This window comes from Trematomus bernacchii, unplaced genomic scaffold (assembly GCF_902827165.1).
Source record: "Trematomus bernacchii unplaced genomic scaffold, fTreBer1.1, whole genome shotgun sequence".
In the NCBI taxonomy this organism is placed as follows: Eukaryota; Metazoa; Chordata; class Actinopteri; order Perciformes; family Nototheniidae; genus Trematomus; species Trematomus bernacchii.
Genome location: NW_022987666.1, coordinates 751,710 through 895,888, shown reverse-complemented (window position 1 = coordinate 895,888; position 144,179 = coordinate 751,710). Strand labels below are relative to the sequence as shown.

Below are 144,179 nucleotides of genomic sequence, written 5' to 3'. Positions count from 1 at the left end.
TGAGGCCCAATCATGTTTCCTCTGTCCATTCTGCGCTACTGTAGACGTGGCAGTGCAACCTAGAGGACAAAAAGATCAGAATCAGAAACAGGTTTTTCACACGTATGAGGAATTTGACTAGGTGTCGTACATACACATATAAATAAAAAAAATTAAATAAAAAAAAGTACACAGATAGCGAACTATATTAAGAACACTGTAATAAAAATATAGTAAGATAGCAATAAAATAAAGCAGTAATTTACATCGAAATAGAATGCAATAAATTATAGAATATAAAATATGTGCAGTAAGCAATATTTAAACATTGCATTATTTACCATCCTGTGATCTCCATCATGTAATGCATAGAGTCTGCGTTGTGGCTGAGGTAAAGTGTCAGTGGGGGGGGGCGGGCCTTGTTGAGGTGGCGAGAGGTTTTGGTCCTGATGGAGAGAGGTTCTGGTCCTGATGGAGAGAGGTTCTGGTCCTGATGGAGAGGTTCTGGTCCTGATGGAGAGAGGTTCTGGCCCTGATGGAGAGGTTTTGGTCCTGATGGAGAGAGGTTCTGGTCCTGATGGAGAGAGGTTTTGGTCCTGATGGAGAGAGGTTTTGGTCCTGATGGAGAGAGGTTCTGGTCCTGATGGAGCGCAGCCTCCCGCCAGAGGGGAGGGGGGTGAACAGTTTGTGTCCAGGGTGGGAGGGTTCGGCCACTATCTTCCCGCCTGCAGGTTAGGGAGGGATGGCAGATTGCAGCCGATCACCTTCTCTGCAGAGCGGATGACACGCTGCAGCCTGCCCTTATCCTTGGCTGTGGCTGCAGCGTACCAGATGGTGATGGAGGAGGTGAGGATGGACTCCATGATGGAGGTGTAGAAGTTCACCATCATCGTCTTTGGCAGGTTGAATTTCTTCAGCTGCCTCAGGAAGAACATTCTCTGCTGGGCTTTTTTGATGAGGGAGCTGATGTTCTGCTCCCATTTGAGGTCCTGGGCGATGATGGTGCCCAGGAAGCGGAAAGACTCCACAGCAGTGACTGGGGAGTCACACAGAGTGATGGGGGCGGGTGGGGCTAAAGTCCACAACCATCTCCACTGTCTTGAGAGCGTTGAGCTCCAGGTGGTTTTCCCCACACCAGGTCACCAGATGGTCCATCTCCCACCTATAGGCAGACTCTTCCCCACCAGAGATGAGTCCGATGAGGGTGGTGTCGTCTGAACTTCAGGAGCTTGACAGACTGGTGACTGGAGGTGCAGCTGTTGGTTGGGGAAAGAACGCAGCCTTGAGGGGAACCGGTGCTGATGGTCCGGGGGTCAGAGACGTGTTTCCCCAGCCTCACGTGCTGCTTCCTGAAGCTGGAGAGCTTGTCCTGCAGCAGAGCCGGGATGATGGTGTTGAAGGCGGAGCTGAAGTCCACAAACAGGATCATGGCGTAGTAGTTTCCTGCTGTGTCCAGGTGCTGGAGGAGGAAGTGAAGTGATAACTATTAGTAAACCATATTAATGGATGTTATTATTATTATTATCACACACACACACACACACACACACACACACACACACACACACACACACACACACACACACACACACACACACACACACACACACACACACACACACACACACACACACACACACACACACACACACACACACACACACACACCCACACACACACACACACACACACACACACACACACACACACACACACACACACACACACACACACACACACACACACACACACACACACACACACACACACACACACACACACACACACACACACACACACACACACACACACACACACACACACACACACACACACACACACACACACACACACAGGGTGTGTTTCTGAGGTGGGCTGGTCGAACAGCATTACATTTTTTACACAATGAGTGCTCTCTGCTTCTCACTCTCTTCAGGGTGTGTGTGTGTGTTTTGCATCCTCTGTGGTAAAGGCTCTGGTGGGGAATTTCTCGACCTGTGTGTGTGTGTGTGTGTGTGTGTGTGTGTGTGTGTGTGTGTGTGTTTTCCAGCTCTCTAAACACAAGAGGCTACCACAGCCAGATAACTGTGGGTTGAGGGAGGAAGAAGAAGGGATTTATTTAATGAAACGAGACGATGATAGGGATGTTGTTCTGGGCTCTTCATCAATGTGGTGTGTCTGCATATTGTGTGTGTCTGCATATTGTGTGTGTGTGTGTGTGTGTGTGTGTGTGTGTGTGTGTGTGTGTGTGTGTGTGTGTGTGGCTGTGATGTTAACCCTCTGAAGCAGTCACCTGTTATCGTTCTCTCAGCGCGAAGTAAAGGCTGTGTCCGGCTGCTGGAGGAATTAATGTGTGTTAATGTGTGTTGATGTGTGTTAATTAGGGGTGTAACGGTATACGTATTCGTACCGAAATTATTCGGTATGGGCCCTTCGGTTCGGTACACGTGTGTACCGAAGTGTACCGAACGAATATAACATTAAACGTAAAAAATTGAGAACGTGAACAACTTTTTGGAAGTAATCTCAGGTGCTGCGTCGCAGCGTTCAGTGTCATTTGCTCACATTGGGTTCAACGCGTCATAGAGCGACCAAGTCATTTCATTGGACGAGAGGCATACTATGAGAGCTGGTCACAGGGACGCATTCAAATTTAGTCAGTAATTTGAGGAACTGGCGAAATGGCGAACGCAGATAGAGTTGAGCTCGAAAATCCTCGAGCATCATTGAAGTCTCCGGTTTGGGAACATTTTGGTTTCGTAGTTACGTACAAGGATGACGGAGAGAGACAGGTGGACCGAACCAAAGCTGTTTGTCGGCATTGTTCAACTGAAATTGGTTACGCGGCTGGCAATACATCCAACTTGCACACTCATTTGAAAAGGCATCACCTGAACGTGAATATCACCGGTACCAAAAGAAAAAAGACTGAAGTGCAAACCCAACTCCCACTAGCATTTAAGCCTCCAACACTCGCAACAAGTTCAGACCGAGCCAAAGCTATTACAAACGCCAAATATCCTTATGTTGCCATGTTAGCAAAGCGCTACCTGGCTGTATCTGCTACCTCTGTCCCTAGCGAGAGGGTGTTCTCCACAGCAGGAGACATTGTTAGTGCCAGCAGATCTGCCCTTTCGGCAAGCAATGTGGACAAGTTCATCTTTCTTTAAAAAAAACATGAAAATACAATGACAAGCAAGTCCTAATGTCAAGCTGGCTGCTTATAGGTACTAGTACAGTTCAAGTACAGATTATTTCAGTTCATCGAAATGCTGCACCTTAATGTTTATTTTATTATATTTTGTATTTATTTGAGTGAATACATTATTCACAGTTTAATAATAATTAAAAACCCGCAAAAAAATATGTTATGTTTTGTGATAATCTTTTCTGCTGTACCGAAAACGTACCGAACCGTGACCTAAAGACCGAGGTACGTACCGAACCGAAATGTTTGTGAACCGTTACACCCCTAGTGTTAATGTGTGGTTTCACAGCTTGACTTACAGCCGGGAGAATAAGGGAGGGTCCGACTGTCACTGAGGGAAGCACGTTGTGGAGGGAATTCTTAAGAGAAACCGATCAATGATTCATGGACAAAGTTTGTCTTTTGTTATATTTAATAAAGTAATAAAGAAAGTCAATATAAAGAGAAATGGATCTGAAATGCAGGAACAGAGCAGCTTCATCCTCAGAGGATAAAGAAGTTCTGCTTACAGTCTCTCTGTGTATTCATGAGAGGAAACAGCTGCTCCTACATCCCATCATTAAACCATTAAACCTCGTCCTTAACCATTTGGCAATCAGAGTATAAGACTATAAGTTTTAAATGAGTATATGATCATTTGACACGACACACTTAACCTCCAGTTTCCCCAAAACTCCGAAATAACTGCAGGGAGGAGAGGGGGTGCAAAGCATCTGTGCACATCCATTTCCCCAGGAATAATACACCAGGTTAGGCTGTAACAAATGCACTTTAAAAACAAATGTTGGGTGGAAACCTCTGTGCAAGAGAAGGTGTGGAAATCATTACTTCTAGCAGTGACAAAAATAAGTCAAATGTGCGAGATTTTAGATTTTAACTCCGACAACGCAGGTTCAGTTTAATATTGAAGTGACTGTTATTTATACTGATTGTTGTGCTTTTATTGATGTCTTTAAAGTGTGCATATGTATAGATGTGTCTGTTGATTGTGTATATACATATTTTGTATACATATTTTTATATATATTTGTATTTTGTATTCCTCTGGATTGTGGGAAACGGTATTTCGATCTCTCTGTCTGTAACCACAAACTGAAAGATTGTGAACTACAAAAGGAAGGTCACTTGTATCATAATGGTCCAGTTGTCAAATGTGTCTTTGACCATCGTTAACAGCGACACTGGGACATGGTTTCATTCACTTCATGCTTTAAGAGAAATGAGTATGGATGATATTGTGGGTAAAACTGAAGGTTGGCAGCTGTCACAAGAAATACCAACAAATCCTGTCATCGGATTGGATAGTTGTAATTGTTGTAATTGAGGATTGGCTCACATTGTTTTGACTTACCATCTATGGACACTCTCATACAAAAGATAACAGAAGTGCATCCATGTGATTTGATCACTTTCACTATGGAGGTCCTCATGTGGGGAATTGGCAGATATCGGCCAACCGTATTTCATATCACTGTGACATTATCTTCTGATGTTCAGGTATCTGTCTTTTCTCTAGAGCAGAGCCGAGTCTGTGACTTATCACTCACTCGTATCTAGATTTTTAGAGACAAACATGCCTGGATGCAGCCAAATGTAAAGGGGTTGGATGTGAAGGGCCACAACTTGGTGGATTCAGAATGGGTTAAGAATGAGAAGTAGTTCAAGTTCTAGGGTGTTGAGAGGGTAAAGGCTCGTACATACTGTATTTCCACTTTGCATGGGCAACAGTGGTCTAACAGATGTTCACCAGGTTTCATCGAGACTATGTTTGAGGGTCCGCATCCCTCAAAGGTTTTACATATGCACATTTACCGAGTCAGACGCGCTCCGTTGTTTCCCGGGAGTTTGTATCCCTTTAAAGATTGACTATATTCATGTTGGTCATGTTGAGAAACAGGTATATAAGTTCAGTCCATTTACCATCTGTGTTAACCTTGACAGCCTGAGTTATATTCCAATGTTCCTGAGTGCTTGGGTCACAGATCCACAACACCTTGACCTCTAGAAGGATCTGGAGGGTCTGACCCAGAGTCATCCACAGACTGACAGTGAACACACCTCATCTGATGGGATGCCTCCTGGACTCTGGTATGTCAGGTATGTCCAACTGGAAGGAGACCCCAGGGTCAGCCCATAATATGCTGCAGAGATTAATGACCCCATCGGGGGGGGGGAGCCTGCAGGGAGAGGGAGGGGGCATCTGGAATATACCTCGCTCCATTTGTCACCACTATGACTTAAACCTCGCTCAACTGATGGATTACTGTCTAAACTTTAAAGGTCACCTATGATGCAGAATCCACTTCTTCATGTCTCTTCTACATCAACATGTGTCCCCTCTTCTTCATGTCTCTTCTACATCAACATGTGTCCCCTCTTCTTCATGTCTCTTCTACATCAACATGTGTCCCCTCTTCTTCATGTCTCTTCTACATCAACATGTGTCCCCTCTTCTTCATGTCTCTTCTACATCAACATGTGTCCCCTCTTCTTCATGTCTCTTCTTCATCAACATGTGTCCCCTCTTCTTCATGTCTCTTCTTCATCAACATGTGTCCCCTCTTCCTCATGTCTCTTCTACATCAACATGTGTCCCCTCTTCTTCATGTCTCTTCTTCATCAACATGTGTCCCCTCTTCTTCATGTCTCTTCTACATCAACATGTGTCCCCTCTTCTTCATGTCTCTTCTACATCAACATGTGTCCCCTCTTCTTCATGTCTCTTCTTCATCAACATGTGTCCCCTCTTCTTCATGTCTCTTCTACATCAACATGAGTCCCCTCTTCTTCATGTCTCTTCTTCATCAACATGTGTCCCCTCTTCTTCATGTCTCTTCTTCATCAACATGTGTCCCCTCTTCTTCATGTCTCTTCTACATCAACATGTGTCCCCTCTTCTTCATGTCTCTTCTTCATCAACATGTGTCCCCTCTTCTTCATGTCTCTTCTACATCAACATGTGTCCCCTCTTCTTCATGTCTCTTCTACATCAACATGTGTCCCCTCTTCTTCATGTCTCTTCTTCATCAACATGTGTCCCCTCTTCTTCATGTCTCTTCTACATCAACATGAGTCCCCTCTTCTTCATGTCTCTTCTTCATCAACATGTGTCCCCTCTTCTTCATGTCTCTTCTTCATCAACATGTGTCCCCTCTTCTTCATGTCTCTTCTACATCAACATGTGTCCCCTCTTCTTCATGTCTCTTCTTCATCAACATGTGTCCCCTCTTCTTCATGTCTCTTCTACATCAACATGTGTCCCCTCTTCTTCATGTCTCTTCTTCATCAACATGTGTCCCCTCTTCTACATGTCTCTTCTTCATCAACATGTGTCCCCTCTTCCTCATGTCTCTTCTTCATCAACATGTGTCCCCTCTTCTTCATGTCTCTTCTACATCAACATGTGTCCCCTCTTCTTCATGTCTCTTCTTCATCAACATGTGTCCCCTCTTCTTCATGTCTCTTCTACATCAACATGTGTCCCCTCTTCTTCATGTCTCTTCTTCATCAACATGTGTCCCCTCTTCTTCATGTCTCTTCTACATCAACATGTGTCCCCTCTTCTTCATGTCTCTTCTACATCAACATGTGTCCCCTCTTCCTCATGTCTCTTCTTCATCAACATGTGTCCCCTCTTCTTCATGTCTCTTCTACATCAACATGTGTCCCCTCTTCCTCATGTCTCTTCTTCATCAACATGTGTCCCCTCTTCCTCATGTCTCTTCTACATCAACATGTGTCCCCTCTTCCTCATGTCTCTTCTTCATCAACATGTGTCCCCTCTTCTTCATGTCTCTTCTACATCAACATGTGTCCCCTCTTCCTCATGTCTCTTCTTCATCAACATGTGTCCCCTCTTCCTCATGTCTCTTCTACATCAACATGTGTCCCCTCTTCTTCATGTCTCTTCTACATCAACATGTGTCCCCTCTTCTTCATGTCTCTTCTACATCAACATGTGTCCCCTCTTCCTCATGTCTCTTCTACATCAACATGTGTCCCCTCTTCCTCATGTCTCTTCTTCATCAACATGTGTCCCCTCTGTGGAAAGAGACTCTGAAAGTTTCAGGAACAAAGATTCTCTCTCTTTTTGATCCATTTATATAAAAACCTGTCTGCAAATGAGCTGATCAGATTTTGGCCACTTTATGATGTCATAACGATGTTTTGTCTTGTGTAACCATTAGCCAATCAGCAACCAAGGTAACCCCCCCCCCCCCACCTTATCCCCTGAATCTCCTCTAGAGCACCATTGAGTTCTTTGTAACCAAATGTCTCTCAGAGGGGCGTGGGGAGGGGCTCCTTATTTTCATCTAAAGCAACAGACAGAGAATCAGCACTTTGGAAACAGGGCTGAAACAGAGGGGATTATGGGTAATGCTGCAATGATCTGTTTGGTGTTTCAGCCAATCAGAGACAGGCTCTGTATATATCTGAGACCTGTAATATACTGATGAGAAACAGTATAATAGGGGACCTTTAAATACAAAAGTACAAATATATTACACAGTATTCATGTGGTAAGAAGCCAACTCTTCATATCAATTCTGTCAATTAAAGTAAAAATGTTAAACAAATCAATGTTTCAATCAATCAATCAATGTTTATTTATATAGCCCAATATCACAAATGTTACTTTTGTCTCAGTGGACTTCACAGTTTGTAAATCTTAGTTGATTAAAAAAAGCCCAATAAGTTAATTACATAACAAGCTTGAAATCTCAATAAATGAAACCCTAGGAGAGCTGTGATGAAGGCTGTTGTGTTTCTTAAGGCATTTTCAAGTATCCAGCTTAATTTACTTACATTTGATTGATTTTGCTAACTCATAACTTAACCTATGAGGCAATATACCTCTCCCAGCCCTTCGTATATATTTCTGTATGTGGCCCTCAGTGAAAAAAGTGTGGACACCCCTGGTCTAAACTTGAATCTAAACGCAGGGGTTTGTTGTGTTTGCCGCTGCTTTTAATTGAACTATTCATATCTCACACTGCACTGTAACTTTTATTCATGTCATTTTAATCTATTGCATTGTTGTGTCACTTACATTTTGCACTTGGTAAAGGTGGGGTTTATTTGAATGTCTTTATACTCTACTGGGTAGCTTAACCTATAATAACCTATAATAATGTGTGTCGATTTATATTTTGTATTAATAACTTACATCTGCAAAGTAACTAGTAGCTTAATACGTCAAATAAATGAGTAAAAAGAACAACGTTTGCTTACAAAATGTACAACAACCTCTTCTTAAGTTCAGTACTTGAGCAAATGTACTTAGTGTCATGACACCTCTGATATTAACACAATTGTTTTTTAGATTTTACCCCAGAAAAGAAGTCACACCTGAGACTCAAGCAGACACACAAGTCAAATACATCGTTAGATTAAAACAAAACTATGACATAAAACAGGAAACAGGAAACACCCAAGAAGCTGCGGGGATTTCTGTAAAATTACACCTCTAATGGCAATGAATCGCAATTAAACCCAATCAAGGTATACGTTAGGGAATACTTCCAGTTCTTGCTCTGGGAATAATCATAACTGATTGTCCTGGTTCCACAAACGATATCAGAAATGTCCCGACAGAGCAAGACTTGAATCTGGGGGCTCTGGGTATTTTATAAACGTTGTGGGAAGTTTGGGTTTCTTTGGTTAGCGGTGACATTATGTGTGTGTGTGTGTGTGTGTGTGTGTGTGTGTGTGTGTGTGTGTGTGTGTGTGTGTGTGTGTGTGTGTGTGTGTGTGTGTGTGTGTGTGTGTGTGTGTGTGTGTGTGTGTGTGTGTGTGTGTGTGGTGTGTGTGTGAGCTGGTCGGGGTGTAACGCCAGGCTTCACATTGTTGTATCATCAATCTTGGTCTCAAACGTTGTTCCCAAATGACAGATATACATTACAGATATAACATCCAGTGATGGAGGTATGAAGGGGAATCACATGAGATGTATTCATTCATTTTCTTGACTTTAAAGAGGTTTCAAAGCATCAACTCTTAGATTATTAATGACCAAAGTCTGATGAAACCCAGCGGCAGCATCGTTATGGTTTTCCCAAGGATTGGAGGGTGAATGCATGCGTTTGATTTCTGTCAAATTGTGGCTCCAGAGGAAAAAGAAAATGCAGTTTTATCCAGAACTCATTTAACAAATCTGCAGCTCTCAGTTCCTCTAATATCTGTCTTTTTTTTTTATAACCGCAATCAACTTTGACTTTGACTTTGACTTTGACTTTGACTTTGACTTTGACAGGCTGAAACTCAGCACTCGCAGCTGATTATTCCCATGAAAAGAGTTCCAGACGTTCCTGTTATTGGTACTCTTTAATGTGAATGTGCAGAAAACATGTTAACATCAATTAAGAACAAATTCTTATTTTCAATGATGACCTGACAGGAGGCAAAAGGCTTCCTGAGGGGATGGGGGTTGTTACGAATAAAAGCTATGAGAAATGAAATGAGGAGAACATAACTTGTGTTTTTAACTAAAGGAATTAGATAGATAGATAGATAGATAGATAGATAGATAGATAGATAGATAGATAGATAGATAGATAGATAGATAGATAGATAGATAGATAGATAGATAGATAGATAGATAGATAGATAGATAGACGGACGGACGGACGGACGGATAGATAGATAGATAGATAGATAGATAGATAGATAGATAGATAGATAGGCTATCTGCAGCAGCAGTCTGCGCTCTGCGCTGCTGGCTTCCTCCAAGTTTACAGTAAAACAAACTGGTGGTGTGACCAATGGTCATTTACAATTATTAATACTATAACTATTATTAGCATTAGTCTATATTTTGGTTGAAACCAAACCAGGAAAAAAAAAAGAACAACATAAATATTAATAAAAAAATATATAAATAAAATCGAATTTTAAAAATAATCTTCGATTATGGAGACTGTAACGAATATTCGAATAATCGATGGCATCCCTAATAGATAGATAGATAGATGGACAGATAGATAGATAGATAGATAGATAATTGGATAAATAAAATGTTCTAAAAAGTACAAGTACAAGTATAAGTACATTATGCATTCTGTTAATCACAAATGTGAGCTGATGTTTTGGGTCTTTAATATAATGTTATGACCTCCAGCAAGAATCACATTCACACGTTCTTTGCTTGGTTTGTACTTCTGTTTTCTATCAGCAGGGTTACAGAAAAGCTGCTGGCCTGAAGTTGATCCAAATCACAGATACATGAGTTTTACTTTCATTAGCACTGCATGATAGGTCATTTGTGTTTTATTGATGGTGTGTTGGAATAATTAGAACAATGAGTAACCAGTTGGGACATTCAGGGAAATAGCTGTTTCCACATAATGACTTAAAGCTCTAAATCTTTGCTCTCCAAAAGCAATGCTAGAAACTGTATTGTTTTTTTCCCTCTTTTATATGAAAACGTCGGCAGTTTGAGTTTGAGAGAGTGACAACGTTTCCAAAATATTTCTTTGTTGATCATGTGTACATTTATCCATTTAAAACGGGATGTTAAAGGGTTTAGGGTTGAGATCAATAACCCAATGAATGCCCTGCAAACACATGCTACAGTTAAACTATTGTACGACCTAATAAAAACCTAATTTATTGAAAGTTATCCAAAGAATTCTCGGGGAGTTTCCCTCCACATTTATGACCACTTTGTGATGTTTTCCTCCCAGCTTCCCTACGGTCATGTGAACGAGCCGAGTGGAGATATAAACAGGTGACTTTACACCGTCTGCTGCGCCATTAAAGTGATGAAGAGTCATGGAGAGCATTCAAAGTGATGAAGAGTTTCTCTGAGAGTCTTCATCAGCCTCACAGCTAACGTTAGAGTTTCTCACACTGAGCCGACGACATGTTTATGAACACAGAGGGTTAGGGATCAAATAAAAGCTTCACATAGATTTGTATTCTACACACACACACACACACACACACACACACACACACACACACACACACACACACACACACACACACACACACACACACACACACACACACACACACACACACACACACACACACACACACACACACACACACACACACACACACACACACACACACACACACACACACACACACACACACACACACACACACACACACACACACACACACACACACACCACACACACACACACACACACACACACACACACACACACACACACACACACACACACACACACACACACACACACACACACACACACACACACACACACACACTAGTTGATCTGAAGTAAAGTAATCAGAAACTATTTTATTATTTATTCAATCTGACTTACTGAACGTTATCCTCTGTTTTAAATGGGACCATCATTTATTAAAAATGAACATCATGCTGTGTTAAGAAGACTTAAAGTGCTATGCTATTTCTAGGCAATAGCATAGGTCTCAGATATATACAAATATATAAAAAACATGTCTATGAAGTGTTTTGCTCAGAATACCAAACAGATCACCCGTTCTAGCCATGCCTCATATCCCTCTATTTCACTTCCTGTTTCAAAAGTGCTGATTTGGGGAATAAAGCTTTAAAAAAAATAAAAATTGATACAAATAAAAAAGGAGGGGTCTGAGCTCATGCGGGACCCGGCAGCTACCGTCTAAACTAAATACTGCCGTGATGAAACGCCATATCATGGATTATCAAGGATTCTCTCTGAAACAGTATGGAGCTCAAAGGCTTTCTCTCTTGCCGGTTATACCACAAGGTGAGTTCCTTTTTATTTCCTACTTCTTCACACACATGCTCTCCAGTGCAGGTTAGCTCTGAGTGTTAGCGATGCTAATGTAAGCACCGACCATATTACGTCCAAAACAGTCGGGCATTGTTTCTGATAGCAACTTTCTGATAGGCCTGTGGGTGTAAAGCCAGCTTACATTTCATATCGGACGCAAATCTGGATCAGCTCCGTTGTAGCCCCGTTTTTAGAGATTTGGGTACGGAGGAAAAGAGAGAGGGCTTTATTTTCTGACGCTGCGTGAGTTCCCTGACACACCGGGGACACATATTTATGTATAAAAGACATCAAAAAGTGCATTTTGAACGATAGGAGACTTTTGAAAGTAAAGATTGGGACCTCAAACTCATCAGGAAAATGTTTACTAATGTAATAAATCAAGTGAGAAGTTGGCAAATGTTCTCATAGACTTCTATACATTCTGACTTCTCTCAGTCGCCCATAATTTATTAAATGAACACCATGCTGTATTGAAGAAGACTTAAAACTAAAGACTAGGACCATGTGACCCATCGTTGCAGCGTGTACATTCTCTTTTAGATCGTTTATATCATCCAAGTTCAATATTTGGGATTCTGACTCACGGTCGGACGAAACAAGTAATTTTTTTTATGGGATTCTGGAACATTATGTTGGGAATTCTTTGCCTATTTAGCGATGAACCCATAGCGAATAGGCTCCTAAGTCTATCTGTGTGTCTGTAAGAGAGTGCACACACACCTATACTTGTTTCAGGAGTGCACGTATTATTCCCTAAATGATCTGTATGACAGATTAGAGATTGATTTCCCGGTTCAACAAGGAAGCAGACGTTGATGTGAGGACGTTCTGCCTCGGGGGAACAGCCTCTCTCAGACGGAGAGGTCAGGAGGAAAGAGCGTGGACAATCAGAAGCACACTTCAGAGAGGCGTGTGGGGAATGGAGACAGATCAAAGAGAGAGAGTCTGACTGCAGGCACCGTGTTTTATTCTGTATAATACGACACAGGCCTTTACGGAGACTTCAGAGGATCCTATACGGCACATTTTGAACGATTCAAAGTGGAATCATTTTCTCGTAGACTTCTATACAATCTCTTTAACAACCAGAAGGCGCCTATAAGGAACCATCATTTACTAAATGGACATCATGGTGATTGGAAGAAGACTTGAGACTAAAGATTAAGATCATAAACGTATAAGAAAGTGTTTACAGGAGAGAAGTAGGCTCATTTTCTCATAGACTTCTATTCAATCAGACTATGAGGAACCATCCTTTACTAAATGAAAACTTGAAACTAGAGATTAAGACCATAAGCTCATCAGGGAAATGTTTACTGAGGCAATAAATTAAAGGGGACCTATCATGCAAAATGCACTTGTGTACGTCTTGTATACATGAATATGTGTCCCCGGTGTTCCAGGGAACTCACCAAGTGTCAGAAAACACAACCCTCTCTATTTTCCTCCATACCCAAATCTCTAAAAAAGGGGCTGCAACGGATCTGATAAAATCTGATCCAGATTTGAACAGTGTCCTGACGTCAGGACGGTGGCGCTACGGCTATTGGGCCAACTCCACCAATCAGGAGGAGACAGCCACGGCCATTGCCGTTCGAAAGCACTGGAGACGCTGTAGTACTATGTCAGGCCTGTAGGTGGTGCTGTTCTCACTGAATCTGCCCTTGCAAAAACAGAGCTAAAAAATGTCAAATTGAGCAAAATGAGGCATGGCTAAAATGCATGATCTGTTTGGTATTTTGAAAAAGAAAAAGTATAAATATGCCTTATATAGGTATGGCCCTACACTATATTATTATAATATAGCATGATAGGTCCACTTTAAGTGAGAACTAAGGACATTTCCTCATAGACTTCTATACAATCTCCCTTCTTTTAAAAACCGGAGAAGGCGCCTATAAGGAACCATCATTTACTAAATGAACATCCTGCTGATTTGAAGAAGACTTGGAACTAGAGATTGAGAACATAAGCTCATCAGGGAAATGTATACTGAGCCAATACATCAAGTGAGAACTAAGGACATTTTCTCATAGACTTCTAGTAATTAATTTGTCGTCAAAACTTATTCAAGGATCACAAAATATCCTCCAAAAACTCCTGGAAACGTATTTATAGTCCCAAATATCATCTCAACTCATGTTAACTCAATAAGTATCTCAAAATACACACAAACTCTAGGAAACTCAATAATCCCTAAACTCCAATCTCATTTATAGTCCCTGCAATCTGACCTCTTTAAGCCCCATAAGGACCCATCATCTACAAACCAAACATCATGCAGCAAACAGAGAACCATCTTCTTCCCACTTGTTGAAACATCAAGCAAGTGAAGCTAATCCTTTAAAAAAAGTCAAGCTTCCAAAACCCAAATCATGAGAGGAAGTTGGTGTTAAGTAGTTTGCTTTGAAGGTCCCTTCTCTCTGGCCGGCAGCCATCAGATAAGACTTTGAATCTGTGTTGACTTTACTCTTTATATTATTACTACGGCTCATTCAGCTTCTGAAAACACGAGCAGAAAGCGACCTCTCTCTGTCACTGTCTCTTCACGAGAGCTCACTTCCTCCAGAGGTGGGAAGTAGTGGAGTACAAATACTTTGTTACTGTACTTAAGTACATGATTCTGGTATCAGTAGTTTACCACACACACACACACACACACACACACACACACACACACACACACACACACACACACACACACACACACACACACACACACACACACACACACACACACACACACACACACACACACACACACACCACACACACACACACACACACACACACACACACACACACACACACACACACACACACACACACACACACACACACACACACACACACACACACACACACACACACACACACACACACACACACACACACACACACTAGTTGATCTGAAGTAAAGTAATCAGAAACTATTTTATTATTTATTCAATCTGACTTACTGAACGTTATCCTCTGTTTTAAATGGGACCATCATTTATTAAAAATGAACATCATGCTGTGTTGAAGAAGACTTAAAGTGCTATGCTATTTCTAGGCAATAGCATAGGTCTCAGATATATACAAATATATAAAAAACATGTCTATGAAGTGTTTTGCTCAGAATACCAAACAGATCACCCATTCTAGCCATGCCTCATATCCCTCTATTTCACTTCCTGTTTCAAAAGTGCTGATTTGGGGAATAAAGCTTTAAAAAAAAATAAAAATTGATACAAATAAAAAAGGAGGGGTCTGAGCTCATGCGGGACCCGGCAGCTACCGTCTAAACTAAATACTGCCGTGATGAAACGCCATATCATGGATTATCAAGGATTCTCTCTGAAACAGTATGGAGCTCAAAGGCTTTCTCTCTTGCCGGTTATACCACAAGGTGAGTTCCTTTTTATTTCCTACTTCTTCACACACATGCTCTCCAGTGCAGGTTAGCTCTGAGTGTTAGCGATGCTAATGTAAGCACCGACCATATTACGTCCAAAACAGTCGGGCATTGTTTCTGATAGCAACTTTCTGATAGGCCTGTGGGTGTAAAGCCAGCTTACATTTCATATCGGACGCAAATCTGGATCAGCTCCGTTGTAGCCCCGTTTTTAGAGATTTGGGTACGGAGGAAAAGAGAGAGGGCTTTATTTTCTGACGCTGCGTGAGTTCCCTGACACACCGGGGACACATATTTATGTATAAAAGACATCAAAAAAGTGCATTTTGAACGATAGGAGACTTTTGAAAGTAAAGATTGGGACCTCAAACTCATCAGGAAAATGTTTACTAATGTAATAAATCAAGTGAGAAGTTGGCAAATGTTCTCATAGACTTCTATACATTCTGACTTCTCTCAGTCGCCCATAATTTATTAAATGAACACCATGCTGTATTGAAGAAGACTTAAAACTAAAGACTAGGACCATGTGACCCATCGTTGCAGCGTGTACATTCTCTTTTAGATCGTTTATATCATCCAAGTTCAATATTTGGGATTCTGACTCACGGTCGGACGAAACAAGTAATTTTTTTTATGGGATTCTGGAACATTATGTTGGGAATTCTTTGCCTATTTAGCGATGAACCCATAGCGAATAGGCTCCTAAGTCTATCTGTGTGTCTGTAAGAGAGTGCACACACACCTATACTTGTTTCAGGAGTGCACGTATTATTCCCTAAATGATCTGTATGACAGATTAGAGATTGATTTCCCGGTTCAACAAGGAAGCAGACGTTGATGTGAGGACGTTCTGCCTCGGGGGAACAGCCTCTCTCAGACGGAGAGGTCAGGAGGAAAGAGCGTGGACAATCAGAAGCACACTTCAGAGAGGCGTGTGGGGAATGGAGACAGATCAAAGAGAGAGAGTCTGACTGCAGGCACCGTGTTTTATTCTGTATAATACGACACAGGCCTTTACGGAGACTTCAGAGGATCCTATACGGCACATTTTGAACGATTCAAAGTGGAATCATTTTCTCGTAGACTTCTATACAATCTCTTTTAACAACCAGAAGGCGCCTATAAGGAACCATCATTTACTAAATGGACATCATGGTGATTGGAAGAAGACTTGAGACTAAAGATTAAGATCATAAACGTATAAGAAAGTGTTTACAGGAGAGAAGTAGGCTCATTTTCTCATAGACTTCTATTCAATCAGACTATGAGGAACCATCCTTTACTAAATGAAAACTTGAAACTAGAGATTAAGACCATAAGCTCATCAGGGAAATGTTTACTGAGGCAATAAATTAAAGGGGACCTATCATGCAAAATGCACTTGTGTACGTCTTGTATACATGAATATGTGTCCCCGGTGTTCCAGGGAACTCACCAAGTGTCAGAAAACACAACCCTCTCTATTTTCCTCCATACCCAAATCTCTAAAAAAGGGGCTGCAACGGATCTGATCAAATCTGATCCAGATTTGAACACTGTCCTGACGTCAGGACGGTGGCGCTACGGCTATTGGGCCAACTCCACCAATCAGGAGGAGACAGCCACGGCCATTGCCGTTCGAAAGCACTGGAGACGCTGTAGTACTATGTCAGGCCTGTAGGTGGTGCTGTTCTCACTGAATCTGCCCTTGCAAAAACAGAGCTAAAAAATGTCAAATTGAGCAAAATGAGGCATGGCTAAAATGCATGATCTGTTTGGTATTTTGAAAAAGAAAAAGTATAAATATGCCTTATATAGGTATGGCCCTACACTATATTATTATAATATAGCATGATAGGTCCACTTTAAGTGAGAACTAAGGACATTTCCTCATAGACTTCTATACAATCTCCCTTCTTTTAAAAACCGGAGAAGGCGCCTATAAGGAACCATCATTTACTAAATGAACATCCTGCTGATTTGAAGAAGACTTGGAACTAGAGATTGAGAACATAAGCTCATCAGGGAAATGTATACTGAGCCAATACATCAAGTGAGAACTAAGGACATTTTCTCATAGACTTCTAGTAATTAATTTGTCGTCAAAACTTATTCAAGGATCACAAAATATCCTCCAAAAACTCCTGGAAACGTATTTATAGTCCCAAATATCATCTCAACTCATGTTAACTCAATAAGTATCTCAAAATACACACAAACTCTAGGAAACTCAATAATCCCTAAACTCCAATCTCATTTATAGTCCCTGCAATCTGACCTCTTTAAGCCCATAAGGACCCATCATCTACAAACCAAACATCATGCAGCAAACAGAGAACCATCTTCTTCCCACTTGTTGAAACATCAAGCAAGTGAAGCTAATCCTTTAAAAAAAGTCAAGCTTCCAAAACCCAAATCATGAGAGGAAGTTGGTGTTAAGTAGTTTGCTTTGAAGGTCCCTTCTCTCTGGCCGGCAGCCATCAGATAAGACTTTGAATCTGTGTTGACTTTACTCTTTATATTATTACTACGGCTCATTCAGCTTCTGAAACACGAGCAGAAAGCGACCTCTCTCTGTCACTGTCTCTTCACGAGAGCCTCACTTCACTTCCTCCAGAGGTGGGAAGTAGTGGAGTAACAAATACTTTGTTAACTGTATCTTAAGTAAAAATGATTCTGGTAATCAGTAGTTTACCAACACACACACACACATCCACACACACACACACTACAACATCACACACACACACAGCACGACACCACACACACACACACACACCCACAACACACACACACACACACACACACACACACCACCACACAACACACCAACACACAACACCACAGACACACACCACACACAACACACACAGAGCAACACACACAAGCACCGACGAACACACACACCACACACACACACACACACACACACACACACATGTAGAGCCCACAGCACACACACACTAGCACACACACACACACACACATCACCACACAACACAACACGCACACACACAACACACACACAACATCACACCACACCACACACAAGGCACACACAACACACACACACACAGGGGGCACACAACACACACACACACCCTCAGATTTTAACTCCATAACATTAAATTCATGACAATTATGTATTTACTCATAGACATATATTACTTACTTCTTCAGAACATCATCTGATAGAGAGAGAGAGAGAGATAGAGAGAGAGAGAGAGAGAGAGAGAGAGAGAGAGAGAGAGAGAGAGAGAGAGAGAGAGAGAGATAGATAGATAGATAGATAGATAGATAGAGAGATAGATAGATAGATAGATAGATAGAGAGAGATAGATAGAAAGCCAAAATACAACAGAATCCAAACTACAGGTCTTTTATAAGAAAGGAGAAACTCAAACTATGTAGCAGTGAGGGTTAACCCCTAACCCTCACTGCTACTTAACAATTATTTTACAATTATTTATCTATTTACCTAATATATCATATTTCAATGACTTGCATATAGACTCTTATTGCACTATTTCACTTTTTTAAACTATTTTTCTTCTTGTATTTACTATTTACTTGCACTATATTTGTCTGTTTATCTGTGTTTTGTTGCACTGTTGGAGAAGCCTGCAGACACAAGATTTTCATCGACATAAATACACTGTAGCTATGTTCGTTTGACAAATAAAGAACCTTGAACCTTGAGTGAGTTCTCTGCAGTCAGAGGTGAATAAATCATAATATGTTGAAAAGTCTGAAAAACCGTGAAGCTTTCTGATGAGGTCTTGTTCCATCATGCTGCCTATACCCTGGGATCTCTTTGAGTAGTAAACATACGACTCAATGACACAATGTGGACTAAAGTCATTCTTAATAAAGTAGAAGAAGTATTCCTCATGTTGCTGCATCACCTCAAATGCCCCTGGAAACATTACACTGATCAAAAACCACACAAACCTCTTAAAACAGGCTTGAAATGAAGTCAATGACCACAAAACACCTGGAAACTCATTCCTTACCTAAAATACTCACATAAACTACTGGAAATCTTTCGTTATCCCAAAATATCTCACAGAAACTCATGGGAACTCTTTTATACTCACAATATATCCTCTAGAAACCCATTTAAACTCATTACAAATCCCAAATATCACAACTCATGGAAAGTCATTTAAAAAAGAAACTACAAAAGGTCCTGGAAACTCATTAAAAATCACAAATTATTCTACAGAATCATTGAAAGTCATTAATTATCTCTAGATATCCTCCAAAAATCTCTGGATACTCACTTATAACACCAAAATCTCCTAGAAACTGAAAAATCCCAATACATCATATCCTTTATAGTTTCAAATATCATCAAAAAACTCATTAAGCATCACAACATATACAAACACTAATTTATAGTTGGAAAATATCATCAGAAATGTCAAATAAACTCATAAAAATTCACCAAATATCCTCCAAACTCATAAAGAATCCCCCAAAGTACTACAAGAAGTCCTGGGAAATTAGTTTGAATCCCAACATTTCATCCAAAAGCTCCTGGAAACTCATTAAAAATCACAAAATATTCCAAAACTCAGACAACAAGAAGACTCCTTAATTCTAACACGTTAAAAATGTGAAGTTAAAAAAGGCTGGAAGATGGATCCAGAAGATCCTGGAAATGTGAAGAAGTGATGCTGAAAGTGAGTTATTAAGGATGTGACTGAAATACCAAATTTTGGGGGAAATAATCAGCATTTAAAGTAAATTTAAGTGACATTAAATGTGACTTTCTGACTGTCTCTCTTCTCGCTGAACACCAGAACATCAGACTTTAATTAAACATGTAATTAAAGAACATCAAAAGTCCACAATGCACCGCAGTCTCCGACACCATAGAGACACAAATCACTTTAATGGACTTCAGTTAAAAACGGAATAAAGTGTTTCACTCACCGAGCAGAAGAGGGTCTGATATTCCGTGAAGATGCACCGTAATTTAGGAGTTTATTACCGGTCAGAGTTTACCGGTCAGAGTTTACCGGACAGAGTTTACCGGACAGAGTTTACCGGACAGTTTTTAACCGGACAGTGTTTACCGAACTGAGTCTACCTGCAGTTTAAAGTGAACTCATTTACTGTAGGAGGAGAGGAAACTCATGATGCCTTCAGGGACCGCTCGGAAAAATCTAAACTCAGAAATATAACTGTCAAATCACAACGTGCGGACACTTGTTTTTTCATTGTATTTTATTTTAAAGGTCAGTGGCGGCTGGTGGAGAATATTTGAGTTGGGGCTGTGGAAATGTTGAGAAATGACCCCTTAAATGATGACTTCTGGTGATGTTAGAGGGGGGGGGGGGGGGGCCTCAAATTGAGGCTTAAAAATATGAGAAGACTGATCAATACCTCCATAATCTTCAGTGTGGTTAGCTATGAATCTTCCAAAACTTCCAAACACCTTGTCCTGGACATAGTTTCTACAGCATAAACTGTGCAACAGTACAGTAGGCCCACACAAACTGCAGAACACCGGGGCTTTGGGAACACTCAAATGATTTAATTCCCATTTAAAATCAGGAGACTAAATACGAACATTATATGCAGACACAGATGTGGTTCAGAAACACAGACATATTAGAAAACAGAGCATTAAGGCAACAAATCTAGTTTGATGGATGCTGTCAAAACTCAACTATATACAATAATATACATCAAAATACAACTATGTACAAAGCCAAATGGGATCACAGGAACTAAGATGAAGTGTGTGTGTGTGTGTGTGTGTGTGTGTGTGTGTGTGTGTGTGTGTGTGTGTGTGTGTGTGTGTGTGTGTGTGTGTGTGTGTGTGTGTGTGTGTGTGTGTGTGTGTGTGTATGTGTGTGTGTGTGTGTGTGAGAGAGATGGAGATCTGTAGGTTTAAGGAAGGCAGAGGATGCCCTCAACAGGCCAGTTAGAGAACTACAACATCTGGAGGAAAAGAAGGAAATAAATTGAATGTGTCCCTTTTAGAATACACATAAAACACACAAACACACAATGTGTGTGTGTGTGTGTGTGTGTGTGTGTGTGTGTGTGTGTGTGTGTGTGTGTGTGTGTGTGTGTGTGTGTGTGCGTGTGTGTGCGTGTGTGTGTGTGTGTGTGTGTATGTATGTGTGTGTGTGTGACTCTGGTGTTGAAGTCAGGAATGCTCCTAATGAGTTTTTTCTCGATTGACAGCATAGCCAGAGCATTCAGGCGATCCTGTGTCATGCTGTTCAAAGTCTTGATCCTTTTCAGAGTGGAAAAGCACCTCTCTGCTTCAGCCGTAGCCATGGGTGTGGTTACAAGAACCTTCAGAAGACTGACAGTCTCTGTGAATGTCTCCTGCAGATTGTTGTCAATAAAGAACTGGAGCAGAGTAACTGCACCACTGCAAGCCCTGAACTGGTCATTGTCTTAGACGAGGGACAGTTCCGTCTTGAGCTTTGCCTTGTCCAGTAGAGGGTAGGCCTCCACAGTTGTTTCCAGCGCTGCTTCAGGGAATGTTCGGCTGTGTTGCTGGAACAGGTCTCCTTGCAGGAGGGTGGAGCTGATGAGGTGTTTGGTGAAGGAAAATCTCTCCTTTGCGTGACTCAGTATGGTATCACATACCTATGAAATAATGCACAATGAAAAAATCAAGACATATTAAATAACAGAATCACCTTTTCACATCTATCAGTCATAATGTCATTAGTGTCCCCTTATAAGATGTGTAACAAACAAAGAGCTTTCTTGTGAATGGAACCAGAATAACAGGACAGCTATCTGAGCGTCAACAGAACAATATTACTGTTTAAAATTAAGTCACTACAATATATACATTTAATGTTTACACTTCATTCATTCATTGTTGGGCCCTTTCTGTCCACTGTGGTTGCTTCTGGAAGCCTAAACCTTTTCTGATCTGTCTTGATCCCCTTTGAAATGTAGAGACTGTGAGACACTTTTTGCAGTTTAGGCCTTGTTAAGTGTATACAATTCACAATGTAATAAGCAATAGGCCTTTCCATGTGGATATTTTAACTAGCCTACATATTTATTGAATTTACAGAAAATGGGCTTTATTGTGAAATGTATCATTATTGTGATATGAAATGACCTATATTATGAAAGGAGCTTTTGGTCATAGAACACGTTCCTATTACTGCTTACCTCTCTAGCCAACAGCTGTTGCTCTTCATGTTCAAGTGCTCATCAAAGATAGCAGAAGCTTGTCGTTGAAATTGAAAAACAAAAAAACAACCCATTTCTTTTTTTGTTGTTTCAATTAGAACTAAAAAACAAACGGTTAAAACGTACCTTCGTCTAAGTAAAGTGTGTCTAAATAGTTTTTAAGTAAGAAGAAATTAACCTATTAGTTAGTTACATTCTGCTGGTCATATTTACAGTTAAGACTTGAGCAATACACAGAAAAAACTCTTCAACAACATATATTTCAAACTCAACATAGTAACTCACACTACCAGATCTTGTCATAATTTCTTACGAACAGAAGTGTTATCACACTTGATGTCTTTACATCAGTAACATTAATAAAATATTTAAAGCAATAAACACATGATTGACATCTAAATACGGGTATATCCCACAAATGATATAGAAATATTTCAAAAAAATTAAACACCATTTTGTGTACACAAAATGGTACAATTATTTGTGTATTTACTTTTATTTATTGTTGCTAAACCGTGAATTTATTGTTTTGAAAAGCTCAACTGTATCTGTATTTATTTTGGTGACATTCATATCATTTTATGGTTTATCTGTACTGTTTGAGAAACAGTAAGAGTAAGTAGCGCCAAGGTGGAACCTTTGGCAGGTGAGCAGTGACACCTGGGTTATCTTAGGGGGGACACTTCCGCCCCCTCCTCAGAAGCAATCCAGACGATCAACCGGATCCTGTGTCTATTTTACCCTGCTGCACTTTTCTGTTTTCTACAGGTCAGTACATGATGAAAATGATCGATGTTAACTTGTGTAAATGAGATATAATGTTAGAGATGTTTAAGAGAGTGTGTCTGTGAAGGACCAGGGTACGCAAAAATCAGGAATGCAGGTTGAGGTGCAAAAATAAGGATTTTATTTACCCAATATATGTACAGTTTTAAGATGGGTAATAAAATCAATTACGTTTAAACAAAATGGTGTAGATATAAACAGACACAATCTAGCATTTAACGCATAAACAAAACGTCACAAAAATGGGTGGCATCCTGTGTGCTCTTCTGCCCAAGAGCAACTCACATACCCCCCCTCATCTCCACACTGCAGGAATGTATAGCCCTACTGGCCAGTCCATTGTTGCGTGCAGGGGGAACAGGCTCTAAAAAGGGGTGGCTTAAATGGAGTGGCCTCTTTAAACACCCCTCAGGGTTTGAGAGGATCAATGGCGTAGTCCAATTAGCTGACACATCTATAAAGGCAGGTGTTTTCCATCAGCTCAGCCTTTTGCCAGGAGCAAGGTGAGCTGTAAGACACTGACAATAGGATTACACACAACACAATTAACAATAGATATTTTAAACAAGACTGCGTGCACTCAATCTAGCAAAAACAAAGCTGTTTCAAATCAATGTGTCAAATCAAATCAAATCAAATCAAGGTTTATTTATAAAGCACATTTAAAAGCGATTTTTGGTCGGGCCAAAGTGCTGTACATGTAATAACTACAATCACATAAAAACACATTTCTATAATCACAATAAAAGACAATAAATTACAACAGATATTTAAAAAAACAAAAAACACAGGGAAAAGTCAGGAGTCGTGCTCCGCTCTGACTAGAAGGCCAGGGAGAAGAAGTGTGTTTTTAGTGTCGATTTAAAAACCCTAGGGTCTGGGCCGACCTCACATGGAGGGGCAGAGTGTTCCAGAGCCTCGGGCCAGCTGCTGCGAAGGCTCGGTGCCAGGGGCGGACTGGGACTACAAATCAGCCCGGGACTTTACCGCAAGTAAATTGTCAACGGGGGGGGGTGCCAGTGAGTTATCCGAGCGGCCCACGTTGTCCGAGCGGCCCACTTCAGTACCGGCCCATCGGGACGTTCGGGACGAAACCCGATCCCGCCCCTGCTCGGTGCCCTCGGGTTTTGAGCCTGGTCTTGGGCACTATCAGCAGCAGCTGGTCAGCAGACCTTAAAGCTCTGGCTGGGGTGTAGCGCTGGAGGAGTTCAGCTATATAGGCCGGAGCCAGCCCATTTAGTGCTTTAAAAACAAATAAAAGGAGTTTAAAATCAATTCGGAACCGAATTGGTCTGTGTATGTCTGATGTAAACAAAAGCATAACCTTTAGGATGTGTGTTCGTTTGTGAGGCTTGTAGCCCTCACAGTGTCAGAAAGTTTTGAGCATGTTTGACATAGTAACGGTACTTTAAAATATTAAACTGTGGCAACTATAGATGCCGTTTTCGCGGGCTTCAGCCGCACCGCGCTGTGTGTAAATGTGACCTGAGCAAAGGCTCGCAGGCAGGTTAGCTGCTGCGCACGGGTGATATGTTTTGTTTACCTGAGTGGAGTCTTGCAGGCACATCGCCTTGTCTTTTTAGTGAACATTGACCGTGTATTTATGTGAGCTCCAGGGTTCTTATGGTCATTAAAAACCAGGAAAAGTCATGGAAATTCAAAATGCTAATTCCAGGCCCTGGAAAAGTTATGGAAAACAATATTTTTCCCAAAGTTTTGTAAAAGTCATGGAAATGTAACTAAAGTTGCATCAAATATAATATATATTTAATCTAATCGCCTAAATAGTAATACTATAATGATAATACATGCTGTATAGTAATGAAACGTAAAATGGCATTTAAAGGTGGGGTATGTCATTTCGGAGAAACCACCTCAAGTGCACTAGAATTTGAAAATACACAACCGGAAAAAATCTGCCACTTCCTTGCAGAGCCCCTTCTCCAACACACACGAACACGCACATGACCAATGGAGATAAGTTTGTGCACAGATGGAAGGCTGACAGGCAGGTAGGCCATCCAGTTCTTTTTACAGTACTACGGCTTCCACAGATGACATTTTTTTATGTATTTATTGTCAAAGCATTTCATATATTCATTTCTATCGGGATGTTAAGAGCATTCCATGGAATATAACAAAAAGTGTTTCTGAAATAAATGACATACCCCACCTTTAACTGTTGAGGTATTTTGCTGATGAGAGATTTCAGTTGCTTTAGCCTGTAGAAGCTAGTAAGCCTACTATTTGATTTGTTTTAGATAGGCACGACATGTTTCATGTGTAGACCTTATTTTCCTGTTCCATGTTAAAATAAACAATTTTCAGTGGTACCGCTGAGAAAGAGTAATGTTTTTGGTCATGGAAAATTAGGTAAAGGTCCTGGAGAAGTCATGGAAAAGTCATTGAAAATCATTGGTGAAAAGGTGTATGAACCCTGGAGCTCCGATACCTATAATAATTTGGCTTTTCATTGAATGCTTTATAAACTAAACAGTTCAACTTACAGATGTCATTGTGAATTGTAAAATAATGTTATATTTGTTAAAGGTATATATATTGATAGAGAGTATTATTTGATAGCTTTGTGTTTATATTGACTGTTGAATTTAATGTTTGTTAAGTACAGCTATTTGTATGTAACTGTATGTGTACTTTGAATTTTGAATAAGAAGCAATCCAGACGATCAACCGGATCCTGTGTCTATTTCATGCTGCTGCACTTTTCTGTTTTCTACAGATTTCTTTATTGTTGCTGTGGTACCCAAGCTTTTGGGACCCGTAACAACTTACATATTTATCTTTAGTATTCTAAAATGATTCATTTATTTTTCATAGCGTGAAAAATACAATGATTCAGAGTGCTTGTTGCAGCTCTAGTTGAATGGGGCCGTTCCTCTGATCTGATTTGTTAGTGACTGTAACTGTCTTTTTGTCCATCTTCTCTCTATGGCAGCGACGCCCGAGCCTACCCAATGTTCTCCAGCAGGCCCTGCGAAATGTGAGGGAGAAAATACAGAACAGCAGCGGGTCCAGAGCACCGTGCATATACCACAGTGGAAGCGACAAGTACGTTTTCAAGATTGTGTTGACAGAATTAACAGTTTCCGTCGACGCAACTACGTAAATCTGCAGCGACAAGGCAACGTCCGGAAAGTTGCAAACAAAAAAGGCCACCACAACTGCACCTGGAAGAAAAAAAGAGGGCACAATTGCTCAGCTTGAAGGACATTCAAATAATATTGCAATTCATTACTATTTAATATAATATTTTGGCTAAATGCAGAATATCAAAAACATACCGTAGACAGTTCATGACATGTATAAACATCTTTATCTTTAGGTAACTTCAAGCTGATATCAACAACACTGCACATCTAGTCCAGCATCTCTGGTGCTATCTGACTGTCTAGGAAAAGCAGACAAAATCTAAATGTCTCAAGGGTCACAGTGTCATACTGAATGTTTATTAGTGGTTGCGAAACTTCAGGATGGTAGTTTTTATCTCATCTTAAATGAAAAAGTGTTGTTTTTGTCTAGAAAAATGTGAACCCAAGTCAACTGAAACCAATGCAGAGTTATGTTCAGTTAGATGCCGCCTATCACAGTGCACTGAGATTTGTCACAAATTGTAAAGCACTTACACATCACCAGAGTTGGGTGTAACGCGTTACAAAGTAACGCGTTACTGTAATAATATTACTTTTGTCGGTAACGGAGTAGTGTAACGCGTTACTTTTATAATTCAGTAATCACACTACAGTTACTAACATTGCCCCGACACGCGTTACTTCGTTACTTTTATAAAATCAGTCATAATCACACTGACAGACAAGAGGGGTTTCCGCCGCAGGTTTATATGTACGTAATCTGCGCGACTTGCGCGTCCACATATCCACGTGCAGTGCTGCATAAACATGGCTGAGTCAGCGATAACTTTCGAGGGGTGGAGGTATGCCCATTATTTTGAGTTCGTCCGAAGAATAGACAGGAATGTGACGGTGAGGTGCAAACTGTGTCCAGGCCAGAAGCTGTTATCCACTGCTGCAAACACCACGTCAAACCTCAACAAACACCTACAAAGAACACATGCTAAGGTGAAGCTAATAGCTAAGGACCCCCGAACCCAGAGTGAGGATGTTGTGAGTGCGCCGCCGCCGACTCCGAAGCGGCACAAATTAGAATTTGGAGGACCGGTAACCAAAGCAGAGATGGACAGGCTTGTAGCATCCTTCATAGTAGAGGTAATGTTGCCCATTTGCACAGTGGAATCACCATCGCATCGTTCAGAGATATACTGCGCAAAATACAGATAGCAGGAGACAGAGGACAGCCATGGTCAGAGCTATCTGGATCAGTCTTATGCGACAATGGAAACTGAACTAAAGAGAACATTTGAAACTTTAGCAGTCTGCGTGATCTGCCTGCAGGGAGGGGCGGGCCGGCCCTGCGAGTAAAGTAACGAGTAAAGTAACGAGTAAAGTAACGAGTAAAGTAACGAGTTACTTTATGTAGAGAGTAACGAAGTAGTGTAATATATTAGTTTTTTTTAAAGTAATATGTAATATATTACTTTCTTTTAGTAACGACCCCATCTCTGCACATCACTGTACTCTGTATGCCAAGGCAGGTTTGCCATCACTTACTGTACGGAGGCTCAGTCATTGGTACACGTTTATTTATAAAGCCATGTTGGGTAAACTCCCGTATTATATCTGCTCTCTGATAACACAGAGAGTTGCAAGCAGCTATTGTCTGAGATCGCATGATGTAGTATTGTTAGATGTGCCAAGAGCAAGGACTGTCTTAGGTAAGACAGCTTTTATGTGCGCAGCTCCACTTGCTTGGAACAATCTTCAGCAAGAATTGAAACTGAGCAATCTCATTCCTCTGCATGTTTTCAAAGCTAGGCTAAATGAAATGCTCGTTGATACTATGGGAACTTGTAAATGTCGATAACTATGTAAATGTATCCTGTAAATATAATGTATGATGTCCTTTATTGTTGTATGTTTCATATGGAACCTATATGCTGCAGGTCTCCCTTGAAAAGGAGATCTATGATCTCAATGGGACCAATCTGGATAAATAAAGGTTTGAAATGAAATGAAATGTATTGTCCGGTTAGTAACCAAGAGCACAAGTAGTCAAATCAAGCACTAGGGAGATAGATAACAAGATGTAATCATGTTCAATGGCTCACCCATTACTTTTAGAGCCCTCTTATCATTCAAAAGTAGCTTTCCATTCTGATGGCACTGGATGGCTCGTCTTCCTTCTGGAACTGGCCGAGTGAGACCCATGTTTCTCCTCTGACGTCCGTTCCGCCTCAGGTAGCGCAGGATTAACAGATAAAGAGTACAGATGGAGACCAGTGGGATCTGGAGTTGGAGGTTTGCAATGATGAGGGCCTGTGTGGTTAGTAGATAAATAAGCATATTGTACAGCATTTACTTACCAGAAAGAAGATTACTGCTCTCATAAGTAAAGCTCCTTTGTAGATGTATGCAGGATCAGACTCGATCATCTCACACATAGTGGAAACATGGTGGGTCTCTTCTTGCGTGGCGGCAGTGTAGTCCAGGATGCAGGCACTAGCCTGGTCATAGACCAGAGCAAAGGGAACGGCTGAGACCAGAGAAATGATCCATACTGAAAGAAGGCATGGCAGCCGAGACTTCTGTTGGAAAGAGAAGCGAGAAAATAAAATGTGTTCAAATCATGTTGGTTAAAATAGACACCATCCTAATGATCCTTAGCTTTTTTTGCTTTTTTGTAATGTTTGAAAAGTGAAAAGTGATCAACCTTCTTCTTAAAGACGGACCACATGGTGTGGCAAATGGCTGCATAGCGCTCTATGGCGAAGATCACGATAACCCAGCTTGAGGTGGCACAGTACACTTGGCGGATCATGAAGTAGACTTTGCACACTGTCGAGCCCAGGCTCCATGGGTGGGTCTCCCAGTAGTACCGATACAGAGTGATAGGGATGGTCAACTGCTGAAGAATGGCTAAAATGTAAAAAGAAAGTAATTTAAGGTTTTCACATCGATGATGGTTTCTTGAAGACGGCAATAAACCAAAGGTGTGATGTTAAAAGGAACTACTGAAATGCAGGACTAACAACATTAAATTAATGTTGTTAGTCCTAAATGTGAGTGCTTTATGTACGATATGAATTTGTTTTAGGTTTGAAAGACACATTAGTCCATGCCCAAATTACATTGATGGCTAAATTATATTCAGTCTACAACCTTGCCATAATTATAATAAAACGGAATGTGAAACATAGAACTTTACTTTACTTGGCCTGTGGATGAATGTTAAGTGATTGTTTCATTCAACGTCCCCCTCATGACAGGACAATTAACATGGCTAAAACATTCTGTGTATAATTAAATGGAAAAGGCATTTCAATTTCATTTTCATGTTATATTCACATAATTGAATTTCAAATTTAATTTGGCAATTAAATCAAAGAAAATGACATTTCCAATACAATACATGTAATTTCATCATTAACATATACTGTAAGTGTTGGTCGCAACTTTAAAACATTTCAAATTCGTGTATTCAAACGTGACATTTCAAATGGTTTAATTAAGTTATAATTTGGCCAAAGACTATGCATGCAAATTAAAGCTGTTTTTGAGATATCAGTTCAATATTGTCATGAAGCAGTCTACCATGAGGCGTATGATAGCAGCATACCTGATATGACGAGGCTGATAAGGTAGAAACGAATGGGATTGACTCTCATTTGAGGATCCGTTAGGAGGGTCAGGATGCTCACACCATTCAATGCCAGCTGTAAAGTGGTAGGGGGACAGCATTTAGTGGTCTGCAGCGAGAAAAAAGCAAGTAGTGTTTCATTTAATTTCAAACCTTTATTTAACCAGGTGAATCCCATTGAGATCATCGATCTCTTTTTCAAGGGAGACCTGCTGCAAGTAGGTTCCACATGAAGACATAAAAACATAAAACAGAACAACAAAAAGGACATCATACAACACAGTTACAGGTTTACAATTTACATACCTAACAACATTTACAGGTACCAACAGTATCAGATTGCATAGCATCTATCCGAGCTTTAAAAACATGCAGTGGAACCAAATTGCTCAGTTTCCATTCTTTTTGCAGACTGTTCCAAGCTAGAGGAGTTGCGCACCTAAAAGCTTTCGTCCCTAAGTCAGTCCTAGCACTTGGCACATGTAACAAAACCACAGCATGAGATCTCAGGCAGTAGCCCCTTACAATTCACCGTGCAGATATAATACGGGAGTTTACCCAGCATGGCTTTATAGATAAACGTGTACCAGTGACTGAGCCTCCGTACAGTAAGTGAAGGCAAACCTGCTGTGGCATACAGGGTACAGTGATGTGTAAGTGCTTTACACTTTGTAACACATCTCAGCGCACTGTGATACGCAGCATCTAACTTGAGCAGGTACAAGGTAAACACAGGTAAAAGGTCACAGAACTTTTTCCTGGCTTCAAGTGAAAAACAGGACTTGTTTCTGAAAAAGAAACCTAGCTTCACCCTCAGCTTTCTAAGCAGATTATTGACATGACGTTTAAAAGAGAGGCAATCATCAAGCCAGATACCAAGGTATTTATAACAGACAACCACTTCAATTACTTTTCCTTGCGTATAGTCACAATATCCAAAGTGGTCTCCGGTGTCTTTTTGGCTTTTGAAAATAGCATTACCTTGGTTTTTATCAATATTTAACATAAGCTTAAGTTCAGAGAGCTGAGTCTGAATAATATTAAAAACAGCCTGTAATTTAACACCAGCCTCCTTAATGGAGGGACCTGCACAGTACATCACGGTATCATCAGCATAAAATGTAAAGTAGCTCCATCCACATTTTGACCTAAACTGTTGATATAGATGGAGAATAAAAGTGGACCTAAAACAGAACCTTGGTTTGTTTTCAGCATCAATTAAACTGTATGAATTGCAATTTAGCTTAGTGCTGTATTTTATCAACACACTTTGTGATGTTATTCAGGAGGTAACATTTGATTGTGTGTGAAGTAAGCCGAGTATATTGACTGTTCTTACTCCAAAGAAGAAGATAATGCTGTAGAAGATGGTCATGGGAACAGCCAATTTCAGCGGCTCCCTTTGGGTGACACTAACATAGAGCTGTGGCTGCTCGCCGTTTCTGACGTTGCAGCCGAAGTGGGACGAAATGTGATCTGAGAGGTTCATGGTGACGCAGCTGTTAGAGAAAGATGTTAAAGAGAAATAGATCATTATTATTAATGAAAGTGACAATAGTGCTTCAATAAGCAGGCATTATTCCGGATGGAGGTTTTTACGTTACGTTACATTTAGCTGACGCTTTTATCCAAAGCGACTTCCAATAAGTGCATTTGACCAGGAAGATACAAACTTGAAGAATCATATAAGAACATCAGGCAGTTTTCTGCGCCGGAAGATGTGCACGCTTTCTGTTGTTTTTAATAGGCTTTTAAATTAGTGCTGCAATATCTGCTTTTTTAAATATTCAACCGGCTGATTTTGCGGTTAATCTCTCAAACCAACTTATTCATTTTAAGAGGGCTCTTATCACATTTAAGAATTAACAATTCTAATTCACCCCTTTTTGGTGTATTATGTTTCTAAAATGCAAATAAAATTGTAAATGTATAATAATAATAATAAAAAGCTTGATAAAGTACACATTACACACTGCTATACAATACACATGCAGTGATTTTAAGCCTTGGTTACAAAATAATGTAATGTAGATTGACCCAAATCCTAAAGTAAGCACATCTAAATCTAAAAAAAGGTAATTGACACAAAGCAAATCAATCTTAGTTAAATAATAATAGCCAAACACATATTAAGTGAAAGAGATCGACATAAGACATTAATCAAATCAAATCAAATTGGCCTTTTCAGACCAAATGATGCCACCTAGTGAATGAAATCTCGAGGGAAAGTTCATATCAAGGCAAACATTATTAGAGGGAAAGGCATACAGTGTGCCTGCAAATATATTCATCCCTCAAGGATTTCCTCAACCTAAACAGGAGTCTGATTCACATCTGAGCACACACTGTCCTGTTACGCTGCAAATATAACCAGTTGCACAAAAATGATTTTCAAGAGGTGTTATTGTAAAGTTTAATTAACCATTCAAAGGTGTATTGGATCAATAAAAATCAAGACTTACCTTCAGTCAATATGTCAGGATGAAGCCCGTCAGCTCTTCTCACATGCAGAAAACTCTCTGCTGTGTTCACCTCCCTCCTTCCCTCTGACACTCACTGACCCCCTCTTTCTCTCTGTAACTCTCACTCCCTCACCTTCTCTCCCTCGCTCCATCCAATTCCAGTAACCAAGATATTCCAGAGAACGACTTGTTTCCCCTACCAGCATTGTTGATGCACAGAGAACATTTCTGGATGTTTCATGCATATAATTACTGTGACTATGGCATGATAACATAATTACATTACTTAAACTATCAATCGTTATATCATTGTAAAATCTGAAGGGAAAAATTAAACAATTCTCAAAATGTTTAACAATCTGAAAAGGAAAAGTTCGGCAAATATTCAAAGACTTTTGTAAAAACCTGGAAAGGAAGGATTAAACATTCTTAAAACTTTAATTCATATATTTGTGAATGCTACAACTGATCTGTACCAAATTAACTCAATCATGCTTATTAGCCATACTTACCTGAACATCTACTTATGGTACTTGGAAAGGGTTCTTCTGTGTTTATCTAATGTTGAATATAGAATATAAATTTCTTTAAATGATACTTCTCTAATTAGAGGATCCAATATGCTACATAATTGTTGTATGAATTATTATAAATATTTAATAAATTAATCCAGTACTTGAAACATCATTTTAGGTCTGTCTGTGCATGGATAATACATTAAAGCAGCGGTTTTCAAAGTGTGAGGCGCGTCTCCCTTGGGGGGCGCCAGAGAGCTTCAGGGGAGGCGCAGCGTTTGATTGATTGATTGAAAAGTTTATTAACAGCTTGTATATTGGGTACAGTACAGTACAGCTCAAAACATACAATTGTTAAGGGGATGCAGACCAGAGAAAGACTTTCGTCTTGTTTACATCAGGGTCCCCCATTTCCAATTCATCATATCATTTAAGACATATAAGACATATTTGACATACAGATGGCTTATTTACAATTTACATACAGGTGGTTTTTTACATACAGATGGCTTATTTACAATTTTCATTTTAGATTTCGTTCTAATACATCCTAACCGGACATTTAAGACATACCAAGTCTACAGATATACAGTTAGTAACAGAGTCTAAAATGCGAGTATATACATAGATGGGGGGGGGAAGCTGTCCATTGTACGACAGGTTGAGATTTGTACCATTACCGGGGCCAGTTTTGCAATGCTTTCCCCCGAAGGTGCTCTTTAAGAGAGGTTTTGAAGGTAAGTATAGTTTTACTTTCCTTTACAGTTGTGGGAAGAGCGTTCCACCTTGATGTGGCATAATTGCGAAACGTGTATTCCCCTTTTTTTGTGCCAAATCTGGGTTTTACATGATTTGTGGAGCTCCCTCTGGTGTTATGATCATGGTATTCCTTGACCTTTGGGAAGAATTTTGACATGTACATGGGTACCATAGAGGTGTAGTGGATCTTGTAGACCAGGCCCATTGCAAGTAGCTGTACTCTGTCGTCTACTCTAAGCCATCCTAGGTTGTCAAAGTGGGCAGAGGTGAGGTGGGTTCTAGATGAAAGGTCAAGCAGTAGTCTGACCAGTTTATTTTGCGATGTTTGAAGTTTTATTTTTAGCGCCTTGGAGGTGCTATGGTACCATGACGTGCAAGCATAGTCATAGTACCCTTGAATGAGTGCTCCTGCCAGAGTTTTCAGGGTGTTTTTGTTTACCAGAGAGGAGATCCGGTATAGGAATCTAGTTCTTTGATTGACTTTTTTTATTACATTGGATGCCATTTTGTCACAGGAGAGGTTTGCCTCAAGAATAGATCCTAGGTATGTAATTTCCTTCTTACTTGTGACAATAATGTCACCCACTGCAACTGAGAAGTCGTCGGATTTGCTGAGATTATGTTTCGAACCGAAGAGAATGGACTCTGTTTTACCCAGGTGTAATGATAATTTATTATCGGCGAGCCAGGTGCAGATTCTGCCGAGCTCGGAGCTGAGGGTTTTTTCAACCTGCAATCTGCTCCTGTCAGAGACCAGCAGGGCTGAGTCGTCCGCGAACAGGAACAAGTTGCAGTCACATGCTGATGACATGTCATTTGCATAAATTAGGAACAGTAACGGACCTAATATGCTTCCTTGTGGAACACCACAGCTCACTGGGAGGGGGGGGGACAGAGTACCGTTTACCTCCACCATCTGTTCTCTCCCCTCCAGGTAGGATTGCATCCAGCGTGAGAAAAGAATAACGAGAAACAGTGAAATCTAGCTGGTTAATTTCAGCTAACTTGCAGTGTGCGGAAAAAGCACACGTCCGATCGTCCGGGACGTGTTATTTATAATATCGGACAAATACATCTTTCCATTGACGTGTCCGACGGACAAGTCGCGTTTTTCGCCCATAAATGTTAGTTTCGGTTCTGCTTGTCGATTCCTAAGGAAATGCATCTCGCCGCTTTCTGTACTGTTAGACGGGGCGGGCGGGACGTGTAGCCCAGTGGCAGGGACGGGAAGCAAAACTCGGTTCCGAGTAAGAACAAATAACAATTGTCCGGTACCGGGAATAATAAGTGTTGTGAGGACAGGAGGCGGAGGCCGAGCCCCGCAGCTCTCTCTCCCTATGCTCCGTATCAGCTGATCGCTGCATTATGTTCTTTCTTTAACACGTAATGAAGGTTATTAAGCGTTTTAGCTCCTGTGTTGTTAATATTGACCGCTTTTTCCTTTATGAAGTAAAGCAGCATCCCTGTCTGTGTCCTCGCGCTGTCCCCGGACCCCCAGACTCGGAGGAGCACAGGGATGTCACTGTCAGTATTGTTTATGAAGCAGGGTAGAAAGTAAATTATTGAAATGAAAATACTATTTATTTACTTTTACAAACAGTGAGTAGCTGGGCAGCTGCAGCATGTGTGTTGCAGGACATGTGTTGGACAGACAGAGTGTGTGGTTGGCCGATCATGGGTGACAAGGGGAGCACGTCTGTAACCCGACACCGTTGCAATTAATCGACATCTGACCAATCACGGCTTTGATACGGCCACTAGTGCAGGTGAAGAGATGTTGGCGAAAAGACAGTTTCAGTCCGGCGCAAGCATGAGGGAAAACATGAAGAAACTAGAGCATCACTCGAAGGTGGGTTATTGTATGAGTCAAATGTACAACTTGCGAATGTTGTATAAGTCAAATGTCAAACTTTTGCCAATTGCCATATTAAAACATCAGCTGCAATTCACGACATGAAGAAGGCAGTCTCTGCATAGCATATAGGCTAATGGAGATGCAGTTATTTCCAGCATTCTTTATTTACCATTCATTCAAGTATGTTATGCCTTGTATCTGCTAATGTACAGGAGGAAGAGTGATAAACTGTCTGTCTAGTTGGCTTACATAACAGTTCAAGTTTACAGCCTAAAAAACATGGAGCATTTTTTCCCCTTTTGTCAATTTGCACATTTCATGGTGATGCTCAGCCTCTCCCCTTAACTCCTAACAGTCATCATCATGTCAACCACAACACAGAGAAATACTGATAGAAACGTGTGTGTAGTTGTTGATGCATTGCTGACAGAGGGAACTACAGTTGAATACAGATTTAAGAAATATCAGTTTTTGAGCATGTAATAAGCATGTTTTGTCTTGACTATATTAAAACGATATTATAATAATATAGTATTTATATTATTGAATTGATTATGATTATTAGTAGAAGTAGTTTATTTGCATTCATTATATTGTAATCTTTTTGAGGCTAGTATTTGGCAGGAAATGCAGACGTATTCACCTGTAAATGCATACTGAACCACATACATGCACATTTACCATTTACCTCACTGTATACAAAATTAACTGTGTTGATAATAATAAACAGGAATTATATTTGCAAAGCAGGCCTACCTTGTTTCCAAACATTTTTTTTCCACCCCTGTCGGTTGGGGGGGGGGGGGGTGCGTGCTCAAAAAAGAGAAAGGTAGACAGCGAAAACAGAGCATTTAATGACATGTTCTCTTACTGGACCTCTTTGAAATGCAATTGAATGCCCCTGCATTATAGCAACAACAATAATAATAACAGCAATAATAATTGGGAGGGGGGGCGCGGCTGTTCTTATGTTCTCTGAGGGGAGGCTCACCTTCCCACACTTTGAAAACCCCTGCATTAAAGAGTAGTGTTGTTAAGCCTGAGTGCTGGATGATTAAGGATATTAACGTTATCTGTGATAATAGAAGAAATATCTTATTATTTAATACCTTATAATCTGAAAATATTTATTTATTTATTTTGTTTAGTGCGAAAGTGTAATCTGATCTGACAAAAATATATTAATCACCACTATTTAACACATGGCTGGTCATTGGAAATATAAAAAACAATCATTAATTGTACATCTTTAAACATCTGGTCATTCAATTCAAAGTTCATCTTTGTACGAGAGCTGGAAGAACATGTCCGTCAGTCTTCCTGACTCGTTCTCCTCCTCCCTTTATGACACCGAGTGTCTGGTGTGTAAAGGCATCCTGATACCGAGTCCTCCAACACATACGACCAAATAGATCGATTGTTCAAGCCCTTATTGCGCTTAATACGACCTATAATCACATTTTAAAGTGTTCGACCTCTAGTGCTCCCGTTGATTGCAAACGTTACATAGGGTCGTTTATTCACAAATAACCCTCTCTGGAAAATCCTAAATTGTAGGATAGTTTGGCCATTAAAATGCTTTTTGATCAGATTTCTAGCGAGAAGTGTATATTGTACTTTTAGAATCCACGTCCAGTGGATATGTAGGATCTATAGTGTGATAGATATTACGAAGATGATTTGAGGTCTCGCCAGGAGAACGTGTATATGGGGCAGCTTCCATGTAAAGTTAGCGTCAATCCTCACGGGGTGAAAACAGTATTTCTGAACTGGACCCGTCCGAGTCCAGTTTTGGATAGTCTGCCGTGGTTCCATTCCATTTCAAAGAGCTGTTGACGCTCGGCGTAACCTTGTCACACTGCCACTCCAACATCCAATCACTGGGCTTGAGGACTAATCACAGGGTTTGTAAAGCAAGGCGGTTGTTGTAGTCCCAAACGATAGCTGGGGATTCTGGGTAGTGTAGTGTCTAAACTCCGAAAAAACTATTTGTTTCTCCGAATCGAAGGTTAAAAACACAAAAGCATTGTACACAATTTAAACCAATCAATATTGTGTAATTAACAAGGATAAACTGATGTTTTCTTTAAATACAAATGTAAAATATTTCTTCATATCAAAGCACAATCCAGCTTTTGAAAAAGAAATCGAACAACATAAGCAATTTATGGAGTTACATTAAAAGTCCAATTTCAAAATCAAAGACTTGTGACGTCTTCTTGCGTTATTCCAGCATCCTTCACCATGGCATAGAAATTGCCCCGTTTTTCAAGCAGGTTGCTCGGAGAATCAAATTCCACAATCTTTCCGGCATCAAGCACCATTACCCTGTGGGAGGGGAACACAGGCAGTATTGGAAAAGAGTTGTGTACATGTCAGGCAGAGGATGATTTGAAATAACTTCCAGCTCAAATGTGAAGGAAATGCAATGAGGATAGGAGAGAGGGTTCGCTTTTTATTTCAGATAATGATTATAGTCAGTAGAATACAGCAAAGTACAGCCAATAAAGTAAATCAGTCTGTTGCATTTTCAGACCAAACCATGCATGATCTGATTTTCATGAATTCTTTATTGCAAAAAATATATTTTCTAAATGTGTTGTAGACTATCGACTCTTGGTTTGCAGATACCCTATTTGTCAGCTCAAATTTTAAATTGCTTACCCCAGCGGTTAACTTGCTAGCTAGTGGATAATGTCTGCTTATAATAATGTTAAACGTTTTTTCATTGCATAAGATATGGTAAATACACACTGCCCAAAAACTCCAAGTACTTCCATGTTATGCACGTTATTTTGTCCAAATTCAAGTCAGTTCGGTAGCACTTTACAATAAGACGACCCTTATAAAAGGGATTACGAATAGTTTATAATTCATTTATTAATTAGGTTGTGAACACTTTATAAATCATTAATAAGCTTTTATAAGACATGAGATAAACAGGGCAACTGTGACCGGTTGCTTGCCAAATAGTGAGCCCACATTTATCTGTACTGCTAAGCCTTATATGGGCTACCGAGCTTACTTCGTCTTCTTCATCAGCCAGCATCCTTGGTGTCTGTTGTTCACCGAGTTGATTCTCGCTAAGTAGCCAATATAAGGCTTAGTCATCTTGCTAAATAGTGAGCCTGTGTTGATGTATGCAAACTATGTTAGAACTGGTTTATAAATGGTTCTTAATGATTAACAAAGTGTTTACAACCTAATTCATAACGTAATTATAAACCCTTTATGAATCCTTTATAAGGGTAGTCTTATTGTAAAGTGGTACCGTCAGTTCCAACCTCTTTTGCAGACTGTTCAATAAAGAAGCCTTTTTTCACTGCATTTAATATTGTTACATACAGTAATACGATATCCTGATTTCCACAATCTATCGAATGCAATGAATAATTCCTATTCTTACACAACCTCTCACCCCTAAGCCGAGTCTATGGTGCTGAAGGCTCTCTGGGTGAAGCCACTGGGGACTTTGAAGTCTTGCAGAACTTTCATGTCTGCTTATCTGTTTATACAGATAAGCAAGTTCGAGTCTCACTGCAGTCAGCATGTTGTTGTGTCCCTGAGACACTTCACCCCAAATTGCTCCTGTGGGGATTGTCCACAGTATTGAGTATGTAAGTCGCTTTGGATAAAAGCGACTAACAAATGACATGTAATGTAATGTGCACAGAGGAGACTTGGGTTGCGGTCGAATAGTCCAGGGGTTCCCAACCTTTATTGTGCCAAGGACCGGTAGATACATTAAAAAAAAATCGCGGAACTGATTTTAATATTTACTCACCACCAGCAGGTAGCAACAGAGGCTAATTGTATGTAACAGCCTGAACAAATACTAGAACAATATGCATCCAAAACATATTAACAAAGTTTAAAAAAGAACCGGTGTTGTTTTTTGGTTTTTCGGAAAACCAAAAAACCGACGTTATTCAGTTTTTAAACCAAAACGGGAAAACAGATAAATCAACGTTTTGGTTTTGTTTGTATGATTTACGGATAATCCAGTGAATGCTGGGAAAACGAGGAGAAGGCGCATTATGAAGGAGATGTCCGGTCGCCTGTGTGTGTGTGTGTGTGTGTGTGTGTGTGTGTGTGTGTGTGTGTGTGGCATTTGTTTTCAGAAGATATTATGATAGTGTCGTTCGTTCCGGTGCACTCCCGACAGTTTAGCACTACATCGAGATTAAGATTAAACTAATTTATTTTGCGAACAGCCGCATATATGCCGGTGTCGGACAGACACAAACACACCGAACACACAGAGCTGAGCTGAGCAGAGCACATACACACACATCATGCGCCTTGGTGACTCTCCTTCATAAAACTAATAAAAGGGGGAGTAATCGGGCAGTTCGATGTGTGTAGATGTGTGTGTGGTTAACACGTAGCAGCCTGCAGTCACTCTTAAACTGTTCTGATGAAGTTAAACACAGCGAAGGCGGTGCGTAAAAAGGCACAGCTCTTTACCGAGTATACGTCCCGCTGCCTCCTGATGCTGCAGCCAAATCATGTCATGAAGGAGGTTTTCCTTCTATAAAGCAGCTGCGGGCAGCAGATACCGTGAGAGTCCCGGTCATTAATTCATAGATCAAGGCAGACTGGTTTACTCTCCTGTTTTGCCAATCCGGTGCTTAAACAAATAGCTCTACACCCCTGGCCGACATGTCCTTAAAATGAAGTCCGAGTTTGAAATATATCTCAAATAATGTATGCACCACCATTTCCCCACATAAACATAACAGTCTGCAATCAAACGGTTGTCTCCTGTGCGCTCCTCTTCCTACTTGGCGCACCGGTAACATGCTCGTGCGCACAAGAGGCTGAGACCTAGGCTGAGCCGCCGAATCCCTCGGAACATCATAAAAGCCATTTTCAACGGTTTTCTGGTGAAAGATTAACTAGCTACTGGATGAAATAATATGACTGGTGGCATAGGTGCGAAAATTAAACACTTTTTGAAACAAATATTATGATAAAATATTTTTATATATTTATAATTCTGCAAATATTACGATAAACTCACAGCTATTTCGCGGCCCGGCAGTAACACCTCCGCGGCCCGGTACCGGTCCGCGGACCGGGGGTTGGGAACCCCTGGAATAGTCCATTTAGCTTAGGAACCTTCCTAACGGAGTGAAATGACCCGGAGGTCCCTCAGTGGCAGCCATGATAAGAGCTGTTCGAATTCTCTAGATGAAAGGAAAGGAGGTTTCAAACTTCCTTTATAACCTCCTTTAGCTTAGGAACCACTGGACCTCCCTAACCGAAAGGAGAGGAGAAAATGCTGCCCCACAATGCCTTGCGGCCGCGGCATTTGTCGTCACACAACAGTCGGCCGTTCACGGAAACAACCGATTATGAGCGAGAAATGATATCATGAAAGTTACGGTGCTTATTAAGCATTTTAAAACGTATGTGGTAAGTTGCCAAAGTGCTTTGTTTTGAACGTTCATCAGTATTATAATCAAAAAGAGAAATATGAACGTTAGTTTTTACTGAAATGATCAAATAAAGTCAACATTTCACAGTCTTTACTGAGCTGTGTGGGGTTTGTTCAACTTTTAAAAGATGTTTGAATGGTGATATACACAGTGATAGATGTTAAGGACTAACGTTTATAATAAATACATTTGTATTGATTTTAAGATCTTTTCATACAATCATACGTATTGGGATCATTTGTATTAATGTGGACCGGAGGGAGAGGGGGACGAGCATAAGTTTCACTTTCCTTTTTTATTTCAATTCCAACTTTGGTCATGAAGAATATGTTTCTCTGTTGTCCCCGTTCATAAAGCATAACAGCATCAGAGCACGGTGCAGAGTCTCTAGATGAGTTTACAGTAGTCCCTCGTTCTTATTAAACATCCATGTTGTAGTCCGCTGGATAGAAAACTGTAGTTTCCATAGTTTCCCCACAGCAGCAGGCGCACATTTATGACCTCCGCTGGCGCATCATAAACACGTCGGATAGTGGAAGTGCAGTCGATTCTCTAAAGTACCGCAGTCTCTTCTCCTAAGTCCTTTTGAATTCTCCTATCCACTATCCCTTAACCCCGTGACCTTTCACTCAGAGGAGAGGGATAGACGATAGGGTTAGAATTTAGGAGCTGATTTTTGGGCTATTCGACCACAACCCCTGGATCTCACAGCTGTGGCCATCAGGCTTTTTTAACAATAGAGAATGCATCCTCAACTGCTGGAACACCTGGCCAATGAAATACTGAATATGACTAGGCCATTGTTTGGGACTAAAATACAAATTGAAAAATAAATCGAGACAAAACATCCAAATCATATAACCAACTAAGAGAAAGTGTTTGGATTGCTTTATCAAACACACTAATGAATGCTATATGTTTTTATTGTAATTTTTGTTGTGTTTTTTTTGCAAGAGCACTTAAGATAATGTGGAGGAAAAGAGAGAGTTTCCATTAACCGGAGCGATATGAGTGCAGACACACATCATCCGGACCCTAGGAGGCACTCACCTGGAGCTGTCCATGATGCTCTGCAGGTGGTGGGCGATGGTGAGGACAGTGCAGTGTGAAAACTCCTGACGGCTGGTAGTCTGAATCAGGTCGTCTGTCTCCAGGTCAACAGCTGCCGTGGCTCTGTCCAGGATCAAGATACGGGACTTCCTTAGCAGGGCCCGAGCCAGGCAAAGCAGCTGCCTCTGGCCCACACTGACAAGAGAGGGACATGATCAAATGTTTTCAACCAGAAAGGAAAATACACCACAAAAAGACACTTGTTTTTATATGAAATTATAAGTGATTCCTTTAGGGGCGATGGGTAATTACAGAAGCGATGAATATTTAATACAGTAGATCATTTGAAAGAATAAAAGTGTATTAAATATATTGTCTGCATCTTATTAAGCATGAATTGTTGTTTGCCAGCTACAAATGTACATTTTACAGCCAATCAACTCCACGTCAAGCTGTAAATCATTTATGTGTGTGTTGACCTTGGTCCGGAGTTTGAGAAGCCCTGCACTATACCAATCTGAATGCAGAGAGACAGCACATAGGGTCAAACATAAAGACCGACACATCTTTTCTTCTAGGTTCTATACATTGGAATCATGGAACACCTATTTGTGAGATGAACGGAGCATTTTTTAAATTATATTTATAAAAAGGAATAATGGTAATAAGGATAACGTTGTGCTTTTATAATCTCACTGCAGCCTATGCTGATTATTTGAAAGAACAAGCGTCAAATCCCTGAAAGTGTCTTTGGAAAAGAGGTGGAAAATGAGTTATTAGAAAAATAAGCAGCATTTCTGTGGGTGTAACTATAGCTCTCTATTTTAAAACATGTACATCAGTCCAAGACATGCCAGTGAATCGAAGGAGTGCGAGATACACGGTGAAGTGTCTTTGGAAGATGAACATGATCCATTAGGTAATAACCTCGGCTTTGTTGCAGGCACTTCAATAATATGGCTCTGTATTAAAAGTTTCTCAAGTTTTATCTGTGTATGCTTTGATACTGCCTACAATAAAACCTCAAAGGATGAGATCAAGGTTCATTTGAAGAAAAATAAATAAATTGTTTGAAAATAATGCAAAGAAATGCAGCTGAGACCAGACCAAAAACAATTATCAAGATTGCTTGCCAAGATGAAGGGCACACATGAGAGGGTTGTAAAACAGATGGTGTCCTATGTTTCCAAAGAGGCTACAATAATATTATATTTATATTGTTTAAATACAGATTTGATATATTCTTCTTATATTTAGCCCTGAAAAAAGAGTTCACACACTATAATAGTGTAATGCATTTTACCCACTGTAATGCCCAAATGATAGAGAACTAAAACAGAAAAGATATGACTGCCGCTGAGGCACCTGCTAGCGAACCTTGGGCTGGTTAGGCTTTATTTCCATGATCGGGTCCCTTCTCTGGAGGCCGAGTGTCAGTTACCCATTTAGCCTGTAGAAAAAGAAACAGACGTTATAAGATTAACACGCCATGAAGACACTTTTGTTTGTGAACGCAGATTTAGCTCTTGATACCCCGTACCTCGTTCTCCAGCTCGGTGTATTCACTCACTCTCTCCACGGCCACAATATTGGTTTCCAGCTCTGATGTCATCCTTACGAGCCAGTTAAGGGTCTGGGTCACCTGACACCGTCTCACTAAAGTGTGAGTATATAGGAGAGCGAGACACTAGGCTCGTCTCAATACCCCTCCTCGACTCCTCTCTTCCCCTCCTCCGGGACTTGACCCGGAAATCGATCAAGACACGCCATTTTGAAGGACGTCCCAATAGCTGAAATGCACACGGAGGAGTCGAGGAGGGGTGAGGGAGGAGGGGTGCGGGAGGAGACGAAAGGGAGGATACACGAGAGCAGACTACGCGGAAGTGTTTTCACTACTCGCGTATAAAAGCCCCGCCCCCACCTTCACAGCTGGTCGATTTCAAGAGAGGAAAACGGAGAACTGGAAGAATGAGTGGAAAAGCGTCACATAAATGTCTAAGTGCTCACAGCTCCATGGGAATTATTATGTGCAATTCATTTCTTAAGGTTATACTAACAATTGAAGTCATGTTTAATGATCTTGAACGTCACTAAAACATAGCTATTAAGAAAGCTATTTCATAAATGGCTAGACCTTGATAAATAACAATTATTTGTTTTGTTTTGTGTTAAAATATTGAGTAGTTAAATTATTTAAAATGCACAGTCCTGAATGTGGGTTTGTGGTGAATGTGGGGATCTACAGGACACACATTTTCAGAGTAAAGGCTTTCACATTAATAAATAAATATATATTTAACAACAAATGGGCCGGTTCTAAAGGGTTATTCAGTTAAGCCCGATGAGAGGGGATACAGCTGTGCACATGTCATCATTAACAGACGTCGTTTAAGAGTGACGTTTGAGTGAACGAGGACATCCCAATTAATACCTGAGGACTCCTCTGTCCTCGCGTCACCTCCTCGTGTCTCTCGCTCGCATCTTACGGAGGCGGAGCTAAGACGCAAGGAAGGGACGCGAGTGAGGGAAAGGAGGAGTCGAGGAGGGGTATTGAGACGAGGCTACCGAGTCCAGTCGACGTAGCTGCCTTGAAGACGCTACATAGAAACGCTAGGTGAAAAGAGGAAGGAGAAACAGACGAACAGACGTGTAGCTGGATTCTTTTTACAATTGGAAAAAGACATTTTCACTTTTATGTTCACTGTTCAGGTTCAGCTTACCTCTACAAAGTAGTAGACCAAGGCCAGAGGAATGATGATGATGGTGAAGAAAGGAGTGGCCAGACAGATGACAAACAGTGTCCCCAACACACCCAGCACACACATTAACCAGGAGCAGAAGAACTGTGGAAATATCCTTTGGAACAAGCAAAGGGAAAGGTTAGTCTTTATTAAAAGTAACATATTAAAGTGTTTAAGTGACCCAAAACAGATGAAAAGCAATCTAATCTCATCTGGTTCCTCAATTTATAATGACCTGAATGGAAGAGTGACATTTTGTGTAGCAAAACTGCTTTAGGATGACTTTATGCAGACTTATTCATGTTAGTATCTTAAATTACAATGTTTAGAAAATGTAGGTAGAAAAACCTCAGCGAATTAAACAAAATAGAAAGAACGAGAATGAAAAAAGGCAAATGATAAATCCTACCTTTGCAAAGCGGTTGACGACTTCTTCCAATGGGTGTGGTGTCATAGAATACCATGGGAACTCGCAGTATGTTGTTAAGCAGCCTCGAATGCAGGATACGTGATGCAGAGATCGAAGCTTTGGCCAGGAGCAGCGTACTGAAGAACACAAAGAAGCCTGCAACAGAAGAAGAGATCCTCAAACACATGAAAACCAACTCCAGATCCACAGTTGCCAAAATGAAGCATCACATTAGTTCAGATGTAGTTCTGAAGTGTTAACATCATCTTATCCAACGTTTAATTCTTGCCTCTGCATCTGATTGGTAATCAAAGTTTCATCACCAAAATCCAAGAGCAGCGGCAAATGGATACATGTTGTAGTAGTCCACTGCGCCTGTTTCCATAGTTTCCTTCTCAATTAGTCTCTGGCCTTTGTTTGATTTGTCGGCTACTTCTGGTTCTCTTACAGAGCTTTGTCTTCTTAGTCTGACACTAGAAACAATATGGAAAAAGACCACATTATATTCCAGGATGAAAATATAGTTGGTAGAAAGAGAAACTGTGTCCTCCAAAGGAGAGTCAGGTTGAAGATCTTCAGTTTCAGGTATGAGCTCCACGTGTACAGTCTCCTGGAAACCAACTAAATACATATGTTCACAATGGCATAAGTGCTGTCATTAGTGAGGCTTAAATAGAACATGCTGATATTTTACCAACTGTGATACTCGTGCTAAACACAGAAGAGGTTATTATGTTGATAACAGCAATTATATGCACCCACGCTACTGATCAACAATGATGCACAACACACCAGGGGGCTGGATGTTTTTACATGGACAATTCATTCGAACCAACAATAATAATAAAATAATAGTATATCAACACACACACACACACACACACACACACACACACACACACACACACACACACACACACACCACACACACACACACACACACACACACACACACACACACACACACACACACACACACACACACACACACACACACACACACACACACACACACACACACACACACACACACACACACACACACACACACACACACACACACACACACACACACACACACACACACACACACACACACACACACACACACACACACACACACACACACACACACACACACACACACACCTCAAGTGGTCAGGCCTCGGGACCCACTTTTTTTCTTTGTGAATAAATCGCAACCTGAAATTTTGAAGCACTCAAATCTATTCAACAAAAGATTGTGCAGTAATATATACGCTTTTCAGCATACATTGTTAAAGTGAAGTACAGTGCATCCCTCATATCCCTTCACAGAACTAAAGTATGCTTTTAAAAAAGGTTTAATGAGATGATGGAATCAAAGCTGAACTGTATAACATAAAAAGGCACATATGCTGAAAACCCAAGCCCAGCAGGGGGTCTGGGGGGATTCTCCCCCAGGAGATTTTTAGAAATACTAACATATAAACTACGCATTCTGGTACACTCTGAGAAGAAAATAAATAAATCTATTACTACCCGACATATTAATAATATTTTATGCTATTGTTTGTTTTTCACTTAGTTCTGACAGCTTGCTGCTCCTCACAGAGAGAAGAGCAAAGAGGAGAGAGTCTGTGTGAATTACTTTGTGGGTAAGGGTAGATAGCCCCCATTGTTCTGTGACCTGTCAGTCATCAAACCGGGGAGCATATTTCATTATGTGTTCATTTGTATCTGAAGTTGTACCCATGGATGTATAAAGAATACTTCTACCGCAAAGTTATTCTCCGTGGGGGCTTCCGGCAACCATCTTGATTCTGATTGGCCAGAAGACTCGAAAAACAACGCCGACTGCATGCACAGCGTTAGAAAATCGGGCCTTCAAAATAAAAGTTTGACTTTTTCCCCCCAATTCAATTATGTTTTCTTCCCGCACACATCTGCGACCCACCAGTTGAGAACCACTGCACAGTGCAGGGTCACACCTCCCTGATTAGAAATCAGTTATTCATAATTGAGTAAACCCTAAGTCCCTAAGTTTATGGCTGAATGGGCATCAGCATGTGTTGACTTCTCTGCACTTCCGTAAAAGAGAGCAGTTATGAGATGGGTGCTAATGGATTTACAGCAACGTCGAGTGAAATGGGCTGAACAACACTTTAAGAGCAAAAGGTACTAACACAGATTAGAAAAGTGTAGTGTGTCAAAGCTTTTTGAATGCTTTTAAATCATTCATAAGCATTTCAATCACTTGAAATACATGTTTTCTGGATGGAATGGATTCATTAGTGAAAATAAGTATACATTTATAAATTGTGAGATTACGTGAAAAGTTTATATAAATCATATTATTTCATTTGTTAAATGGATTTAACAATTACTCGTGAGGGAAATTAAATATTTACACAAGATAGCTATTGTTTTGTTTAACATTTTAATCTATAAAGCGTGAAGAAGAAAACACAAAATGGCTTGATTTGTAACTTATGCATTTGTCCAATGAATACCTCTAAAAAGGAATATCTTGCCAAATAACTGGCTGGCTGGGGTGTAGCGCTGGAGGAGTTCGGCTATAGGCCGGAGCCAGCCCATTTAGTGCTTTAAAAACAACATTAACATGTTTTCAGTTAGAGAGGACGCATAGGTTTGAATACTAATGGAGCAGGAGACGTGGTTTCAATTGATCAAAAATATACTATTTTATTAAGCACAAGTGAATAGTTAAAATGCAGTTTAAAACAGTCGCACAGGGCTGTAGCACAAAGGGGAAAATGAATTGGGGGCTGAGGCTTACCAGTGGGGGGATAGGGTCGACGAGTGAGTGGAAGGATCCCCAAACAATCTGAAAAGTGTCCTTAAAACGAGCCTCCTCGCAATAGTATGCACATTATTTATTCAGCCGTTTGCTGTTTAATCTGATGGGAAATATATCATTCCAAAGAGAGAAAGTAAATAGTATCTTTCGTTTTTCCGCTTAGAAAACTAGGCGAACGCTCAATACAGGCGATGACGTAACCTTTGCGCGTCCCCGCGAACAGGGCTTCAATCTACGGCAAGGCTTCAATCTACGGCATAACACTTTTTTTTTTTTTTTTTTTTTTTTTTTTTTTTTTTTTTTTTTTTTTTTTTTTTTTTTTTTTTTTTTTGAACATTTTTTTAAACATACAAAAGCTCGGTGAGGATATCATCAACTTATCAACATAAGTTCAAGACATTCATTCACAATAAGACAAAAAAACATAACTAATACATCCAGTAAGAGCCAGGGGGGAAAGAAAAAAGCATAAAGGCCACAAAAACATTTAAGAGGCATTAAGCTTACTTAAAATAATAACCATTTGGAAATGTCATTGCAAATCTTTATAGACAGGTTACAAGATTGTATTTTTCTAAGGGACAGAAAAAAGGACTTGAACTCATTTATGAAACAGGGAAAGGGAGGGCTTGCCTCCTCTCCATTTACTACAATGTAAATGGTATTTACCCAAAATAATAATTATATTTACCAAATCAGAAATGGGAGAGTCCAAATTATCAATATAATATAAATGTGATATATTTTGAAGGCCGGAATATTTGTTAATTTAAGTAACAACCAATCTCTCACATTCGACCAAAAACAATTCAGAAAAGGGGCAAGAGAAAATAAATGTTCCAACGATTCATCAGATAAATTACAAAAGGAACATGGTTCCACTTCAAATTTAAATCTTGAATTTAAAAAAAGTAGAAAACCGGGTAGATTTTATGAACAATTTTAAAATGAGTTTCTTTTGCTTTAGGGGAAATAGGCCATTTTATAAAATCAGATAGAGCTTTTTCCATTACAGATAAAGTGTCTAAATCGGTCACTTGAGGAAATAAGCCTCTGTTAAAATTGTGAAAAATGTGGGATTTCAGGAAGCATTATAGATTTGTTATTCTTAAGAGTATCGCCAATAATTTCCAAATTAGGTAAAACTGATACAACATTTGAGTACAGTAAAGTATTATGAATCATTCCAATAAGTGGTACAGGAATTGCTTTACAGATTTTGTTATAATCTTTAGCAGTACACGTTATATTGTATTTCGTTGAAAAGGCCAAAAAATCTAGCAGTTTACCATTGCAATCTAGTAAATCTCTAACAAACAAAATACCCCTCTCATGCCAATCACTCCTAAACAAGGATTTTCTGTTTATGATAATCACTCTATTGTTCCATAACGTAGATCCATGAGGAGAAAAATTGTGGGTAAATATCATCTTCCAATAATGAAGTATCTGCTTATGAAAATTTGACAATTTGGTCGGAATCTTATTAACCTCAAAATCACATTTTAAAAGAAAATCAAACCCTCCTAGACGTTTAAATATGGCCTTTGGAATATGGAACCACATGGATTCTGGCTGGGACAAAAAGGCTTTCAACCATTTTATTTTAATTGTTCCAATCATCGATTCAAAGTCTAAAGCTTTAATTCCGCCTTTATCATATTCTTTAACAAGCTGTGACTTTTTAATGTAGTGAGTTTTATTTCTCCACAAGAATTGGAAAATAATTGAGTTGGCTTTTTTTATATTAGCCGAAGAGACAAAACATGAGTGGCATGGATAAATAAGTTTAGATATACCTTCTGCTTTAGTAAGAAGAACTCTGCCAAAAATAGTAAGATCTCTAGTTAACCAACGACTGAGAGATTTCTTCATATCTGTGATACGGTTACAAATATTAAGATCTTCTCTCCTGATATAATTTTTAGATAATGTTATTCCCAAATATTTCACCTCAGGTACCACTCTAATAGAGTCAATAGTGGAATCATCACATGAATGGATAGGGAGTAATTCACATTTTGAAAGATTAAGAGATAACCCTGATGCTTTTGAAAAAAATTGAAATTGTGTTAAGAGTTTCCTTTACCATGGATTTATTCTTTAGGAAAATGGATGTGTCATCCGCAAATTGACTAATTTTTGAACTCTTTGTCAAAGAGGGTAATGCCTAATATTTTGTGATTCTTTATAATAAGCGTTGTTAATACTTGGGTGGTCAGAATAAATAATTTGGGGGAAATAGGACAACCCTGTCGAATACCACGTAAAACCTTAAACCTAGGGCTCATTCCAGGGTTCAAAGATACAGAACTATAAATGTCCGAGTAGAGCATCCTAATTATGTTGCAGAAATGTTCACCAAAACCCAGAAATGTCAGAGTTTCCATTAAAAAGGAATGTTCAACAGTATCAAAAGCCTTGTAAAAATCCAGAAATAGTACGAGACCTTCAGTATCAATAAACTCCTGGTAATCAAGCATATCCAATATCAGTCTGGTATGGTTATGAATACTTCTGCCCTTTATAAAGGCTGATTGACATTCATCTATTAGTTGATTCAGACCCGAGTTTAACCTGTTAGCATAAACATGTGCTAAAAGTTTGTAATCATTACATAACAGGGTAATAGGTCTCCAATTATCCAACAAAAGATTATTTTTATTTGGTTTTGGAATTAAGGTAATAAGGCCATGTTTCATGGTTGGCGAAAGGTTTCCTGCTGAAATGCAATCTGTGAACGCCTTATAAAGCATTTCTCGCACATCTGACCAAAAACATTTATAAAACTCTATGGTTAAACCATCCAGCCCTGGTGATTTGCCACCAGACATTTGCAGTAATGCACTATCTAATTCTTCAATTTTTAGTCCATCGTCCATATACTGTTTAAAAGAATAATCTATTGTCTTTTTGAATTCTGTAATTTTACTAAAAAAGTTATCACAATTTTCTTTAGAAAACTTTGAGTTATATAAATTGCTATAAAAAAGTCTAATTTCTTCATTTATCTGGTCTTGATTTTCAATAGTGACATCATTAATAATCAGTTTTTGGATTTTCTTTTTCACTTGTCTTTGCTTTTCAAGATTGAAGAAATAAGAAGTGTTTTTCTCTCCTTGCTCAATCCATCGGGCTCTCGAACGAATAAAAGCTCCCTTTGCTTTTTCCAAATACATGTTGTCTAATTGAGTTTGTAAATTGTTCAGTTGAATTTGCTCATCCAATGATAACTCAGCTTTAAGGCATAAATTATTAATTGCACTTGTCATCTCTTGTTGTTTTTGTTTCTTTAATCTAGAAGAGTATTTACAGGATTTTATCGCAATCTGTCTCACACTAAATTTAAACCATTCCCATTTACTGAGAGATGACATATCCAAAGCCAGAGTTTCTTTTATCAGTTGTTTGATCTCTCTACAAAAATCTGCATTCTCCAAAAGACTATTATTGAATTTCCATATAGGGTTAAGATTGGGACTGAAGTTGCATAGTAAAAAGGACAAAGAGATGACACAGTGATCCGTCAGAGGTGATGCTGAAATGTCACACTTTGAGACATTATTAGTTAAACTAGTAGAGATTAACCAATAATCGAGCCTAGAGCACTGACCATTGTTAGAAGAGTTAAACCAGGTATATTGTGATTTTGAGGGATTATTTATTCTCCAAACATCAGTTAAATTAAGTTTAGAGGCCAAGTGAATAATAGAATCATTAAAATTATGACATTGTCCCCTTAAAGGAAGACGATCTAACCACTCATCAGGAACTACATTAAAATCCCCTCCGATTATAATCTTATCAGTCATATAAAGTGCTTTCCATTCCTCTAATTTTTGGCACAAGATTGAAAGAAAATTATTGTTTTGAATCTTTCTGTTATACCCATAAACACACACCAGTATGTAATTAGACCCATTAACATCAGTCACAACCATTAGCCAATGACCGTTTGTATCACTCCTGTGGTCAATTATATTTCCAGGTAACCTGTTAAATAAAATCATCACTCCAGCCGAATGTGTTGTTCCATGGCTGAAAAAAATGTTGTCTCCCCATTGTACTTTCCAGAACTTAGTGTCTGCCTCTGCAGAATGAGTTTCTTGCAGAAAAACACAATTTGCTTTTTGTTCCTTACAAAAAAGAAAAATTGCCTTACGTTTCACATTGTTTTTTAGCCCCCTAGCATTTAAGGATATGAAAGATAACATTGAAAGAGCAAAGATAGAATCTTTAAGAAAATGCGCAAAGGAATGTTATATCGATGCGCAGGAGTGAGTAACGTAGCCCTTAACAAACATATTTAGTGCAATAGCTCACAACATTTTGAATATAACCTGAGACAAGTCCAATCAAACACTCAAACTGAGAACTTCAGCATACCTACTGAGGACAGAAAACCTGCTCCCTGTCCTTCCAGTTAATTACTGCGGTGTTTTTCACTTTATTCCGGGTCCACTCTTTTGTTGTCAATCAGCGCGAAGCCTTCCTTCAAAAAGGCTCTCTTCCCCTTTCTCCTGGCTTCTTGAACCAGTGGCCACAGCTTGGAGCGAGCCTCCCGGTCCTCCTTGGAGAAATCCTCTTTGAAACGAATGTGCATCTCGCTGCAGACTCTCGCATCTTTGGACTTTTTCCAGATCTCGTCACGAACAGTCCTCATCCCGAACTGAATGATGATTGACCGCGGTGTGTTGTTGGAAGTAGCTGCATTACCCTTCATACCCAGCCGATGGACAGTGTCCACTGAGTCACGCAGCTTCTCCACAGACAGCGGAACAACTCTTGTGAGTATCCCGATCACAGCTTCTCTTGTGTTTTCTCCTTCTTTTTCAGGCAGACCATTCATCCTCAGATTCCACCTCCGTTTGTAGCGGGCTTGCTCCTCGCCAGACTTACGTAGTAAAGTGTTATCTTTTAGAAGATCATCAAACTTTTTCTGAAGAGCAGAAATGTCTTTCTTATTTTCTTTAGCTGCTTCAGTGTTTGCTTCAATGCGTTTTTCAAACTTTCTTAACAGCTCTGTCTGTTCATCCATTTTTCCGGATAAGACTTGAATTGCCTGGAGAATGGTGCTGTTGCTATCCTCTGCCATTTGTGTTTCGCCGTGAACCTTCGATTTCTTTGGATTCGGTCCTTTAGTTGGTGTGTGGTCCCGATTTATTTTGTGTCCCTTAGAGTTGTCCGCTTCCATGTCCTCAATATCCGAGTCGTCACACGCCTCACGGAGAACTTTTAAGTTGTAATCGTGGTCGGTCATGCTAGCAGGCACTTTATGTCAAAAGTGTTGGTAACTGGAGAATTAAAGTAAAATGTGACTTTTTAAGCTTCTATAATAACTTAAAGTGTATCATGAATAAGCTATTGCCTGTCAGTTTTACAGTCAAGGACTAAAATCTAAACTTTTTCTACGAGCCTGCAACGTTGTTACTTCTCACTCCGCCATCTTCCCGCGGATCGTCCACGGCATAACACCTGTTGCCCAAACATTTAGGCAGGATCAGCAGCAGTTGTGACGTTACTGCCGATAAACACACTCTTTCCGGTAAAGCAAAACAGCAGATGTCCCTTAAACATTGGATTGGTCCTAGGTTTATGAATAAATACAAATACAGCGTTAATATCAAATACAAGTAATGAGGTGGATTGACTAAATAGATCGCCGTACAGCGCACATACCGATCAGGCTTTCCTATCGATGACGCCGAGAGGGGAGAGCTTCACGCTCTTTATGGCTGTGTTGACAGGCTGCACCTCCACTAGGCGAGGCAAAAGCAGGGCGAAGTATCAATACGCTGGCGAATTGCAGAACCTTTCCTGAAGCGAGCTTGCTACTGCAACATAGCCTACCTGCCCCGGTAGCGGAAGCAAACACGGCAAACACGCAAGTGGGGCGGGTCTGTGTACCAACAAACAAGAGACAGCCAGCTAGAAACCTCTGCCCTTTTATAGGGTGCCCCCTGGTGGTGATATGCTCACAACAAGGACAATATGCTTTAAAGGGGATTAGGACCCTCATCCTGCTACAGTATTTAAGTCATTGTTATCGTCAATACATTTAAGTTATTGTTTATATGTGTGAACATTTGACAAGTTATTCAAGTCAACTGGAGGCCACAATGAAATCATTTCCCTTTAACCCACACTGTCTGCCGTCAGCAGCATTAACCCAGGCTGTTAAACTCACCCATTCATTCAGTTAATGTTGCTTTGCTCCAGAACCCAGACACTCCTACATTCAGATGTGTCTAAAGTTCAACATTTCAGGCAAAAGACTGTATGTAAGAGAGAAAAAAAGTCTTACACAAGTATTTCTGTTCTGTTTTCCTTGTGTAAGGGGGATGGACCACCCAAAAAGGAAGTGAGTTTAGGAAAGGGGAGGGAGGGAGCTCATTAGACTCCTTTTGCTGTTGTGTTTCCACTTTATTCTCTGCATGCCTTCACTTTCTCTGGAAGGAGAGTTTTTCAGGTCACATCATATTAGTTAAAGGCCATCATGATTTTTAAAAAGCCAGCAAAACTTTTGTGCTTCTGTGCGAAAGATCTTGGTTTTCTTTTTGCGCTTTAAATGTTGGGCTGTTTTTTTTAAAGAAAATTCCAGAGGTAAATTGCTACCAGACACCAGTTCAACAAAAAACACAGAAAACCAAGAGTATTGCTGATGGCGTGCATGTGTGAGTCATGGCCTATGAGTGGAATAAGAAGGATGATCACATGAATCCAATTGAACAGTATTGTGTTGTTGAAGCCATAAACCACATGTGCCTGTCATCCAGCCTCTAAACACTCTAAGCTTTAGAATGTACATTTCTAACGAACAAACATTTTGATAAACATCCCTACAATACAAAATCGTCACCTTGATACTCAGCACGACACAAGTGCTCTACATTTAAGAGTAAATCATTTAGATTGCTGGAAATGACATTTGTATTAGTACCAACGATTGTGCGTGAAAAGTCTTTCACTGACTGTGATGATCCTAAAAACAGATTACTGACCATTTCTTGGTTAATGATTAAACGTTTGATAACACTAGATAGTTATAATATAGCTGACTCATTGTGTGCTCAGTCCCAAGGATAGCCATGTGACGAGTGAAGACATGCCACATATAACAAGGAGCAATGACTGTGCTGAAGTTGATCTACAACTCTGGTGCTAATGCATGACATTCTGTAATAATCAGCTATTGGCTTCAGATCAGTCCAAAGGTTTGCTGTGCATTACTGAAGCGCAGCTTATTCAAAGGGACTGTAGCTAAGGCTGGGAGAAGTTTTGTTCATGGAAAGGTCCACTGATGAACAAAACTTGGAGATGGTAGAACTGTTTAGAAGACAACAATTATGCAATTTTTATTGAGTAACATTTGAAAAACGATCATTAATCAATGCTAAATTGAGAGTTAATACATCTTAAGCTATGGTTATTTAACAAACAATGACATGATAATAAGGGTTTTTTCCTATGCAAACAGTCGGTTCAAAAGATGGGAGCAGTGCCATGTCGATAGGGTATACTAGTATCAGTGGCGGATCTAGACAATTTGACATGGGGTGGCAAAGGGGTGGCAAGAGGTTTTGGCAGGGGGGCGTGGGAGGATCGATGAATCCACCACACAAAACATTAAAACACAAATATACATTTAAACTATGTATTGTTATAGTATCACAAAAGGAACATGCCCAGTGATCAAACAAAACAAGACTGTGCACTAATCTACCCGCACAATTTTTCTCTGGTGTCGGAATGTCTCGCTATGTTAGTACATTCTTAAAAAACAAAACACCATTTAATTTCGGGTTAAAATGTGTTGTAACTGCGTTACTGAGCATTGTAACGCGTAATATATTACCCAAGTTTCATTAGTAATGCGTTACATTACTTCGTTACAGCAAAAAGTAATATATTACTGTAACTCTGTTACTTTTGTAATGCGTTACACCCAACACTGATTATTATGCATCATTTATTTCCCCTAATTGTTCCTGCGTGTTTCCCAAAACCAACACACACTTCTCAACTTCCAGGGAAAGATCACGAAAGCTGAAAAGAGGATTTCTTGTTCCATTACTAAGTCTTGCCATATTTCCCACCGCACATGATGTCAGTAAACATGCCTTCAGAAATGCAACCACAGCGCCACCTTGTGGTCACATGTTTTTAAAACCTCTAATGATCTGTGGTGCTGTATTCACACTTAATTCGATTAAACAGGCCTTCACACAGGCATATATCATGTTTTAAGTGTTCATTAAAGTGCAATGTCCGTGCCAAAAAAACGAATACATACATAAAATGTATTGTATTTTATTTTAAATACTATATGCATGCCTTTGTATCGAATAGTGTGTTATGTATTTGTTTCCTCTCTATCTATACTGCTGGAAAAATGAAAATGTGCCCTCTGTTGGACAGATAAAGGAATGGTATTGGTGTTTATATCCTATTATTGTTATTATTATAATTAATTATGTCGAAGACATTTAAATGGATTAAATAATATTTAGCAAAAGAACATTAAAATACAACAAAAAAACGAAGCAATTTAAAGTAAGACACATTTAAAAAATAAATAAAAACAACCGTCAAAAAATCTTTATGTGAGAAATTGCTGCTTTTCAATAATTGTCTTTATTTCCCCTAATTGTTCCTGCGTGTTTTCACCAAAACAACACACACTTCTCAACTTCCAGGGAAAGATCACAAAAGCTGAAAAGAGGATTTCTTGTTCCATTACTAAGTCTTGAATTGCCATATTTCCCACAGCGCAGGATGTCAGTAAACATGCCTTTAGAAATGCAACCACACACACACACACACACACACACACACACACACACACACACACACACACACACACACACACACAGAAAACACACACACACAGAAAACACACACACACAGAAAACACACACACACACACACAGAAAACACACACACACAGAAAACACACACACACACACACACACACACACACACACACACACACACACACACACACACACACGTCTTAAACACTCCACTATCGTTCCTGTCCCGAAAAAGACAATCATCACCTGCCCCAACGACTACCGCCCAGTAGCACTCACCTCCACCATAATGAAGTGCTTTGAGCGGTTAGTCAAATTATTCATCACCTCCTCCCTCCCTGAATCTCTGGACCCCCTGCAGTTTGCCCACAGAGCAAACAGGTCCACAGACGACGCCATAGCCCTCACCCTCCACACTGCCCTCTCACACCTGGACCCGAAGAACAGGAACACATATGTGAGAATGCTGTTCATTGACTACAGTTCAGCATTCAATACCATTGTGCCCTCCAAGCTGGCCATCAAGCTCAGAGAGCTCGGGCTCAACAGCGCCCTCTGTGACTGGATCCTGAACTTCTTGACGGGTAGACCCCAGGCAGTGCGGGTGGGAAACATCACATCCTCCACCCTGATCCTCAACACCGGAGCCCCTCAAGGCTGCGTGCTCAGCCCTCTCCTCTACTCCCTGTTCACCCACGACTGCGTGGCCACACACAGCTCCAACACCATCGTGAAGTTTGCTGATGACACGACCGTCATCGGCCAGATCACAGACGATGACGAGGCGGCGTACAGAGAGGAGGTCGAAAACCTGACATATTGGTGCCAGGATAACAACCTCCATCTCAACATCAGCAAATCAAAGGAGCTGATTGTGGACTACAGGAAGCAGCAGGGAGAGGGACACGCCCCCATCGCCATCAATGGGACTACGGTGGAGAGAGTCAAAAGCTTCAGGTTCCTTGGGGTCCACATCACTGAGGACCTGACATGGTCTCTTCACACCACCACCATCACCAAGAAAGCTCGACAGCGGCTCTTCTTCCTCCGAGGTTCAAAATGGATTCCAGGATACTCTGCAACTTCTACAGGTGCTCCATAGAGAGCATCCTGACCTTCTACAGGTGCACCGTAGAGAGGATCCTCACTGGCAGCATCACGGCCTGGTACGGCAGCTGCACCGCCCTCAATCGTAAGGCTTTACAGAGGGTGGTGAAAACTGCACAGCACATCACCAGGACGGAGCTGCCATCCATGGAGGACCTTTACTCCCAGCGGCTCAGGAAGAAATCACTACGGATTATCAAAGACCCCCATCACCCCAGCCACAAACTGTTCTTTCTGTTGCCGTCTGGCAGACGTTACCGCAGCATCCTGGCAAGGACAAGAAGATTCGGAGACAGTTTCTTCCCGCGGGCAGTGAGACTGTTAAAAAATGGAACTGTTGAAACAACTTCAAACATTCATCTGCTACTCAGTAGTATGTATCTAATACCTAATAAATATATATATATATATATCATTCCAATAACTTGTATATAGACTCTATTGCACTATTCCACATCATAACTTTATTTTATTTTATAACTATTATTCTTTTTGTATTGCTCTTGCTCTTATTGTTATTATGTTATTATGTTGCATTGTTGGAGAAGCCTGTGACATAAGATTTTCAACTACATAATTACTCTGTAGCTATGTCAGATTGACAATAAAGAACCTTGAACCTTGAACCTTGAAAGGGGAGTGATTAGTCAAATATGCATAAATAAAAAGAAAGAATGCAGACTAGGTAAAATACAGATAGGAGAGAGGAGGTGATCAAATATGTGTTATTGCTTGTGAGCATATTCTAATGGTTTTTTGATGATTGAAATATATACAGTTCTGTTTCATATGAGTGTTGAGAGCTGTATCCATACACCTCTTAATGTTGCCCTCAAAGTGCACCAGATTGATGCATTCAACTTCAATTTAAAGAAAAACAAATCTTCCAGGGGGTGCATGCCCCCGGACCCCCCAACAGGAGGTGAGGTCACCACAAATAAAACAGGTTCACATGGATAGGATACTAGATAAGTGTGCACACTCATTATATACACTACACATTCTTGGATTTGTTAACACTATAGTCCCTAATATATTTGTAGAAAGGCAGGAAATGGAATTAAATTGAGAAAATGTTTCATTGCGGAGGACCCCCTGTTTTGTGTCCCCCCCACTTCTCAAACCAAAGTTACACCCTTGCCCCTGCAGATGGTTGATCAGTGTGTAGCATGCTCCACCCTCAGACGCGCTGCCACCAGCCCCCTCAGACAGATCACTGCATCCGTCCATCCCACTCCAGCAACTTGGTTCTTTCTACTTTTCCAGATCGCTCATTTTGCATTAGCAAACAAGAAATGTATCAGTACTATAGTTTCCCTCTTTTTCAGGATGTATTTGGGGCCATGGACACAAAGTGGTATGGAGAAAACCTCCCCCAACCCTTCCACCCACTCCTGTAACATTTTTTTTAGACCAGCTAATCTGGGACAGGACACCACTAAATGCTCCAATGTTTCTGCTATAAAACAGAACGGACAGCGCCCCCTTGTGCCTGGGTCAAAATGAGCTCTGTATTTGTTAGTGGCTATTGCTCCATGTATGATTCTCCATTGGATGTCAGCCATCCGTTTCTCAACCGGAGATTTATACAGGATCCGCCAGCTGCCCTGAGGGGAAAAGCCCAAGCCAAACACATCTGTCCACCTCGACTCTCTGACGCCTGCGAGTGAGCTGAGGTTTAGCACCTTTACGCAGCTAAGGTATAGCTGCTTCCCATTGCAGGAGCTGAACGTTCCAGGTGTTAGAGTCCCCAGTGATAGCAGGAGACCATCCTCCTCTCTCCATTCCCCCACCGCAGGACCCACACTCAAGGCAGGAAAGACATACTCATGTCCCTTTCCCCACTGGTCAGCCAGATCTGCATCCAGAGCAAAAGTCCGGTGGGATGGCGACAGCGACTGCCACACCTCATCTACCAAGTTCTCCAGAACTCGGGTTGATCGAATGCCCGTCACCTCAGCCGGTGTTTCTGTGGAGATCCCTGTCAAAGGGCCAAGTTTTACCACTCCCGCTTCAATGAACGCGTTCTTTAGGGTGGCTGAAGAGAAAAGGGTTCCAGAAAGAAAACCAGTGTCAAAGAGTGGCTCCTCAAACAGCCACATCCCAGGCTGGGGGTCGGGTGGTCTGGTAAAACTCAGAATCTTCCAGGCATTGATGACTGAGCAGTAAAAAGGAAACACAGAAACAGGTGTTTATCCAAATCAAAGCCCCCTGCCCTCCAGAGCAACAGCCGGGCCATAGCCAGCCAGCAGGGAGAGGCACCATACAGCAGCCGCTGAGCTGCCTGCAGTCTAAAAGCAGCAGTCCTCGCAGTAATGTCCACAAGGCCCTGCCCCCCTCCGCCACAGGTAGGTACAGGACCGATGCAGGCACCCAGTGATGACCCGACCAGAAGAAATCCACGAGGAGCCGCTGCAGTTGTTTCATGAGGCCCGGCGGTGGGGTTAACACCTGGAGTCTGTGCCACAGAAGGGTCAACAGGTCATGGTGGTGGGCTGTTACAGACCCCCCTCAGCTGTCAAGGACTCCTTGTCTTCACTAGCAAATCTTTTATCTCAACTTGACTACAAGGAAATAGTGCTACTTGGTGATTTTAACTGGGACTGGTTAACTGCAGTATCAGAGGATTTTAAAAACCTTTGTATCTCTCTGAATGTTACTCAGATTGTTGACAGTCCTACTCGCCCTAACATTAAGTCCCCTAATAAATCCTCCCTAATTGATCTCATTAGTGCGAATGCTGTGCCACAGCATTCCACTATAGTACTTCAATTTCTTTATTCTTTCCGCTTAAAATTATTATTTCAGCCAATACTTTGGCTCTCCATAACTTCAGCTTACTTTCAGCTACAGAAACCATTCAAATATCAAACTATTCAGCCTGTTCAGGAATCGATGGGAAACCTTCAACTTTTTAAAAATATTTTATACTTTTTGAAATATTCAGCTTTTTAAACTCTTTTTTTTAACATTGAAGTCAATGGGAGATGCCTTCAAATCCTCTTTTCCTACACTTTGCGCCAAATGCTACTCCTTCCACATACTTTCAGCTAGACACTTCATTCCAACTTTCAAATGATCACAACAACTTCAGCTATTCAAACTTGACTTTTATTTTTGATATCTTTTACACTTCTTGAGATAATTAACTTTGTTTGGAGCTTGGTAAAGAGGCTTTCTTCAGATTTTAACACTAGTGTGGATGGAGCAGCTCGTTAAGTCTAGAGTGCTTTGATCTCAAAACAGAGTGCAGCAGTTCTTCAAATTCTCCCCCAAAAATGTTTTAAACTTGCCATAATTCCCAAACCCTACACTCCTCAGACATATTTTTTCATGAAAAACGTAGGAAAACCTCTCCTAGGTTGGAAAATGAAAAAAAATTAAGAAGAAATATTAAACAAAAGGCCTCTTGAGGGCATGAAGAGACAAAAAGTCCAGCTAGCTCCCAATTGATTCCCATGTTAAATCTTTCCGGAACTTTCTTCAGAACAGAGAGAAGTACACTTTAGACAAACTGCTCCCATCTCCACATTTTACACACAAAACCAAAAAAAACAACATATATCAGTTCATTGGGGTTCCCTGATGCTCACGGTCTGGTCATTTTTTGATAGGAGCCATAGTTTTTCAACAGGTGGCAAAATTGCAACCTGGTCTCACCAGAATGCGTGACTCCACCACGACTCCTTAACACCGCATTGCGTGGTGGAGTCACGAACTTTGCTACATTTACGTGTCTGCACCACGCAAACAACCCCAATGTAAAGTGAACTAGAAAATGCATTTCCTGCAGAAAATGCGTGCGAATGCTGTAAACTGTGAACATTTGTGGCTGAATTTAGCTGAAAATGCAGAAAAAGCTGAATGTTATTAGCTGAATGGTAGCTGCTTTTAGCTACAAAAATGGAGAAAAAGCTTAATATTTAAAAGAAAAGGTTTAAACAAACATGTATAGCCTTGATGTCCTGAAATAGCTGAATAATGTAATAATGGTTTCTGCAGCTGAAAATAGGCTGAAGGAGTTAAATATCAGATGTAAGTAGTAGTGAAGGAATTTGTATTAAGATGAGAAAAGAAAGTAAAAAGGCTTGGGAAAGCAGCAGAATATTTGAACTACAAACTTTTGAACTAACTTGATGGTGAATTATCTGTCGCCATGGCAACGGCATTTGATGACACCCCATAATACGCTTAGATGTGTTGATGGCTGCATCGTTACCAAACCTGTGAAGTTTTGGGCCATTTCGAGCATTTTCACTGAAGTTATGAGCAAACCGTGTTTCATGGTGAGCATTGTGTTGCCATGGCAACGACATTTGAAGAAATCTCAAAACTGTCCCGTAGATGTCTTCACGGCTGGACTGTTAGCACACATATGAAGTTTGAGCACTTTTTGAAAATGTTCATAGTAGTTATACATTACATTAGGAGGTTACATTACTCTCTCTCTTCTCTTGATCGCCCTCTCTCTTCTCTTGATCACCCTCTCAATCTTCTATCGCCCTCTCTCTCTTCTCTTGATCGCCCTCTCTCTCTTCTCTCTCTCTTCTCTTGCTCGTCCTCTCTCTCTTGATCGCCCTCTCTCTCCTCTTGATCGCCCTCTCTCTCTCCTCTTGATCGCCCTCTCTCTCTCCTCTTGATCGCCCTCTCTCTCTTCTCTTGATCGCCCACTCTCTCTCCTATTGATCGCCCACTCTCTCTCCTCTTGATCGCCCTCTCTCTCTCCTCTTGATCGCCCTCTCTCTCTCCTCTTGATCGCCCTCTCTCTCTCCTCTTGATCGCCCTCTCTCACTTCTCTTGATCGCCCTCTCTCTCTCTTCTCTTGATCGCCCTCTCTCTCTCCTATTGATCGCCCACTCTCTCTCCTCTTGATCGCCCTCTCTCTCTCCTCTTGATCGCCCTCTCTCTCTCCTCTTGATCGCCCTCTCTCTCTCCTCTTGATCACCCTCTCTCTCTTCTCTTGATCGCCCTCTCTCTCTCTTCTCTTGATCGCCCTCTCTCTTCTCTTGATCGCCCTCTCTCTCTCTTCTCTTGATCGCCCTCTCTCTCTTCTCTTGATCGCCCTCTTCTCTTGATCGCCCTCTCTCTCTTCTCTTGATCGCCCTCTCTCTTCTCTTGCTCGCCCTCTTTCTCTCCTCTTGATCGCCCTCTCTCTCTCTTCTCTTGATCGCCCTCTCTCTCTCCTCTTGATCGCCCTCTCTCTCTCTTCTCTTGATCGCCCTCTCTCTCTCCTCTTGATCGCCCTCTCTCTCTCCTCTTGATCGCCCTCTCTCTCTCCTCTTGCTCGCCCTCTCTCTCTTGATCGCCCTCTCTCTCTCTTCTCTTGATCGCCCTCTCTCTTCTCTTGATCGCCCTCTCTCTCTCTCTTCTCTTGATCGCCCTCTCTCTCTTCTCTTGATCGCCCTCTTCTCTTGATCGCCCTCTCTCTCTTCTCTTGATCGCCCTCTCTCTTCTCTTGCTCGCCCTCTTTCTCTCCTCTTGATCGCCCTCTCTCTCTCTTCTCTTGATCGCCCTCTCTCTCTCCTCTTGATCGCCCTCTCTCTCTCCTCTTGATCGCCTTCTCTCTCTCCTCTTGATCGCTCTCTCTCTCCTCTTGATCGCCATCTCTCTCTCCTCTTGATCGCCCTCTCTCTCTCCTCTTGATCGCCCACTCTCTCTCCTCTTGATCGCCCTCTCTCTCTCCTCTTGATCGCCCTCTCTCTCTCCTCTTGATCGCCCTCTCTCCTCTTGATTGCCCTCTCTCTCTCTTCTCTTGATTGCCCTCTCACTTCTCTTGATCGCCCTCTCTTCTCTTGATGTGTCTGTGAGAGAGAGGGAGTGTGTGTGTGTGTGTGTGAGAGAGAGAGAGAGTCTGTCTGTCTGTCTGTCTGTCTGTCTGTGTGTCTGTGTGTCTGTGTGTGTGTGTGTGAGAGAGAGAGGTAGTGGTGAATGTTTACAAACACCTGTGTGTGTAAACCCAGAGATGAAAGGTTACCATGGTGACGACTTATGACAATTTACCCACTGCAGCACTGAGTCCCATTAAGAATGCATTGAGGTTTGTATCTGACAATTTTGCCACCTGTTAAAAAACCATGGCTCCTATCAAAAAATTACCAGACCGTGAGCATCAGGGAACCCAAATGAACTGATATATGTTGTTTTTTTTGGTTTTGTGTGTAAAATGTGGAGATGCGAGCAGTTTGTCTAAAGTGTACTTCTCTCTGTTCTGAAGAAAGTTCCGGAAAGATTTAACATGGGAATCAATTGGGAGCTAGGTGGACTTTTTGTCTCTTCATGCCCTCAAGAGGCATTTTGTTTAATATTTCTTCTTAATTTTTTTTAATTTTCCAACCTAGGAGAGGTTTTCCTACGTTTTTCATGAAAAAATATGTCTGAGGAGTGTAGGGTTTGGGAATTATGGCAAGTTTAAAACATTTTTTGGGGAGCACTGCTGCACTCTGTTTTGAGATCAAAGCACTCTAGACTTAACGAGCTGTTCCATCCACACTAATGTTAAAATCTGAAGAAAGCCTCTTTACCAAGCTCCAAACAAAGTTAATTATCTCAAGAAGTGTAAAAGATATCAAAAATAAAAGTCAAGTTTGAATAGCTGAAGGTGTTGTGATCATTTGAAAGTTGGAATGAAGTGTCTAGCTGAAAGTATGTGGAAGGAGTAGCATTTGGCGCAAGGTGTAGGAAAAGAGGATTTGAAGGCATCTCCCATTGACTTCAATGTTAAAAAAAGAGTTTAAAAAGCTGAATATTTCAAAAAGTATAAAATATTTTTAAAAAGTTGAAGGTTTCCCATCGATTCCTGAACAGGCTGAATAGTTTAATATTTGAATGGTTTCTGTAGCTGAAAGTAAGCTGAAGTTATGGAGTGCCAAAGTATTGGCTGAAATAATAAGGGGAAGAATAAAGTTTTGAAGTACTATAGTGGAATGCTGTGGCACAGCATTCGCACTAATGAGGCTCCTTTGTCGTGGTGCACACACGCATTTCTACAACGTCCAGCAGTGAGCTTTTATTCTATAAAACGTTTTTAAAATCTACTTTATAGCTTGTAGTAACTCACAGGGGGCTTCTTTTATTTTATTTGTATTCATAATAATTTTTATTTTTCGTCATAATGTATTATGGTGCATTATTCACCAATGTTTGTTCTCAAAAAACAATGCATTGTGTGTAATACAACTGTGATTTTTATTAAATTAGTTCGTTTTTAAGGAAGGCCAGAGCTTCAGCTGTGTCAAAGAGATTGTTCCCTTTAGTTAACGTTATTTAAAAGATAATTATATTCTTATTTGATTAAGTCCCCTTTATTGTATTACGGACCCAAAGAGCTGAGCGTCCATTCCCATTGGATAACAGAGCATTTTACACCCGGAAGTAAGTATTCTCCTTACTGTCCATTGATTTTATTTACAGTGATATCTGCACTACTCATCAACTCAAAAACACCAGATTATCCTTGTTAATTACACAACATTGATTGGTTTAAATTGTGTACAATGCTTTTGTATTTTCCCCTTTCGATTCGGAGAAACAAATATTTGTTCGGAGTGTGTGGATGGCAGAAGGCACTACACTACCCAGAATCCTCAGCTATGGGACTACACCATGTGCTTAGAACGTGTCCTACCCAAGCCCCCAGGAAGTGCGCCGGACTCTGATGAAAATATTCGTGCTGGCCAAACGGCGGTACTACACTTCCTTTTGGTTGCCAGGCCCGGAAACACTTTTTCCCATTGACTTACATGGGGAAAGAGTGGTCTGTAAATCGTTGGATAATTTTTTTTAAACTAAATAAACTACCCAGTATAAACACTTGTATAGCCCTTATTAAAAACATTCGTTCCTCAAGTTGTAAAAATGTGCTAATAACGTTATTCTGAGAGTTATTTCCCTCTGCATTATGAACGCGCATCTAACCCACGGGACCGCGCCGCCCGGCACGTTCATGTTACGTGTTCAGCACTAGTACATGCGTTTATCTTTACCCATGGATGCACAATAAGAACGGACCCATATCGCCTTACTGCCAGCCCACGGAGCTGTAATAATGGATATATTGCACATGTTTGCTGTAATTCATCATTTGTAAAATATTATACTGGCTGTATGATTAAATCTTGTACCGTAAATGTTGTATTAAATAAAGTTAATATTACCGACGTAGATTAACGTCACTGTAGCTTCTTATTGCACTAAGAAGCTTATTGCACTGTATATATATACATATATATATATACAGTGCAATAATTCTTTCATGCTAAATGAAGCTCTGTTGCTTGGATATCACTAGATCCTGTTACAGCGTAATATAAAAGTACATAACGATTGATGTGTAAATTAGCATAATTACTAGCTAACCGCTAGCTGCTAACTGCTGCCTCGTTAATATCAAATCTATCATAACAAACCATTACCATGCTGTCATGAACGTGCGGTGCTGTTACGTGTACGCAAATTGACGTGCTTGATGTGAACGAGCATTTTGGGGGGCATGGTTAAAGTTGCGCATGCGCTATGAGCGCACATACGGGTACTTCTCAGGCATGCCGGGTAATCTGTGACGTTTCGCTCTCTCAAAAGTTGGGCCATTTTATCATCATGCGCGAATGAGCAACTCTCATAGGAATGAATGAGGCCCCGCCTCCCACGCTGTATCCAGTTCTTATTATACATCCATGGTCCTACCCCCCCCCTTAGGTCACAGGCTCCTCCAACAGTGCAACACAATAAAACAGATAGGCTACACAGAACAAATAGTGCAAGTAAATACAAAAAGAAAAATAGTAAAAAGTGAAATAGTGCAATAAGAGTCTATATACAAGTGATTGGAATATGATATATTAGATAAATAATTTCTAAGTAGCAGCCAGATGAATGTTATGGATGTTGTTTCTAAGTTCAGGTGTTTAATAGTCTTATGGCCTGTGGGATGAAGCTGTCCCTGAGTCTGGTGGTTTTAGTCCGGATGCTGCGGTACCGCCTGCCAGACGGCAGCAGACAGAACAGTTTGTGGGGTGATGGGGGTCTTTTATAATCCTGAGGGCTTTCTTTAAGGTTAACCTGGTATTTTTACTCCACTACATTTATTTTAGTTACTTTACAGATTTGGATTAATGATGTGAAATATAAACAACCCTTAAATCAGACTTTAGTTACACCTGAGTAAAATTCAGTGAATTCAGCCAACAATCAGGCGAGATATTTGGTAGTGGGTGCTTGAGAAGACTAAATATGTATCTGCAGATCCCTAAAGCATATTCATTACTCGTTATTCTCTACTAATAGTTAATTAAAAACTGTATATAATGGCTATTTTGCACATCCCTTTCAAGATTTCAAGATTTTCTAAGGTTTATTGACATATCATATACACAACTACGGTGTAGTTATGCAATGAATGAAACACTTGGGTCACAGGTTCCTCAACAGTGCATTACAAGACATCTATCGATATCTGTGTACCTCCACCATTAAACATATTCTGCACATTTCTTATACTATCTACATACATCTTATAAGAGTATAATTAATATGTATAATATCAGTTAAAATAAGTGCTTCAACATAGTTAACATTGAAGGAAAGTTGATTGTCAAGTTCCAAAACAAACCATGCAATATATTAGACGTTAAGTACTTTGTCAGGCTTAATATCTGTAGATACCCCCAAAGCTTTTTTCTTATTTAAAAGAAGACCTTAACCTAAAGTATTCTTTAATGTTTAAATAAAGCCTTATAAGTTTGTCTGTTTTGCACATCCTCCTATCAGGCACTAAACTGTTTTATTGTAGAGATCACTTACAGTATCTTCTTGATATTTTCTATTCTATATTATTTATATCATTGACCTTCCACTTTCCCACTATATTAAGAGTATGTACTCTTAATATTTAAATGTTTTCATCAAATATAACACATTCAAAAGTGCTTTACAAAAATGAAAGACATTAAGAAAAAGGCATTTTAAAACAGTCAATAAAAAGCAACCCAATCTACCTGCATTGCATTACTCTAAACGTGTAATAACGTGCTTTAACCAGTAGGAGGTGCGGGTTAAAAAGCTGTCAAGTTTACAGTGTTAACAAAATAAAATATACTGCTGTTTCTGGTTTAGTTTACGACGGATATATTCTGTTATTGTTTTGATATTTGTAACACAAAAGCGATGTAAAAAACCCACAGCAACACAGAAAAGATGGTCTTAACATGACCCAGCGGTCTAGTAGTTAATAAAAAACAATAATATCAAAACAAATTATTACTACTAACTTTATTGTGAAATTAAAATAGAACGGTAAAAGAATAGTTTCCGGTCCATTCTGAGGCCCGATCTCTGTAGATAAATAAAGAACTACGACAGATGTGTAATGTTTAATGCAGCCAAACCATTCATTACAATGCATTCATGTGATGACTTTCAAAGAGTAAAGCAAGCACTGCTGAATAAAGTATGATTTGATCTTTGACGAAACGTTTTTTTTCATTGGAATGCAGTTGGAGGTCAACCAATCACAGAGCTTGAGGCAAAGCGGAACAATAGCTGAGGATTCTGGGTAGTGTAGTGTCTTCTACCATCCACACACTCCGAAAACATATTTGTTTCTCCGAATCGAAAGGGGAAAATACAAAAGCATTGTACACAATTTAAACCAATCAATGTTGTGTAATTAACAAGGATAATCTGGTGTTTATGAGTTGATGAGTAGTGCAGATATCACTGTAAATAAAATCAATGGACAGTAAGGAGAATACTTACTTCCGGGTGTAAAATGCTCTGTTATCCAATGGGAATGGACGCTCAGCTCTTTGGGTCCGTAATACAATAAAGGGTACTTAATCAAATAGGAATATAATTATCTTTTAAATAACGTTAACTAAAGGGAACAATCTCTTTGACACAGCTGAAGCTCTGGCCTTCCTTAAAAACGAACTAATTTAATAAAAATCACAGTTGTATTACTTACAATACATTGTTTTTTGAGAACAAACATTGGTGAATAATGCACCATAATACATTCTGACGAAAAATAAAAATTATTATGAATACAAATAAAATAAAAGAAGCCTCCTGTGAGTTACTACAAGCTATACAGTAGATTTTAAAAACGTTTTATAGAATAAAAGCTCACTGCTGGACGTTGTAGAAATGCGTGTGTGCACCACGACAAAGGAGCCTCATTCACTTTACATTGGCGTTGTTTGCGTGGTGCAGACACGTAAATGTAACAAAGTTCGTGACTCCACCACGCAATGCAGTGTTAAGGAGTCATGGTGGAGTCACGCATTCTGGTGAGACCAGGTTGCAAAATTGTCAGATATAATCCTCAATGCATTCTTAATGGGACTCAGTGCTGCAGTTGGAAAATCGTCATAAGTCGTCACCATGGTAACCTTTCATCTCTGGGTTTACACACACAGGTGTTTGTAAACATTCATTCACTACTACTTACATTTAATGTCTTTATTTAACTCCTTCAGCCTAATTTCAGCTGCAGGAACCATTCAAATATCAAACAATTCAGCCTTTTCAGCACATGATGGGAAACTTTCAACTTTTTCAAAATATGTTATACTTTTTAAAATATTCAGCTTTTTAAAGTCTTTTTTTAACATGGAAGTCATTGCAATGCATTTGAGCTGTAACAATTCACACACCCTCTCTCTCTCTCTCTCACAGACAGACAGACAGACAGACAGACACACACTCTCTCTCTCTCTCTCTCTCTCTCACAGACATACAGACAGACAGACACACACACTCTCTCTCTCTCTCTCTCTCTCTCTCTCACACACACACACACACTCTCCCTCTCTCTCACAGACACATCAAGAGAAGTGAGAGAGGGTGATAGAAGAGTGATAGGGTGATCAAGAGAAGAGAGAGGGCGATCAAGAGGAGAGAGAGAGGGCGATCAAGAGAAGAGAGAGAGGGCGATCAAGAGAAAAGAGAGATGGTGATCAAGAGGAGAGAGAGAGGGCGATCAAGAGGAGAGAGAGAGAGGGCGATCAAGAGGAGAGAGAGTGGGCGATCAAGAGGAGAGAGAGTGGGCGATCAAGAGGAGAGAGAGAGGGCGATCAAGAGGAGAGAGAGAGGGCGATCAAGAGGAGAGAGAGAGGGCGATCAAGAGGAGAGAGAGGGCGATCAAGAGAAGAGAGAGGGCGATCAAGAGGAGAGAGAGAGAGGGGGCGATCAAGAGGAGAGAGAGGGCGATCAAGAGAAAAGAGAGGGCGATCAAGAGAAGAGAGAGAGAGGGCGATCAAGAGGAGAGAGAGAGGGCGATCAAGAGAAGAGAGAGGGCGATCAAGAGAAGAGAGAGAGGGCGATCAAGAGAAGAGGGCGATCAAGAGAAGAGAGAGAGGGCGATCAAGAGAAGAGAGAGAGAGGGCGATCAAGAGAAGAGAGAGGGCGATCAAGAGAAGAGAGAGAGAGGGCGATCAAGAGAAGACAGAGAGGGTGATCAAGAGGAGAGAGAGAGGGCGATCAAGAGGAGAGAGAGAGAGGGCGATCAAGAGAAGAGAGAGAGGGTGATCAAGAGGAGAGAGAGAGGGCGATCAAGAGGAGAGAGAGAGGGCGATCAAGAGGAGAGAGAGAGGGCGATCAAGAGAAGAGGGCGATCAAGAGAAGAGAGAGAGGGCGATCAAGAGAAGAGAGAGAGAGGGCGATCAAGAGAAGAGAGAGGGCGATCAAGAGAAGAGAGAGAGAGGGCGATCAAGAGAAGAGAGAGAGGGTGATCAAGAGGAGAGAGAGAGGGCGATCAAGAGGAGAGAGAGAGGGCGATCAAGAGGAGAGAGAGAGGGCGATCAAGAGGAGAGAGAGTGGGCGATCAAGAGGAGAGAGAGTGGGCGATCAAGAGGAGAGAGAGAGGGCGATCAAGAGGAGAGAGAGGGCGATCAAGAGAGAGAGGGCGAGCAAGAGAAGAGAGAGAGAAGAGAGAGAGGGCGATCAAGAGAAGAGAGAGAGGGCGATAGAAGATTGAGAGGGTGATCAAGAGAAGAGAGAGGGCGATCAAGAGAAGAGAGAGAGTAATGTAACCTCCTAATGTAATGTATTACTCCTATGAAAATGTTCAAAACGTGCTCAAACTTCACATGTGTGCTAACAGTCCAGCCGTGAAGACATCTACGGGACAGTTTTGAGATTTCTTCAAATGCCGTTGCCATGGCAACACAATGCTCACCATGAAACACGGTTTTCTCATAACTTCAGTGAAAATGCTCGAAATGGCCCAAAACTTCACAGGTTTGGTAACGATGCAGCCATCAACACATCTAAGCGTATTATGGGGTGTCATCAAATGCCGTTTCCATGGCGACAGATAATTCACCATCAAGTTAGTTCAAAAGTTTGTAGTTCAAATATTCTGCTGCTTTCCCAAGCCTTTTTACTTTCTTTTCTCATCTTAATACAAATTCATTCACGACTACTTACATCTGATATTTAACTCCTTCAGCCTATTTTCAGCTGCAGAAACCATTCTACTATTACATTATTCAGCTATTTCAGGACATCAAGGCTATACATGTTTGTTTAAACCTTTTCTTTTAAATATTAAGCTTTTTCTCCATTTTTGTAGCTAAAAGCAGCTACCATTCAGCTAATAACATTCAGCTTTTTCTGCATTTTCAGCTAAATTCAGCCACAAATGTTCACAGTTTACAGCATTCGCACGCATTTTCTGTAGGAAATGCATTTTCTAGTTAGTGCGAATGCTGTTTACAGCATTCCACTATAGTTCTTCGAATCTTTATTCTTCCCCTTAATATTATTAGTGCGAATGCTGTTTACAGCATTCCACTATAGTACTTCAATTTCTTTATTAGTGCGAATGCTGTTTACAGCATTCCACTATAGTTCTTCGAATCTTTATTCTTCCCCTTATTATTAGTGCGAATGCTGTTTACAGCATTCCACTATAGTTCTTCAAATCTTTATTCTTCCCCTTATTATTATTATTATTATTATTTCAGCCAATACTTTAGCACTCCATAACTTCAGCTTATTTTCAGCTACAGAAACCATTCAAATATTAAACTATTCAGCCTGTTCAGGAATCGATGGGAAACCTTCAACTTTTTAAAAATATTTTATACTTTTTGAAATATTCAGCTTTTTAAACTCTTTTTTTTAACATTGAAGTCAATGGGAGATGCCTTCAAATCCTCTTTTCCTACACTTTGCGCCAAATGCTACTCCTTCCACATACTTTCAGCTAGACACTTCATTCCAACTTTCAAATGATCACAAGACCTTCAGCTATTCAAAATAGATTTTCATTTTTGATATCTTTTACACTTTTTGAGATAATTAACTTTGTTTGGAGCTTGGTAAAGAGGCTTTCTTCAGATTTTGACATTAGTGTGGATGGAGCAGCTCGTTAAGTCTAGAGTGCTTTGATCTCAGAACAGAGTGCAGCTGTGCTCCCCAAAAAATGTTTTAAACTTGCCATAATTCCCAAACCCTACACTCCTCAGACATATTTTTTCATGAAAAACGTAGGAAAACCTCTCCTAGGTTGGAAAATAAAAAAAAATTAAGAAGAAATATTAAACAAAATGCCTCTTGCGGGCATGAAGAGACAAAAAGTCCAGCTACCTCCCAATTGATTCCCATGTTAAATCTTTCCGGAACTTTCTTCAGAACAGAGAGAAGTACACTTTAGACAAACTGCACCCATCTCCACATTTTACACACAAAACCAAAAAAAACAACATATATCAGTTCATTGGGGTTCCCTGATGCTCACGGTATGGTCATTTTTTTTATAGGAGCCATGGTTTTTGAACAGGTGGCAAAATTGTCAGATACAAACCTCAATGCATTCTTAATGGGACTCAGTGCTGCAGTCGTCACCATGGTAACCTTTCATCTCTGGGTTTTCACACACAGGTGTTTGTAAACATTCACCACTACCACTACCACTACCTCTACCTCTCTCTCTCTACCTCTCTCTCTCTCTCTCTCTCTACCTCTCTCTCTCTACCTCTCTACCTCTCTCTCTCTACCTCTCTCTCTCTACCTCTCTCTCTCTCTCTCTCTCTCTCTCTCTGACAGACACACACTCTCTCTCTCTCTCTCTGACAGACACACACTCTCTCTCTCTCTCTCTCTCTCACACACACACACACACACACACACACACACACACACTCACACTCACACTCTCTCTCTCTCTCTCTCTCACAGACAGACACACACTCTCTCTCTCTCTCTCTCTCACACACACACACACACACACACACACACACACACACACACACACACTCTCCCTCGCGATCAAGAGGAGAGAGAGAGGGCAATCAAGAGAAGAGAGAGAGAGGGCGATCAAGAGGAGAGAGAGAGGGCGATCAAGAGAAGAGAGAGAGAGGGCGATCAAGAGGAGAGAGAGCGGGCAATCAAGAGAAGAGAGAGAGAGGGCGATCAAGAGGAGAGAGAGAGGGCGATCAAGAGGAGAGAGAGTGGGCGATCAAGAGGAGAGAGGGCGATCAAGAGGAGAGAGAGGGCGATCAAGAGGAGAGAGAGTGGGCGATCAAGAGGAGAGAGAGAGGGCGATCAAGAGGAGAGGGAGAGGGCGATCAAGAGAAGAGAGAGAGGGCGATAGAAGATTGAGAGGGTGATCAAGAGAAGAGAGAGGGCGATCAAGAGAAGAGAGAGAGTGATCAAGAGAAGAGAGAGAGGGCGATCAAGAGAAGAGGGCGATCAAGAGAAGAGAGAGAGGGCGATCAAGAGAAGAGAGAGAGAGGGCGATCAAGAGAAGAGAGAGGGCGATCAAGAGAAGAGAGAGAGAGGGCGATCAAGAGAAGACAGAGAGGGTGATCAAGAGGAGAGAGAGAGGGCGATCAAGAGGAGAGAGAGAGAGGGCGATCAAGAGAAGAGAGAGAGGGTGATCAAGAGGAGAGAGAGAGGGCGATCAAGAGGAGAGAGAGAGGGCGATCAAGAGGAGAGAGAGAGGGCGATCAAGAGAAGAGGGCGATCAAGAGAAGAGAGAGAGGGCGATCAAGAGAAGAGAGAGAGAGGGCGATCAAGAGAAGAGAGAGGGCGATCAAGAGAAGAGAGAGAGAGGGCGATCAAGAGAAGAGAGAGAGGGTGATCAAGAGGAGAGAGAGAGGGCGATCAAGAGGAGAGAGAGAGGGCGATCAAGAGGAGAGAGAGTGGGCGATCAAGAGGAGAGAGAGTGGGCGATCAAGAGGAGAGAGAGAGGGCGATCAAGAGGAGAGAGAGGGCGATCAAGAGAGAGAGGGCGAGCAAGAGAAGAGAGAGAGAAGAGAGAGAGGGCGATAGAAGATTGAGAGGGTGATCAAGAGAAGAGAGAGGGCGATCAAGAGAAGAGAGAGAGTGATCAAGAGAAGAGAGAGAGTAATGTAACCTCCTAATGTAATGTATAACTCCTATGAAAATGTTCAAAAAGTGCTCAAACTTCACATGTGTGCTAACAGTCCAGCTGTGATGACATCTACGGAACAGTTTTGAGATTTCTTCAAATGCCGTTGCCATGGCAACACAATGCTCACCATGAAACACGGTTTTCTCATAACTTCAGTGAAAATGCTCGAAATGGCCCAAAACTTCACAGGTTTGGTAACGATGCAGCCATCAACACATCTAAGCGTATTATGGGGTGTCATCAAATGCCGTTGCCATGGCGACAGATAATTCACCATCAAGTTAGTTCAAAAGTTTGTAGTTCAAATATTCTGCTGCTTTTCCAAGCCTTTTTACTTTCTTTTCTCATCTTAATACAAATTCATTCACTACTACTTACATCTGATATTTAACTCCTTCAGCCTATTTTCAGCTGCAGAAACCATTCAACTATTACATTATTCAGCTATTTCAGGACATCAAGGCTATACATGTTTTTTTAAACCTTTTCTTTTAAATATTAAGCTTTTTCTGCATTTTTGTAGCTAAAAGCAGCTACCATTCAGCTAATAACATATTCAGCTTTTTCTGCATTTTCAGCTAAATTCAGCCACAAATGTTCACAGTTTACAGCATTCGCACGCATTTTCTGCAGGAAATGCATTTTCTAGTTATTATTATTATTTCAGCCAATACTTTAGCACTCCATAACTTCAGCTTATTTTCAGCTACAGAAACCATTCAAATATTAAACTATTCAGCCTGTTCAGGAATCGATGGGAAACCTTCAATTTAAAAAAAAATGTTATACTTCTTGAAATATTCAGCTTTTTAAACTCTTTTTTTAACATGGAAGTCAATGGGAGATGCCTTCAAATCCTCTTTTCCTACACTTTGTGCTAAATGCTACTCCTTCCACATACTTTCAGCTAGACACTTCATTCCAACTTTCAAATGATCACAAGACCTTCAGCTATTCAAAATTGACTTTTATTTTTGATATCTTTTACACTTCTTGAGATAATTAACTTTGTTTGGAGCTTGGTAGAGAGGCCTTTTTCAGATTTTAACATTAGTGTGGATGGAGCAGCTCGTTAAGTCTAGAGTGCTTTGATCTCAAAACAGAGTGGAGGGGTGCTTCAAATTCTCCTCAAAAAATGTTTTAAACTTGCCATAATTCCCAAACCCTACACTCCTCAGACATAATTTTTCATGAAAAACGTAGGAAAACCTCTCCTAGGTTGGAAAATAAAAAAGAATTAAGAAAAAATATTAAACAAAATGCCTCTTGAGGGCATGAAGAGACAAAAAGTCCAGCTAGCTCCCAATTGATTCCCATGTTAAATCTTTCCGGAACTTTCTTCAGAACAGAGAGAAGTACACTTTAGACAAACTGCTCCCATCTCCACATTTTACACACAAAACCAAAAAAACAAACATATATCAGTTCATTGGGGTTCCCTGATGCTCACGGTCTGGTCATTTTTTGATAGGAGCCATAGTTTTTTAACAGGTGGCAAAATTGTCAGATATAATCCTCAATGCATTCTTAATGGGACTCAGTGCTGCAGTTGGAAAATCGTCATAAGTCGTCACCATGGTAACCTTTCATCTCTGGGTTTACACACACAGGTGTTTGTAAACATTCATTCACTACTACTTACATTTAATGTCTTTATTTAACTCCTTCAGCCTAATTTCAGCTGCAGGAACCATTCAAATATCAAACAATTCAGCCTTTTCAGCACATGATGGGGAAACTTTCAACTTTTTCAAAATATGTTATACTTTTTAAAATATTCAGCTTTTTAAAGTCTTTTTTAACATGGAAGTCATTGCAATGCATTTGAGCTGTAACAATTCACACACCCTCTCTCTCTCTCTCTCACAGACAGACAGACAGACAGACAGACACACACTCTCTCTCTCTCTCTCTCTCACACACACACACACTCTCCCTCTCTCACAGACACATCAAGAGAAGTGAGAGAGGGTGATCAAGAGAAGAGAGAGGGCGATCAAGAGAAGAGAGAGAGAGGGCAATCAAGAGAAGAGAGAGGGCGATCAAGAGGAGAGAGAGAGGGCGATCAAGAGGAGAGAGAGAGGGCGATCAAGAGGAGAGAGAGAGGGCGATCAAGAGGAGAGAGAGTGGCCGATCAAGAGGAGAGAGAGAGGGCGATCAAGAGGAGAGAGAGAGGGCGATCAAGAGAAGAGAGAGGGCGATCAAGAGGAGAGAGAGAGAGGGGCGATCAAGAGGAGAGAGAGAGGGCGATCAAGAGGAGAGAGAGAGGGCGATCAAGAGGAGAGAGAGTGGGCGATCAAGAGGAGAGAGAGAGAAGAGAGAGAGGGCGATCAAGAGAAGAGAGAGAGGGCGATAGAAGATTGAGAGGGTGATCAAGAGAAGAGAGAGGGCGATCAAGAGAAGAGAGAGAGTAATGTAACCTCCTAATGTAATGTATAACTACTATAAAAATGTTCAAAAAGTGCTCAAACTTCACATGTGTGCTAACAGTCCAGCCGTGAACACATCTAAGCGTATTATGGGGTGTCATCAAATGCCGTTGCCATTGCGACAGATAATTCACCATCAAGTTAGTTCAAAAGTTTGTAGTTCAAATATTCTGCTGCTTACCCAAGCCTTTTTACTTTCTTTTCTCATCTTAATACAAATTCATTCACTACTACTTACATCTGATATTTAACTCCTTCAGCCTATTTTCAGCTGCAGAAACCATTCAACTATCACATTATTCAGCTATTTCAGGACATCAAGGCTATACATGTTTGTTTAAACCTTTTCTTTTAAATATTAAGCTTTTTCTCCATTTTTGTAGCTAAAAGCAGCTACCATTCAGCTAATAACATTCAGCTTTTTCTGCATTTTCAGCTAAATTCAGCCACAAATGTTCACAGTTTACAGCATTCGCACGCATTTTCTGCAGGAAATGCATTTTCTAGTTAGTGCGAATGCTGTTTACAGCATTCCACTATAGTTCTTCGAATCTTTATTCTTCCCCTTATTATTATTAGTGCGAATGCTGTTTACAGCATTCCACTATAGTTCTTCAAATCTTTATTCTTCCCCTTATTATTAGTGCGAATGCTGTTTACAGCATTCCACTATAGTTCTTCGAATCTTTATTCTTCCCCTTATTAGTGCGAATGCTGTTTACAGCTTTCCACTATAGTTCTTCGAATCTTTATTCTTCCCCTTATTATTATTAGTGCGAATGCTGTTTACAGCATTCCACTATAGTTCTTCAAATCTTTATTCTTCCCCTTATTATTAGTGCGAATGCTGTTTACAGCATTCCACTATAGTTCTTCGAATCTTTATTCTTCCCCTTATTAGTGCGAATGCTGTTTACAGCATTCCACTATAGTTCTTCGAATCTTTATTCTTCCCCTTAATATTATTAGTGCGAATGCTGTTTACAGCATTCCACTATAGTTCTTCGAATCTTTATTCTTCCCCTTATTATTATTATTATTATTTCAGCCAATACTTTAGCACTCCATAACTTCAGCTTATTTTCAGCTACAGAAACCATTCAAATATTAAACTATTCAGCCTGTTCAGGAATCGATGGGAAACCTTCAACTTTTTAAAAATATTTTATACTTTTGGAAATATTCAGCTTTTTAAACTCTTTTTTTTAACATTGAAGTCAATGGGAGATGCCTTCAAATCCTCTTTTCCTACACTTTGCGCCAAATGCTACTCCTTCCACATAATTTCAGCTAGACACTTCATTCCAACTTTCAAATGATCACAAGACCTTCAGCTATTCAAAATAGATTTTTATTTTTGATATCTTTTACACTTTTTGAGATAATTAACTTTGTTTGGAGCTTGGTAAAGAGGCTTTCTTCAGTTTTTAACATTAGTGTGGATGGAGCAGCTCGTTAAGTCTAGAGTGCTTTGATCTCAAAACAGAGTGGAGGGGTGCTTCAAATTCTCCTCCAAAAATGTTTTAAACTTGCCATAATTCCCAAACCCTACACTCCTCAGACATATTTTTTCATGAAAAACGTAGGAAAACCTCTCCTAGGTTGGAAAATGAAAAAAAATTAAGAAGAAATATTAAACAAAATGCCTCTTGAGGGCATGAAGAGACAAAAAGTCCAGCTAGCTCCCAATTGATTCCCATGTTAAATCTTTCCGGAACTTTCTTCAGAACAGAGAGAAGTACACTTTAGACAAACTGCTCCCATCTCCACATTTTACACACAAAACCAAAAAAAACAACATATATCAGTTCATTGGGGTTCCCTGATGCTCACGGTCTGGTAATTTTTTGATAGGATCCATCGTTTTGGAACAGGTGGCAAAATTGTCAGATATAATCCTCAATGCATTCTTAATGGGACTCAGTGCTGCAGTTGGAAAATCGTCATAAGTCGAATCAATAGATTAATTTCGTGACTATAACACGAAATGCCGTGAGACTGTGTTGGTGTATTACACTCTCTGTGCCTTTACTTAAATCAATACAAGGACAAAATGGTCCGACAGGTAACGGAAGTCACCTTCAGATGCTGGGGACAGCTCAGTCGCTGCTCTCTCTGCTGCTGCATATGGGGTGTGATTTGCAGCCGTCACCCGGAGTCTGTGTGTACGCTACCCAGTGTGTACGGCTGGATGAAATGTTATTAGATACCTGTCATTGTGAATAGGTTGCTAATTTATACCCCTGTAATTATGTTGTGATGTCCTTTTTGTTTTCTGTTGTTTTTATGTGTAACCAATGTACCGCAGGTCTCCCTTGAAAAAGAGATCGTTGATCTCAATGGGATTTTTCACCTGGTTAAATAAAGGCTACAAACAAACAAACAAACATAGCAAAAAGTCATTGAATCAACATTGAGATATGGTCACGCTGAAGATTGTAATCAACATTGATGTCAGACATTGAAAAAACAGTGAATGTGCTCGCTTTGATTAGCATTGAAAGAACATTGAATTTTCAATCAATCCCAACAATGAATCAACCTTGATTCAATTACGATATGATCAACATTGAAAGAATGTAGAATTGCAACAACATTGATTCAACTATATTATGAGTTGCATTATACATTGAAACAATGTTATTATCAGATAGCAAAAAGTCTTTGAATCAACATTGAGATATTGTCACGCTGAAGATTTCAATCAACATCAATGTCAGACATTGAAAATGAACTAAAAGGAACAAACAAAAAAAGAGCCATTATTTATTCAGTTAATTATTACGATTTAATTCAATTATATGAACATTTTGTACATCTTTTGTCCACTTTAGCACACAAAACATTCTCTCTTTTAAAGGTCTTATCATATGCTTTTCCGGTTATTACCCGTCCCCTTGTGTGTTATGTAGCGTTTTCTGACACACAAAAACGCACACACACACACACACACACACACACACACACACACACACACACACACACACACACACACACACACACACACACACAAACACACACTCACAGCCAGGGGTGTGTGTGCTCATGCTGAGTTCCTGTGTCTCGCTGTCTCGCAGACCCCATGCCATCATCATTTTCTGTTTGAAGCAGCTTTGCTAGACGTTGATAACATGCATTCTGAAGATATGGATTTGAGAAAAATGCACGTTTTGCAACATAATACAAGTTAAGGACATTTCTTGACATAATAAACATCTAGCAAAGCTGCTTTAAACAGAAAATGATGATGGCCTTCAGTGTTTCCCACAGATCTGAAATATACTTCGGGGGGTCGTGGTGACGGGGGGTGGGGGTGGAGGTGACGTGCCTTTGTGACGTGCAACAACATTAACATGAACCTTTCTGTTGGTCACTTGTTAGCAGACCCTTCACGCCATGGCAGAGCGAACAGGTTCAGGCAGGGCCCGTAGTGATAGCCCTATCGTTTAAATCTACTACCCACAAATAAACATATGGACATGGGTTACTATTTAAAAAAAATGGTAAATGTATTTAGGAACCTATCCATGTGATTTTAAGTAGGGGTGGACCTCAAATCCTCCAGGGGGGTCCGGGGGCATGCTCCCTTAGTTAAATGCATCAATCTGGTGCACTTTGAGGGGAAAATAAAGAGACTAGATCTATGGGAACACCTATATGAAACAGAACTGTATACATTTCAATAATCATAAAATCATGGCCATAACCAATAACATACAGTTTTCCAATATGAAAAAACACTGAAACTTGTTTATTTATTTATTTTTGGTTCATTTATAGTTGTGAGTGTGTCTGGGCTCCTGAATCAGCCTCTCCTGTCTCCCCCCTGCTACCGCACTGCAGCTGCACTGTACAATCAACACACTCTCACTCCCTAAGCGTCCAGGAGCGACGCTTGGTCAGGGTCCCGTGGCGTCCAGTTGTGACGCGCCGAGGCTCCTTCAGCTTCATAAACGGACGCAAAGAGCTTTCAACTGATTGCAATGTATTCCCATCGGCGTCGGTATTTGACGCTTAGGGAAGCACGGCATTCGCTTGTGTCGGAGGCTGTTAAAGGCAATGTGAGCGTCCATTCCCATTGGATAACGGAGAATTGTACACCCAGAAGTAAGTATTCCCCTTACTGTCGATTGATTTGACAGAGATATCTCCACTACTCATCAACTCAAAAACACCAGATTACTGTATCCTTGTTAATTAAACGACATTGATAGGTTTTAGTGTGTGTACAATGCTTTTGTCACGTTTTCCCCTTCAATTCTGAGAAACAAGTTGTTTTCTATGAGTTTTAGATGGCCGAAGACATTACATTACCCACAATCCTCTGTAGCAACCATAGACTGTATACAAAAATTAAATAATACATTATTCCGAGTGTGCTTGCTTTTCTCTTTGAAAGTCATCACATAACGGCATTGTAATACACGTTTCGGCTGCATTAAATATGACATTTCTTCAGTAGTTAACTCTATGTATAGAGCCCTGATGACAAGACTTCTAGACAAACAGGAACTGCCGCCAAAACTGAAAACTTGACGTGGATCTTAAATATATAAGCAATTAAACAACACCTTACATTTCTTTTCTCACAATACGTCTCCTTGCAGTATCAACACTAATTCAGCTGACTTTTATATTTGATCCAATTGGTAGATAGGCTGTATTCACGCCATAACGGTGCACAGCTGATAGAAAGGGACACCTACTGGTTAAAGCACGTTATTGCATTTTATAATTGTATTATTAGATATTAATAGGAGGATGTGCAAAACAGACAAACTACAGTAATAAGGGTTTATTTAAACATTAAAGAATACTTTAGGTTAAGGTCTTCTTTTGAATAAGAAAAAAGCTTTGGGGGTATAGAAGATGAATATGGAGGGATGAAACCCTCTTTGATGGTCACACATGCAGAGCACACAGCACACACAGTGAAATTTGGATCTACAGATAAATATTAAGCCTGACAAAGTACTTAACGTCTAATATATTGCTTTCCTGCAATGTTAACTATGTTTAAGCACTTATTCTAACTGATATTATACATATGTATTATACTCTTATAAGATGTATGTAGATAGTATAAGAAATGTGCAGAATATGACAATGTAATGGTGGAGGTATAAACACATATTGATAGATGTCTTGTAATGCACTGTTGAGGAACCTGCGACCAAAGTTTTTCATTCATTGCATAACTACACCATAGTTGTGTATAATATGATATGTCAATAAACCTTAGAAAATCTTGAAATCTTGAAAGGGATGTGCAAAATAGTCATTATATACAGTCTTTAATGAACTATTAGTAGAAAATAATGACGAGTAAAGAATATACTTTATAGGGATCCTATTAATATCTAATAATAAAATTATAAAATGCAATAACGTGCTTTAACCAGTCGGTGTCCCTTTCTATCAGCTGTGCACCGTTATGGCGTAAATACAGCCTATCTACCAATTGGATCAAATATAAAAGTCAGCCGAATTAGTGTTGATACTGCAAGGAGAAGTATTGTGTGAAAAGAAATGTAAGATGTTGTTTAATTGCTTATATATTTAAGATCCACGTCAAGTTTTCAGTTTTGGCGACAGTTCCTGTTTGTCTAGAAGTCTTGTCATCAGGGCTCTATACATAGAGTTAACTACGGCAGATATGTAATATTTAATGCAGCCGAAACGTGTATTACAATGACGTTATGTGATGACTTTCAAAGAGAAAAGCAAGCACACTCGGAATAATGTATTATTTAATTTTTGTATACAGTCTATGGTTGCTATGATTGTGGGTAATGTCATGTCTTCGGCCATCCAAAACTCATAGAAAACGACTTGTTTCTCAGAATTGAAGGGGAAAACGTGACAAAAGCATTGTACACACAGTAAAACCTATCAATGTCGTTTAATTAACAAGGATAATCTGGTGTTTTTGAGTTGATGAGTAGTGGAGATATCACTGTCAAATCAATCGACAGTAAGGGGAATATTTACTTCCGGGTGTACAATTCTCCGTTATCCAATGGGAATGGACGCTCACATTGCCTTTAACAGCCTCCGACACAAGCGAATGCCGTGCTTCCCTAAGCGTCAAATACCGACGCCGATGGGAATACATTGCAATCAGTTGAAAGCTCTTTGCGTCCGTTTATGAAGCTGAAGGAGCCTCGGCGCGTCACAACTGGACGCCACGGGACCCTGACCAAGCGTCGCTCCTGGACGCTTAGGGAGTGAGAGTGTGTTGGTACAATCGCTGGAGGACTGGGCTGTCACTCAAAAACTGAGTAGCCAAAGGGGACGCACCCCTGAAAGTCACGAATGAAGAACGATTGCTCAGAGGTGTGTCTGTGGCCATCCTCACCGTCATTGAAGATGATGATGCCGCCATATCACCAAATGTGCGAGACGTGGCTGTTGTGTTGGAAGGGACCATTGTACTGCATGACCTACAGATGAAGCGTCTTATTTTGGACAGTTTAAAGTGCGAGGGTCGTGATCGGTTCGTGCACGTTCCGTGATGGCCGGCCGGCCCCCAGTCTGACTTGATACCGCCCCCATGATAAATACATTTAATTATTGTGAAGCCAGCTGCATTGGATCATTGATCCACCAGGGGGTGCAGTGGGGTTCCACATTGGAGTCATGTGAAATCAACTTCTTTGTTGTTAATAATGTTGTTTAGTCGGAAAAAACGAACGAGCCGGCTCTCCCGATTTTTAATCCTAATTTAATCATCATCATTGATGTTTATGTTCGCCGAATTGACATGAAATCACTGACAAATATGAATATTCTGTATTCAACTTCATTGAAACGATCAGGATGGGTGTTATTTTTCCCCACAATGACCAAGTCGCTGCAAATGATATGTACAGTAAGGCATAGTAATCATAGATAACACGGCAGGGCCGTTACAGTTTGTTTTCATCTGATTTCAAATATTTCAAATGTCTGAAGTTAATAAATACATTCTCAGTGTTCAAGTCAATAATAGTCATATAAGAAAAGTACTGATCTAATAACAGAGATTTTATAAGGACTTTTCAATGTTCGACATCGCTCATGTGAAATACAGTAAACTGGATGTTGTGGTGCCGAGAGGCGGGGTATCAAAAGTACAAGCTAAACTTTTATTTAGCATCTGAACACACTTGTAAACAACGTGATGCCCGGGAAGCGAAGACCCGGCGGAAACAGCTGGTCTGGTTCACTAAAATGTCCGTGTACAGTATATCTGGTACTAATGTATAGCGGATCTTTGTTAAGATCCATATGTCAGTAGAGATGGGATGGCAGAAGGTGCTATATATATATATATATATATATATATATATAATTCCAAAGCTGGTAAAGACCTTTCAAATTTAGCAATAATAGTCATATAAGAAAAGTACTGATTTGTTCTTGAATCAACTTTTTTATGGAAAATGTTTTATGTAATTTTATTTCATTTTAAATAAAATGAAAGACATTCACAGTTAATGTAATTAGATATACATTATTAATGCCATACATTTTTAAATGTAATTAGATATACATTATTAATGCCATACATTTTTAAATGTAATTAGATATACATTATTAATGCCATACATTTTTGCATAAATATTTATTCAGTATGATAGCTGTCTAACAGAAGTTAAATCCATTTCTCACTTATTCTGACAATGTACTTAACCCCAAATAAAAGAACCCAATAAAAATAGTTGTTAAATAATAGTGAAGTCACGTTGTAATAACAATAACTCATCTCTCTCGGTTTTTTTTGTTTTCTTTGTGTGCTTTGCCAAAAGCCACTGTGTCAAGTGTCCTAGTTGGGTTGCCGTAACGAACAGCAGCCGGCTCTCGATTTTTAATCCTAATTTAATCGTTTATGTTCGCCGAATTGACATGAAATCACTGACAAATATGAATATACTGTATTCAACTTCATTAAAATGTTATTAACGTGCCTAAACTCAGTAATTCACTAAAAATTACTGATCCCTCCGCGTCGCGTCGCGGAGGGATCTTGATCCCTGGGTGTTATTTTTCCCCATAATGACCATCCAATCATCCAATGACTGTTTCCACTCGGACTTCAATACAGCAACACCATTGTTTGGTTTCCATGGTAGCGTGTCTCTTTAGTAGCGTGCACTCCTTTCCTGTAAATTACAGGTCCAGCCAGGCAAAACAGTAATATGAAATATGAACGTTAGTTTTTAACTGAAATGATCAAATAAAGTCAAAATGTCACAGTGTTTACAAACATTGACCATACCGTTCACCAGCCCCCACCCCACTATGTTGAGTATAGCCTACTCTTTGTTTAAAACGAATTGGCCATCGGAATGTGTGTGTCCCAACCCCCCCCCTGTGATATCTCTTCACAGGGGGGAGAGAGTTAGACGCTCGTGAATTGTCAACGGGGGGGGCCTCTCTGCACGGAGGAGCCGCGGAGAAGTGAATCACAGTGATCTGCTATTTTAAAGTAAATTCAACACATATCGACCCTAAATATAGCATATATTAAGAACGAGAAAGTGTTAACATCGTTTTTTGTAAACATATGACCAATGTGCGAGGGTGATGACATCAGAGCATCATCCTATGGGCTTAGCCCCGGAGAGGTACAACAGGTATTCACTCAGAGGGGAGTAGTTACTCATTTACATGTCAAAAAGCAACATACAGTAGGCGGGTGGGGGATGGTGAACGTTTACATTTCTCTACAGCAGTGGTTCCCAAACTTTTTGTGCCCAAGGCACACCAAAGGACAAGTAAAAATCTCAAGGCACACCTATTGTGCGAAATAGCCCTTATAACACGTGTTATCACTCATATCATGTAAAATATCTGTAAATGTGCATAATTATTTACTAATGCCAAATAAAATGTGACAAAGACAACTATATTACTCATGAAATATTTATTAACGAAATATTTCAGAAATTAATTTGAAACTTTATAAAATTAGGCTTCATCAAAGCACAGGGATGAAACGTATACCAATATAATCTCAGGGCTCGACATTATAAATGGCCCGCTGGCCCGGAAGCATTATTTAGACACCGCGGCCAGCATAACGTACTTTCAACTCGCCCCACAGCTGTTTGCTGCGGAGCGCAGCGCGAGCAGTCTCCCGTGAGCGGGAGCGCACTCCTTCACTACAGACTGTCTCTCTCTCTCTCTCTCTCTCTCTCTCTCTCTCTCTCTCTCTCTCTCTCTCTCTCTCTCTCTCTCTCTCTCTCTCTCTCTCTCTCTCTCTCTCTCTCTCTCTCTCTCTCTCTCTCTCTCTCTCTCTCTCTCTCTCTCTCTCTCTCTCTCTCTATAACTATCTATCAATATATCTATCCATCTATCTCTCTCTCTCTCAATCTATCTCTCAATCTATAAGGAACCGCAGTAGACAAAAGGCGTTGCTATCGCAACACGTCATGTTTATATGAAAAGGGGTGGGGTCAATATGACCCGCTGGGCGGAAATAGGTATAAATTGACAATTTTTAACAACATAGGGTGCTACATAACACACTTTCAGGAAAAGTCACGGACTGGAAGACTTTAATATTTTATTGAAAAAAAGTTACACAGTTCTAGTGTTGTCCTTCAGCCTTCGATGTGTCACGGTCTTATAATTCCCACCTGCAACTGCGTTAACAGCGAAATATGGGGTTCTGTGACGATTTTTTTTTAAATAATTATTTTTAGGTATAGAGTTTGCCTCTGTATTATGAAATGAGTGCATACAAAGTACTGATATAGTAAATTAAAAAATTATTATTTTTGTGTAGTTGTATATTGCAATAATAAGCATTGCCCTTCTCCTATTCAAACCAAAAGAGAAAATGCAGATATTACACTCTGAAAAGAAAGGGTAGACATATCTGTACTCTTAGTGCCAAGTAGCTAAGCTATTCATTTGCAGAAATGTAAAGTGATCTATCTAAGTTCTATTCATATTCTTGACGGGAAGAGTTAGTATACAATAGAGTTAGAGTTAGTATACTTTAAAAGCCTTCTCCAAATCAAACCAAGATATCTTGGGTATTCACTCAGAGGGGGGTCGGTGAACCGGGCAGAGTTTTTAAACATTTAAACATTTATAACTAGTTTAGGTTGTTTGAGAGGTACAGCTACCATTCTTTAATTAGATGTTTGATAAGTGCAGATCACATAGTAAAACACGTACACAGATACATTATTTTGTATTTTTATTAAATTCGACAATGTCAATTTCACTTTCCACTATGTCCACCGTTGTTTTTCACAACCAATGGCAGAACTTTATTGAGGCCTGTAATTAGTCAACTACAGGTCTCTTGGGTCAGTCTTTTTCTTCCAAAAAGCTTGTGACAAGATGTTATTGCTCTTGGGGCATTAAAAACAAGATTTTAACTTTAGTTTTTTATATAATATCTGCATTTTCTATTGTGAAAAACTAAGTCTTAGTTATTTAATATATAGCGCCATCTCCTGGTTAAACCCTGAAATTGGAGAATAGTGGGAGGGCCTAACATTCCTGAATACTGGTCTTTGGCAGGTCTTAGGCAGGCAACTGGCTGGCAGTCGGCAGGAAGCTGTATGCTGGGGTCCAAAATAAGAGGCTCCATCTGTACCACACCTACTGCCTTTGCATACCTCTGTGACCTACTTTATGTAATGAAAATGTATTATCCAAAGGAGATGAGGTATACCTTTGAAGCCATTCAGACTATATTTTACGAGCTTGGCTCTCGATGCTCGCAGCGCATAAGGTCTCGGAAAACAAAGCTTTTGCTGTGAATGTTAATGGGGAAGCCAGACATGACTTTAACCTATGTTTCGCCTGTTCTAGTGCATTGTGGTTAGTGCTCATGTAAAACCTCACAGCATTCATTTCATTTTAAGCATATATGTTATCTTCTGAAATAGAGAATCAAAGAATGTGTGAATGTGTAAAGGCCCTGACACACCAGGCCGTCACCAGAGAACTCGCCGACACCCGACACCGACAGTTCCATCGACGAGTTCTCCTGCGTCTTGGCCGTGTGTCGCACTGGAAATCACCGCAAAGACTTCAGCCGAGCACGTACGAACTGCGCATGCGTGAGTGGCAATAACTCTCCTTACCAGCAGGCGGCGGTAGTGTGTATTCGTCATTCAAAATAGGCAACAACCGGAAGACAGAGAAGAAGAACAGACTGATATAAACAAACAAATAGCGTGTGCGTTCCATTTTCACTCTCGTCCATCGAAAACATGTTTTACAATATAAAAATACATGAATGATGAAATGAGCACATAAAGTGCAGACATACTATAACATCACAGTTAATAGACCTGCATCTGATGATCGCAGTGTTCTGGCGGGTGTGTCGTTTATTGAGTCAGCAATGTAATAATGGCCACTTCTTGCTAAATTTACGATGAGATGAAAAACCGGACTTGACCAAACAAATCACGGAGCTCTCAGCAGAGGACAGCCGGGGACGCTCCCGCCGATATCAGAGATGTCCCTGCTATGTGTGGGAGGTAAGAGAGGACATTTAAGGGCTATGTTTGATGTCTTTTAAGTATCACCTGCTGGTGTTTAGCTGCTGTCCTGTGCCTTAAATCGTTTGTTTACGTCCCTCACTTCCGTTTCGCTTCTCATTTGCTAGCTGAACAGCTGATCAGAGTGGTTTCTTGGCCCGATAGCTTGTGTCCGACACCCGGCCGATTCAACATGTTGAATCGGCCGGGTGTCGACTGTGAAAGGCCAAATAAGGCGTGTCACGGCCGAGGGTTCGGGACACACCAAATTGACTTTGGGCGACAAGGAACCCGTTGTCGCCAAACAACGCAAGACGGCCGATATCGGCCTGGTGTGTAGGGGCCTTAAGTTGCCAGTTCAAAAGAGGGGCATATCCAGTATTTCTACTGTTCTAGTTCATTGTTAGTGATCAGGTAAAACTTCAATGTATGTACATGCTTGCACATGCAGTCATTTTAAGCATGAAGTCCCATTTGCCTGTGAAATTGAAATGTGTAGAATTGTGAGTTGCCAGTTGACAAGAGGCACTGGATTGTAATTGTTATATTTGTTTATTCTTAAATTCTTTGATTGTGATGTGCTGAAGAGGCTGAGGCCTGATTTATCACAGTGATGTCAGGTGTGTGAATCCTATTTTGACCTGATGGATAAAAGCAGAAGCAGAAACCATCCTCAGAATCTGTGTTCAAAGGCCATCATCATTTTCTGTTTAAAGCAGCGAGACACAGGAACTCAGCCTGAGCACAAACACACACACTCACAGCCAGGGGTGTGTGTGTGTTGTGTGTGTGTGTGTGTGTGTGTGTGTGTGTGTGTGTGTGTGCGTTTTTGTGTGTCAGAAAACGCTACATAACACACAAGGGGACGGGTAATAACCGGAAAAGCATATGATAAGACCTTTAAAAGAGTGAATGTTTTGTGTGCTAAAGTGGACAAAAGATGTACAAAATGTTCATATAATTGAATTAAATCGTAATAATTAAATGAATAAATAATGGCTCTTTTTTTGTTTGTTCCTTTTAGTTCATTTTCAATGTCTGACATTGATGTTGATTGAAATCTTCAGCGTGACAATGTCTCAATGTTGATTCAAAGACTTTTTGCTATCTGATAATAACATTGTTTCAATGTATAATGCAACTCATAATATAGTTGAATCAATGTTGTTGCAATTCTACATTCTTTCAATGTTGATCATATCGTAATTGAATCAAGGTTGATTCATTGTTGGGATTGATTGAAAATTCAATGTTCTTTCAATGCTAATCAAAGCGAGCACATTCACTGTTTTTTCAATGTCTGACATCAATGTTGATTACAATCTTCAGCGTGACCATATCTCAATGTTGATTCAATGACTTTTTGCTATGTTTGTTTGTAGCCTTTATTTAACCAGGTGAAAAATCCCATTGAGATCAACGATCTCTTTTTCAAGGGAGACCTGCGGTACATTGGTTACACAGAAAAACAGAAAACAAAAAGGACATCACAACATAATTACAGGGGTATAAATTAGCAACCTATTCACAATGACAGGTATCTAATAACATTTCATCCAGCCGTACACACTGGGTAGCGTACACACAGACTCCGGGTGACGGCTGCAAATCACACCCCATATGCAGCAGCAGAGAGAGCAGCGACTGAGCTGTCCCCAGCATCTGAAGGTGACTTCCGTTACCTGTCGGACCATTTTGTCCTTGTATTGATTTAAGTAAAGGCACAGAGAGTGTAATACACCAACACAGTCTCACGGCATTTCGTGTTATAGTCACGAAATTAATCTATTGATTCGCCATTTTTTTCGTGTCACACAGAACGATTTTAAAAGCAATGTAAATAATAACAAATGAGAAGGAAAAAAAGATGACATAAAATACAGATGTCAGTATTCTGAGGCTCTGAGCCATTTCTTTTCCTCACTGACGGCAAAAAAACTCAGACATTATACAATTTTAAATAAAAGGGATAGGGTTAGGCTTAGGGTAAGATATTGAGTAAGAACATGTTTTTATGAACCACACAGCTTCTGGTCTTCCAAGACCCGACCGGACAAAAAGACGTGTTGCAGGCACGAAACATACTACCAATAGAAATACATTGCATTTAAAATCGTTCTGTGTGACACGAAAAAAATGTGAAAATCGTGTTGGTGAACACGAATCAATAGATTAAATTAATTTCGTGACTAATAACACGAAATGCCGTGAGACTGGGTTGAATACACACTATTAAAAAGGCGTGTTTGTATTCCTACCGTTTAACGGACGGTCGCCTTTTCAGGCCGTTTCGTTATAGCCAACAAGACACTACACAGTGACAGTGCTAGCTAGGTGATCGATAATTTTTATTTTGTTAGCTAAGCAGTTTAAAAAATACGTAGGTTACCCTTACATGTCACAGCAATGAATTAACAAATTAAAACAAGTTACATCCCGAATGTTTACCGCATAGACTGTAAATAGATGTGTTATCGCTCATCAAAGACAGCAGAAGCTTGTCGTTTTTGCACTGTGTAAAGGCAAAGAGTTAGAACCATAGACTGGGTTAGAACCTTTATTTTGAAGAGTACAGCGCAAGCATAGGGCAAACTAGCCAATCAGAAGCAAGGAGGCACTGTAGACACACCCACCTATGGAAACGAAACATTGAGTGGTATATGTTACGAACTCAGACACTTAGGATGTAGGACCCAATTGCACGACCCGGGAGACAGAGGTAAAGTATTAGTAAGATACTTTATTTTCCAAAATACAGCAATGAACAACAAAAAAGGTAACTATCAAATCTCTAACCGAGATGACAAAAATAGAGGAACAAAATGAAAGCGCTCACGTAGTGAGGAATCAAACTTTACAAGAGTGCAAAGAGCATAGACCTGACCATAGCAAGAGACAATACGAACTGACAAAGAACACTTGGGAGACAGGGGAATATAAGCACAGGGTAACTAGACACAGGTGGGACCAATCAGGGGCGGGGCTGACATTGATGAGCACAGGAGACACAGGTGAAAATAATCAGGAAGCCTGGAATGAGAGAAAGCAAACGTAAATAACATGCATCTCTCTAGCATTTCTGTCGGTGCACAACAGTACCCCCCCCTCTAGGGCCAACTCCTGATGGCCCAGGCTGATTGTAAAAATCGTGGATAAGCGTCTTGTCTACGATAAATGACGCAGCTACCCAGCTTCTAGCCTCAGGACCGTAACCCTTCCAGTCTACCAGGAATTGCTTCCCCCTCCCCCTATTACGGACCTCCAGTAGCTTACGGACCTTGTAAACCTCACCCCCTTCAAAGAACTCGGGCGGTGGAGGGGGCTTGGAGGCGGGAACAAGTGTGCTCTCGTACACCGGCTTGATTTTACTGACGTGAAACGTCGGATGTACTCTCATAGTTCTGGGGAGTTGCAAGCGTACAGACACCGGGTTGATGACTCTGGACACCGGGAAAGGACCCACAAATCTCGGAGCCAGTTTCTTTGAGGCGACATGGAGTGGTAAGTCCTTAGTGGAAAGCCAAACATTTTGGCCTGGTCTGTAGGAGGGAGCGACCCTGCGATGGACGTCTGCAACAGCCTTCATCCGAGCTGAACTTCGGAGAAGAGCCTGGCGAGCACCAGCCCAAACTCGTCGACAACGTCTGATCATGGCATGAGCCGATGGAACCCTCACCTCTTCCTCGTTGTTAGGGAAAAATGGAGGCTGGAAACCATTGACACAATGGAATGGAGAGAGACCTGTGGCTGCCGTAGGAAGAGTATTGTGGGCAAACTCGACCCATGTGAGGTGGTCACTCCAGGTAGTCTGGTTCCGGGAGACGAGACAACGTAGCGTAGTCTCTAGTTCCTGGTTCAGACGCTCCGACTGTCCATTTGACTGAGGATGATATCCTGATGACAAGCTGACGGTGGCACCTATGAGTCGACAAAACTCCTTCCAGAAAACGGAAATGAATTGTGGACCCCTGTCGGAAACAATGTCATCAGGGAATCCATGGATCCTGAATATGTGATTCATCATGACCTCTGCGGTGACTTTGGCAGAGGGAAGCTTGGTCAATGGGATGAAGTGAGCCATCTTTGAAAATCGATCCACCACTGTTAGGACCGTAGTCTTGCCTCTGGATGAAGGAAATCCTGTCACAAAATCCATTGAAATGTGTGACCAAGGACGTTGGGGAATCGGCAGGGGCTGGAGCAAGCCCATCTTGACTTGTGATGAGGTCTTATTACACGCACACACCGGACAAGCCGCTACGTACTCTGCCACATCTTTCTTCATGGCTGGCCACCAGAAACGTTGTTGTATCCTGAACATTGTCCTTGTTACCCCCGGATGGCACGAAAGCACAGATGAGTGAGCCCAGTGGATGACCTTGGAGTGAAGAGCCTCAGGAACAAACAGCAGATTGTTGGGACACTCGCTAGGTGCTGGATTCTTGACATTCGCCTTTTTTACGTCCGACTCCACTTGCCAGGAAAAGGCTCCGATCACACGGTTAAGTGGAAGGATGGTCTTGGGCTCTACCGCAAGTGGTTCCGGATCATAAAGACGAGACAAAGCATCGGGTTTTTGATTCTGAGACCCGGGACGAAAAGAGAGGGTGAAATTGAACCTACTAAAGAATAGTGTCCACCTGGCCTGACGGGAGTTGAGACGCTTAGCCTTTCTTATATATTCCAGATTCTTGTGATCTGTCCAGACTAAAAACGGCTGCTCTGCACCCTCTAACCAGTGTCTCCATTCCTCGAGGGCAGCTTTTACAGCTAACAGTTCCTTGTTCCCCACGTCGTAATTCCGCTCTGCCGTTGTCAGTTTCCGCGACAGGTAAGCACATGGATGCATCTTGTTGTCTTCTGCAGAACGTTGAGACAGTACTCCTCCAATTCCCTCATTGGAAGCATCAACCTCGACCATAAACTGGCGCTGGGGATCTGGAATGGTGAGTATGGGGGCTGATGTGAATCTCTCTCTGAGACGTTGGAAAGCGAAGTCCGCCTGGGGAGTCCACTTGAAAGGAACCTTAGGAGAAGTCAGAACATGTAGAGGGGCAGCAACAGAACTGAAATTCCTAATAAACTTCCTATAGAAGTTAGCAAACCCTAGAAACTGTTGGACCTTCTTCCTGGAGTCTGGTGTAGGCCACTGGGATACTGCACTGATTTTAGCCGGATCCATTTGCATATGATTAGGTGAGATTATGTATCCTAAGAAGGATACCTCTTTTGTGTGGAACTCACACTTCTCTGCCTTGACATATAACTGATTCTCTAGCAGTTTCTGCAAAACCTGACGGACATGGTTAACATGAGACTTAGTGTCTGGGGAGAAAATCAGAATATTATCCAGATACACAAACACTGAAATATTCAAAAATTCCCGTAAAACCTCATTCACAAGAGCTTGAAACACAGCCGGTGCATTGCATAGTCCAAAGGGCATTACTAGATACTCATAGTGACCACTCTGAGTGTTGAATCCTGTCTTCCACTCATCCCCTTTTCTTATTCTAACCAAGTGATATGCATTTCTTAAATCTAACTTGGTGAATATTTTGGCAGTTTGAAGTAGTTCAAAGGCAGATGTCATGAGTGGCAGAGGATAGCGGTTCTTCACCGTAATGTCATTTAGTGGACTGTAGTCTATGCAAGGTCTCAGAGACCCGTCTTTCTTTCCCACAAAGAAAAATCCCGCTCCGGCTGGAGAAGATGAAGGACGGATAATTCCTGATTTGAGTGAAGAGGAAATGTATTCGTCCATTGCTGCTCTCTCAGGTCTCGAAATCGAATAAAGTTTCCCCTTGGGAATGGGGGCTCCCGGTAAGAGATCAATGGGACAGTCAAAATCTCGGTGAGGAGGTAGCGACATGGCTTTGGATTTGTTAAAGGCTTCCTTTAAATCATGGTAACAGGAAGGTACCTTCTGTAGATCAGGATAGTCGGGGTGATCTATAATGATTTTACGAGAGTCTGTTGGTGCATTAACAGGTTGTGAAAGTTTACACCTGCCCATACAATCCTCTCCCCATTCCTTAATTTTCCCTGAACGCCAGTCAATGTGAGGATTGTGGATCTTTAGCCATGGAAACCCCAAAATAATCGGGTGCTGAGCCGACTCAAAAATATGGAATTGCATGCTCTCGGTATGGTCCTTATTCACAGTAATCTGAATGGGCTCAGTGCAATGGGTGACTGTGAACAACAAGCGGCCGTCTAAGGCACTGGCATTAATAGGATGAGATAGCGGAACAGTCTTTATTTCTAGCTGATTTACTACGCCCCAGTCCATAAGACTTTCGTCAGCCCCTGAGTCTATTAACACACCCTGGTCAATGGTTTGATTGTTAATACAAATGTTTACCTGCGTAACAGGTCGAGGAGGAAAGTCTGCGGGAAACTTGCTCACCAGCGCCCTCCTTTTGACTGGTGAGCACGATCTTTTCCCGGGCATGAAGCGAGTTGATGATCCGACTGGCCGCAGTAGAAACAACAACCCTCCCGTAGACGGCGCTGCCTCTCCTCCAGAGAAAGCCTGGTTCTTCCCAGCTGCATGGGTTCCCCGGAGTCATTCGGAAGTGTAATCCTCTGACGGTGTGGTAACATGGGCTGGACATCCTCGGCTGGCGGCGCGACCCACCAAGATGCATTCTGGGAGCTGGGAATAACGTCTCGGTTGCGTCGACGCTCCCTCTCTCTTTCCCGAAGACGGTTATCGATCCGGATGGCCACGGCGATGAGAGATTCCAGATCCCGGGGTGTCTCCAGTGGAGCCAGCTGGTCTTTTATCGGTTCCGAAAGTCCCGTCATGAAGGCGTCACGAAGAGCCGGAACATTCCATCCGCTGTCCGCTGCTGCTGTGCGAAACTCGATGGCGTAATCAACCACCTGGCGGTTGAGCTGGCGTATATGAAAAAGTTTTCTGCTGGCCTCTGTAGCAGGCGATGAGTGGTCAAAAATACAACTCATAGTCTCTATGAAATCGGTCAATGAGTAACATAGTTCAGTTTCTCTTGACCATTCTGCAGTAGCCCAGGCTGCAGCTCTTCCCGTTAAATGAGACACAATAAACGCCACTTTACCATGGTCCGATGAAAAGGCTCCTGGGTTGTGTTGAAAATGCAGATCGCACTGTACCAAAAAGGCTCTGCAATTAGAAGAATCTCCGGAAAATCTCTCCGGAAGAGCCAGCCGTAAAGGGGAAGAAACAGCCTGACTTGGGAAATCAGCTGGAGCATTGACAGGCAACCTCTCAGTTGTGGATGACGTCACCGGAGGAGCAGTCTGTTGGTGAGTGAAAAAATGATTCATTTGGACAGCCAGTTGTTGCATCTGTGTGGATAATGCTTCCTGAATCCCGGCCTGGCGTCCTCTTAGTTCTTGCATTTCCTGGTTGACTAGGCCCAGCTGTTCCTCGTGATGAAAGATCTTCACGCCCTGTGCTGACAGCGCTGCGTGAAGCGTTCTTGGGTCGGCTGGGTCCATAATGGTCAGTTCGTTCTGTTACGAACTCAGACACTTAGGATGTAGGACCCAATTGCACGACCCGGGAGACAGAGGTAAAGTATTAGTAAGATACTTTATTTTCCAAAATACAGCAATGAACAACAAAAAAGGTAACTATCAAATCTCTAACCGAGATGACAAAAATAGAGGAACAAAATGAAAGCGCTCACGTAGTGAGGAATCAAACTTTACAAGAGTGCAAAGAGCATAGACCTGACCATAGCAAGAGACAATACGAACTGACAAAGAACACTTGGGAGACAGGGGAATATAAGCACAGGGTAACTAGACACAGGTGGGACCAATCAGGGGCGGGGCTGACATTGATGAGCACAGGAGACACAGGTGAAAATAATCAGGAAGCCTGGAATGAGAGAAAGCAAACGTAAATAACATGCATCTCTCTAGCATTTCTGTCGGTGCACAACAGTATACTTGTTTTAACAGTGAGAACAGAAAAACGAGCTGAATTTCCGTTTTTCCGTTTTGGGGCAAAATTGAAAAACAAAAAAACAACCCATTTCTGTTTTTGTTGTTGTTTCAATTAGAAGAAGAAGACCTAATTAAAAAAACGGTCCGATTTTGGTTTTTGATAACAACTTCATTCAATTGTCCGTTTTGTATTGAAGAATGAAGAAAAGCGGTCCGGTGGACCGGAAGTTAAAGAACATATTTCAAAATAAAAGACACGAGGATATAATGGCAATGCTGTACAAGTTCAATCCTGGAACCCAGAAGTCTGACGAGGATACGTTTATTTCTGCATTCACATGCAGATATGCGTTTATAGAGATTAATACAAGTATGCAAGCTCTTTGCATAACTTTAATTCGTTGACTTCTGGTTTGTACGACTTCCGGTTTGTACTGTGTCGGTAAATCCAGTGTCCAGCTTGTCGCTGTGTGACAACGTGAAGTTTGTTGCATACCTGCAAGCATTACCTGTGACAAATGTCAGCGATGTGAACAGAACTGTCGCCCTACTTTCACCTGCACCCAGCAGCAAGCGGGAGAACGATATCTCATACAGTCGACCCCTAAAACAGTTCACACAGTAAATGGAACAGTTGTTAAGCATTATTTTGTCCAACTAGTCTATATTATGAATTTGATGTTTGTCTAAACTGCTAAGAAGCTGACAGCTGAGTTACAACAGAAAGACATGCAGGCCATAATCACTAGACGCTCAAAAGAGGAATGTGTGTGTAAGGCTGACATGAACTGAATTGAAACACTGTCCATTAGTTGATTAATAAACAAGAAATTCAAGTCAAAGTTTTAGACATTTTCATTTGTAGCATGCTGTAAATATGGACTATGAATGAACACATGCAATGTGGAAACACACAAATAGGTTTATTCTCAATACTCATAACAGTATCAGACACAATGACTTTACTGAGAGTGAAGATGGCATGAACATAGTTACTGTATGGTACTGAAGACAAAATACAGTATATTGCATTTACCTCTTCCTCTAACTCTCTCTCCAAAATTGGCCTCCATTGTTGTGCACAACAAAGTGTTCAAGCTCAGGTTTCTAAGTGATCTAATTGGTTACGTGGCTTTTAACATGTTTCTGGGGGCAGGGGTTTGATAATTGAGTGTGGTATTTCAGTGGCAGTGTTTAGCAAACAACACACAGGCTGTTGGTTTTGAATAACGTATCTAATGTAGGCTAAATAAGAGTGAGTAGTTATTTTCAAAAAGTGTATTTTGGAATATCAAACTTAGTGTAAAGCAGACGATGTGCTTATGATTTAGCATATTTGTTCAATAGATGAAAGGCAATGAGTTTGTGGTTTTAATAATTGTGCCAAAAGTACCAGTTTGTGTCTTGGTAATTGCACAAAGCTGTAATAGGCCACAAATAATCACATTTTTCTAAAAACACAGCAGCAAAACCTATGTTATCCACCCAAAAATTAAGGCCCATCTGAAAAAAATCGCTATTTTTAGCATTAAATAACGTACACTTAAACTGATATAGCTTTTTTGGGTGGATAAAATAAATGTTGCTTCTGCCCACGTCCTCAGCAGTACGGCTCTGCTGTGCCGGGGCTCCTGTTTCTCCACACGACTACTGTAGGTAGTACACTGATTATGGATATATACCACATACTACCCCACTTCAAAAGACCAGAACTATCCCCTTAAGGGCAGCTGTTGATGTTCACAACAACAAAAAACGCATGCAGATGGTTGTAGTCTGTAGCCAGCCAGTGGTAGATCTGGCCATGGTGGAGCATGGTGGTGGGCAGCGGTGTGACTTCTAGCTGTCATGGTGATGTTCATAGGACAAGGGACTGCCAGCTTGAACTTTACAGAGAGCAGAGTCCACTAGTGGCACCTCACAGGGATACCTATGGTGCAGAAGCAGCGGTGAAGTCCTTGTAGATCCCTGGCACTTTGAGGGCAGACAGATCCAGCAGCTCTCAGAGACATCAACACATAAACTATTCTGTGTGTATAGCTTACTTTCACATAACTACTAATCTCTCACCTTACTTTCTCTGACATTGTTCTCTGCTTTGGATTGCGGACATCCCAGCCATGTTCTCTACCGGGCCTGGTTTTACACACTGGGTTTAAGCAAGATATAGAAATGATGAGATGATGTGTGTATGAGACATGATGAGTGTGTAGTTTTAGTATTTCATGACATTATTCTCAGACTTGCCATAGTTCTTGGTTTGTACCACTGCTGCTCTGTACAGCTGAGTACTGGGGACCCACTGGGAGTCATGTGACTGGAGCAGGAGAGTAACACACGTCACACCTGCAGCCATGATGCTCCAGCTCAACGGGGGTCGAGTCTTTCAGCCCCACGTGTAAGAAGAGAAACAAAATAAATACGTATTCAGTTTGCTTTGTATTATTTCTTTTAGGGTAACATTTTGGTTTAATAACATTGTGCTATTTTAAGGAGTAAATAAGAAGTCATCTTTTTTCCTAAATGTTTTCTACTTACAACTTCTTATACATACTGATATGAATTGATTTACTTTTATACTATGAATGAAGAAAAAGAACTCTTTAACAACAGAACAGGAACAAAACACAACTGTGACCTCTGTGCAGCACACACAGACCAGTCAGTCCATTTCTGGGGAGTAGCTACCTTGTGCTAGTTATATTAAAGTGTATGTTTTACTATTGGCTGTGTCTAACCTGTCTAAAATGAGCCACATCCCCAGGAACATGTTTAACCGGACGGTAACTAAGACAGTAACAACACTTCATCCTGAACGCACGTTCATTCATAGTCCATATTTACAGCGTGCTAAAAATGAAAATGCCTAAAACTTTGACTTGAATGTCTTGTTTATTAATCAACTAATGGACAGTGTTTCAATTCAGTTCATGTAAGCCTTACACACACATTCCTCTTTTGAGCGTCTAGTGCAGGGGTCGGCAACCCCTGGCACGCGTGCCAGCATTGGCACGCGGCACCGTAACCAGTGGCACACTAGGAATAAGTGGAATAAGTGTGCAAAATATTTAAATTGTATTTTCGGATCCTGAACGAGACCGCCGCCAGGGCGCGTCTCCCCGTTACCTGCAGAAGGAAGCCATGCACGCAGCGCAGCCCCGCTCTGTTTAACTCCAGGTGACTTTCTGCCGCTTTCCTCCGTGGTGCAGGGCTGATCGTTTCACCACGGAGGAAAGCACAAATTGCAGTACCCATAAGGAGCTGTACAAATACCACAGTTTTTGCGTGGCTGTGTCTTTAGTTGAAAGCCCAGTGGCGATCTGCTCATCTCTCATTGAAATAATATGCTACAAAGGGGCGGACTGGCCATCTGTGTGTTGAACTTTCCTGTCGGCTCCCAGACCGTAGTCGAGGAGGGCAGAAGCAAGAGAGTTAGAGGAAGAGGTAAATGCAATATACTGTATTTTGTCTTCAGTACCATACAGTAACTATGTTCATGCCATCTTCACTCTCAGTAAAGTCATTGTGTCTGATACTGTTATGAGTATTGAGAATAAACCTCACTGAAAAAAAAGTGGAGTGACATTTACTTAGAAAAACCTCTGTAACAATATTCCACGCAGAAATTGTAAATAAATGTAACAACCTATATTTCAAGTAAATTCTACTTACAGTTCAGAAGTGTTTCTAACAACAGGTACACAAGTAAACTTTACTGTGCTTTCTGTTTTTGTTATTTAAGTGTACTCACTATTGCATAGTATTTTTTACTTAAATATATAAGTAATATTTACATAATATTTCTGCTTCTATTTAAGTGTACTCACTATTGCATAGTATCTTTTACTTAAATATATAAGTAATATTTACATAATATGTATTCTACCTTTAACAGCACTACCCTGTTAAATATGGGCATACAAAACATGAAACAATGTACTCTTTGAAACAGCAACTTTATGTTTTGAAACACTGGTACCAGCCAGGACTAAGCAACAGTTTACAATGGTTCAAACATATGCAATCTGGTGCACACAGCACCTACATCGGTGCAGCTAAACAGAATGGTTAGAACACTTTTTACCGATAGTCTCAGTGAAGATGAAACATTCTTAAAACAACATTCTCTGGCTGATCCTGAGGACAGAATTTATAGTGATCTATTTCAGTACATCTCAGATAAAATGTCCAATGACCATGTCCAATTTTTATGGAATAGGATTAGGGCCATACTCAAAACATTAATTATTTTAGTTTTCAAGTCAGAATTCTGACTTAAAAAAAATAAATCACATGTGGCCCTAATCATATTCAGCACATCTACAGTACAATGACTTTGCAAGAAAACTAAGTGCAATCACTCATCCCTGCAAATACTCAAAGCACAACAAATGAAACTGTTTCCAGGGGAAACTAAAAAGTGCGGTGTCAAGAACCCCCTAAACAAGGTTTTGAAACATTATCTTAACAATATACAAAACATGTAGTTGTACAAAGTGGGCTCAGGCAAAACATATGAAAAAGGTCACTGTTGCTCGACACCATAACTACTAAGTATTTCCTCTGAACTGCAAGTTGAAGAAACACCTTTGCATACACTTAGGCTACAAGTTTGTTGCACAATGCATGGACTTTTGGAGACATCTTCAGGACATTTAGCTCAAGAAAGAGCTTCTGAAATACCTCAAAAGTGTATTTCATCTTCGGTGGATAACTTAAGTTCATTGCATATATGAAGCCCATGAGCAGAAGGCAAGCCTTTGACACACATCTGCAGTCATCAAGAACCTCACTTCCCTCGATGATGATGGACACATCGGCAGGGCCTTCGTGTGCTGCACTTCCACGGAGGACAACTATTTTCATGACGTGCTCAGCATAGTCCTCTCTGACGATTTCTTTGCTCACATCCTGTCAAAACATGTGAATCGGTGTTGAGATACACTATACTGTACATGTTTTCTTTGAAGTGACTGAATATGCAAAAGGTGATTCATTAGGTTAAAGTGCTGAACAATCAATTAAAATGTTATCGAAACTGCAATATTGCCTACAACAATTTTCAAATCGCAGCAGGTGCGATATTTGTAAAAGGAAAAATGTGTGTCAAAGTAGCATTTTAAATGTAATATTGTCGTGCTGCAGAGATGCCTACACATCATATTCTACAGTCTGAAGAAAACATTTTTGTTTGCTACAAATCCTCGCAAAAATCACACCATGATCATTTAAAAATGTTTCAATGAAAATGAGAATAATGATGATCATTTGTTTCCTGATATCGCAATTGCAATATCAGTTAAAATAATTGCAATTACATCTTTTTTTTTAATCGTTCAGCCCTAGTATTTAACTAACTATTGATTTTAGGCCGGCCAGATCATTACATTATTATTATTATTATCTTTTCTCAGTGAATAAGAGCCCAACATACGTTGATTGATTGTAATTGTATGAATTTGACACTTTACCTGACTGAGTGAATCCAGCAGGGGTCTTATTTTTGTGCCTGCAACTCCGCCTTTTGTCCAAAGTATCTCCTGCAGTTTTGGGGTGTAAAAGTCCAGTTTGGTCAAAAAGGTTCGCTCGAGATGAATTGTTGTAATCCTTCGGAACTCCTCTTTGATCTGAAACAACAAGGTGATAAAAACACATGTCATGTGCTGTGTTGCAACAATAATGATTACCCAATTAATTAGGTACACCTAGCTAAAAGTAATGCAGTCAATCACAGCAATCTCAGCATCAGGTAGAGAAACACACGAAGAGCTGGATTACCTGAAGTTCGGAGAACATTGCGGGCCATCTCTCCATGAAGTCGTGGACTGCAGGGCAATGCTGGACAACTTCTAGTCTTCGGTAGGAGAAAGACTTCTCCATTTTTTCACCAATGATCTTGTCATTGTTTTTCTTCTTTATTACATTCAGTAAGTCTATTCTCTCCCTCTCTAAAGTGTCACCTGTCTCCCCAAATGGCAGTGGTGGCAGGTAGTTCACTTCAGCTTTCTTAGGCCTTTTGATGCCTTTGGGGCCATTTGACGCCTGACTTTTACGCGAGTTCACCTCCAACTCTGGGCAGACAAATTTACGGCATCTTAATTTTGCCCGGTAATTGCCCATTTTATATCTGATCCTCTGCTGCCAACCATACATGCCATTAAAAGACCCTGGCTCTTTGAGGCATGGGTACTTTTCTAACAAGGCTTCTATCACAGCTAAAACTTGTACACCGGTTGGGTATGCTGTATAGCGAAATATTTCCTCAGCTAATTTCTCAAGTACGCTACTTCTCAGTCTTGGATTGCTCAACAGGGTGCCATCCTTTTGGTAAGCCTGGTTGCCTGCCTCCAGCAAAACGTCTACATCGTAACAAAAAGTAGGCACTTGAAACTTAGCTGGCCACAGTTCGGACCAGTAAGATGTTCCAGAGGAAGAGAGCAGGATGGTGTCCTGAGGTCCAGATGAGTGGCGAGAGGAGTTGTCAGAAGATTGTTCTGCTATTGAGGAGTCAATATCCAATACTTCCACAGGACTGAGATTAAGGACAATTGGTTCAGTTTGTAAAACCTTTAGTGTTCCCTTGTCTTCTACATCTTCAATGCAGCTCAAAGTGCAAAACTGGCCATCAAAATCCATGTCTTGATACATCACAGTAAACTCCCCTGGAATATGAAATGCCTCTTGAAGTTCACAAATAAGTTCCTCAAGTGTTCTTGGGATTCCCGAGGGCAGAACCAGTTTGCGAATATCATTATGTTCAAAAATGATACGGACCTTTGCAGGTGTTGTATCCATTTCAACAGAAGAAGCTGCATCAGAAACAGAGAAATAAAGAATGAATCAACTTGAAATCAATCCCACTGATAAAGGATTGCAACAACTTGTACTCACATTTCACAACTAATAGGAGAGGCAAATGTAGTGCTTCAAAGTAGTCAGTCGTCTTCCTGCTAGAGTGTATGCAGCCAAAGGGCAAAAATCAGCCATCTCTTTTTGCTCAAGTAATTGCACATTGCTGGTGTTCTCTAACTCGTAGCTCCTAAGGTGCTCATTGTACCATGTGTTTTGTAGTCTGACAACAAAGGCCAGTTTGTCACGAATCAACATCATCTGTAACACCTCGGCAAAGTCAGGCAATCCTGCGGTAGAACCATAACACACCATCATCCCAGTAGCATAGTTGGTGCCTAAAAAGCACACATTACTTGCAACATGTACTGTTGTGACAGTTGGATATCTACACTTCACCATGTCTTTTATGTCATCCTTAAGTACATCTAAAGAGACCTCTGTTGTTTTTGTGACTGACAGTGATGGTCTGACTGCATTTGAATCATGGAGATGGTGTGCAATCATGAGCTGGTGCTTATTTGCAAGGGACAGCAAGATATTCCTAAAACAGCCCGTTTGTCTGACAATTCTCTTAAAGAAGCTGTGTTTAGCCTCAAATCTCATTGTCCACAGGGCAACAACAGGGCCAAATTCTCGAATGAGCTGAGGATAGTGCTCAAGGAAGTGGTGCTTAGGACGGAGCTTTAGTTGGGGAAACGCTTCAAGGAATCTCCATCGGTGCTCAGAAATCAAACTGTCAAGATAACAAATGCTTTCCTCTGTATGGACTAGGGACATCACAAGGTCCACTATGTCTTTCAAGATCATCAGCATCTGCCACACTGGCTCATGTTCCGGTACTTTTAAACCTATTATCAGAGGAAGCAAACGCAGCAAACACCAGTTTTCATGGGCATTGCCTCCCACTGATCTTCGTTTGGCAAAGTTACCAGGGACAAGATGAGAGCGATTTGTTTTATCGCTCCACTTAAATGGGAACTGTCGAATGGAGTCATTGAGTTCCATGAGAGAAAAATATTTCTTCTTGATCAAGATTTCAAATGACAATGCCAACTCCACTGGAACAATGCCCTCAAGAAAATCATGTAAAACATCTGGAGGGTAACCAGATGTTACATGGAAATGGTCAAGTGTTTCAGATAGTGCACACTTTTTTTTCACACCATTGCAATGAGTGTGATTCAGACTAGACAAAGCTGTCTGAACATGCAGCTCATGTTGCTCTTTAGTTCTTTGTTGGAAAAAGCCAGATCTTACTTCTTTAGACTGAAAGTCGGACCGCTCCCCGAGACAAAACCGACAGACATGAGAAGACATAAAGCTTTCGACAAATCCTGCTACAGAATGGGCACCCAAATGATCTGCCACCACACTCACCACAGTCCCTCTGATGACTTTTCCCAAAGCTGTAACAAAAAGACCATCTTTCTCCAAGCTTTTCAGATCGGTTAAAAGTGGCTCTAAAACTCTCTGGAATCCAAACTGCTTAGTGTCCTGTGCCTTACACAGAATAGCTAAATAAATAGAGTCCAATGTTGATCGTGACTGTGCTGGAATGTCTCCCAGCACCCAATACACAGCCGTGACTTTGTGCTTTTTTCGGGAAGTCCCAAGAGGATTACATACCTCAAAGTCATCAATGTACAGAATGATACTAATTCTGTCCTCCTCTGCAGAGAAAAAATCATTTTTCTGATAGTGAGATCCATCATGAAAGGACAGATATTGTGAAGTATACGTTCAGAGTTTCTTTCACTACCTAGTGCCTTTTCTTGGATATTCTTATTGTTTAATAACTGCAACAAGGACTGCAATATAGGTACATACTGGAATGTTTTACCCTCTCTCTTATCCAGTATGTACTCTTTTGGTTCAACAACGGAAAAATGTTTCTTCATAAATTCTCTTCTCTTGTACGAAGTAGTAAAAGGTCCATCTGTTCCCAAAACTGAACTCATAGGGTGTGACTCACAGAGATTTTTCACCAAATCTGAGATTACAGCTTCATCCAAATCACAGTTATGGCTCTTTAAAGTGGACTCAATCACATCTCTTAAAACTGGACCAGATGCAGAGCAGGATATGAACTGTAGCTCATCTACAATTGTGTCAATACACTTGTTTGGAACATTGAAAGTGCTCTCTAGTTTTAGTAAGAGGTGGCCAAACTTCTCCTTTATAACCTGAGGTAAATCCTCTGCTTCCTCAACAAAATGCTCAGGGCCATCATCCTCATCCTCCGTAAACAGAGACTCATCCTGAGCAACAGTGGGATCAGGGTATCTTTTCAAGACCTCAGTTTTAAAGTGTTCAGGGCCATGTTGAGAATGTTTCCTGTGTCTATGAGTAACAAAGGTTGAATATATGTTTGTACTGAAGCTGCAATCTTTGAATACACACGCAACTACTTCAAACCTCCTCAAATGGCTACCAAGATGTTCAAGATATATCCTCTCTGAATGAAAACTAGAATTGCATAGTAGACAATTAAATGAAAGACCTGGTGTTACTGACTCTGTGTGCTCTCGGGACAAATGGGCACGAAGGGCATTAAATGTTTTAAACGAACAAGGGCAATCTGTATAAAGACAAGGGACTGAGTTGCAGCGTCCACCATTTACATGTTTTAGCCTGTAGTGCTTTAACAATCCTGTCCTTTTGTTAGATTCAAAGCTACATGTTTTGCACACCCATCTAGTGGAATCTGAAAAAAACACAAATTAATTCAATCTTTAAACCTCTTGAAACTAAACCATGTTACAAAAACATTTATATGTCAACTTAAACTTCTAACAGTACTGAGTTGATCAACTTACTCTGCATTAGCTGTCGAAGACAAAATTGCTGAATGACTCAATTTCCCTTGGTAACCTGTGAAATATATAGAAAGTACATTATAATTTATAAATTAATTATGTAAATTACAGAACTTACTGTCTTGCAATTTATTGCTTAAATATGAACACATCAATATACATTCAGAGCCATTTTTATCATGTAAAATGTTATTTAAAAAAAGAATTCTATCACACATGTATACATACAACTTGTCACTGCATTCAAGGCTAATCAATACGCAAAGTAAAAATAACGTAATAATACTTTTATCCAAAATACAACCCTTCAATACAATGACAGACCTCCGGTTCTTCATAACTGCTTTATCCATAGCTTCTTAACCTCCTTGTGTTTTTCAAATTTTAGTAAATGTATCACTACATTTTAATAGACAGGATGCATTACTAAACTGGACCCTTTATCACAACTGTGAACATCAGGCTCAAAGCCATTTACAAAAGTAGTTTGTCAAAAGACACATTACAAAAAAGCTGGAACATTATCTGTGTTAATTTAGTCTGGAAATATGTCCTTACACACAGTCTTAAGTTGAAATAATACACTGTCAACACCACTTTGCTGCTTAGAGTTGACATGCTGGCACATATGCATTTCTAATAATTTTGTTTGTTAATTACAGTTTTTCCCATACATTGATTTATTTGTGCGGTGCGGTGCCCCCACAAATAGAATCAAATTCTGTGGGAAACACTGAATTATAACCACGAAATGGTCAGATACAGCCAGGTGAAGTGCTCTGTGGCTACAGAGTATTTTTTACTATCATTTTTATTTGTGTTGTACCAAAGTACAAAAGATACGTGATTAAATATCATGCAAAACATTATACATTTAAGACGATTAACTGTCAGTAGCACTTGTCCATCTATTTTATTCATAGATTATTTTCTGACAATTTGTAACTCTAGACATTCACTGTCATCATGGTTTACAGCTTACCAGACTCCACTCAGACAGCAGCATTTATACCTCTCTGAGCTCTGCCACACCATCTCCCTTCCTCCGCCACCCAATGCACACTAAACGCTACTTTAAGGCTGTGCTAATCTGCTATTTTTCGACAGTATTTACATTTAGCTTTGGTTTGTATGGTGTTGGCTGAAGACTAAGTGTGACCACATAACTTATCGATGTGACTGAAATTTGGTCGGTAACAGATTAAGAACGTTGGTTTTGACGACTTTTTAAATATACCTAGCCCTACACAATATACAATTATTTGTAAAGTTACCTCCATGGTCAGGTGTCTTGTCTTGCTGTTGTAACTTGATGCTGTTGTACAGCACTGTAATTTCAACAGGCTGCTGGAGGAAACACCAACCATCAAATGAAATGTTGCCTAAGAACAAAACTGAAAAGGGAAGGGAACAGATAAGCATGATTAGCTAACATAATGCAAGCACATCTAGTCAGCCCTATATCATTAAAGTCACTGTTACTATAGAAGACATTGCAATTAATATAAAGTAAAAAAGGATGAATATATATGAGACACAGAAATAGTATTGTTATCAGTGGCGGCTGGTCAATAAAGGGCGCCGACCTTTTCCTCCCTAGTGGAAAGTGTTTTGTTTTTCAAATACTTTTTTCATATTTTTAAAATGAAATGTCACTAATCATCAGAATGTAACTTTAATGTACAATAATGTGTTTTAAACCGTAGGAATACTTTCTCTGAGTATGGCGTTATTTTTATCTCTTGTCCTGGGTGGCAGATTACGTCACTTCCGCCGCCTAAAACCCAGGAGCTAACGGTACATTAGCAAAACAAACGCAATTTGTTTGTGTGCAAAAGGTGCAGTGGGCTTCAAACGCGTTCCCCTCAACTGTTTCAATTGTATTGTTTACTCTCAGTACAGCGCCACTTTCCGAACAGGAAATGCACGCTAATACAAAATAAAATCGCAATGACACTTATTATATATATATATATATATTTATATAAATAAATAACGATATCTTGTATAGTTACACCCGCTAGACAACAGTGGCGGGTTCGACAAACAACCGTGTTGGCCGGGTGCACCGCGGCGGAGGTGGGGAGGTTCCAGCCCTGAACCTCTACCCCGCTGCGGGACCCGTGGTGGGACCCGTCAGACGGTGCGTCGTCGGCCGGCCGGGAAGGAAGAGACACGCAGAGTGGGGGAAGTCCCCCACCCCAACGCAGCACACCCTCCCGGTCATCAGAGTCGAACCCGCAGTTCGGAAGAACCAACCGCCAGAGCAGCAGCACTAGGCCGGGCCGGCGGAGGCCCATGGTGGGTCGCATGTACCAGTTAGAAGGAACCGGGTGAAATAGCCAACAAAAGAAAAATTAATAGAACCGGGGAAAATGTGAAAAAAAGTGTCCGAAAATAGGCACTCGTGAGGCGGGGAGAGTCCCCTGTCAACTCCCGTTACATTCCTCCATGGTATCATTTGAGCGAAAAATGGCTTTTACGAGAACCAGGCTGGGGGGGTCAAAAGGGCTTGACCAAGGCCGACCCAAAGTGCATGGTGAGCGGACTCATCACCTCCGTGATGAGTCCTTCGGGGGGCCGGGGAAAAAACGTGTTCAGGATCGTCACTTCCTGTACTGCAGGAATCTTCAATAGCCGCGTTCACACCGGAACATCAGCCGTTAGCTGTTAGCACTCAGAGCTCACAGCTCCTCATATTTGTTCAGAAACTAGACAAAAGTGAAACAAGTACAAACCGCAGACTTGTCAAAGCATTAATTCATGGTTTTTACTAACCGGTATCAGTATGGTGTTACGGGCCGGGACAAACCAAACTGTGCTAAGTGCTGCACTGGTAAAGCGCCAACAGTGAATCCATCGAGGCAAACACACAGACACACTCACCTTTTAAATTGCGCTGTTCATATTTCATTGCAAATATAATATTCCATGACCACTTTGTCCTTCTCTAGGCTGCAGTGAAACTGACCGCATCACGTAGCGTCGCACATACTGTTGAGTATTTATTTTGTCGAGCTAGAGCCATGAACACCCCCCTCTCCCGAAATAAAAAACTATTCAAATTTTAAAAAGTGCGCCAGTGCCATAGTTTCCATTATAAACGGCGAATGTTGTCGTAGCCGACAACTTTGAAGCTTCAAATAAGCCATTAAAAAATATATATTATATCTGATTTGTGCAACTTGCATGAAACCGGGCTAAGTTTGCTAGCACGATAATGAGCTAGTTAGCCAGCTAATCTGTCGGCTAATGTTAGCTAACTTAGCCTTACATTTTGAATAACCAAATACTGACTTCAGCTGACAAGCTAATAGGAATGTAACAAGTTAACCAAGCACATAAACATACTCACATGACTCCACATCGATGAATATTCAAATGAAATGGTCGACCAAGCAGTCTTCAAGTTCCACTCAAATGTCAACCTTCTGAGTAGACTGTCAGTGCATGTCTGCGGGGGCAGAGATGGGGTCGTTACTAAAAATAATAATACTTTACAAAGCCAAAAAGTCCTTTTTTTCAGTGTTCCACATTGCATGTGTTCATTCATAGTCCATATTTACAGCATGCTACAAATGAAAATGCCTAAAACTTTGACTTGAATGTCTTGTTTATTAATCAACTAATGGACAGTGTTTCAATCATAGACTGTATATATAAATGGGGTTTCAATTCAGTTCATGTCAGCCTTACACACACATTCCTCTTTTGAGCGTCTAGTGATTATGGCCTGCATGTCTTTCTGTTGTAACTCAGCTGTCAGCTTCTTAGCAGTTTAGACAAACATCAAATTCATTATGTAGACTAGTTGGACAAAATAATGCTTAACAACTGTTCCATTACTGTGTGAACTGTTTTAGGGGTCGACTGTATGAGATATCGTTCTCCCGCTTGCTGCTGGGTGCAGGTGGAAGTAGGGCGACAGTTCTGTTCACATCGCTGACATTTGTCACAGGTAAATCTTGCAGGCAGTGGCGGCTGGTGGAAAATATTTTAGGTGGGGCTGTGGAAATGGTGATCAAACAATACTAGAGGAGTCTGGGGGGATGCTCCCCCGGTAATGTTTTTTGAGAAAAGACCCCTTAAATCATGACTTCTGGTGATGTTAGAGGGGGGGAGGGGGGGGGGGGGGGGGGGGAGGAGAAGGACAATTTGAGGCTTAAAAATATGAGAAGACTGATCAATACCTCCATAACTTCAGTGTGGTTAGCTATGAATCTTCCAAAACTTCCAAACACCTTGTCCTGGACATAGTTTCTACAGCATAAACTGTGCAACAGTACAGTAGGCCCACACAAACTGCAGAACACCGGGGCTTTGGGAACACTGATTTAATTCCCATTTAACCTGTTAAGGGGCTTTTTTCCCCCGTTTTTTTTTCTCACGAAACTGTGTCTCAGGGCTTCTTAAAATGTAATAAACTATTCATGTGTCCTACTCAGAGGAAACGCCTCTAACTGATGATATGAACCATGTTTACCGAAACAAAACACAAGTCTCACAAGAAGCGTCTAAATGAGCCCTGAGCGAAAAAATGCTAACGCACTCTAGGTATAAATCAATCGATATACTTATCGGATATGCACAAACAAGCTTACAAGCTGAGATTCCACATATTCTAGAAATATAAGTATCATCACTGAGCGATCAGAACTCGCGACAGGGGAAGCGAATACAGACATCACACGACGTAGCTTTAGGTAGCAAAACATGGAGATATGCTTACCTTTTGCAGAATAACAATTCTGATCAAAGACGAGAAAAACGCAGCTGAAGGTTAATCCATAGGTTAATCCAATGTGTCTGTCACTTTGAAAAATGATTGATGATCCATAATTCCATTTTTATGTCAAAAACGGAGTTTTCATTAGCTGCTAATGGTAGCTTCCAGAGTGTATGACAGCTTCCTGTTTTGTCTCCTTGGATACGAGTCCAAACAACTCACAGACTGCACCGGGCGCTCACGTAGGAGCCCTGTGACCATCATATTTGACGACGCTGATTGGCTGAAATTATGTTTTCGCGGCATAGTTTACACATTACAGATAGCAACAGTCAGCTGCTAGTGGCTGCTGCTGCGAGAAGGGTCTAGCTGCGGCCGCGGCCAGTACACGACACTACACGACACGCCCCCTACACGACACGCCCACCTGACACGACACTACGGTGGCTGAGAGACATTACCGTACATGGCAGATTAAAAGCGAATTGACGACACTGACGCTGACGCAAGGATATTTAAGGAGACATGAGGTTTACAGAGAACAGACAAACAATATGGCGCACCGAGTACAGGTAATTAACGTATTGTGGTTTTAGATATAATTACATACTATTTAGGTTCTTGTTTGTTTGTCGATGTGGCTGTTTAGCGCAGTGTAATTGTGTTTATTTTGCTAATTTGTATTTTAAATATTAAATGTAAAGGAATGGAATACATATATATATATACATATATATATATATATATATATATATATATATCTTAGCTCTTAGCTTGACATGCTCGACGTTCAGTTAGCATATATGCTAACTGAACATGCTCGTTCAGTTAGCATGTCAAGCTAAGAGCTAAGATATATGTATATATTTTAGCTTGACAGATGGAACAATGCATGTACTCGCATTTTTACAGGAATCTGATTTTGTGTAAGTTTTAAATATTCATTGAAGGTGTCTTTCACATTTGAATGTTTTAAAAAAAAAAAACATGTATTAGCTGCTATACTGACATGCACATATGTATAATTATATTATTATTTTAAGTGTGGTTTAAAGTTAAATAATATATAGTTATTGGGTAGAGCCAAGTAACCCAGGTGGATGCAATCAGGCCTCTGTTTTTAGATGGGGTTTGTGGCCATGCTGTAGGCCTGACATTTAAACCATAGACTGTATATATAAAGATTTAAACTAGCTGAAGGGCTTTCTGTTCGAACCACAGTGACATCTAGAGGTTGTTTTGTGCATAACATGTCAACCAAAAGGGTAGAGCTGGCTGAATCAGATGGAGTTAAACTTTTTTTTTTTTCAACAAGATATCAAGACACAAAATGTGCTCTACCAAATGGTGGCGCTGGCAGTTAAAGGGTTACCTTCTGAAAGTGAGGAAGTATGACCAGCTTTCTCCCATAGGATTATACAGGCCAGTCCATTGCTGCTTGTTTAAGGAGTTAACTATTTCCAATATTAAAGTCACTGAAATTGTATTCTATTTTATTCACCTATAGACAAACAACACAACACTCCGTGATGGAGCACGCCCAGAGCTCAACAAATTGGACTTGGACACCTTCCGTCCGGACACAGACGGAGAGAAGGTTCACAGATGAGGTGGCATTCGTCATGGATGTGCTTCTGCCAGAGGTTAGATTTCACTGACTTTTTATTTGTCGACTACACATTATATAAAATTACATATGTTGCACTTAAACTCATGGTCAATGTCCAGTAGAATGTTGATGCCAATTAGTCTGGCATAATTGTCACCTGCAGAATGGCACAACCTTTATTGGATGTCTACATTTTACTCTAACTGTTAAACGTGTGGCTTTAATCCCTTCATGACACAGGCGACAGTCCACGCCCTTGCAGCTGTACTCTCGGTTTCCCTTGAAAGAGCCAAGGAAACGTATAAATGTGGACCCGAGTATGACTGGAGGTAAGCTGGAAACATGAGGAGAATGCTATACAATTTCCATTTAAAGTGTACAACCCCTGATGCATGTGAATTTATAATATTACATATATGACTTCTTTATACCATCTTGTCTTATCAGTGAGATGGAACTTTGTTCTCATTACCTCACCAAGAACATGAGTGAGGAAGCGCACCAAAGGCTGAAGGACTCCAGTGAAAGATTCCGAAGAGCTTTGGATTCCGAGGAGTTTTTAAATAGGCTTTAACCTCCTGCAGGTCAATCCTGGCTGCTTACATTTTTATTTAAAATCATGTTGATTTTACTGTTGGGATCAATTTAAAAGGTTATTTTTTTTTTTTTTAAGCAGACCAGCTTGAATAGTGCCCCTCTGATTTTCCACATGATGTTCTGTTCAATAAATGTTCATTGAGGAAAACGGTATCAGTGTCTTATTGTATATTCATCACAGTGAATGCAGTGAATGCTGAACTTGCCGGACCATATACTGTAGTTGAAAGTACACAATGAAACACTGGCTTGCTTGTATCAAATCAATACAATTCCCACATGCCCTACCCCGGAACCTGCGGTCTTCAGACTCTGGCCCCCCGCACCAACCTGCGATCCTTCGGGGACAGAGCCTTCAGTATGGCAGCCCCCACTCTCTGGAACGCTCTCCCTGCGGAGATCTGCAACATCCCCACGCTTGACGCCTTCAAAAGGGCCCTCAAGTCTGCCAAGGTCTTTGGCCCCAAATCTATTTGTTCTAACTGTTCGTCTGACTGCTTTTTGTTATGTTTGTTTCTACTCCTGTTCTTTTTAAAGCGACCTTCGGTCTCATGAAAGGCGCTATATAAATCCAAGTTATTATTAATACATCATTGGAACGGTAAGAATCTCAGCTACAACACTGACTAAAGCCTTCCCATCTCCAGTATGCCTACATGACAAGCATTTTTATAATATACAGTAAACATATCTTTGACTTATTGCAAAATTATAAAATGAAATTCACCCCTGCTGTCATTCTGGCTGTGACTGTTCAAATGAGATGTCAACCATCAAAATGGGATAAGGGGTTCCAGAAATATCACTGTGCAAAACACACCGGCCAATTTTGACCGATAATAGTATGGGAAGGGGGGTATGACCGAACGCAAGAGAAGAGACAATCATCAAGCCAGATACCAAGGTATTTACAACAGGCAACCACTTCAATTACTTTTCCTTTATGTTGTTATTTGGTTTTTATTAGTGCTTTTGTCGTTTTGAAGGAAATTAAAATACTGTATTGAGTTGGTTTCTTCTGTTTTGGAAGCCTTGTATATCTTTTTGGTCTTGTTAGAAATACCCCATGGTAAAACTGTGTTCTAGCAGCAGTTAAAGAAGCTTAGTTTGCTGTCTTAGACTGCCAGATGTATTAAGATGGTTTGTTCACAATTTACACATAAAACCTAAATGTTCATCTGTTTATTGTTCTTCTTCCTTTATATTCAAAGCATGTTGATTGTCTATTGGCTATATCTTGACATTATGTTAATTTGATCATACTTGCCATACATTTATTTTAATTGATGCGATTCCTTCAAAGGTTTTGTAATAGACCCCTAGTACTTTTAATTTATAAAGTAATAATACATGTGAATGATTGAGCTCATTAGTGGCCTGACTGGCCCTCCTAATTTGTTCCTTAATGACCCCATGATGTGATTATGTATATCTTAAAACCTTTAACAACTATATTTAGATGTTCACAAATATCTACATTTATGTATAAAATACATGTGTAGCAGTTAGACAAACATAATCAATAGATTATCTCATTAATACCTATTTTATATATTAAAAAAAAGTTTACTAAACCACCGTTTGTTGACAAAATGATTTGGGTTGAAAGTTATACTGTTGTGTCTCAAACGGATAGACTAGGTTATTAATTTATTTGCCTAATAGTTGCTTAAAATGCTACAATAACATTTGCAATTCGTTTTTAATCTGCCATGTACGATCTCAATAATAATAAGTGTCGTCAATTCGCTTTTAATCTGCCATGTACGGTAATGCCTCTCAGCCACCGTAGTGTCGTGTCAGGTGGGCGTGTCGTGTAGGGGGCGTGTCGTGTAGTGTCGTGTACTGGCCGCGGCCGCAGCTAGACCATATTGGCTGCTGCACTGGTTGAGGGCTCCTCTCTTAGCGCCCAGACGAGAGAAGGTACACCGGCAAGGCCAGGCAGGAAACATGTGATTTATCAGTAACTTTAGACATCGTAACACAATTTTAAACGAGATTTTATTGTAGATTATACCAATGATACCAATTATATAATATTTACCTTGTTCATTAAAAATAAAAATAAAAATATATATATTTTTTAAAATATATATATATATTTTTTTTTTTTCTTTTTTTTAATATGGGAAGAGGTGATGGACCGGCCGCCACTGCTTGCAGGTATGCAACACACATCACGTTGTCACACACCGACAAGCTGGACACTGGATTTGCCGACACAGTACAAACTGGAAGTCAGCGAAATAAAGTTATGCAAAAAGCTTGCATATTCTCCATAAACGCATATCTGCATGTGAATGCAGAAATAAACGTATCCTCGTCAGACTTCTGGGTTCCAGGATTGAACTTTTACAGCATTGCCATTATATCCTCGTGTCTTTTATTTTGAAATATGTTCTTTAACTTCCGGTCCACCGGACTGCTTTTCTTCATTCTTCAATACAAACCGACTTTGGTTTCCCGTTTTTTCGTTTTTGATTTAAAAGGAAAAAAGGCTGGTATTTTCGTTTTTTTGGTTCAAACGAAAAATCAAACTAACAAAACGTACAGACTTTTTTTGGTCAGTGTATGTTTTGGTCATTGGATTTTCTTTTCACAAATGGAAATTCAAAAACAAAAAACAACTGGATATTTGATTTTCGTTTTCAAATTGAAAAACCAAAATTGAAATACAAGGCGTTTTTCTTTATCACGGTCAAAAAGGGATTTACTAAACTTAAAAAACGGGATGATTTTCATTTTCTACTTCTCAAAACAAAAAATAAAATCACTAGAAAACAGAAACAAAAAAACCCCGTTTTTTCATATTCTGCTACCGGAAGTTACCTTACAAAATAAGAGCGCAGACGAAACTCACGGAAGTGATTTCAAAACAAAAGCACTCGTAGGCTATGCTAAAATCACACTTTGAATCACTACAGTATCCTGTTGAAAAAACTGTGATTATTATAAACAAGGGGAATTTAGCGATCACAATGAAAACGGCCAAGACACACATTGAGCCTAGAAAATGAATGTTATTAAGGGCTGTAAATATAATAGGCCTATGTCTAAAATGGACAACATTGTTAGGAGATTTCATCTATACAGCGATTCTGCACTGCGGTCAACTCAGCCGTCTGGGTGACCAGATGTCCCGCTTTGTGCGGTATTGCACAGCATTTTCACGACTTTTGGTGCGTCCCGCAAATTGAGACGTTGTCCCGCATATTTCATTTTGATTGGCTAAAACGCTTTTCTAAAATCTGATTTATGACATGAATCAGATGCGGAGAAAGGCCGGCTCGGTTCGCTGACGGCCGGCACCGCCCTTTATTATTATATGTTATAAACTGTATACAGTCTATGGTTTTAAACGGCATCATGTAAGTTGCGCTGACAGGCGACAGAAGTTCACAGCGCTCTGTCCCACTTGTGGCTTTCTGGCACCATGGTCACCTCAGCCGTCTCTCGAGTTTGATTTTTCAAATCAGCTGCTCTTAATTTGTTGCCCTGCTATATTCAATGAGTGATACAAATATTTTTGTCCACAAGTTCTTAATAAAACTGACACTGTTGGACTCGGTACTAATTTGACTGCTACTGTTACACCACTCAGACCGCAAGGGTATTATAGGTGTAGAAAACGTTCATTTATTAACTTCCACAAGGCACATGTGCAAGATGTCAGCATCTCAAACGATCTCAAAGCACAACACACAGACACATACTTCTTCTGTTCATCTCCAGCATAAAACAATGATGAACCATCAGGTGATCTGCCCCCTTGTGGTATAAACATGCATGTGCAGGTAGACAACCTCAACCTTATGGGTGCTACACTACCAGAAATGAAATGAAGTACTTTTACTGTGTACTTTGTGAGTAATCCTCTGTCAGAGTCCCCTCCATAGTAGCCTCCACCTGTTGGAGCCTATCTCTAAAGAAGTTCCAAGGTGTAAAAATGCTGCTGCCGGAGTACTGACTGGAAGTATTGCTGATATCATGTCTACCATCCTCTTAAAATACTCTGTCCAACAATATCAGTCTCAGGAAGAAATGTTTTTTAACGCTTATTAAAAGAAAAACATGCATTCTTGTACTCGGGAGGGGACATTGACAGAGGATTACTGGAAAAGTACACAGTAAGTACTTCATAGTAGCTACTTGTGGGGGTAGTTTCAGTAGTACTGAGTCCAACAGGATCAATCTCACGAAGAACTAATGGCAACAAAAAATAATTCCCTCATCAAACTTAGCAGAAGTGGCTTGATTTTGTTCTCAGCAGGGGACTTTGACAGAGGATTTCTCAAAAAGTACACAGTAAAATTACTTCAATGTATTGTTAGTAGTAATATCCTTCAGCAAAGTAACACACTCTGCCACTCTGGTTGCCCTCTTATGATGCTGCTGTCTTTTAATATATAACTATTTCTCAGCCGCTAATTCGTTCCTCGCAGATTCTTCAGTCTCATCAGCCTCATCCTTCCATCAGTCCCAGTCAACGCCTCCAGCACACTTCCAGTGTCTGACTCCATATGATATTGTCCTGATGCTGTAAGGGTGATGCCCCATGATCACAAAATGTGTGCCAAGGACCTCATATTATGTCTGTCATTAATGTTACATCACCCATTATAACAGTTTTCTTTCCTTTTTTCTCTTCTCTTAACTGAATAGTCCTGTCTTTAAGTATAATACAATGTAAAGTCCTTTTCCTGCACCATTTTAAGGCTTCAAAAACAGCCATTTTTACTGTATGAGTTTGGAGAAATGACACAATCAATGGCCCAGAATTGTACTTTATAAACTATGAATCTTGTGGTGCTTGAAAAAATACACACTGGCTAAGCCGGCCAGGATATATGCCTTTTTTGGAGCCCTTTTTTGCAATATTTATTAAAATGTCACTAGTTATTTAAACAAACCCCTATCTGAGGATAATACAAGCAACCATAAAACGCCCTTTATCTAGAGAGCCATTGAAGCCCATGAAGAATGTATCCTTCCACAAATCTTTTCATCTGCTGTATTAATAAAGCTGCCACGTGTTTTCAAATTCAAGTTAAGGCACTATCTGTGCAGAACATTACAAATATTCTTAATTTGCAGTATTTTATTTTAAAAGTGTTCAGAAAGACTGCATCAAATATGCTATATCTATATATCTATATAATATCAATATTGTTATTAACTTCAATCAAAGTCAATTTAAATAGCGGGCAAGACTTTCCAAGGGGTAACAATGCTGCTGCCGGACTACTGACTGGAAGTATTGCTGATATCATGTCTACCATATCCTCTTAAAATACTCTGTCCAACAATATCAGTCTCATGAAGAAAGGTGTTTTAACGCTGATTCAAAATAGCAGAGAAACATGCATTCTTGTTCTCAGGAGGGGACATTGACAGAGGATTACTCAACAAGTACACAGTAAGTACTTCATAGTACTTGTGGGAGTAGTTTCACTACTAGCCTACTGAGTCCAACAGGATCGATCTCACGAAGAACTTGTTGAATTATGAAATGTAATATATGAATTCTGTTTATTTAGTACTCTTATACTAATCACTTCCTGTATTCCCGTGATAAAAGGGACATGCGCAATAAAACGTGTCACTTCCGTTTGAAGCACAGCTGATGGTGTACGTGTGTATTTATTCCTCTGTCACGTTAAACTATGTTCACGGTATTCCTGCCCTAAGATCATGGCATCGCTAACAGGTTATGGGCCCAGGAGGGACCATGGAAGCCGGTGGAACCGTTTGTGTTTCGACGGAGATGAGAAGAACTACGAGTTATGGGAGACAAAGTTTTTGGGTCACCTGCGACTGCTAGGATTGAAGGCTGCCATCCTAGAGGAGCCAGGTGTAGAGGATGAGGCTGATGATGAGAAAAACGAAGAAGCCTATGCGGAATTGATCCAGGTACTGGACGATAAAAGCCTTTCACTGATCATGAGAGAAGCAGCGGACAACGGAAGAAAAGTGTTACAAATACTGAGGGACCACTACGCTGGGAAAGGGAAACCACGGGTGATCAGCCTCTACACTGAACTAACGTCGCTGCAGAAAGCCGCTAATGAGAGCGTCACTGACTATATTATTCGTGCCGAAACGGCAATTACAGCACTGAGAAATGCTGAAGAGACTCTTAGCGACGGGCTGCTGATAGCCATGATTTTAAAGGGACTGCCAATCTGTTTTAGGCCGTTTGCCATCCACATTACACAAGGGGATGAGAAGCTAACTTTTGGTGAGTTCAAAACAAAGTTGAGGAGCTATGAAAGCACAGAAAAATACAATGCCAACTTGAGTGAGGAATCTGATAATATTATGAAAGCGAGTGGCTGGGTGAAGTGGAGAGATGGCCCCAATATCACCTGCTACAACTGCGGTCAGAAAGGACACCGGGCTCGTGAGTGTCGAAGTGCGAGTAGCAGCAACAGCAAAGACCAGAGACAGTGGTGCAGTTTTTGCAAAAATTCCACACATATAGATGCAAACTGCAGACGCAAAGAGAGAGACAATGCTAAACAAGCAACTGACGTTGAGGACCACTCATTTGTTTTTAAAGTACGTGACAGTCCAGTAACCGGAGTTACACATAAAGGGCTGATGGTCGACACCGGAGCAACGTCACACATAATAACGAACATCGACAAGTTTAAAAGGTTCGATGAGACTTTTCAACCGAAAGACCACTTTGTTGAATTGGCTGACGGGACAAGAACAAGTGGTGTCGCTTTGAAGAAAGGAGAGGCGGAGGTCTGCCTGCAAGACACGGAGGGACGACGAGTGACAGCGATGCTGAAGGACGCGCTCTATATACCGTCCTATCCACAAGACATTTTCTCTGTTAAAGCAGCGACAGCCAACGGAGCATCAGTGAACTTTCGTCAGGGTTGTAACCAGCTGATTCACCAGAGAGGTAAAATATTTGACATCAAGGAATATGATAGACTTTATTTTTTAAACACTGTGGACTGTGAAGCTGAGGACGAAGCATGTTATGGATGTTATGACATTCAAACATGGCATGAAATACTTGGTCACTGTAACTATGATGATGTGTCACAACTGGAAAAAGTCACTGAGGGGATGAAAATTAAGGGTGGGATTGATAAATCTAACCTTAACTGTGAAGTGTGTACTCGAGGTAAATTTGCTCAGAGTAGGAACAGACAACCAGATGCAAGAGCTAAAGCAGCGCTCAATCTTGTGCACACTGATTTAGCAGGTCCCATTGAGCCAGAGGCTAAGGAGGGATTCAGATACACATTGGCTTTTACAGATGACTTTTCAGGGGCAGTATTTGTGTATTTCCTAAAAGCTAAGAGTGATACTTTCAAAGCCACAGAGAAATTCATTGCTGATGTCACACCTTATGGTAAAATCAAATGTATAAGGTCTGATAACGGTACAGAATTCACCGGGACAAACTTTCAATCGCTCCTTAGACAACATGCAATACGACATGAAACTTCAGCACCTTACTCACCCCATCAAAATGGGACAGCTGAGAGAAACTGGAGAACACTTTTTGAAATGGCAAGATGCATGCTTCTTGAGAGCAATTTACCAAAGAAGCTATGGACATATGCCGTCATGACTGCAGCTGTAATACGTAACAGATGTTACAACAGACGTGTAGGACAGACACCTTATTATATGCTGACAGGACGTAAGCCGAACCTCTCGAAAATGAATATATTTGGATCTGTATGCTATGCATACAAGCAGGAAAAGAAAAAGTTAGACTCGAGGTGTGAGAAGGGTATTTTTGTAGGGTATGATAAAAACAGCCCAGCATACCTAGTCTACAACCCAGACACTGGTAGTGTTCGAAAACACAGGCAAGTGAAGTTTGTCACAAAAAGTATAGTCGAGCGACATACACAGACTGATTTTGAGGCAAGTGATGACGATTTTTATGAGAAAAGGTTTGTATCCACCAAGCCAGAAACCCAGGGGACTGACTCGTGTCCAAAAGAGACACAGGAGGCTCGAACTGAGACAGATGACACAAACACTCAGACAGGAAAGGGAGCAGAAGGTCAAAATAGAAGCTATCCCCAAAGAGAAAGGAGGAGACCTCAGTATTTAGAGGACTATGAATGTAAAGTACAGTGTGACGACCAGAAGTATGTAAATATTGACTACTGCTACAGAGTAATGTGTAATGTACCAAACACCTTTAAAGAGGCCATGAATTCAGCAGAGTCAAAACTCTGGACTGATGCTATGCAGGAGGAAATGAATTCTCTTAAAGTACGTGACAGTCCAGTAACCGGAGTTACACATAAAGGGCTGATGGTCGACACCGGAGCAACGTCACACATAATAACGAACATCGACAAGTTTAAAAGGTTCGATGAGACTTTTCAACCGAAAGACCACTTTGTTGAATTGGCTGACGGGACAAGAACAAGTGGTGTCGCTTTGAAGAAAGGAGAGGCGGAGGTCTGCCTGCAAGACACGGAGGGACGACGAGTGACAGCGATGCTGAAGGACGCGCTCTATATACCGTCCTATCCACAAGACATTTTCTCTGTTAAAGCAGCGACAGCCAACGGAGCATCAGTGAACTTTCGTCAGGGTTGTAACCAGCTGATTCACCAGAGAGGTAAAATATTTGACATCAAGGAATATGATAGACTTTATTTTTTAAACACTGTGGACTGTGAAGCTGAGGACGAAGCATGTTATGGATGTTATGACATTCAAACATGGCATGAAATACTTGGTCACTGTAACTATGATGATGTGTCACAACTGGAAAAAGTCACTGAGGGGATGAAAATTAAGGGTGGGATTGATAAATCTAACCTTAACTGTGAAGTGTGTACTCGAGGTAAATTTGCTCAGAGTAGGAACAGACAACCAGATGCAAGAGCTAAAGCAGCGCTCAATCTTGTGCACACTGATTTAGCAGGTCCCATTGAGCCAGAGGCTAAGGAGGGATTCAGATACACATTGGCTTTTACAGATGACTTTTCAGGGGCAGTATTTGTGTATTTCCTAAAAGCTAAGAGTGATACTTTCAAAGCCACAGAGAAATTCATTGCTGATGTCACACCTTATGGTAAAATCAAATGTATAAGGTCTGATAACGGTACAGAATTCACCGGGACAAACTTTCAATCGCTCCTTAGACAACATGCAATACGACATGAAACTTCAGCACCTTACTCACCCCATCAAAATGGGACAGCTGAGAGAAACTGGAGAACACTTTTTGAAATGGCAAGATGCATGCTTCTTGAGAGCAATTTACCAAAGAAGCTATGGACATATGCCGTCATGACTGCAGCTGTAATACGTAACAGATGTTACAACAGACGTGTAGGACAGACACCTTATTATATGCTGACAGGACGTAAGCCGAACCTCTCGAAAATGAATATATTTGGATCTGTATGCTATGCATACAAGCAGGAAAAGAAAAAGTTAGACTCGAGGTGTGAGAAGGGTATTTTTGTAGGGTATGATAAAAACAGCCCAGCATACCTAGTCTACAACCCAGACACTGGTAGTGTTCGAAAACACAGGCAAGTGAAGTTTGTCACAAAAAGTATAGTCGAGCGACATACACAGACTGATTTTGAGGCAAGTGATGACGATTTTTATGAGAAAAGGTTTGTATCCACCAAGCCAGAAACCCAGGGGACTGACTCGTGTCCAAAAGAGACACAGGAGGCTCGAACTGAGACAGATGACACAAACACTCAGACAGGAAAGGGAGCAGAAGGTCAAAATAGAAGCTATCCCCAAAGAGAAAGGAGGAGACCTCAGTATTTAGAGGACTATGACTGTAAAGTACAGTGTGACGACCAGAAGTATGTAAATATTGACTACTGCTACAGAGTAATGTGTAATGTACCAAACACCTTTAAAGAGGCCATGAATTCAGCAGAGTCAAAACTCTGGACTGATGCTATGCAGGAGGAAATGAATTCTCTTAAGGAAAATGACACATTCACATTGACCACACTACCAGAGGGCAAAAATGCAGTGGGGGGTAGATGGGTCTATACAATCAAAGAAAACACAGAAAAGACTGAGATATATAAAGCCAGATATGTTGCAAAGGGATATATTCAAGTGGCAGGAATAGACTATAAGGAGACATTTTCCCCGACTGCAAACATGACATCAGTACGAAGCTTGATGCAATTGGCAGCTCAACATGACTTACACCTACATCAGATGGATGTTAAAACTGCATATTTACACGCTCCAATTGATTGTGAGCTCTATGTACAGCAACCTGAAGGTTTTGAGGTCAAGTCAGACACAGATGAAAAGCTAGTCTGCAAGCTGAATAAATCACTGTATGGGTTAAAACAATCTGGAAGAAACTGGAATAAAATGTTGCATGATCATCTCTGTGAGAACGGTTTTGCACAAAACCCAGCTGATCACTGTGTCTACAGTAAAGGAATAGAAAATGAGAGGATCATTCTGATTATTTGGGTGGATGACTTAGTTATCGCAGCTAATGATATTCACACAATTAATACTGTGAAAGAAATGTTGAGCACAAAATTCAAAATGAAGGATCTTGGGAAACTTAAACATTTCCTAGGCATTGACTTTACTCAGGAAAAAGGAGAAATAAAGATGGGTCAAAAGAAATTCATTACAAAAATACTGGAAAAGTTTGGTATGAATGACTGTAAGCCAAGGTCCACCCCATGTGAACAGAAACACAACTTTGATGATGATGGTGAAGCTGTTGATGCAACACAATATCGTGAAGTGGTAGGCAGCTTAATATATTTAATGACATCTCCACGGCCTGATCTAAGTTGGATAGTCAGTAAACTGTCACAGCATTTTTCAGAGCCAAAAGAACAACACTGGTTAACTGCTAAACATGTATTGAGGTACTTAAAGGGCACAATTAATCAGGAGCTATGTTTTAAACAACAAGATGAAAAACTGAAACTTGTTGCATACTGTGATGCGGATTGGGCAACAGACCAAAATGACAGACGGAGTATAACAGGGTACTGTTTTAGTCTAACTAGCAATGGGCCTGTTATTTCTTGGAGATCAAAGAAACAGCAAACAGTAGCTTTGTCGACATGTGAGGCAGAGTACATGGCACTGGCTGCCACAGCACAAGAGAGTTTGTATCTTGTGCAGCTAATAGAGAGCATGGATAGTGAGGGTCAATATACTCCTGTGAACATCTTTGAAGATAACCAGGGTGCAATTGCTCTATCCAAGAACCCAGTATGTCGTCAACGATGTAAACATGTGGATGTCAAGTATCATTTTGTTCGAACTGTACTGAGTGATAACATGATAACCATTGACTATTGCCCTACAGCTGATATGGTTGCTGATATTTTCACTAAGCCTGCAACAAAGGTCAAAAGTGAGAAATTTGTAAAGTATTTGTTTGGAATGTAAATAACCCCAGAAGTTTCAAACACTGTGTTATTGTGCAGGTGTATAAGGTGTTTACATTTGAATTCATGTTGAGAAATTGTGCAGTATAAGAGTAAGTGGGGGTGTTGAATTATGAAATGTAATATATGAATTCTGTTTATTTAGTACTCTTATACTAATCACTTCCTGTATTCCCGTGATAAAAGGGACATGCGCAATAAAACGTGTCACTTCCGTTTGAAGCACAGCTGATGGTGTACGTGTGTATTTATTCCTCTGTCACGTTAAACTATGTTCACGGTATTCCTGCCCTAAGATCATGGCATCGCTAACATGGCAGAAAAAATTATAACAAACTCGAGAGACGGCTGAGCTGACCGCAGTGCAGAATCGCTGTATAGTTTAAATCTCCTAACAATGTTGTCCATTTTAGACATAGGCCTATTATATTTACAGCCCTTAATAACATTCATTTTCTGGGCTCAATATGTGTCTTGGCTGTTTTCGTTGTGAAAACAAATGGACCGTAGATACACGGATTGACCGTCCTCATCTGCGCTCTTATTTTGAAAGACAACTTCCGGTAGCAGAATATGAAAAAACGGGGGGTTTTTTTGTTTCTGTTTTCTAGGGATTTTATTTTTTGTTTTGAGAAGTAGAAAATGAAAATCATCCCGTTTTTTGAGTTTAGTAAATCCCTTTTTGACCGTGATAAAGAAAAACGCCTTGTATTTCAATTTTGGTTTTTCAATTTGAAAACGAAAATCAAATATCCAGTCGTTTTTTGTTTTTGAATTTCCATTTGTTAAAAGAAAATCCAATGACCTTTTTTAATGAGGTTTTCTCGTTATCCTTCTTTTGATTCAGACAACAAAAACGGAAAAACGGCTTTGGTTTCCCGTTTTAAATAAAAAACGAAAAAACGAAAAAAGGCTGGTATTTTCGTTTTTTGCCTTTTGGTTTAAACGAAAAATCAAACTAACAAAACGTACACGGACCCCCCTTGCTCCAATGACCATTAGACCATTTAGTAAGGTAAAAAGCAAAAAGGCCTCTCAGACGCTCTTCCGTTTACGTGTTTAATAAAGAAAAACAATTGGACGGTAGATACACGGATTCGCAATAATCCGTGTATCTACTGTCCAATTGTTTTCGTTTGCTAAAATCACACTTTCAATCACTACAGTATCCTGCTGAAGGAACGATGATTATTATAAACAAGGGGAATTTAGCGATCACAACGAAAACGGCCAAGACACATATTGAGCCCAGAAAATGAATGTTATTAAGGGCTGTAAATATAATAAGCCTGTGTCTAAAATGGACAACATTGTTAGGAGATTTAAACTATACAGCGATTCTGCACTGCGGTCACCTCAGCCGCCTCTCGAGTTTGCTTTTTCAAATCAGCTGCTCTTCATTATTCCTGCTATATTTTACGAGTGATACAAATATTTTTTTACCTCAAGTTCTTAAGGAAACTGACACTCTTGGACTCGGTTCTAGTTTGACTTCTACCAGAAATAAAATGAAGTACTTTTACTGTGTAGCTACTTTGTGAGTAATCCTCTGTCAAAGTTCCCTCCATAATGCATGTGTTTCTGCTGTCTTTGATGAATGATAAAAATAGAATTTTACCATTAGTTCTTAATGAAATTGATACTGTTTGACTTTGGCAGGGTTGCCAACTTTGGGTACCTGGCTGGAGTGAGATTTTAATATCATGGGTTTAATTACACATATGCGCACTAAATGACTGCTATCGTGTCAGTAGCTGGACCTTAGCATATATATATGCAGTGGCGGCCGGTCCATAGGGGCGCTAGGGGCGCCGCCCCACCTCTTCCCATATTGAAAAAAAATAAAAATAATAATAATTAAAATTAAAATTAAAAAAAAAATATATGTTTAAAAAAATATATATATTTTTATTTTTATTTTTAATGAACAAGGTAAATATTATATAATTGGTATCAGTAAAATGTATAATCTACAATAAAATCTCGTTTAAAATTGTGTTACGATGTCTAAAGTTACTGATAAGTCACATGTTTCCTGCCTGGCCTTGCCCATGCACCTTCTCTCATCTGGGCGCTAAGAGAGGAGCCTTCAACCAGTGCAGCAGCAGCCACCAGCAGCTGACTGTTGCTATCTGTAACGTGTAAACTATGCCGCGAAAATATAATTTCAGCCAATCAGCGTCGTCAAAGATGACGGTCACCGGGCGCCAATGTCAGCGCCCAGTGCAGTCTGTGAGTAGTTTGGACAGTGACTCGTATCCGGTTGACGCAGTAGTTGATGAGGATGGCTTCGTGTGCAGGTGGAGTCTCCGGACCTCGGTCCCCGCCTAATTTTGTTCAAGAGCTAATCTCCAATCCTTTCGAAAGGAGAAGTTTGGCAGATAAATTGTTGCTTAAAGACCTTGGACCGGATCAACCCGATTTGAATATATCGCAGCAATCTCGTGAAAAAGACAAAATGTATACACGAGGCTTCACAAGTAGCTGGTACACAAGAAAGGCTTGGCTAGCTGGATGCAAACAGGTAAATGCTGTCTTTTGTTTCCCATGCTTGGATATCACTTTATATGTAGAGAGGAGGTTTCCCATGGTTGTTAGAAGTTTATTAATAAGTGGGCATTTATCACAGAAGTGATTGTTCTGTCTCCACGTTTGTTGCATTGTCTGTGATGTATTTTCCAACGGTTATAGCTCCTGTTCTGTCCCAGCAACACTACACGGTTTGCAGCTCCACCACATTTTTGGTTTATCTTCGGTGTCGCTTAAAATCTGCTTCCCATCGGACTAAAACCTCCACGTAATCTGAAGACAGATACTTGAAGTTATTTAAACCTTTTGCAAACTTTATGTTCTTTCTTGCTCTAGCCTTGCCAGTTACATTGTACATAACACATATATTATCATTATGCTAACTGGTTGTTCGTGTTAGACGATGTAGCTTTTTCATTTCTGAGTTATTGCTATATGTAAATAAGCCTGTTTGTAAATAATCCTCAGAGAAACAAAGAAAAAACACAATTTATGACATTTTGTGCTGTGGTTATTTTTTTTAAATTGCATTTATTCACAGTTCAGTTTGAAATGCTGTAGTGACTTGTATTGAACCACTTAAATATTTATAATTAATGCTACTGAAAAGATGCTATTAATTTTATATCTCACATGCAGTTCACTGTAAAGCTACTTGGTGGAGGTGTTGGTTCATAAAACATGAACAGTTTTAAGAAAGAAAAAAACAGACCAGTTCTGAGAACACAAATTCCTGGTAAAGTAGTAGATGTTCAGGTTGATAAATAATATTTTCCACACTGAAGATTATGGAGGTATTGATCAGTCTTCTCATATTTTTAAGCCTCGATTTCTCCTTTCCCCCCCCCTCTAACATCACCAGAAGTCATCATTTAAGGGGTCATTTCTCGAAAAAAAATGTCGGGGGGGAAACCCCACGGACCCCCCGGGTAGGTCACTTACGGTACGTCAAGAGCCCCACCAAAAAAAAAGACCACCGGCCGCCACTGTATATATGATATATATACAATATACAAATACACAATATTGGACACAGACTGTAAAGGGCACAAAGTTTCATTCGTAATGAAAGTCAAACACATGTTTGTTTCCACTGTTTTATTGTGTGCATAGGCCTGTCGCGATAAGCAATTAATTGACTTATCATACGATAAATAAAAATGAACTCCATAACTTTTCTGACCTCGATAAATTGCCATTTACATGAGGATGTGACTAGCAGTTTGAAAGGATGTACTTGAATTATTATTATATATTATCATTATGTCAGTGGTCTAAAATGGTCATACAACGGTGCCGACAATATTATCGTTTATCGCAATAATTTCCGGGAAAATGTATCCAACAAAATTAATTATCGTGAGAGGCCTACACACTGGTTTGCTGCTGCGCACGGGTGATATGTTTGGTTTACCTGAGTGGAGTCTTGCAAGCACATTGCCTTGTCTTTTTAGTTTATGAACACTGACAGTGTATTTATGTGAGCTCCAGGGTTCTTATGGTCATTAAAAACCTGGAAAAGTCATGGAAATTCAAAATGCTAATTCCAGGCCCTGGAAAAGTTATGGAAAACAATATTTTCCCCAAAGTTTTGGAAAAGTCATGGAAATGTAACTAAAGTTGCATAAAATATAATTTATATTTTATCTAATCGCCGATATAGTAATACTATAATGATAATACAATAATGATAATTACGAAAACAACATAATCGAAAAAAACGATTATTTTGCTTTGCTAGGTTGTGACTGCACTGCAACATATTTGATCAAATGTATTTGTATTTATCATATTTATATATGTTTAGTAGCTTGTTGAAGTGCGCTCCAAAATATTTGTTGATCTTGTTTATTGGTATTTATTATTTTGATATTATTTATTTAAATGTAAATGTATCATTTATTTAATTTATTTTTGTATTGGTTTTTCAGTTGAATTATACGTTCAGGGTAATCAACAGTTAAAAAGATACTGTTCAAATTATTATTTGTATTTGTTTAAAAGTTCAATAAATCGATGTTTTCAAAGTCAATGAATAATCGTATTTAATAATCGTGATATCAATTATTGCAGTGCTGCCGCTCCACCTCTCGTCTCCACACGGGAGAATTACACATAAACATGCAGCGGGGTGTCACAGTGTTGTCGCCAAGTTTAATGTAAAGTTTCACAGCTTTCTTACAGCGGAATCCAGTTTGTTAATGTTAAGTAGCCAACAGCTAGCATAGCATAAACAGCTAACCGCTAACGTTCGGCTAACTTGCTAGTTAGCTCTGCTCTATATATTACAAGCTAACATGACTAGCTAATGTCACACTGTGTGAACTAAAATACTTGTTGTATTACTACATCATACATGCTTGGTCCAAATCACTGCTAAAATTAATTATTTTTGAAAATGTATAGTAAATAAATACTCAGCCATGCATGAAATAACATAGCAAAAGAATACGGGCAATGTTTGACCCATGTTGTCCATTAGAAGTGTAGTGATACAAACATGATTTTTATTCAAAAAGTAAGAAAGTAAAAATTAGAATCAACCAAGCATATCTTCCCCCTCAAAATCCCAGTTGTACTTCGCTAACATGGACTAGGTCATGTTAGACAAGCAATCCAGTGGTTAGTTTTAGGGTAAGCTCCATTGTTTTTTTTGTTTTTTATTCACTTTAAGAGAAAGGGATTTCAGAAACAAGTATCACAAGTTTGGCTCAAGGTAAAATTAACAAAAGCTAACTGTTGTTAGACTATGTTCCCCCCTTCTAAACTTATGAAATAATCAATGCCCTTGGGATGCTCTCGTGTGTGTGTGTGTGTGTGTGTGTGTGTGTGTGTGTGTGTGTGTGTGTGTGTGTGTGTGTGTGTGTGTGTGTGTGTGTGTGTGTGTGTGTGTGTGTGTGTGTGTGTGTGTGTATACAAGATTTAGGGGATCTATTGGCAGCTGCTGATAATAACATCCATCATTATGGTTTACTAATAGTTATCACTTCACTTCCTCCTCCAGCACCTGGACACAGCAGGAACCTACGCCAGGATCCTGTTTGTGGACTTCAGCTCTGCCTTCAACACCATCATCCCAGCTCTGCTGCAGGACAAGCTCTCCCAGCTGCAGGTGGATCACAGACTTCCTGTCTGACAGGAAGCAGCACGTGAGGCTGGGGAAACACGTCTCTGACCATCAGCACCGGTTCCCCTCAAGGCTGCGTTCTTTCCCCTCTGCTCTTCTCCCTGTACACCAACAGCTGCACCTCCAGTCACCAGTCTGTCAAGCTCCTGAAGTTCAGACGACACCACGCTCATCGGACCCATCTCTGGTGGGGACGAGTCTGCCTACAGGTGGGAGATGGACCATCTGGTGACCTGGTGTGGGGAAAACCACCTGGAGCTCAACGCTCTCAAGACAGTGGAGATGGTTGTGGACTTTAGGAAGAACGCAGCCCCGCCCGCCCCCATCACTCTGTGTGGCTCACCATCACTCTGTGTGACTCCCCAGTCACTGCTGTGGAGTCTTTCCGCTTCCTGGGCACCATCATCGCCCAGGACCTCAAATGGGAGCAGAACAGCAGCTCCCTCATCAAAAAAGCCCAGCAGAGGATGTTCTTCCTGAGGCAGCTGAAGAAATTCAACCTGCCAAAGACGATGATGGTGAACTTCTACACCTCCATCATGGAGTCCATCCTCACCTCCTCCATCACCATCTGGTACGCTGCAGCCAAGGATAAGGGCAGGCTGCAGCGTGTCATCCGCTCTGCAGAGAAGGTGATCGGCTGCAATCTGCCATCCCTCCACGACCTGCATGCCTCCAGGACCCTGAGGCGGGCAGGGAAGATAGTGGCCGACCCCTCCCACCCTGGACACAAACTGTTCACCCCCCTCCCCTCTGGCAGGAGGCTGCGCTCCATCAGGACCAATACCTCTCTCCATCAGGACCAAAACCTCTCCATCAGGAACAAAACCTCTCTCCATCAGGACCAAAACCTCTCTCCATCAGGACCAAAACCTCTCTCCATCAGGACCAGAACCTCTCTCCATCAGGACCAGAACCTCTCTCCATCAGAAACAAAACCTCTCTCCATCAGGACCAGAACCTCTCTCCATCAGGACCAGAACCTCTCTCCATCAGGACCAGAACCTCTCTCCATCAGGACCAGAACCTCTCTCCATCAGGACCAAAACCTCTCTCTATCAGGACCAGAACCTCTCCATGAGGACCAAAACCTCTCGCCACCAGGACCAAAACCTCTCGCCACCTCAACAAGGCCCCCCCACTGACACTTTACCTCATCCACAACGCAGACTCTATGCATTACATAATGGAGATCACAGGATGGTAAATAATGCAATGTTTAAATATTGCTTACTGCACATATTTTATATTCTATAATTTATTGCATTCTATTTCGATGTATATTACTGCTTTATTTTATTGCTATCTTACTATATTTTTATTACAGTGTTCTTAATATAGTTCGCTATCTGTGTACTTTTTTTTATTTAATTTTTTTTATTTATATGTGTATGTACGACACCTAGTCAAATTCCTCATACGTGTGAAAAACCTGTTTCTGATTCTGATCTTTTTGTCCTCTAGGTTGCACTGCCACGTCTACAGTAGCGCAGAATGGACAGAGCAAACATGATTGGGCCTCAAGTTTTTTGCAGCCAATATACATTCTACAAACTTGGGATAGGAGGGTGAGTGAACAAGTTATCCATTGGTTGGAACCTACATCCCCATTGTTAGACGTACTAAATCCTGCACACTGCTCCTTCAAATTGACAATGTGAAAATATGTCGCCATTTTGTAATGTCTGTTATTTTCAGTTGAGAATGTTTCAAAGTACTCTTAAAAAATTCAACTTACTTTTTGTTTCTACTGTTTATAAGTATGATGTTTAAATATGAAATGCTGTATTCATTAGTTTTCATATTTTAAGTTTTCAGAGTAATTGTTTCCGACAGAACATTTTGTGATGTCTTTTCATTGAATGTCTTTGATTGGAAAATGTTAGAAAAAAGCTGTAAAATAACAGTATTCTACCTGTAGAACTTTAGGTTCTGTATTTATTTTAGTGTTTGATCATACAAATCTAATAAAAAAAAAAGTAAAAAACAGTTTTTCTCATCCGAACTTTATTTAAGGTATTTGAATGTAACATTTTAAGACAATGGATTTTGAAAAGAGAGGAAAGTTTCCTGTAAAATCGTTAAGGACAATTTCTGTATATTAATTGCTTTTGCACTTTATTTGAGTTAAAGTATTTTTACTTTAATTTTATGGTTTTTGTTTGGCAGCCGCTGCTGCCAGTACTTTGACCGTTTTTTTACAGGTTTTTTGCACGTTAAAGTATTAGTAATGTACTTTTATTAAAGGTTATTGACTGTAAAAAGAGAGGATAAATCTGTAAAATTAGAGTATTTGTACGTTAAAGTATAAGTAATGTACTTTTATTAAAGGTTATTGACTGTAAAAAGAGAGGATAAATCTGTAAAATTAGAGTATTTGTACGTTAAAGTATTAGTAATGTACTTTTATTAAAGGTTATTGACTGTAAAAAGAGAGGATAAATCTGTAAAATTACAGTGTTTTCCTGTAAAATCTTTAAGGGCAATTCCCGTAAATTAATGGCTTATTCACTTTATTTCAGTTAAAGTATTTTACTTTAATTTAAGGGTTTTTGTTTGGCAGCCGCTGCTGCCAGTACTTTGACCGTTTTTTTACGAGTTTTTTTTTTTACAGTGTGCTTGTGTGTGCTTTTGTGTGTGTCTCTCTCTCTCCCTGATTGTCTCCAGGTGCAGCCTCTCCCCCAGGTGCTCCCAATCCCCAATCAGGGCCTCCTTAAAGGACCTGAGGAAGGCTGCAGTGGTCTCCCCTTCTCCTCTGGCTGCATGTGTGCAGCATGGTGTTTCTGTCTCTGTGTGAGACCTGTGTTTTGTTCATCATTAGGAGATGTGCTCCAGTGTATAGTTGTGTTCTAGTTTACTTTGCAAGTTGGCTGGTGAGCCCTTTTTTTTGTATCCCTTAAAACCTCACTTTGTGGCTTTATAGCTCAGTTTCCTCTCCTTTTTTCTCTCTCCCGGTTATCTCATATGTTGTTACTTCCCTCTGGTTCCCCTAGCCCAGTAGGGAACGTAACAGGGCCGTTCCTCTGAACTGATTTGTTAGTGACTGTAACTGTCTTTTTGTCCATCTTCTCTCTATGGCTTTTAGCATCCATCCTCTCTGGCTGTAGTGCTTGCCTCTTCACTAGAACTTCTTTGCCGCAGCCCAAAAAAACTTTCATACTTAAAGTAGCAGCGAGGCCCGAGCCTACCCAATGTTCTCCAGCAGGCCCTGCGAAATGTGAGGGAGAAAATAAGTTATCTTCTGAAATAGAGAATCAAAGAATGTGTGGATGTGTAAGTTGCCAGTTCAAAAGAGGGGCATATCCAGTGTTTCTACTGTTCAAGTTCATTGTTAGTGATCAGGTAAAACTTCAATGTATGTACATGCTTGCACATGCAGTCATTTTAAGCATGAAGTCCCATTTGCCTGTGAAATTCTAATGTGTGGAATTGTGAGTTGCCAGTTGCCAAGAGGCACTGGATTGTAATTGTTATATTTGTTTATTCTTAAATTCTTTGATTGTGATGTGCTGAAGAGGCTGAGGCCTGATTTATCACAGTGATGTCAGGTGTGTGAATCCTATTTTGACCTGATGGATAAAAGCAGAAGCAGAAACCATCCTCAGAATCTGTGTTCAAAGGCCATCATCATTTTCTGTTTAAAGCTCCCATGTCATGCTTTTCCGGTTATTACCCGTCCCCTTGTGTGTTATGAAGGTTTTTATGCATGTAAACGGTGTGCAGAGTCAAAACCCTCAAAGTACACCCTGTAGCGAGTAAAACTCTAACACAGAAAATACCTCCCCAAAACGCCTCGTTGGAGATACGTCACTGCCCATTTGAGTCTTCCATTTAGTTCCGGGTACCGCCTGATGTCATGCGGTACCCGGAACGAAATGGACCAATCCCGAAGAGCTATGGCCACACCAGCAGCGGCGTGTTCCTCCTCCAGAGGTTCGAAGAACCGGCATTTCACAGACGAAAGCTTCCAAAAACATTGCCCAGTTTGAGGCCGGATATGCACAGCTTGTTTGGACCGTTTGGAGCAGGGGAAGATCTGGGTATACAACCTGTAAGTTTGCATTGTTATTTGTGTATTTATCAAACAAGACTGTTTAAATGTGTAAACTGTGTTGGACTGCTAAGCCATTGACACAGTGCTAATTGTGCTAACTAAGTTGCTAGAGTTTCCATATATCAACTCTAATATCAGCAGATGGCCTTGCATACATGTATCTCATAGCAGGAGAATGTCTGCATTCACACACAAAATACCTATTGACAGTATACTGCGGGTGATTTGCCGGTCAGTCGCGAAACGTAATTACATTATAGCTGGCGTAGCGATCTAACACACGGAGCTTGAGCTAGTTTTGGTCAGAAAAACATTTTTGTGATGCTACGTTGCTAGCGTTTAAATATATCAACTACAATGTCAGCAGATGGCCTTACATGTTTGTCATGGCAGGAGAATGTCTGCAGTCACACACACGGAATACTCATACAGTATACTCCGGTTTACCGTACATTGTGACCGTACATATACTGCATGTAGCTAACGAGGCTAGCTGTATGCTAGCGCAAAACAATGTATTCATGCAAGTTACATTGTATGGTAGCAGAATACCCGTATACGATTGCAATTATAAACACGTTATTGCTAGCCTAATATGAACCACTAGCTTTTGTTCATAGTAGTTTTATTACACTGCATTATAGTTGCCTTTCCTCCAAGCTAACGTTCATATCGTGTTAGCTACCAAGGTAAACAAAGCTAGGTTAGCATATTAGCAGGCAAGCTGTTCATTACACAACTACTACTAACGAATCTAAAACAACTAAGTTTCTCTAATATTTTGTGATTTGCATTTGATTTCGTCCAGCCAGATCCTGGCGGACAATCCATGACGGGGAAGGGATTCTACTACTACTGAGGCCTCGTGCTAAAAGGCACCGCACCGCACCGGCTGTGCGCAGGCAAGAGGAGGAGGAATGGATGATATACCGTGTATATATGTATATTTATGTTCATTTTGTACATTTCTAAAAATAAAGTTTAATGGAAATACTTAGTAGGCCTATCCTTTCTTCCCTGAATTCATATATAGCAAACCATGATTTGATTTCTCATCAAACAGTAGTAGTTTATAACGGGTAAAAATAACTTACTCTTTGTTATGAGAGTAGCTCGTAGGCCACAACGACAAGAAGACATACACGAGTTTACAAAACCACGGCACATTTATTGTGGTAAATGCAAAGATAGGTGGTTGAGAGGATCGCAGAGTTAGTCTTCCTGCAGCCGCTTTGGAGAGAGACTGGGGCCGTAGTGTCCGGAGGTGTCCGTGATCGTGCTGATTAGCTTCTTCAGCTCCACCCCATCGTAAGACAAAGGCCCTGGGGCCGTCACACTCTTCTATAACAACAGTTAAAAATATATATGTATATAAAATATACCGCTGTACCGACGCCATGATAAGACTGATGTTACGCTGAGAGCAGCCGGGAAAAGCACTGACATGGGCGCAGCCTCTCTGGTGGTTGACTAATCAGAACGAGTGGCCGAGCTGACCAATCGGAGCACACTAGGCTCACAGGGAGGGGGGGGCAAGAGCTCCAACGAGTCGTTTAGTGGAGAAAGTGAATACTGCTGAATACACATGCTTGACAGAGATGCTGTATGCGAAACCAATGTGAGTTTGGAAAATTGCACAGTATAAATCTATTTTAGTATACCTCAACAATGTAATTATGATCAGTGGAAATGGCCATGACATGGGCCCTTTAAAGCAGCTTTGCTAGATGTTTATGTCAAGAAATGTCCTTAACTTGTGTTATGTTGCAAAACGTGCATTTTTTCAAATCCATATCTTCAACATGTGAAGAATGCATGTTATCAACATCTATCAAAGCTGCTTTAAACAGAAAATGATGATGGCATGGGGTCTGCGAGACACAGAGGAACTCAGCCTGAGCACACACACACACACTCACAGCCAGGGGTGTGTGTGTGTGCGTGCTCAGGCTGAGTTCCTCTGTGTCAAACAAACGATTTAAGAAGGCACACACACAGACGGTTATTCATTTTCTTCTCATCGGTTTATTTGTCATCATGGCGATCTGGAATGAAGGAAACGAAGACCTGCTCATCACCTTGATCCAGGAGAGGACAACTCTGTTCGACATCACAGAGAAAAAGTACTGGAACCGAGTAGTGAAAACCGGACTCTGGCGAGAGATTGAAACTCAACTTCATGGTTTCTCAGGTAAGATTCTCTTTTTTCATCAATTGAGCTCTTTAGCAGAAACTGTTCGTTTATTATTGTTTCCAGCGTACGTGAAATGTAATTTGTTATTTCAACCTTGTGTTTTGTTGTTCTCTTGTTGCTAGCTGTTGTTTGTTTGGCACTGCATATAGATATGATTTGAGCCACAATGCTTACATCGTTTATTTGTGTGCTTCAGAGAAAGAGCTGAAGAAGAAGTGGGATTCTCTGCGAACCCAGTACAACCGGTACAGGAGACTTGCCCCTTCGGGTAGTGGTGGAGCACAAAGGACTGACAGACAGCAGTGGATCCTGACCAAGCTGCAGTTTCTAGAGCCCTACACAAAAAGGAAGGAGAGTACTTCCAACCTCACCATCACGGTAACTATTTTATTTGTTGAGTACAAATAAGTGTTTCTTGCTTCTTTCATTTACACAAATATTATTTTCATTCATTTGGTGGTTACAGTGGTAAATATAACAATAACAGAATAATATATATATTATTGTATTATAACCTTAATGTTGCAGCTGGTAAAGGAGGAGCTAATTTAAATTACATGATATACTGCTGGGTAGCTTATGAAATCCACCATGGGATCAATAACGCTTTTATCTTAACCTATAATAATACATGATAAAATATGTCTTGATTATATTTTGTAGCGTTCTGAATCTTCTAGAAGTACGTTTTAGCATCTGAATAGAGCCATCACAATGTGCCTCTCACACTTGACCACACCCCGAACTAATGGCACACACATTTCAGGGTATTGTTTTGTTATGAATGCTTAGTAAACAGTTTTAAGAAGCCATGGTATTAAATCCAGCTAACTGAATTCATTTAAAAAAAATTAAGGAACGTCCGGTGGCTGCAGAATCACCACCCGGTGGCACCAGCAGCACTGAGGAGTCCTTCCACTTTGATGCTGAGCCCTGCACTCCCCTGGCAGAATCCACCATCTGCACCGCACCGGCACCGCTCAGAGAGAGGCCAAGCACACTCGGCACTCAAAGGCCTCCGGCGAAGCGCAGGATGATGCAGGATTCGCAGGAGGAGTCCGCCGTTGAGGCGTCAAAAACATTGCTGGAGGAGATAAAAATAAGTCTGGCACAGTTGGCCCCGAGTGGACTTGATGACGAAATCGCGGCCCATTCCAAAGTGTTTGAGCACATACTGCGGCTGTTGCCACCTCATCAGATTAGACGCTTCCTGAATCAGGTGGAAAATACCTTCTTCGAGTGCTTAGAGGAAAATGAAACCTCTAGTAATTTCACTTGTCTCTAGACATTTCACTTGTCTCTAGACATTTCACTTGTCTTGTCTTCACATGTGTGTACATAAAGTTCACTCATTTTTAAAGATGTGGCTAATTCTTTTTACAGACAGTTGTGGCAATAATTTTTTTTTGTATTGCATAGTATTTTTATTGTATTGTATTTTTGTTGTTTACTTTTTGTATTATTATTGTTTATTTTGATAATAAACCACTTTTTACCGATACTGCAAAATGCAAAACTTTATTTCGTACCTTCATATATTCATACCTCCATACATTCAATTTAGCAAGAAGTGGCCATTATTCAGATGGGTGTTTCTGCAGGATAGGCAATGCAAAACTGTATTTCGTACCTACATACTACAGCCTGATAACAGATAGATAACACAACATAGAATGATTTATTTCTGCTTCAGAGAGCTGAAGTGGAGGAGCTGATTGAACTAGTTGAAATCTCCTAACAATGTTGTCCATTTTAGAAATAGGCCTATTATATTTACAGCCCTTAATAACATTCATTTTCTGGGCTCAAAGTGTGTCTTGGCCGTTTTCATTGTGATCGCTGAATTCCCCTTGTTTATAATAATCACAGTTCCTTCAACAGGATACTGTAGTGATTCAAAGTGTGATTTTAGCATAGCCTACGACGTGCTTTTGTTTTGAAATCACTTCCGTGAGTTTCGTCTGCGCTCTTATTTTGAAAGACAACTTCCGGTAGCAGAATATGAAAAAACTGGTTTTTTTTTTGTTTCTGTTTTCTAGTGATTTTATTTTTTGTTTTGAGAAGTAGAAAATGAAAATCATCCCGTTTTTTAAGTTTAGTAAATCCCTTTTTGACCGTGATAAAGAAAAACGCCTTGTATTTCAATTTTGGTTTTTCAATTTGAAAACGAAAATCAAATATCCAGTCGTTTTTTGTTTTTGAATTTCCATTTGTGAGAAGAAAATCCAATGACCAAAACATACACTGACTCAAAACATACACTGACCGAGCTGCTCTCAGGAAAATACAACTGGAGGTTAAAGGTGAGAAACTAAATACCTGAGATTAATGATAAAGGTTTCTCTGATAATGTTGTTAAATACAGTCAATGCTGTCCATCTGTTTCCAGCTACTATCAACAACGTCAATAGACTAGCATTAGACTTCAATTCAATTTAAATAGCTTTATTGGCATGACCCTAATGACATACCGTATTGCCAAAGCTTAAAGGGGACCTATCATGCAAAATGCACTTTTGTACGTCTTTTCTACATGAATATGTGTCCCCGGTGTTCCAGGGAACTCACCAAGTGTCAGAAAACACAACCCTCTCTATTTTCCTCCATACCCAAATCTCTAAAAAAGGGGCTGCAACGGATCTGATAAAATCTGATCCAGATTTGAACACTGTCCTGACGTCAGGACGGTGGCGCTACGGCTATTGGGCCAACTCCACCAATCAGGAGGAGACAGCCACGGCCATTGCCGTTCGAAAGCGCTGGAGACGCTGTAGTACATATGCCAGGCCAGTAGATGGTGCTGTTCTCACAGAATCTGCCCTTGCTAAAACAGGACTAAAAAAGTGCAAATTGAGCGAAATGAGGCATGGCTAAAATGCATGATCTGTTTGGTATTTTGAAAAAAAAAAAGTATAAATATGCCTTATATAGGTATGGTCCTACACTATATTATTCAAATATAGCATGATAGGTCCACTTTAAGGTTTCCATGATTGATGAGACAGAGAACAGAGTTCACTAGTATCACTACAGTGAGAGCGGTGACAACAGTAAACAGAGGGACAGACTGATGTGGAGCAGAAACCAATGACCCAAAACATCACTGATAACTTCCCAACAGGCCCCCCCCTGCGATACTCGATGACTGGTCTGCTCCATCTTTGAAAAATATGTAATTTTTTCCGGCTAACAAAGCTCTGTCTTGGATGTTTACTTGTATTTCTGTGCTACATGGTTGCGTTAGCAGTAGGGGGAAATGACGGTACAGATTCAGCCACACAAACATCACTATCTTTTTATGTATATCAGCTATTTCTCCTTTGCACGGAGAAATATTGCTCCTTCAACTTATTAAACATTTGACTCATTTTTATCTAGTACCATTAGACCGGGGCTCATGTAAATGCTTAAACCTGCAAAGTGCATATGACATATTAATATGAGCACAAATATTATCCTTAAATTAACTTGGTTAGAAAGTTCAAATGTGACTTTTTAATGGTAATAAAGATGTATTTGTGTTCAAGGCTTGCAGATAACATTAAAATACCAAACCAAAAGGGAAAACATTGGGCATTTAAGTATTTATAACACTTCTTCGGCTTTATACAAAGTACATTTTCCTCGAATGTATTTAAGTTAACTATGTAATCTTAGTTTAATTAGGGGCCCCTTGCAGATTGTGTCTGAATCTAAATCCTGGGACGGCTCCTCCACAAAGCAGCAGCGATTCTCACTGACTGACCATGACAAAAAAAACCTGTAGATTGTAAAGTACAACTATTATTTCATGCGAACTAAATTGAACTCAATTCTGACCGTAAATAAAACAGTGGGGGGAAAAAACAATGTAGTCCACAGTGTCAATCATTAAATATATGTTTTTGTCTGCAAGGAAATTCACACTAAAAAGCCTATGTTTTTAAAATACACCCGTGATCGTATAATAAATTAGAACAGCATTGTGCTCCTTTAAAAAGGCTCATATCTATATAAAAAACGTTAAAGGTCTCCTATTATACTGTTTTTCATCAATATATTATAGGTCTCAGATACAAAACATGTCTCTGAAGTGTTTGGCTCCAAACACCAAACAGATTATTGCAGCATCCCATAATCCCCTCTGTTTCAGCCCTGTTTCCAAAGTGCTGATTCTCTGTCTGTTACTTTAGATGAAAATAAGGAGCCCCTCCCCACGCCCCTCTGAGAGACATTTGGTTAAAAAGAACTCAATGGTGCTCGAGGAGGAGATTCAGGTGATAAGGGGGGGGGGGGGTTACCTTGGTTGCTGATTGTCTAATGGTTACACAAGACAAAACAACATTAGGACATCATAAAGTGGGGGGGGGGTTGGGGGGGGCATTGGGATAATTTTTTTTTATAAATCCTCTGGAGCAGAGAGAGGAGCTGTGGATTATTGTTATTGATTAATGCATCAGTGTTTCTTAGGGTCAAAAACACTAAACTCACAACTTAAAATGAAAGCGTTTAGTTTATTTAATAAAAGAGCACATGTTCAATGTGAGAAGTGACAGTAGATATAGATTAGTTGCAATTTGGTGCTATATATGAAAAAATAAAAATAAATGTCAACACCTTGAATTTCAGGGGGGGCGCGGGGCTCCGTTGGCGGGGCTCCGTTGGCGGGGCGCAGCGCCCCTCCAAGACAATGGTAGGGGAAACACTGAGTAATATTGTGAACATAAATGTTAAAGTTTTGTATCTTTATCGTTTCTGTCATTCTAATTTAGAAAAATAAAACACCTCTGGGGTCATTTGGGTGCATTTTCCATATCTCTGGCCCCCCTTGGTCGATTTTGATGAGACAGAGCAGCAATGAGGAAAGACCAGGCAGGCATTTCTTTGAAATGAGGCGAGGGTCCCTTCTAGTTACAGAGAGAGGTGTACCTGCTCCACACTGACACACTGTGATGTTGAACACCGGGGTTGGAAGAGGACGTGATTTTCACAACCAGTCATGTAATCCAACATATTGTCTTTCTTGTTGTAAAAGCTTTCTAGTATCTCCACTTTGACTCAATGTCATTTTAGGCCAAACACACATTCAGCAATGTGTTCAGAGAGTATTATTCTTCATATAAATAAAAATACTTCTTTCAATCTTTGAGCTTTTCCAGGGTGGCTAATAATGTTTTTCTGTAGTGTGTCAGCTCAAAACAGATAGGTGTGTTTGTTTTGTTAAACCAACCGCACATGCAACAACATGATTAATTGACTTAAAAATGATCGTATTGCTTCCGCTAAGAAAAGAAATATCGTTCCACTGCGTACCAATGGCAGGAAGTGATCATTGATTTGAGGTTTTCTGTAACCGTCCAAGTCTGTTCACAGTTTCATTTTTCTAAGGACAACAGTTTGATCTTTTAGAAGCCCCAACAGATGGTCCTATAGATGGTTTAAGCAAGCTGTCCTCATATTGGATCAACACAGATCTCCAATGTAATAATTCATTGTATAGGATTGTTTTCAGGCTTGGTTGTTTGGTTCGCTACAGAGCACTGCAGTTCTTCTTTTAGAGGAGAGCATTTTAGAGACTTCTTCTAGCCGAGTCGATTTCATTCCTGATGGATTTACGAATACAGCTCTTTACAACTGGAAACCAAAACTTAACTCTGGATAATGAGTGTGCATAGGATACAACTACACCAGAATCACCTTAAGAAAAGGAGCGTTAAAATAGTCTTTACCAGATAAAGACTTCAATGTTAGGAAACTTAACTTAGAGAACTTAGAGAATCTGCTCTCTGTCTGCTATAAAATGTCCATTAAAAGGGAAAATGTAAAACATTGTACACTGCTGCATTGTTGGCAAAAAGCCGGCCAACGTGTACTACATCAACTGGTGATAGAAAACATTTAAAACTAATGGAGGACCGTGTGAAAATATAACAACAATAATACATGTTTAATGTGTTTGTTTGTTTGTTTTTAAATCAATTGAATTATGAAAAGCTAAGTATAAGATGACACATAATGAGCAACAGTTTCTTGTGGTTAGTGTTTTTGCAGGAAATTCAATGTCAGTCATATCCTGTTGGCTTAATATAGCAAGACCGATGCAATGCTGCAAAACACTCACACACAGCGGGGGGGGGGGGGTTATGATTACTATAATTTTCTACTTACCAATGTACTCGTTAAAAACAGCTTCTGGTTAAAAAAGCCCCCAACTTCTCCTTCACAGATTAAAACATGAGTCATTTTATTACCCTGTGAATTAGTTTCACATTAGGGACCAGTCAGATTTCTGAGGATGATTTTCTTAATTAACCAAATGAGGAATGATACAAAAAATATCTACTCTAAGTTTCTGACATGTTGTGTTTATGTCAGGGACTTCCTGATAATCCAAAGTGTATTTGTCTGTGTCTCTCTTTCTCACAACTTATTTCCTGTGTACTGTGAACGCTAAAAAAAAATCTACATATAATGAGGAAGGAGCTTTGATTACTAAGCGGAAGAAAAAGGGGAAGGGCGGAGAGAAAGCTGGGGGTAGAAAGATTTAAGGTAAGGCACGACAGTAATTGGAAAACACAACACTCATACCAACGAACTGTAGAGACCAGTTTAATAATCTGACGGAGGATCTCAGCATCGGACAGCAGCACCATGAAGAGGCTTCTGCTGCTCTTCCTCTCACTGATGACAGGTACAAAGATTACTTATACCCAATTGCTGATTTGGATCAAATAAACAGTTTTCAAGATATTCTGCATCAAGTTTGAGCTAATTTCTTTATTTTATTGATCATAAGTTGTTTAAAAGGGTGGTGGGGTTGGTGGAGCGCTTTGAGGGCTCCATTGTCTATTTTGCTGGATGGAAAGTGGAGGGCATCCTGCTGATAGACCAGTGTTTCCATCACTTATCATTGGTGAGAACTCAAATAATATAAAGTATATCAAGATATGTTTGACCAATTACCTTGATTTCTATACAGAGATAATATTGTAGGGTTCTGACTCTTGAGTCCAGAGAAGAGGTTATTTTTAATGGATTCATCTTTTCTCTCATTGTGTTTACATCACTTCTCATTGGCCGAGGAGATTCAATTACATTTTCTATCTCAATCAATCTGAACAGACCCACAAAACAATGCATTATGGGTCTTTGTATTGTACATTATTAGATACAGACATGAGACTTTCTCTTTAAGATCCAAATACCTGAAAATTAGGACTAACACTGACTGAAAGGCAGTACTGGAAGTTCTCTACTTTCATCCACATTTGTGGAACTTTATTTGAGTATTTTTCAGATTACAAGTTACTAAGTAAAGTAAATAAGGTAACAATTGATTTTCTAACAAATCATTCAAACTGAGTCCTCAGTCAAATATAACCTCAAGACACGACTGAACACGGATTACTGTCAAACTTGTATTAAAAGTTATCAAAATAAAAACAAATTAATATCATATTTAGCTTATAAGCTCTTTACTGAAAACATTGTACTGATGTTAGTCTTTTGTAATCATACATGTATATATGGTAAGTACATTAAATATTCTTTCATCAGTTAAATGCAACATACTTATAAATCGAGAAACAGTTTTTATTTAAGTTTTAGTAATACCCAGCAGTATTTGAATCAGCACAAAACATAAATTAATACACACCTTCCTCCAGCCCTTCCTCCACGTCCATGCTGTCTTCCTCCTCCTCTTCATCGTCATAGTTGTAGTTCGGGTCAAAGGTCATGAACTTAAGGCAAAGCTTTGTCACCGTGGCAACATCTCCTTTGGACAGCTGTCAATCAACGGAAACAACATGAAGGTCAGTGTGTGTGTGTGTGTGTGTGTGTGTGTGTGTGTGTGTGTGTACCTGCGTGTAAAGGCTTCAAAGGCCTGGAAACAGTACTCTCTCAGCTCGTCGTCCTCCACGTCCGTGAACTTCAACACCATCGGGATTAACTTCCACACACACACACACACACACACACACACACACACACACACACACACACACACACACACACACACACACACACACACACACACACACACACACACACCACACACACACACACACACACACACACACAC

At 40.4% G+C, this 144,179-nt stretch overlaps 4 protein-coding genes and 1 long non-coding RNA gene across 5 annotated transcripts; all 5 read right to left on the bottom strand.

Annotated features, from left to right (window-relative positions):
• Positions 1-26,146: 26,146 nt before the first annotated feature.
• LOC117487161 (neuromedin-U receptor 1-like) lies at positions 26,147-31,511 on the bottom strand. The gene is made up of 6 exons (XM_034135815.1): positions 31,362-31,511; positions 30,002-30,098; positions 29,096-29,301; positions 28,749-28,970; positions 28,494-28,671; positions 26,147-26,478 (listed from the first exon to the last, which is right to left on the bottom strand). Exons 1-6 carry the CDS (start codon positions 31,509-31,511, stop codon positions 26,147-26,149), a joined length of 1,185 nt encoding a protein of 394 aa, XP_033991706.1.
• Positions 31,512-37,683: 6,172 nt separating this feature from the next.
• LOC117487159 (canalicular multispecific organic anion transporter 1-like) lies at positions 37,684-43,716 on the bottom strand. The gene is made up of 5 exons (XM_034135814.1): positions 43,645-43,716; positions 43,546-43,554; positions 42,584-42,621; positions 42,105-42,299; positions 37,684-37,941 (listed from the first exon to the last, which is right to left on the bottom strand). The coding sequence occupies exons 1-5, from the start codon at positions 43,714-43,716 to the stop codon at positions 37,812-37,814; spliced, it is 444 nt and encodes a 147-aa protein (XP_033991705.1). The 3' UTR covers positions 37,684-37,811.
• A 10,020-nt stretch (positions 43,717-53,736) lies between these two features.
• Positions 53,737-103,004, bottom strand: LOC117487158. The gene is made up of 5 exons (XM_034135813.1): positions 101,990-103,004; positions 101,683-101,838; positions 101,005-101,122; positions 59,743-60,132; positions 53,737-53,813 (listed from the first exon to the last, which is right to left on the bottom strand). The coding sequence occupies exons 1-5, from the start codon at positions 102,857-102,859 to the stop codon at positions 53,737-53,739; spliced, it is 1,611 nt and encodes a 536-aa protein (XP_033991704.1). The 5' UTR covers positions 102,860-103,004.
• A 1,573-nt stretch (positions 103,005-104,577) lies between these two features.
• Positions 104,578-109,376, bottom strand: LOC117487157. Its single transcript, XM_034135812.1, has 4 exons — positions 109,235-109,376; positions 107,154-107,261; positions 105,880-105,934; positions 104,578-105,767 (listed from the first exon to the last, which is right to left on the bottom strand). Exons 3-4 carry the CDS (start codon positions 105,884-105,886, stop codon positions 104,578-104,580), a joined length of 1,197 nt encoding a protein of 398 aa, XP_033991703.1. The 5' UTR covers positions 105,887-105,934; positions 107,154-107,261; positions 109,235-109,376.
• A 33,242-nt stretch (positions 109,377-142,618) lies between these two features.
• LOC117487143 lies at positions 142,619-144,060 on the bottom strand. Its single transcript, XR_004556352.1, has 3 exons — positions 143,959-144,060; positions 143,754-143,883; positions 142,619-142,777 (listed from the first exon to the last, which is right to left on the bottom strand). It is a non-coding gene; the product is annotated as an uncharacterized LOC117487143 (long non-coding RNA).
• Between the last annotated feature and the right edge of the window lie 119 nt (positions 144,061-144,179).

Bases quoted from the DNA above. Each gene is read 5' to 3' on its own strand.
- LOC117487161 (XM_034135815.1), bottom strand. From the start codon at position 31,511: ATGAACCTCTCAGATCACATTTCGTCCCACTTCGGCTGCAACGTCAGA. The intron at 30,099-31,361 runs GTAAGAACAGTC...ACCACTTTACAG, and splicing joins GCATTATCTTCTTCTTTGGA to CTGGCATTGAATGGTGTGAG. The intron at 28,971-29,095 runs GTTGATCACTTT...TCTTTCCAACAG, and splicing joins GGTCCGTCTTTAAGAAGAAG to AAGTCTCGGCTGCCATGCCT.
- LOC117487159 (XM_034135814.1), bottom strand. From the start codon at position 43,716: ATGACATCAGAGCTGGAAACCAATATTGTGGCCGTGGAGAGAGTGAGT. The intron at 42,300-42,583 runs GTCAACACACAC...CTCTCTTGTCAG, and splicing joins TTCTCAAACTCCGGACCAAG to TGTGGGCCAGAGGCAGCTGC. The intron at 37,942-42,104 runs GTGAGTGCCTCC...CCCCTCCCACAG, and splicing joins AGCATCATGGACAGCTCCAG to GGTAATGGTGCTTGATGCCG.
- LOC117487158 (XM_034135813.1), bottom strand. From the start codon at position 102,859: ATGTATCAAGACATGGATTTTGATGGCCAGTTTTGCACTTTGAGCTGC. The intron at 101,839-101,989 runs GTAATCCAGCTC...TTGTTGTTTCAG, and splicing joins CAATGTTCTCCGAACTTCAG to ATCAAAGAGGAGTTCCGAAG. The intron at 101,123-101,682 runs GTAAAGTGTCAA...ATGTTTTGACAG, and splicing joins TGCTGGATTCACTCAGTCAG to GATGTGAGCAAAGAAATCGT.